Here is a 143236-nt window from a genome sequence, read left to right as displayed (position 1 = left end):
AACAAAACAATAATTCACTAAATTTTCTTTTGAAAATCAACAATCATTACTTAAAATATAAATCAATTTATCACCAACCATCAACATATAAGAACTTGAGTTACTATTAATGGAGTTTAACTAATTTTACACCAATCTTAAATCCCAATATCCAACTTATATCCTATCCAAATAATATCAACTAATCAAATACCCAATTGATACTTATATTCCCAAATTTAATACTTGTACCAACACCCATAATAATCAATTAAGGACCATAACTCAACAATACCAATCAATAAAGAAAGAATAATAACCGTAAATTGATCCCAATTTGAACAATTAATCTCATGATTGGTTATTCGCGATTTTTATGACAGTCTGTTAGTATTTTAGTCATAACTCTCTCATACAAACTCATTTTGACACGATTCAAGTGCCCATGCGACCGTATTTTAGAGCTCTACAAATCATGTGAAGATACCAAAATCTAAAAACGATCATAAAAATAAAATTGCAAAACAGTAGGAACCTTTTCTGATCTGAAATTTCAGAATCCATATTACATAATTTGATACTAGAAAATTAAACCTAAATAACCATTACTAATCAACGTTAAACAAGAACCTAAAACTTGATAAGAAAATCAATTTGATACTAGAGAAATAATTTGATATCATAATTATATCACCCAATTAGAAACAAAATTGATTAGGAAATCCCCAAATTATTTTAAAAAGAAAACCTAGCTTTGATGCTAATAGAAATTACTTTAAAACATTCAATTTATGCTTAAATATATTAGTTTGTGAATTACCTTGATGAGCAATTTCTTCAATCAAAATTCAAAATCCAACTTCAAACACCAAAAGAAGATTTACCAAAAAGTCTTTACCACAAAAGGGATGGAAGATGGTGATGACTACTTGGATACCTCAACAATAACTTGAGGCAGAATAAGAAATGAAGAAGGCTGAGTTGGGCTTAGGAACTAAGGAAGAATTAAGGAAGAGATGATGAAGGCACCGTGGATGTCAGAAGAAATAGGAAACAAAGTAGGTTTTGCAACTTAGGTTTTTACTTGGGTGAGTCATAAGGTGCGGGTGGCAAAGTAAGAGTAATATGGCTTCCTACACATATTCATCAAATATGAGGTGGTTAATATTCTTGTATTTTTCGTCATATAATTTATTTTGTCCCCAAAAATAATAAATTTGATATCTAAAAATCGTAGTAAAATTTTACTTTTAAAATGACAATTTCATTTTACTTATTAAAATAGTAATTTTTAATAAAGACGTTTTTATAACTGTTTCAGTAGGCATCCTTGACGTATGTAAGAAGATTTCTAATGGACAAATCTAGCCCTCTACTCTTACCCATGTGACAATGCCTATCCCAAACTGTCATCTCCTGGTGACAAGTGGAAGAACTAACAGCAGAACTAAGCAGTGTAACACCCTGAAAGACATACAGGGACTTCACCTTGATACTCCTGGGTATCAAATTTGAACCCTGAAAGACACGATCACTTCCCTATTGCTAAACTCACCCTTGAGCCCCAAATCACCCTTGAGACCCAAATCATCTAAGATCAAGCAATATCAAGTTCTTCTCCAATGGAGGAACATGCCTCACCTTAGTCAAAGTAACCTTTCTCCCGTCACTAGTCCAAAGTCTCATGGAACCAATACAAACTACTTCACATGGAGTACCTTTAGCAACTATAACTGAAGCCCCAAAACAAGACTCATAAGTATCAAACCAATCCTGACGAGGACTCATATGGAACGAACTTCCAGAATCAAGAATCCAACTATCAATCAAATCACCAGACTCAACACAACTAATCAATGCTAAATCTTCCTTTGAATCATAGCTCTTGTTCTGTTTACTTTCGACTATTGTGGTCTGAGATTTATTCTTTAATTCTAGACATTTAGAACTAAAATATCTTAATTCCTGACAGTGATAACATATTATGGTCCTAGTGTTACTAGACCCATTTGTACTATTACTAGTATCCGACTTAGCACCGTTGCTATTTTTAGACCCTTTTTTCTTTCTTGAATATCTACCCGACCTAACAACTAACCCACTGCCATAATTCTCCTTATCACCTATCACCTTTTGACGCAACTACCTAGTATAAAGTGCTGCCTTCACTTCCTCTAAGGTCAACGAGTCTTTGCTAACCACAAAAGACTCCACAAAGTTCTTATAACTATTCGATAGAGAAACAAGCAATATCAACGTTGCATCCTCATCATCTATCTTAACATCTAAATTATGCAAATCTAGTAAAATAGAATTAAGATTTTCTAGATGATTCCTTAATGGAGTACCTGACTGCATCCTGAGGCTAAACAACCGTTGTTTCAGTAGCAATTTGTTAGTTAAAGATTTCGTCATGTACAATGACTCCAATTTTAACCATAATTCTGTGGACGTCTTCTGATCAGCAACCTCCGTGATGATATGATCATCAAGACTTAGCAAGATGGTAGAATGAGCCTTCTCTTCCATTACTACTAACTGTTCATCAGTCCATCCATCTCTAGATCTCGACGTAGATGTTGCAAATAAAAAGGCACAAACTGTAACACCCTGATATTTTTTTCCGATATTTCAAATGATTTGCTAGTAATATTATTATTATTATTATTATTATTATTATTATTATTATTATTATTATTCTTTTTAGAAAAATATATTTCTTTTTATTATTTATTTTGTTAGTAGGTTAAATCATGAGACTTCAACTTTTAAGGCAATTAAAACCATTTTGAGTCTAAAGCTTTTTCCTAATCTATCTTTAATTTCAAAAAAAAAAAATAAAAGTGGGAATGTGAATGGGTGTTGGCTGGCCATAGGAAGATTTTGGGGGAAGATTATAACTTCCATTTTGGTAATTGAATGGTTAAGGAAATTATCACAATTAAATCCTATAATTCCTTAATTAATTCCTTACCTTACATCCTTCATTTCAAAACCATTTGCAAGTAAGAAAACACTCCCAAAAACTCTCTAATCCTCACGCCTAAATCACCTTTGGTTCATCAATTTTGGTGTTTTGTTCTTGAGCAATTGTGAGTAATTCTTAATCTAGTTTTTATTTTTTAAATTTTAATTTAAATTTCTATGATTTTTATGTGTGTTATTTTATAGTTTATGATTTGTTCATGATTTAAAAATTCATGTGTGAAAGTATGATGTATTTTCTATCTAAATTGATGTATATGTTTACATATGTGTGAAGAAATTGTTTGATGGATGATTGAAAATATATATATAAAAAAAAAATGGATGTTCATAGAAAAAAAAATGTATGTGGTGTTAGGAATTTATTTATTCTTATTGATTAGTAGAAGGAATTTATAATGTTGGTAAAAAAAATATATACATGTATATATGTGATGTGTATGTGTGAAAACATTTGTGTAAAAAGAATTATATTGAAAAAAAATATATATAATAATAATTCATTAAAATTTATTTTTATGTAAATTTTGTTGTTTAGATTTAATAGGACATAAAGCATTGATATTTATATTTTTGTGATAAAAAAAATGATAGAATGACAAAATCCCGTAGGTTTTCAAAATGGTGAAAAAAATGTGTTTTTGGAACATTTTTGGCTTTGAAATTGAGTTAAAAATACTTATACTATGTTATAAATTATGAAAATTGGTACCCGGGGGTTTTGACGCCTTCTGGACGCAACGGTGAAGTCGGATTTTCAATTTGACAGTTTTAAGTTGAGTTTCTGGACAGATTGTATAGGCTGTCCTGTTTTGTGTATTTATCATGTTATAGTATGTGATAGATGTTCATGATTGTGTGTAGTATTCTAGGTATGGATGTGATTGAATATGTGTATGTTGGGTGATTTGAGGAAAATGTGTATGTGTGCTTATTTCCCGAATACGATTGAACCTTGTAGGAAGTCGATTCGTGACCGGGAATTGATTAAGACGCTTGTGAGTTGGTTATCTTGCTTAAGGTATGTACACGCAGCGTGGTTCGCATTAGTCCGATGTATCATATATTAATGGTATACAAAAGTAAAGCATGGATATATAGTACGGATAATGTTATCTTTCGAATCAATAATTTTTTATACATTGTTTTGATAAGCAGAGGTAGTATGACCTCACTAACTTTAAAGTGGACGTAGTATGACGTCAATTGGTGGAAATGAATTACTCGCGGTATATGAGGGCATTATGAGCCACCGCGGGGGTATGCATACTTAACCATAGGCACCGAAGTAAGGCGAGTGTCTATGGTAGAGACTTGCTTAGGGGTTAGCTCCCCCTAATGTATTGTCTCACTTATGGAGTTTGGAGTGTACCGGCAGTATGGCTGGATAGTACAGCAGTATGGCTGACTAACTTTTACATGAAAATAATTATTATTAATAAGCATGATCGAAGCATAAGGTTATGTGAATTGTCAGCTAATAAATTAAAACTTTCTCTTACATTATTATTTATTTGGTATGCGATGTTTGCTGACGTGTACTTTTGGTCTTAACGACCCTGCGATGATATTGTTACCTATCTGGGCGATGACTAGCAGTAAGTTAAGTTGCAGGTCTGGGGAGTGAGGATTGTCCCTTGAAGAAATAAATTATTAGGATAGAGAAGTCTTAATAAGAACTTCAAAATTTAGTTTAAGAACATTTGGTTTTTATGAGGCGATTTTCGTTCTCAAGTTGTAATAAGTAGATTTAACTTTTCGTTCTTATCCGCTGCTAAGAATTTCTTATTATCTAGTAGTTCATAATAACGCTAATAGAACTCGATCCGCACGTTTTCCTTAATTTCAAACCCGTTTAAAACTGTTTTCTAACATCCCGGTTTGACTCGGATTATAGTTGTCTCGTTTTTAAAAGGTCATCTTCTCTTTTCGTACGACCCGAGTTATTCTGAGATGTTACACAAACAAATCCCGACAAAGATAACTAGGACAAAAATTCAACATCTACAACTACTTTTAACCCTAGTCAAGACCTTAGAGAGGCGCAATTCACTCATATCCTTCCTAATTGTCTCTTTCCGTATATTTTATGCCTACAATGATTTCTTTTTCTATCAACTATGATGTTTTTTTTTACCCTATTCACATGTGCGTCAATAGTATTCCTTACACATGCCCAAACTAACTCAATTTACTTTCACGCATTTTTGCAAAAATAAGTACAACCCCTAACCTCTTTTCAAAATCTAGTTCCTAATGTAATCAATGAACTAAACCAAATGTGCAAATAATATGATGAATAACAATAACCAAGCATAAACAACAATAACACCAAGATTTTTAGGTGGTTCACCAAATTTAGGCTACATCCACCATCCTAGCTAGAGTTGTATTTAAATATGTATTTAAAGGACTAAACTTTAGTCTTGAGGAAATTGATTTGGAAAAAGGGTCAAACTTTAAGAAAAATAAAGCAAGAGAGGTAGCTAATAAATTAGACTACGGGCTTATTAAGGACCTAAGAGTAAGTGGGTATATCTGCCATACGATAGGGCAAATATGACATGCCAACACAAAGCAACAATAGGAGAAGATCGATGCTGGCTTGCTTATTCAAGCTAGCTAGCTACTCATTTGAGTGGGTGCAGGCTAGCCTATATAAGGGTCTTTTCTTGGCTGTCCAACGTGGCATGTGGTCTCCAATTGCATTTATAATTCCTACACTTGTCCTTGTATGATTGTAGTCTTGCTCCTCAATCCTCAAGCATACATCCCATAATCATTGCAAAATAGAGAGCATTATAGTTACAGCCCGTCTCCTGAGTGACCGTCTCTCTGAGAGACGTCTCTCAGACGCTCACTTAGACCTAGTCCATTAAAGCCTAATGCCAACTTACATCCTTAACGCCTACGTACATCATCATTAATGCCTACTTATCGTATCCTTAATGTCTACTTAAAATATCCTTATGCCTATTTACAATATCCTTAAATGCTTACTTACAATGTATGTAAGCTTACGGCCCTACTTACATCATACTTAATGCCTACTTACATCATCCTTAATGTTTACTTACAGTATATTTAATGCCTATTTACAATATCCTTAAATGCCTACTTATAATATCTTTAATGTCTACTTACATCATCCTTAAATGCATACAGATTGTATCCTTAATGTCTATATCTTAAATGACTACTTATTGCCCACCAAGTAATTTACACTACACTTTCCTATATGGGCCGACCTAATGGTCTCTTAAAGAAACCATCTCTCATAAGAATTTGTGTTATAATTATGCTCCCACAACCAATCCCAAGTCCTTCTCATTCTACTACTAAAACATTATTAATTTGCTAATTAACTAAGTCATTGATGACTTTAAGTCACCCAATTATCCTTAGTAGTTTTTGTTGGGATTTAGTGTTATTAACTTTTGACATGCTAAAAAAGCTAAAACTTTTTCAAGACTTGACATAAAATAAACAAGTAAATATTAGGACTAGATTTTATACCTTTATAACATGGATATCCTAGCTAAAATATATATATAATCAAGAGACAGGAACCAAAAATAAAGTTTCTTCAATGTAGTGTACTAAAAATGTCTTATAAGACCACTTACACTAGTAAATCATTCATGAACCTTTATCAAACTGATTTTATGTATATACAACTCTTATATATTGAACTCAATTTTACTTTAGAAGTTTACTTGTCTTTACCCAAAAATCATTACTTAATTTATTCAAGCTGATATTGTAACACCCTCAGAATAGGTCGGACTTTTGAAAACACCTTTAATGAAAAAACATGAGCCAAAACCTACTCATGGGAGTGTTACCGCCACATCTATTTCTAATAAAATAAATGTAAGGCTTAACGACTAAGAAATAACTTAATAACTTTAAATCCAACAAAGGGTCTTACAATATAAGATAAGACTAAAACGTAATCTGTATCCATATAAAATTTAAACCACTTAAGGTAATATTTAAACTGAAATACGACTCTAATAAAAGCTATATTTCTAAGTGATCCTCACTCTACGATTCCCACGCCATCAATAACCTGCAACATAAAAATGCAAGAAAGACAAGGGAAAAACTCCCAAAATCAGGAAATCGAGTAATTCCAACTCCATCCCGTAAAACGATTAAGTTTGAAAATGATTTAAGAAAAAAAAATATAATCAAATGGAGAATAATTTTAGAAAATAATATATAGCTGAGTTTAAAGGAAAAACAATTTGAGAAAACAATATATATAATATCACATAAACCAATTTATTAATTTGATACTTAATAATGATAAACACATAGTTAATTTTTAATTTGAGGGAACGAGAACGTCAGTAGGCCGAGGCTTTACCCCTATACCTACTTCATCAAGAGGTTGTCATCCCAAATAATTCAAGGCCAGCAGAGTAGTCTCAGGGAACCCTAGTGTGCACACCCCTTCTACTTGGATCACAACAGTCAACAAATAGAAGGAAGACCAAACATCGTATCAAGTATCAGAAATAATAATACCTGTCGGCAGCTATACTAACCAAACAGGGCAACCTGTTCATCATTCTTATACTTGGATCACAACAAATATAAGAGCTTTATTTCCCTCGTGTTACACTTTACGTGATTTAATATATTTTAATAATTAGTCGCGAGCACACAGACATATAATCAAACATACAATATACATTTTATTTTATGATCATAGGTTTTCCCAAGAAAAATATATCCCAAGAAAAATATATCTCAAGAATATTCAATTACAATATTAATATCATAATATTTTTCTCCCAAATTCAATCGCATTTAAAATCATTATTAAAATAATAATATAACTTTCATCAAAATAATAATATTATAAGTATTTCTCTATCAAATTAAACCGTATCTAATTTCGTTATCAAAATAATAATATAAATTTTATCAAAATAGTAATTATAAATTCAAGTTTGACAAAAATAATAGTAAATTTAATTTGAGAATATATAAATATAATATCATACAAAATAATGTCATATCAAATCATGCACCCATTTAAACACATCACTTAGCACATAATACTAACGGGATAGTCCTAATTAGATGGACATTGAGAATTACCTTGTCACGCGATCCTAGACAACATACGCTCCTAAAAATCTCTGTCTACGAATCCACTGTCTTTAATATCGAAATCTTGCGTTTTCTTAACTGAATTTTAAGCAATTGGAAGATGGAGGAAGTACTTTGTAGGAGAAAAAAGGAAATGTGAGCAATAATGTGAATGAATTAAGGATAATTGGTTTAATTTATAATAAATAAGTGAGGTTAGTTATAAAATTTAGAGGGAGAAGTGGGAAGTTATTTGTTAATGGAGAGTTTTTTTTTTATTATTATTTTTAAAATTTCTGAAATTTATTTATTTATTTATTATTATTATTATTATTATTATTATTATTTAAAAAAAAAACGGATGTTACAGATATTGTCAGTGATCACAAAGATGTGTAATAACCATTATAATGTACTATTTGTTGGTTTTCTTGAAGAAAGAAAAAAACATCATAAAATTTAAACCTTTTCATATACTCCTTCGGTAACTATGTTCAAGATTGGTAATTAGTCATTATTTTTCTTTTAATTCCTATATATTAAGAGATAGAATAAAGAAGGCAAAAAAACTTACTTCATCAAAGGAAAAATTTATGAGGATCAATATCCACATCAAATTCGCATTAAATTGTCAACATGAATGTGATGGATTCGAGGTCACAATATGTAACTGGGTGTATTGAGTAGTCTTAATGTAGCACTTTAAATGAACTTAGGTAGTGTTTCAAATAGATAATTTAAATTTGATATAGAATTAAAAATGCATATATATATATATATATATATATATATATGTATATATATATATATATATGTATATATATATATATATATGTATATATATATATATATATGTATATATATATATATATATGTATATATATATATATATATGTATATATATATATATATATGTATATATATATATATATATGTATATATATATATATATATATATATATATAAAATTTTGATATTTGATCCATTTTAAATGGTTATTGGAATTCTATGGAATTGGCCTAATTGTATATTTTCAAATTTAAAATCAACTACTCTTGTGAGAGACCTAAAAGATGATTAAAAACAAGAAGCTCACATGCTTATTTTCACTTTAATTTGTATTAATTAGGCTATTTAGCTCATATATTTAATGCGTCTCTCGGAGAGATCTTCTTTCACAACAATTTGTGAATTTAGATTTGTCAAACATAATATTTGCGCCAATTCAGCACTTGAAAATGAATTACAAGTTGTCAAACACGCCATTAGAATAAACTATAACTCGAAACACATAAAATAGTCTCATACATTGATACATTGTGATAGGTTTAGAGGCATGAAAATCGAACTATTATCAAAAAATAATCTATTGAAATTCATCAATTTCTTTTAGAACATAAATATTACTCAAGTCCATTGAATGTTTTTAGTAAAAAAAAAAAAGTAGTCGAAATAAACTAAATTAATGACTCATTCTATATTCACTTGATAAAAAACACTTAAAAAGGACAATGTAAAAAATAATTAAACAATGATTGAGGAGGTTAATAAAATTATCGCACCTTTTAATGTGCTAAATGTTGATTCAATGCTAAATGTAGTGTATAGTAAAAACAAATCCAAATGATATTTAAATTTTATAATAATAGAAAAAAGAAGCTAATAGGATCCCTTTATACATACACATTCGAATTCAGTAAAACATTCCTTATTAACACAACCCAAGAAAGCAAGATTTGTAAGAAAAGTGAGAAAAAGCAAACAAAACAACGAGTGAATCTGTTATTGAGAGAGTGTCACAACTCACTAAGTCCCAAACATAAAAAATAAAAGTTATTGTCGTGAGAGACCGTATCTTAGTGAGATAATTTTTACAAAGAAATTTAAATACTAAATATTTATATTATTGAGTTATTTAATCCATTATAAGACATATCTTACGGTGTGACAGTCTGACTTTCTCATACAATAATTTGTGAAAAATAAAGATATTGTAACTGGTCTGGTCTCACCAAATTTACCCGATAGATATTGGATAAAAAAATTAAAAAAGCGAGATAAAAATAAATATTGCAGGGCAGTGAGAGAAATATATGAATGAAATAAAAAATATGCTAAATACGTTTGTGGTAATTAATGAAAGAATTTGAGTCATAACCATAAATAAAAATAGAAATAAGGCATTTGTTAGGAAGACTAAAAACAAAGAGGAATATATTTGGTGTGACATAAAAAATTTTTACTGTTTAGACACAATTTATTGATTTTTTGTCTGTTTTGTATTTCTAATTCATAAGGTAAACATATTTTTTTAAAGAATAAGATAAACATGCAAAAGTGAGCTTTTAACTGTCTCAATGTAAATTTTTTACATATTAATTTTTTATAATTATGAATTATACATAATTAGAAATTTTTAAAATTAAACATACATAGAATACAGTTAAAAAAATAAATAAGACGACTAAGTGGATACGAAAGAATATAAATGCAAAAAAATTATATAAAATAAAAATAAAAAAGTAAAATAAAATAAAAGAATAAAAGAAAGAGAAAACAAAAAGGGGACAATTCTTACTTGATGAGAAGTGGGGTTTAGCTTTGATATGCTTTAAAGAGGACCTCACAGACCACAGTCACAGGCCACAAATTCACTTTAAACTTTGCCGGGTAGACCTGACTATTTGTCATTCAACAATAAACAGGAATGCTACTATCTACTATTTACCAACTTACCCCTCCTTTTACTATACGCTCACCGATTAGGTTTTATTAACTAATTTGACTAATTGATTTTGAACATATTGGTGGATTAATTGTTCTAATGAGATGATTTACTATAATACAATTAATTTACTAAATACTAATATTTAAATAGTTTGATTATCTAGCCATTGAATCTAAGTATGTCTAAATAAGTTAAAATTATCTAATAAATAATTTCTCCAAACACCCAATAGTCATATTTGAAAGAGACAAAATTATAAGTCGTTTTGTGTTTAAGATAAAAATTTTAAAAATTATTTTATAGAAGTACTACTTATCTTAAAGAAGAAAAATATTTTAAAACATGATATTGTATAATAAAAATTATTTTGTACTTCATATATATTAGGATATTTAAAATGATTCTTACCTTTGAATGATTCAAACTAATAAAAATTAATAAGTATCTTACTTTTATATGCTATAATATTTTGATTTTTCATTATTATTATTGTTACTTAATATTAGCAATACCATAGTTACATCTACGACATATTTTATTATTAGTATTAAATGATGGTAAATAGAATTAATTTTAGAACTAAATAGTTTAATTTTCCTTGTAAATGTACATAATATCGTTAATTCTACTACCACAACAATTCATTTCTCATAATAAATTAAATTGAGTTTATTAGTTACATCATCATATATAGTGTATCCCGCTCATAGGGACTATAGGGTTTGGGGAAGGGAAGAAGACGACAATCCTGCATACCCATAAAGGGATGCAGTCAAAAAGTCTCCCGGTTCAAGATAGATCTTTCAAAAAGGTTCTTCCAGCAGCTACTCACAAGCTTGCAACTTACACCATAAGTTTGACCTATAACAGTAATTAACAAATAAATATAAATAAAAAATACTAAGCGTATAAATAAAAGAAAATTAAAACTAAGTAAAAATGAGTCAAAGAGCAATATATAAAAAGCGAGGAATAATAACAAGTAAGGGGAAAGTATCAGTAATCTAAGATATGAATAAGGCGCTTCTAACTAATCCTATTCCTAGTCAGGACCTCAGAGAGGTGTAACTTATGTAAATCCTTTTTATTTGTTCCTCTCATGTTCTCCTAGATCTTTATCGACTTCTCTTATCTTTTACTATGATGCTTTCAATCCTTTTAATGGGGACATTATAATTATTAGTATAATGTACAAATATATCATAATTATAAATTTTTTAAATAAATAAATTTTCCATCTAAAATACATTATATTTTTATTATCACTTGAATCATTTAATACCAATAACGAAACTGTTCTATACATAAAAACCTTATTGATTAAAGCAATACTACACCCCATTTCTTTATCATGTTTGGTCCTACAACTACTCAATCTATTCATAAAGTATTCATTTTAAGTTTTCAACAAATAAAAAACCCAAGAAAAGCAAGAAAATGCAAAATCTCCCCTTCCTCCACAACACTTTATTATGTTCAAAATGCTTAGTTTGATGTTACCAATAACAAGGCTTTTCTTTGCTTTGTCCCTCTCTTTCCACTTCTCTCTCTAGATTCATTCTTTCTCTCTCTATAAACTTCTTCCACTACTTGTACTTCTACTAATCTTCCATCTTACTATTATTGCGGCATTGTCTCTTTGTTTTAGCCATCAGCTCAAGGTCACACTCATCACTCATTACACATTTACACTCCTCTTCTTAGAGTTAGTCTTAGTAATTCTTGGTCTTTGTCCTCTAAATTTTCTTGGGTCCATACTATTTTCTCTTCTTTTTGTCTACAATTAATCTAAAATTAAAACCCATATAAAAAATTCAATCTTTTTGCTACTTGAAGAAATTGTTAATGGGTTGTTTAAATTTATGAACATAATATAAAGATACAATCTTTTTGTAAGGAGTGAGCAAGAGTGTGGAGTGGTGGGGGTGTTGAATAACATATTATTGTATGAAGATTTGGTGAAACAATGAGAGATGGAAAACCAAAGAAAAGCAAGGTTCTATTTTTTTTTTCCTATTTATATTTCAATTTTTTTCTTCTTGTATTGCATTTTTTGAGATTATTGTGATGGAATTTGATTGAATTTTTCTTATGGGGATGAAGCTTTCATGGTCCAAGTCTTTGATAAGGAAATGGTTCAATATCAAAAGTAAATGTGATGATTATCCTATTCATGATCTTGCTTATGGAGGTAAGTAGGTTTTCTTTATGTTAATTTCTTCCTTTAGTTTTCCCATTTTGCAAATTTTCAATTTCAATTTTTTGTTAGTTCTGTTAGAATATATTACATATCGTGAACTCAATTATTAGCTTAAGTTTTCCTTGACATGATCCTCTTAGTAGTTGAGGGCTCCAGAATATCTTATATACTCTAATAGATTCGTGTAGAGAAATTAGTTCTCTTTATAGGCGGTGAGAATCGAAACTCTGACATGAGCGAGAGGGAAAGCCCTAAACACCATGATTCTTGAATTTTAGGCTTTATTTTACGTATTTGTATGGTTTCCATAATAATAAGGGTAAAGTAGAAGCAAAATTATGACTTTTTATGGTGTATTAGTCACGCTAATTATACTTTTCCTTTTTCTTTTTTTTTTTTTTTCGTATTTGTTTGTTTGTTTCATCTTGAGGGTTAGTATCTTTATCCAATGATTTTGCTACATTTTTTTCTAATTGCTTTCACTTTAGATTATGTATAATAAGTTAATGATTGGCATTAATTTTATTTATTTATTGTTTTGTATGCTTATGTTTTTTGATTTGATGGTAAATAGTGTTGAATATACTGTTATATATGCTCAAAATTTAAGCTATATAATGTCAAAAACTGAATTATGGGTAATTAAATTTAGGAGGTGAAGTTGAATGGAGAACTAGCTTCTCAGAAAGAGAACCAAGTAATATCAAGAAAAGTAAAACAGGTATAATCAAATCATATGGTTGATTCATTCCCCATTAAGTAGTGGTAAATTTGGTGCATATTTTCAAGTGACAAATTGTAACATCCTTGTTTCCCATTATTGATGGTGTAGAGAAATTCAACATCAATTCTGATCGAATACGACGTGGAAGGGAATATCTTGAACATCCAAGGATTATAGATGTTCAAAATCATAGGTAGTTTATTCTATGTTCATAATTTAGTGTCACGTGTTTCGCTAATTTTCTCGTGAATGCAAATCGAAATGACGAATTACGGTTGATTTTGGGTCATTTTGAGGACTTTTTAAGCAAATCTCTGATTCAAAAAGTGAATTTGCTGACGAATCATGTTACATTGATATATGATTCATTTTCTTTTACCCTATGTTAATCGGACTCGGTATTGATGTCGGATACTGGTACGTGTCCAAGTGTTAGATACGTCTAGATATTCAATTTTATGCCTAAATGATGTGTCTAAGTGCCATACTAATGACCGAGCATCAAGGATCGGACACGAGTAGGTAAAGCAAAATGAAGAGTCCGAGCAACATAGCTTTTACCCCTATCCTGTCATATTGTCATGATTCATGTATCTCTAATGTGTATTGTTTGTTTGATAAATTGGGTTTCAGTGTATTTGTAGCAACATGGAATGTGGGTGGGAGATCTCCACCAAGTAATATGAATTTAGATGATTGGCTTCATGCTTCTCCTGCTGCTGATATATATGTTCTTGGGTATGTTTTTGTATTTTGTTACATTTTCTAAGTTGATTGTTGAAGTAACTTCACATATGAGGAAGATCCCACATCGTTAAAATATTGGTTATGGACTTGCATATAATACTTGGTGAGTAATCCTCCTATCATATGGTTTTCAGAAAGAGTAAAACTCATCATGTGTTGTATGCAAGTCAACACTCATTACTCGTGAATTTGTGAGCCTGCCCACAGGTGCCCCATGGTGTGTCCACACAAGTGGGCCCATGGGGTTCATGTGACGAAATCTTACGGCCTAACACTGATCGATAATTTTTGTCTTGTTGATGCTTAGTTGGTATTCGAGGAGTAAGGTCTTGTGTTTTTCTTGTTATATTTTTTCAGATTTCAGGAAATTGTACCTTTGAATCCAAGCAATATATTAGGAGCTGAAGATAATGGTCCCGCTAAGAAATGGGTTTCCATAATAAGGAAGACATTAAATAACCGTCCTGGAATGTGTGGAAGCAGTGTTAACCATACACCCTCCCCTGTTCCTAATCCAATTGTAGAAATAAATGCAGATTTTGAAGGGTCCAGCAGGCAGAGAGCTGCATCATTCCTTCCTCGCCGATCATTTCAAGCCACAGGAAGTTGGAAGACCGACAACGACCCCTCCACTTCACAGCCTCGACTTGAGCGACGTTACAGTGTATGTGACCGTGTCATATTTGGTCATAGGCCTAGCAACTACAGACCGAGTGATTATAGGGCGAGCGATTATAGGGCAAGTGATTATAGGGCGAGCGATTATAGGGCAAGTGATTATAGGGCGAGCGATTATAGGGCGAGTGATTACCGACCTAGTGATTACCGACCAAGTGACTATAGACCAAGTGACTTCAGGCCGAGTGACTTCTCTCGATGGGGTTCATCCGATGATGATTATGGCCCGGGTGATTCGCCAAGCACAGTACTCTTCTCGCCTATGTCTTGTGGTGGATCCGCTCATAGTGACATTTGCTACAGACAGCCTAAGCAATCGAGATACTGCTTGGTTGTAAGCAAGCAAATGGTGGGGATATTTCTCACTGTATGGGTCAGGAAAGATTTGAGAGAGCATGTACGGAATGTGAAAGTCTCGTGCGTTGGTAGAGGCTTAATGGGTTACCTCGGAAATAAGGTGCTTACTCTTGTTTCATCCTGATTGATGATTGTATACTTGTGAAAGGAGAGTATGGAGAAGTAATATCTTGATCATAATTAGCAGGGTTCGATTTCAGTCAGCATGTTATTGCACGAGACCAGCTTCTGCTTTGTCTGCAGCCATTTAACCTCGGGACAGAAAGAAGGAGATGAGCTGCGCAGAAATGCCGATGTCATGGAGATTCTCAAAAAGACTAGGTTCCCACGTGTCAGTAGCATCGTCGATGAGAAATCTCCTGAAACGATTGTCGACCATGAGTAAGATCCTTCCAAACAACATCATTTTTTCTTTTTGATGTGTTTATGTTCATCCGTTAACATGTATTCCTCAACTTTCGATGGTATATATTTAATTTCAGTCGAGTTATCTGGCTTGGAGATCTGAATTACCGGTTAACTCTTCCTTATCGGTCGGTTAGAGCACTTGTTGAGATGCAAAATTGGAGGGCTTTGTTGGAGAAGGACCAGGTTTGCTACTTTCCTGATTATATTCGGTTCTGAAATTGTTTCGTTATTGTACATATGAAGATTGAAACTTTATTTTGTTTTCAGCTTCGCACTGAACAAAGAAGAGGCCGTGTGCTTACCGGTTGGAAGGAAGGAAGTATATATTTTCCACCCACTTACAAATATTCTCACAACTCAGATAGATATGCTGGGGATGATCAGCATTCAAAGGAGAAAAGACGAACACCCGCTTGGTAAGATCAATTGTAACAATTAACAAGGTTTTGGAATACCTTATCTGAGTAAACTAATCAAGATAGAAACAATAATTTTAGCAAAACACACAAAAAAATGAATACTTGATCATTAAGCTAGCGCACTGTTTGAGTATATAATATATTCTGGGGCCTCAACCATCAGCTTATGCTTTTGATTGAGTTGGTTTCTTGACATGGTATCAGAAGTCAGCGTGATAAGAGGTCACCGGTTTAAATCTCAACCACCCCTTATTTAAAGTGGAATATTTAGCGTCAGGTATGAAGAAGGTCTGTGTTGCATCTACACTTCTAGGCCAAAGGTCTCTCGTGTGAGGGGCGTGTTGAAGTATATAACATATCCCGAGGCCTCAACCATCAGCTTAGGCGTTTGGTTGAGTTGATTCTTTAACATGCACGTGGTGATTTGACATTCATTTGTAGCTTATTTGCACGAATCATACGAGGCAACAAGCTAATTTATGGTTTTGTTACATCTATGAAGGTGTGACCGAATTCTATGGTACGGAAGTGGGCTCCACCAGTTATCTTATGTCCGAGCTGAATCAAGGTTTTCGGATCATAGGCCAGTCTATAGCATATTTTGGGCCGAGGTGGAATCTATCCCGGCCAGATTGAGGCGAACGATGAGCTGCTCTAGTTCAAGGATCGAAGTTGCCGATCTCTTGCCTTATTCACATGGTTACACTGAGCTTTGCTTTTTCTAAGGAGTGGGGTTAGAGAACTACATCATCAATCAAGTACTTTTATTCTCTTTCTTTCCACTTCTGCTGTTTTGCATTCACTTTTCTGCTGAGACAAGAGATGCTTGTTGCTTGTTTTATTATCTTTATCTGTGTTTTCCCCACTGACACAGAATGATCAAGCTCAGAGCCTACTCCATTATTGCCATTCAAACCATTTTGCTGGTAAGATTCCTTATATTTGGGATGCTTTTTCTCCTTTTTTGTGTTTTAATATCTGAATCTGGAACTTGAGGAACTCCTAATAACTTCCCTAATTCAAATGTTTTGGATTAGTTATCATATAAATGACTTCTATGTGGGGGATTAGATGTGTTCATTTAGGTTTTCGGGGCGATTTCTGGTCGAGGGTTTTGGATCGATTCAAAATCGAGTATCGTGTCTACATTGATTTTTATAATATTTTAAATTCATTTTAAAGTCGGGTCAAGTCGGGTTCAGTTACAAGGTCGGTAAAATATCGGATTGTCGGGTCTATTTTGAATACTTCAATGCGGGATATAACGGGTCTGATACATGATGATGATCATAAAAATGACTGAAATATAAAATTTGTCTTCAAAATACACAAACACCAGGGGGAATCTAGGCTCAGGCGTGTCTAGGCCATGACTCATGACTCGAAACATTTGATTAAAATCCCTTATTACTAGTGAATAATGTAATATATAACACAGAAGAATACACATGTAGTGATGAATGTTTGACCTATTCTATATTATATCCCGGGTTCACCCTAACTCCAGAAACACCACCTTGCCTAGTTAATGTCCGAAAATATCAGATGTACACAACCTTACTCTCATAATAACAAAGACAGTAATTCGATAGCGTCATAGTCTAAGCATGAGTGATAGTAAAGTATTGAAGAACATGTTCTTTCCTCTTAGAGAGACATACTACAGAAGTTGTTGCACGTTTCCATTAACATCTTTAAGATGGGTCCCCATTTGCAGGCGGGAATAACTTTGAACAAACTCAATTCCTTGACATGATGCAGACATTTCCTTGCTCAATCTTCGAAAAAGGTACATCTTGTGTTTCTCTTTTTGGCTTATCTACTTACTACTTACTACTTACTTACCAATTACCATCAATATTCCATTCTATCTTTTGACGTGTTCAAAACAAACCTGACGAATCGATATTTACCCGATCTTATAACCGAATCTTATCTAACCCAATTTACAAATAGATTTCAATGTGTACACAAGATCCGATTTTAAACCTATCTGAAATCGACCCAATGACCTGAATGAACACATCTATTCACGTAAGTTAACCCTTTTCTAATCTTGTTTCTTGGTGATCTTAACAGGTGTAAATTTTGCAATTTTGATGCCATATATCATATATCATTCCTAACACGACGAACTCGACTCCTCAACTGTATATAAGCATGGGATTAATATTCATCTGCAATGCATAATGCTAACTACAACTACAATTCAAGATCGACGAGTTTTGCTAACTTGCTTAATCACTTAGGGGTATTTCTTTTGTTATTTTTTTTTTTTTTACATTTTTTGGGTGAAAATTTTAATTTTTTGCTGATAATCATTTTGGGAAATTCCCTTTTTTAGAGATTTGATTAGGCATTAGTTATGAAAGTGATGAAAGTGCAATGGAGTATATAAAAACTTCATTAGCAAGTAGTACAAGTTAATCATAGCGAGATTTCATGCTTTGTTTGAAAAATATTATACAAATGGTGTCTTATAAGCTATTCTTTATCTTCTATTTTATTCTTCCTATTTATTTATTTATTTTTTTTTAGATTTCAATGCAAATTTAGCTCAAATAAATTTAATTTTGTATGCCCTCCGTTTTATGAAATTTGTCCCATTAAATATGCCTTGTTTACAATGAATTTAATTTTTTATTTTATCCATAAAATATCAGTAGTAACAATTAATATTTGAAAAATATACTTTTTCTGTTTCATATTACTTGCACCAAACTAACTGTTGCACTTTTCATCATTTAATGGTAATTTACATATTTCGACTATTATACGAGAAAAAAACATTGTTTTATTTGTCTCATCGCATATTTTAATAATATTAAATTTTTATAATTTTTAGTTATGTATAACTCTAAATATAAATGATTCGACAAATGCATTAAATTGCACAAAAACATATTTGATGCAAAAATATTTCAAAATGAAAGAAGTATATTAAGCTATCAATATTTCATTTGAAAATGATATTTCATTAAATTGAGGAAAATTTATAGCCAAAGTCTAGAGACCAAAATAATGATTACCTGAAAAAGTAGGGGTTTCTCTTGATTATATCCCAAAGTCCACTGCTTGTGTGTTTGGTTTGCCTTTAACTTTTGCCGCGAGGTGTCCCCAACAGCCTTTAAAAGCACTAGACAACGTTACAGGTTTTGGCACCAAATTCTGGATAATTGATTATTTAATATTTCTATAATAATTCTTTTTATTTTATTCATGATATCCTTCTCTTTTTTCACAATTACGTTATAATAAATTCATTAATGCTTAGTATTATTATTAATATCAGTATTATTTTATGTTTCCTTGTAATGATCAAGAACTAATTATACAATGTACATGTATTGTTCAGTTAAGAATAAAATTATACTCCATATTTAGGCCAATCTGGCATAATTATGACAGATACAGCCGTAAGGCCACTTATTGTATGTCCCTCTTAAGTGATCAACTAATTATGTTCGGGAGTATCTCTTTATAAAAGCAAATATTTTTAGGAGTATATACAATTCAATCGAATATACACCCATCACCTAAAAAGTTGTTTTGTTGGGTCATACTTTGTTTAGATTTAATGCCATAGAAAAGGTAGAAATTTTGAAGTAAATATATCGAATTATATTAATATTGTGAGATTTGAATTAATTTTTATGTTTTTTGTTATTTGGTAGGTTGAGAGAAAGAGAGAATTAGGTCAGAATTAAATTTTGTAATTTTTTATCTAAAAAGTAATATTTATTCACTAATTAAGATAAAAGAGATTTTTTAAATCTAAAAACTAAAATTAGTGTAGCATAATCACACTACTACTAACTACTATACAAAATAGATCACTAACTCCTAAACAAAGTAATCAACTTAACTTTGAAACAACTCTCTCCAATATAGAATTATTCCCTTGCTTCAAAGTTTCTTCTTAGTATTTAAGGGCTTTTTCATCTATTACACTTTCGTTACATATTACTTGCTACGTTACAAGATAATGTACTATTTATTTATCATTTTTAATTTATGGCTAGTTTTAAATTATTAGTTAAAACATAATAAAATGAGATTTTATTTGATTCGTCTCAATGCAAAAATTATTTAATATCAAATTTTTATAATTAGAGAAATTAAAATTCAATTAGTGCATTAGACTGCGTAAAAAGTCAAATAGTGCAAGTATTTTAGAACGGAAAAAGTACTTCTCGACACCGAATTTTGTGTCTTCAGCCATCACTTGTTGATGCACTATACTCTGTTATGAATGAAATTGCTATATTTTTTTATGTGAAAGTTGACAAATTGCATGTAAATAAGTAAAATTAGAAATAAAAAAAAATTCTTGGAGTATGAATATGAAACAGTGCTTATGAGTGCTGGTTGTATACAGAGCTTGATTTTGATTCCATTCAATCTCATAAGTCAACACAAACTAACACAAAACGCTATGTTTACAGATTACAACATATGCATGCATCAGTCGCTTTACACTTCGACTCTTTTACCATTTTCACTACTATTAATTTTCCTTTTTACATTTTATCTCCTAAATTAAATCCCCATTATATGAAATAGAAATTGAATAGTGATTTCAAATTGGTTAAACCTCCATCTCTTTTGAAAATGCATAATATTTGACTCAAAAAGTTTTTGGGGCTGTTTGGCAAATTTTCTTATGGAGCAATTTTAGCTTATTTGATATAAATAGAGGGTTGAGTAATCAAACCAGCTAATGCTAGTGTTTGGTGAATTAGTTGATTGAAACGGCTTATTGATACAAATAAGCTTTTTTTTAACAAGCTGCTTATATCAGCAGGTTCAAAATCAGTTGATCACATCAGCTACTATAATCAGCTATCAGTCATTTGTCAAACACCTTCCTTATATATTGATAAAAGACAAAATGGGTTGTTATTTTTGACTTATATGGTAAGATGAGGGAAGGGAAAAGCTAGTTAAAATTTTATCTTAGGACTTTGTCTAGAAAAAAGCATATTTTAACTAAGATCAAAATCAATTCTTTTTACCAATTATGATTATTTACATCAAATTAATAAGTTAATAATCTAAATACTCTCTTCATTTCTTTTTAAATATCTCATTTACTTTTGGATTACTATTAATCAATCGCTTTTAATTTGTACTTTATTTTTATTTATGTATTAAAATATAGTCAAATGATATCTTGTTTGATTCGTTTCAACATAAAATTTATTAATATTTAGTTTTTATCATTTTTAATTATACAAAATTAGTAATATTAAATATTAAATTAGTGCATTAATAAGCCTAAAAAAAAATAAAATATTTGAAATGAAACAATTTTATAGGCACTATCCTCTAGAATGCGACTGTAAGAGGGAGGGTGATAAATCTAGGACAACATAACCAACTTTATGAGGATGTGATTGTGGTCTTTCATTACTTTAATTTGCCTTTGGATGTCATGGAATGGTTTGTTAACTGTTCCCAATCCTACCCACGCCAAAGCCTGATATCTAGTATTGCTAGCCTTGCCTTACGGACTAAATTAGCTGCGGTCCCACAATTTGTATTTAGCCTTTTGAGATATTTACGGTCTGTTTAGTATGTGGTAATAAATAGTGGTAATGGGAATGAAAAACAGTGTAATTTTGGTTGAAAAATCTCTTGACCACCTTGATGGTCATGCTTGTTCAACTTCAATCATCTCATTTTCTTTATAAAATTCATTCCAATGCATAACCGTTGCGCGAAGTGGTATTAGGTAGTAATGAAAATTTGTAAATAAAAAAACTTTTTTGTGATCAAGGTTTCATTACCATAGGAATTGCATAAAATTTTTGATGAAATTTTACACTATAAATTATTCCTATTATTATTATTTAGTACCACTAATCAAACGGACCGTTAAAGTAAATGACAAGCTGAGATATACTTATTAATGATGATTAGTATATACAAAATAATGAAGTACATTTTTCGTCTCGGTAATGTTAGTGCAATTTTATTACACTATTACGTGACATTTACTAGTAAACATGTAAAGAGAGTTGAATAATGAAGTACAAATAAGATATTTTTGATTGATTATTGTTGGTATTTGGTGATTGAATAAGAGTCGGGATACGAAATAAGATGAACAATGGTGGCCAAAGGAAGAAGACGACTCGTCGGCAAGCGTTGAATGGAGGACTTTTCTAGAGAGGAACGCCGACTTGGCGGCACGAGGCTGGTTTGACTCAGCCGAGTCGGCTGTGGGTATTGGAAATCTGCGTGTTTTGGTCAGTGGCATACCCCGACCCGGCGGCTGGACTCCATCTGTGGAAGCCGAGTCGGCTGTGGGTATGGAAAAAGCGGGAGTTAGTTTTTCACGTATTCTTGAGCGGTTACTTCCTTATTTTGGGCCGGTTATCTTTGTAATTTTTAGCCTAATTTCTTATACTCCCTTCTATTTACCTTAGGAGTCCCATTTGACTTTTCACGGATTTTAAGGAGAGTCAAAAGTGGGACCCTAAGGGTAGAAAAGAGAGTGGTATTATGGATTTTTTAATGTAAGGAAGGAAAATTAGTATGGATAATGAAAGGTATAATTGAAAATAGGATAAAGTTACTAAGGGCATAAAAGTCAAAAACCCATACCAAAAATAAAAATGAAACAATTAAGGTGACTTGACCGTAAAAGGAAATGGGACACATAAGCTGAATAGGAGGGAGTACTATATAAAGCTCCCATGTAACTAGAATTAGATTAATGTGATTGAAAAAACACAAAGTGAGAAACTAAGAGAGAAAAGTTTGGAAAGTCATTGTTGTGGTGTATCGTGTTCATCTTGTAATCTTCCAGTTTATAGTGAAAGTTTATTTTCGATGTCGGTGGATGTAGCTATCACATTGATAGTGAACCACGTTAAATTTCTCGGTGTGATTTTCTTTATTGTTTGTTTGAATCTTTATTGTTTTCGTTATTATTTTTTGATCTTTACTTTCACTGTCGCACAACAATTATTGATAACAAATATTATCTGTAACTTATTAACATATAAAAAATATAAATAATTTAATAAAAATTATAATATATTCATTCATATTCAAATCAAACAACTATTAAAAGAATATGGATAATATAATTAACAGTTGACTCAATTTCTTATCTTATGGAAAAGAGTTAAGAGGAAAGTAGTAAAAATTATGTATGCTTCTCATTCAAGTAATACAAAATTAAAAAATAAAAATAACATCAAATTCACCATAATAGAAACAAGAGTTAAGCTTAATTAATGCTCTCCAACAAAAATTAATCATTAAAACTTACTTTTTTATTCCTCTTATTTACCAATATTTCGAATTTCAAAGTTTAAATTTCAAATTAATATCCTCTAAATAAAGACTTTATGTATTACTTTCTGTTTTATAATATTTTTTCATATTTAAAATTACACAAAACTTTAAATACATACACATTTTTTTATATTTTTTATAAAATTTTAAAATTACTTTAAAAACTATATATATAAATAAGCGATATGAAAAAATAAAAAGCAGCATAAAGAAAGAGTTGTACATGCCTACTACATACTTTTGATTGTTACTAATATGATCTCTAAATTATAACACATTAGTCATAGCTAGCAATTAGCAACCTACCTTGACCGTACCCATGACAAAAAAAGTATTTTAGTTAAAAAATAAAATTGACTAATAACAAAGCATCTTCAGTAAATTATTTCTAAAATAAGCTATCAATCAAGGTGAAATTCAACATTATTTTTTTTTAATTGGATAAAGCTGAAAAATCCCTACGGATAAAAAGGAAATAAAAAATTAATCCTTTACAAATAATTTACATAACTTTTACTTTACTTTTATCACATTTTTTTTTAAAACCAACCTTTAAAGTAATACTATATTTTTGCTCCATAAACAAAAATGTAAGACTCACTTGTCCACAAAATTTGACGACAAATATAAAACTTATGTCGTCAAGTTTGGCGATAAAATTCTTTGTCGTCATTTGCTTTATATTTTATGTAGTTATTGCCTTGCGAGCTATGAGTACTGACTGATAAAAACAAGCAACAAAAAACTGATTACTTAAACGTGAAAATATGATGATCATAATTCAAGTTATTCTGACAATCAAAACACGAGCTCAAAAATCCTTTTTTCTGATTTCTTTGGTGACTTGTCCTTGTCCGACGAGGACGAGGACAAGTCTTGTATGAAAAATAAGGAGTCAGTCATTGCGTAAATTAATATTGGTGCCTAAGGATTGAACAATGGAGTATTAGCTTGGTTTAGAGAAATAATAACCAATTTACGCAATGACTTGGAAAATAAGCTGTGGATTATTGTATTAATGACAGCCTGTATTAATCAATCATTTACTTGATAAGTAATCTCCCGTTCCATTTAATATCTTATATTTTCCTTTTACAGAAACCCAAAAGTATTGTATCTTATATTAATACAATAATATAAAAATATTTAATATGATAATAAACTTGAACATGTGACAAAAAAAAAAAATTGGTTGATTCGGCTAGTTAACTATCAACTACTAATACACAAAATAAAATATATTTAAAACTAGTATAGTGCAATTTAATACTAATATCACATATATTTAAATATTGACATGTACAAAAAAAATATTATCTTTAGTTTTTTATTTAAAGTTCTACAATAAAAATTTAAGAGTAATTCATCACCGATTAACCTGTAATTAATTTTAAAAAATATACCTAAAATAATAGACAAATATAATGTTGTAACTATACCATTTTCAAAACCTTTACTAAAACAACTTGTTATAGGGATTTAATTATCATAAATGATCTTTAACACATTAATAATTATTTTGTTTTATTTGTGTAGATTTTAAATTCTAGTTGTAATGTTAATGCCACATAAGCACAACACGTATAATATTTTGCATTTGACAAGAGTGCTATAAACATGACATTTGCATTTATTGGTAAACTGAATCTCACTACTTGATTTTGATATCTATTAGTGGTGGATGGATTAAAGAGTGAATCGATATAGGCATATAGCTATGTTCAGCAAGAAACATTAAATAAATAATATTCTCTTAATTTTTATCATTTTAAAATCCTACTTAATAAGAAATTAAATAGAAGGAGTAATTAATAATCAATTTTTTATAATAAGATTATTAATTTTATAGAAACTGGAGTATATTTTGGAAAATTGGAAAACCCTTTGATTGTTTTATTCATGAATCAAAACGATGTATATGTATACATAGGGATGGTCATGGGGCGGGTCTGGCCAGACCCGGACCCGGACCCATTTATTTTTTATGGATCCAGACCCAGATCCGGACCCTAAGGATTCAATATTTTCAGACCCAGACCCAGACTCTACGGATCTGACGGGTCTAGGGTCCTTAATGGGTCTTATACAAAGCTTCTTTGATTTGTCAAAATTGAACCTTTTGCGAGTCTTTTTGTATTTTTGTAAGCAATTTATTATCGTATTACAAACACTTGTTCGAGTCTATAAAATTCAAATACAAAATAATTACTAAAACGTAAAAACACTTGTCTAAATACATAATTAAAAATCAAATATAAAAGACTAAATGAGATACATAGTTTATATTCCATAACATTACAAAATAATTACTGGAGTGAGATTAATGAGAAAAGCAAATTAGGCAATCAATATTCAAGGCATTATATATTAATAATAAAAAATTAATATTAGAATTTAGAAATCAGAAATTCATAATATAAAATTTAAAAGTTTAGGGTTCGGGTCCAGGTCCGGGTCTTCACCTTAGGACCCGGACCCGTCAAATATTTTTTGGATCCAGATCCGACCCGGATCTGATGGGTCTCAAAAATTAAGACCAAGACCCTTAAAAAAGGGTCGGATTCGGAGCGGGTCCAACAAGGTCTTGGACCCATGACCATCCCTATTCAGTATACATATACATATACAAATTGCATTGGTGTGAAATGGCTAGAAATATTAATTAGAATAATTGAGACTAGTAAACATAATCTGTACGAAATATTATATCAACAAATGTCTTAACAACTTTTCTTTAAATTTGCATAAATTCTTAGTTGAGACGGTCTTTACAAAAGACCTCTCTAATATAGGTTGATCCATATTTCAAATTTTAAAAAATAATAAAAAAAAAAAAGAAACTGTCTTACACTCTCATATAACTTTTCAACTTTCATTTAAATTTTTTTGCCTGACAAAACCAATGAACTTTCCCAAAGCACTGAACTTCCATTTCAACTTCCCTCTGAAATTCACTTGCTTCAATTTCTTTTTCTCAACTTCTCCATTTTCGATCTTAAGATTTTTCATTGTCGTGTTTCAGTTCTCTTTCTCATCTTCACTATTTGCGGTTTTCATCAAAGGTATGTATTAGGAGTTTTATCCTTTCCATTTGCAAGTATCAAGTTTTTATGTTTTATTTTAATAACTTCACCATTTTCGTATTTTGGTGTTAAATTTGGTTCTTCATCTTCACCATTTATTTTCATTTTTTTGGGGTTAATTATGTTATATATTAGTTGGAATTATAATCTGTGATTTTTTTTATTTAAGCTTCATCAATAGTGGAAAACAATGATGTTGAAGAAGACAACAAAATTGAGACTAAAGAAGGAATGTAAGTTGGTGTTTTAACCTAATTAAAGTTTGTGGTTTAATATTTTAATATTTTAAATTTGTTTGTTTTTCGATTTTACTTATTCTTGATTTTAGGGTTTAAAAAATGGAAAAGATAAGTGATGATACTGTCTTGGCTTCTGTATTCGCAAAGAATATCAAAAAGGTTCCTTCTGAGGATCAAAATGACAACTCTCAACAGTCAAAGGTGGCTGATTAAGTACTCAAACAAAGGGCTTATAGTAGTTGAAATTATAATATTGCGTATTTGGATTTATAATAGTGGTATCTATTGTATTATTATGTATTCATATTTGAGATTATGTTGGAATTATAATAGCGCGTATTTGAATTTATATTATTGTGTATTTGGATTTATAATATTGTATATATGGGTTTATAATAGTATGTATCTGTGTTTATAATTGCGTGTAGTTTATAATATTTGAATTTATAAAGTAATGTTATAATCCCAACTAAATAATGTTATACCCCCAACTAAACAATGTTATAATCACAATTAAACTATGTTATAACTTATAATAAACTATGTTATAACCCCAATTAAACTATGTTATAACCCAACTAAACAATGTTATACTCCCACTACATTAAGTTATAAAACCAACTAAAAATGATATAACCCACACTACACAATGTTATACTCTCATCTACATTAACCTATGTTAAATGTTCACAGTTATAATACCAATTATATTATGGTATATCTACAAATATATGTTCTTATAATACAAAATATATTATGTTATAACCTCAAATATATATTGTTATAACCCCAAAATATAGTACTCCCTCCTATTCATAGAGAATGGGACATTTTCTTATTGGGCCAATTCACTGAAAACGTCTCATTTCTATTTTTATCATTCTTTTTTACCCTTTTACCCTTACTACAACAACACAATAACACATGAATATCAATACTCTTTATGGAAAAAGAGAGTTTTCCACCCACTTTTAAGTGATCCCCCACCCCTCCTTGGTTTTGGTGCAAAACCCAAATGTCTCATTCTCTATGAATAGGAGGAAATATGTTATAACCCCAAATATATGTTATTTTAAATCCAAATATATTATGTTATAACCCTAAATATATATTGTTATAACACTAGATATATTATGTTATACTTCCAAATATATTATGTTATAACCATAAATATATGTTGTTATAACACTAAATATATCATGTTATACTTCCAAATATATTATGTTATAAACCCAAATATATTATGTTACTACACAATGCTATTGAAACAACCCGACTTACCATTGACTGAGTAAATAGGGTCATCACGGGGTTTACTTCCCAAGAAACTCGAATCTCAATACCAAAACTTGTGCAAGTGAGTCTTTAGTTCTAAAACATAGCTAAATCAGTTATTCCCAATCCAAAAATCTATCTAAATCATAAAGTAATCATAAAAGTCTCTATAAAGATACAGTCTAGACTAATATACAATTACCAAGGCTTAATACAAAACTACAAAATTATTCTAACGTGCAGAGCTCATTATAACATCCTTGGAAACTCTAATCACCTTCGCTAGTCCATCATTCCCGACTAGTTTCAATCTGTAAACAAACTAAAAGTTGGAAATAATAGAGGGTCAAATTAACCTAAATGAGAAGTAACAATCCAAAATAACAAAACACAGTAATTTCCAGACAAAGGTTTAAAAGCAACATCAGTTTCCAAGATCTATGTGCGCACGAGGAGTCTAGTTTGAGAGGTGCCCTATAGCTCTAAGACTCTGTCGCTCTCGGGTGAAGCTAGTCAATATCTGAATGGCAACTCGCCTCAAAAATAGGGAGTAGGGAACAATGTTCCTCAACTACGTCAATGACCAGCTCGCAAGCCCGATCCATTGACCATATCATAATATCAACATAAACAATTAACAACAACATTTGTCTCAATCATTTTCAATGTCAAAAGAGTTTTAGTAAAAAGGTTTATTTTTAAAGAATGTAGTCTGGTCAGAACCTTTAAGGGACTGCTACTACTCACCAAGAACGCTTCAAGAAGCTAAGTCTGGTTCTCCGCGATCACTAGAAGGGTTCCTCGATGATGTCGCCTCTTAAAGCATAACAAATATGACATCACAACAAAGCATACGATACTACAAAATAGGTTCATATAACTCATTGCATCTCCTCCTATAACAACATCCTAGTTCGAGCTTCTAATTCTAATATTTCTAATCTCAAAGATCATTTGTCTTCACAATTTCCTTTAGACTAGCTTATATTCTGGTAAAGATCATTTGTCTTCACAATTTCCTTTGTATTTCTAATTCAAACACTTCTATGTTCATTTAAACTCAAAACCAAGAAACCAAACAAGATTAACAACCTATCCAGATAGAACATAGCTAATTTCTCTATTCAGTTAATGATTTCCACACGAACTCTAGATTCTTTCAAGAACATCCAATCATTTCACATTTATCCATTACCATAATTTTCTAAAACGATACCATAGTTTCCAACAATATATTCCAAAGTCTACATTTTCACTATTCTAATTTCTACTACAAGATCCTTATCTTCCAATTAAACAATATATCCAAGAACACTGACTAATCAAAACCAAGTCGTTAAAGTGATCTCCTACTAGAATTATAATCCACACTAAAATTCTCATCATCACATAACTTACTAGTAACACATTTCCCATAAGTTTTCCAATTAAGAACTCATCTAATTAACTCATATACATTCCAAGATTCAACAACATTTAGGGAACAAAAGATTATACAAGTGGATATATGCCAATGGAAGTAATCTTATATGAACAAGAGCATAAACAATAAGAAGAAGCGATAAAAAATCAAGAAAGCTACCTTCTGTTTGACGGCAGAACTGATGTGGAACAAAAAATCAGATTCTGAAATAAATTTCCGGCTTGGACCTCGATGCTTAATCAAACAGAATCAAATCTCATTTGTTTTTCCCCATTCGGCATAATTTCGAAGGACTTGGAAGGGAAATCGATCGCTGCTTTATGAATTCTCCTTCAATTGAGGAAAATAACCACAAAAATGTTGATGTTACTTAAAAATCCAATCAAAGATGGGCTAAGGTTCGATTCTTGGGAGGAAAATCAAAAGAATGAGAGAAGAGTGGAGTAAAATAACTATTAGGGTGATACATAGTTGTTGCCACCTCACCTCTGCTTAAACAAACTTTCTGATGTTTCTTCTATTTTATTTTTTGTATAGCTTGTATATATACACACTTGTTTTAGTCTTTAGTGAGATATATTCTTTACATACTTAATCAATAAAATTCTTCCCCTTAATTTTCTTTGAGAATCATCTAGTACAATCAAGATTATCTTGATTCTTTTACTGCAATTCTTGCAGTTTCTCATGGTATCAGAGCAAGTCTTGCTCTTACTGCTTCCGTTTTAATCTCTTTCTTCATTCTTTGATTTCTTCTTCATCTTTTTAATGGCTGCTTCAGAAACGCCATTTTCAAAACATGCAGAAACACCTATAACAATCAATGATGAAATTCCGATAACAAATAATGCTGAAATTCCAGTTCAAAGCAATGTGAATTTCAATTTTGATGATCTTTATTTTCTTTCTTCTTCTGATATTTCACAACATTCAATTGTTGCTCTTGTTTTCTCGGGTTCTAACTATGTAAACTGGAGTAGATCTGTGAAAATGGCTTTATATGCAAGAAACAAGAAGAGTTTTATGGATGGAACTCTTCTCAAGCCATCTGTATCTTCCACTGATTTCAAGAAGAAGAATATCAAACCTTAATTTTGTTTACACCAACACACGACAAGGAGAAGAAGAATATCAATGGCTGGTGTGCCTTCTCGAAATCCCTGAGATTTCCGATCGTAGGGAAGATTGCTCAAAACATCAGAGGTAGGAGATGAAATTCATCAAGTGGAGGAAGAAGATTAATCAATTGTAGCAAATTCCAAGCAAGAAATCAGCCATTTCAGAGAAATTGGCGAGAAGGAAGAAGATGCACTTGGTTCTTGGGTTTTGATGTGTTCAAATGAAGGAGTATTTTGCTGATTTCTGGTTCATACGATTGGAAGGGAGGAGATGGGTTTTAAGTATTTATTTTTTTTGTTTATGTTTTTTTCAAATTAAAAAAAAAGGAAAGAAGAGAAATTAACTTGAGAATATTTTATATCATGTGTATTTAAGGTTATTCTCGTACAAATAACCATTAAATTCACTCGTCTTAAATTATTAATTTCTCAAATATTACAGTTATACTCCCAACTATATCAACCTATGTCAAATGTTCACAGTTATAATACCAATTATATTTTGGTTATATCTCCAATATATGAATTTATAACCACAAATTTTTTTATTACAATTCTCCGAAAATCAGCCTTAATTGTCTTCTTCAACATCACTGTTTTCCACCATTGATGAACCTTAAGTTTTAATAAAAAATCAGAAGAAACCACAATGGCTTTTATTACTTTCTCCAAATAGTAGACATTGTTGTGTTCTCCAACATTAGTGTTTTCCACCATTAATAAAGCTTAATTTTAAAAAAAAAACACAATCAGATTCAAGCATCAAAAGGAGGATACAATTGAAGGTTGTAAAAGGGAGAAAAAAAAACTGATATATCCATAATTCAGGTTGTATATTGATTTGGAAGAGGTAGTTAATAATTAGACGTTTTCAATTCCCAAACACAATACACGCGCTTTATTTTTCTGAAGTAGCAGTTTTTTTTTTCTAAAATGAATTATCAAATGTGGGTTGGGTTCCTTGAGAGGCGTCTTTATAAAAGACGGTCTCTCAAGAGAGGACCTGCTAAATTTAAAGATTACAAATATCCAACTTACAACAAAAAAGAAATTGGATTTATTTCAAAACATTGCTGAAAATATCTCCAAGGTGTAAAGAGTTTGAAATATGTGAAGGACTAATAATACTCTTTTGAATAACATCATATAAGAATCACACCATTTATTAAAAGTTGGATCATAATTAGATACATACAAAGGCAGATCCAAAAAAAACAAGTAATCTCAATAACTTATATAAAAAAATTAAAGTTAAAAAAGCTACTAATTAAATATCAAGTCTTCTAAAGTTTCCATAATTAAAGATGCTACTAATTAAAAGAATGAACATCTAAAGTTAAACCAAACATCATATTCTCAGTTAAGTAATTCAACATTTTTTAGCATATAATAATTTGCAAGAAATTAGTACAATTTACAATCCCAAGCTCCTTAATAGGTCTTCATTGCATGGAAAGTTTATACTAGGGATGACCAATTAAGAGTTCGGGTCGAGTTTGGACCGGACTCTACCTTATCCGAACCCTAAAATTTCACATTCTCGTTACAAATGAAGTTTGCACAAAGAATATTCATGGTAATATAGAATGTTCTAGACATGAATTTATTATTTTATTGAATAATAAATTTGATGGAGGAAAAATGATAACCATGAAAATTAAAAAAATATTAAAAGCCAGTTAGTGGAAAAAATATGAGGAACACAATTAATAAAAATTTATTTTATAAAGTTAGGGAAAAACATGTGAGAACATAAGAAATATAAAAATATAAAAATAAAGTTAGTGGAAAATATGTGGAGATCATATATATTTTAAAATATTAAAATGAGATGAACAAGGTTATTTTTATATAAAATTTCTAATATAAATAGATAGATTCTTTATGTGAACAACAAACAAAACATCCTAAAATAACAAACGGATCGGAAATATCTATAAGGAACTGAGGGAGTATTTTCTTAAGTAAAATTTCTGTGTAAAATTTGATAATTAGGACCCTTAGAACACTTAAATTTTCAACATCAAATTCTAAAATAATCTATAGAATCGAGCCCAAATCTTTAAAAATTCAAAAATTAGACCCTTACCCAATTACCCTTAAAATAGGATACACAAATTCTTAAATGAAATGGTTTCACAATATTTTATTTATTCTATTTGTAAGTTGCAAGTTTCTCTCTCTTTGAAAACCTTTCTCGAATCGAGGGATTCTTTGACCGCACTCTCCTCTATGGTTTGAGCTGTCGTCGTTCTTCTCTTCCCAGACCCTGAGCGTAGTTTTCTATGAGTGAGATGCACTGGGTATGATGATGATGATAATGTTACAGTAAGACTATTTTTATTAGGCTGACCAATATGTACTTTATATTTTAAAATGATCACTTTTTATAGTTTTAGAGTGCTTATAACCTTAAAATGATCACTTATGTCCTTAAATTAATAAATTAAAGAAAAAAAAAATTACTTAAAATAATTCAACTTTTATTGATTTTCCTACAATAATCCCAACTTTTGATTAACTATGAATAATCGTAATTTTGGGGTCATTACCTAAGAACATTGTTGTCCAAATGGTGACGGATTTTGTAGGTTAATAACTATAAAAAAAAAGAAAATCAAAAATTAAAACTATTATAAATTAAAAAATAAACTTATTTGATTTTTTTTTAATTTTTAAATTTTTTCAATTTTTTATAATTTAATTTTTTATTTATGTTTTTACTTTTTTATACAAAATAAATTATTGTATAATTAAGTTACCTTCTGAAAAAGTACCCCTTATAGTTAAGATTATTCATGGTCAATTAAAAATAAAAATTACTAAAAAAATTAATAAAAGATTAAGTAATTTTGAGTAATTTTTCCTTTAAAGAAATAAACCAACCTTTGAGCTATGGCTATGCATCCATAGTCCGTGAGGTGTAAAATTTGGTATGAGAAAGAGCATGTTAAGAACGTGGCATAAACACTAGGATTCCAACATACAGCCGTCATGCATGCATGCATGCATTTGAAACAAATATATATACCAGCTGCATGCATTCCTCATTTTTTATTTATTTTAAATACTAAACTTATCTCTTCCTTTCTTTTCATATATAGAAGTATATATATTTCTTCACTCAAAATCAAAACCAAAATAAAATAATACAATGAAGCTTAAAACAAAGCATCTTATAATATTTATAGTAATCTTAGTAGGTTGTTGTTTAACATCAGTCTCTTGGGCAAAAGAGAGGGAGTGGGACCTACATCCGAAAAAAGACATAGAGCGACTGTGTGAGAAGGAATGTGAAAGACAACAACCGTATTTCGAAGAGCATCTGTGCAGGCGAAAATGCGAGGAAAGGGAGAAGAGTGATCATCATGATCACATAAATGTTAGAGATGATGATCATGATTATGCAAAGGAAGAGTATGACCGATGTCAGCAAAGGTGTCCCGGCACGGGTAAACAACAATGGGAGTGTCAACAGATGTGTAAGGATGAATACGAGTCGGCTTCCCGTACCGAACCCGAACACGAACATCAACATCCACATGGTCGAGATAAACGGTATATACTTTTATATTCTTAATTTATCCTACTTTTTAATATGACATATTTTAAAACTTCACCTATCTAACTAAAATTTTTGGTTGAGATGATTCCTTAAAATGGTATGATCAGAAGTCAACGTGACAGAAGTTAGGAATCTCAATCACTCTTCAATTAAAGTGAAATATTTAGCACCTATATGTATTTACACCTTTAGCCCAATGAGCTTGTGGGTGAGGGGACGTATTAGACTATATAACATATTTTAGGGCCTCAAAGTGGAATATTCAGCTAGCAGAATGAACTTTTGTGTGAGGGGGCGTGTTAGAGTATATACATATCCTGGGGCCTCAACCATCAGCTTAACACTATTTACTATTATTATTTAATTTGATTTTTATACTATTCATCGATTACTATTAAATCGTATTTTATTCTTTATAACTAAATTAAAATATAATATTCCCTTCGTTTTTTATCTTCCAATTTGGATTTTTCACACATATTAAGGAAGATAGAATCTTTGGGTTGTAGTGAGTATTATTTTAATTAAATAGTAGTATGAAGTAATGATTGTATTGAAAGTATGAGGTTCTAGTGGGTATTATTTTAATTAAATAGTAGTGTGAAAGTAATGATTGTATTGAAAGTATGAGATAAAAAATAATTATAAATAAAAGAAAATGGGTACATTAAAAGAAAATGGGGGGTTTTAAGTGGATAAAAATTTTTAAAAAATAGAAAGTATTCTAAAGTGGAAGAACTTTTGAAACTACCCGTTATAATAATGTGGAAGATCAAAAAAGAATGAAGGGAGTTAAGTAAAATCTTGTTAGTTTCGTCTCGATTTAAATTTTATTAAAACAATATTCAATAATTTTCTATTTAAATATAATAGCTTAACACTATTTACTATTATTATTTAATTTAATTTTTATACTATTCATACTATTAAATCGTATTTTATTCTTAATTTAGTAAAGTAAAATCTTGTTAGTTTCGTCTCGATTTAAATTTTATTAAAACAATATTCTATAATTTTCTATTTAAATATAATTTGAAATATTTAAGATTGAATATATGCATTTGTAATGTCTAAAAAATTAAATGGAATAATAATAGTATAAATACTAGATAATCTCCGTGCTATACACGTTTTTTTTTCATTTTGATATAAAAGCAAATAAATTAAATAGATCTGGCATAAAATTACATTAATTATAATTATTTCTTAATACACAATTTATTATATCCATGAAAATTGGAATTCAAACTTTTTTATAGTTATCACTATTTATTGAACCATGTATCTATAATATAATTAGAATTTTAGTGAATCTTTTTTGAAAGTATATTTAAAATAATATGTTTAATTTGTAAATGGATGAATGTTTTTTTAAATAAATATAGATTAATAGTGCTTTGTAAATTAAAAATTAAATATAATAATTTGTGCATTTTTATTACATATTACTATTTATTACGTTGTTTTTCAAATTTTTATAGTCTACGTTATAGTTTTAATTAAAGTTTCTAATGATGGTCAAATTAATTCCCTTATAATCATCCTTAACATTTAAGATTTATATAGTCATCCTTATTCAATTACATGATCTTCCCTTAAATAAGGAAAACAATCTCAAGAAGATAGACAATTCATCAATTTTTTTTGAGTTGCATATATATATATATATATATATATATATATATATATATATATATATATATATATATATATATATATATATATATATATATGGGTTTAATTATTAAAAGGGATAGTGAGAGGAGAGCTAATTTCTAAAATGTACTTCTATTAGACATTAGACATTCCTCAAATTTAAAACCCATTTAAAAATATTGACCTCTTTATTGTATTTTTTTTTTTATGAAATTACAAAAATACCTTTAATTTATTTTTAATTATAAAATAATAATATTATTATTAAATTAAAATTACTAACAATAATTGAATTATAAAAAATATTAATAAAATTTTTTTAAAAAAATCATTAGTCACACGTTTTATATGACTCGACCTAGTCAAGTCGCACGTTTTGTGCGATCAGGTCCGATTTACTTTAATTAAAATTAAAATTTTTAATTTTAAAAGATTTTTTAAAAAGGAGCAGAAGAGAAGAAAACTTTTATAATACAAAAGTTTTGTGCTCAAATTTGATATAGTTCACTCTTAAAGTTATAATCTTTGATAGAAAAATCACATTAATGCAAAATTTGCGCCACTAGAAACTAGATTTCAAGAGCGTCGTAACGATATATGATACGCCCAATTCTGCCGAACGAGTGAGAAATATGCCAAATTTCGACAATCGAGCGAGAAATGACGACCGTTTAAAGTTTTGTGCGACTCTACCGTGGTCCAGTCGCGCATTCTGTGCGACTCTGCCACGCGCTCCATTTACCTTGTACTAAAAATCAAAGCAAACATTAGACGGTCATCATAATTCTCTTTTGGTTGTCAAAATTGGGCACATAATATATCGTTGGAAAGATCTTGAAGTTTAGTTTCTAATGCCGCAAATCTCGAGTTAAGATTTTTCTATCAAACATTATGATAAAAAAAGTGAGATTTTTCTATCAAATATTATGATAAAAAAAGTGAGCATGTATCAAATTTCAATTTTTTAGATAAATGGTCATTTCTTGCTTGATTGTTAGAATTGGGAATATAATATATCGTTGGAAAGATATTAAAATCTAGTTTCTAATACTACAAAACTCTTTTTAATTTTTGTATTAAAAGTTATGGCCAAAAGATTAATATTTATCAAACATAATCTTTTTGACTCATTTTTTTAATTTTGTCGAACTTTTTAGTTCCACTTCATCACTTTTAGATGAGATCTATTACATTTTTATTCAATTTTTAGATGAGATCTATTACATTTTTATTCAATTTTTTAATTTTGAGTCAACAATTTTTTTGGCCCTAACATTGATATATCATTTTTTTTTACCTACAAAAATTTTCTATAAAAACAAAATAGTATTATGTATATTTTTTTTGAAAAAATTCATTGATAAGAAAGAGTAACAATTTGGGTTGATGTTATAAAATTTACTCCCTTTTTAGTTCTTAGTACATTTTATCTTTTTAATATTAAAAATTAAAAATTAAAAATTGAGTTATACCACTCGAAATTAGCCCATGCATATAAGACATATATAGAGGTGAGTATTTGATTCATGATAATAGCAATTGAGTTCTAAGACACATGTAGAGGTGTGACCCTATAAAAGTATTGTGGATTCACCGCTTATTGTAATATTAAAAAAAATTAAATTGCTCATCAAGCTCTTGTTTGGAGAACATATATCAAGAACTCAAATCTTAATTAAGTTCTCAAATCCAGTTAAGACAAGGAATTAGTATATACAACATGACAATAACTACAACATGATAATTTTGCTCTTGTTCATGGCTAGCTAGGTACCCACAACGACACGACTATACCCATTGTCTGCGCGAGTGTGAAGATAGGGAGGAGGGTTTCCCTAGACAAAGGCAATGCAAGTTGCGATGTGAAGAAGAATTTGGTGAACGTCGAGAGAGGCACGATCATCAACATCGGGATGACAAACGAGGCCATAGAAAAGGTTTAAGTAACATTAACAAGAGCAAAGACAAGAAGAAGCATAACCCTTACTACTTTGACTCCGAGAGTTTCGAATCGATTTATTCAACTCAAGAAGGAAAAATGAGTGTACTCCAAAGGTTCTCGGAGAAGTCGAAACTCCTCCTTGGCATTGACCAATTCAGGATTGGCCACTATGAGGCAAATCCTAAAACATTCATACTTCCTCATCATGTTGATGCTGACTCAATTATCTACATCAGGAAAGGTAATACAATAGAGCTACTCTTGTGAGAACTCGTTTCTTTGTGAGACGACCTTGAAACAAGAAATCTATATGCTAATAATTGTATTAGTTGGGTTATTTAGTCATATATGGAGAGCATCTCACGGTGAAATCGTCTCACACAAGAATTCATGAATATAATAACATGATCAATCTATCATTTATAGAGAAATGTCTTTCGGTAAGACGACCTCAAAACTAGTAGTCTATATGTTAATAATTGTATTAGTTGGACTATTCAACCATGTATGGAGAGCGTCTCACACAAGAATTTGTGAATATAATAACATGATCAATCTATCATTGTGAATTTGTGACTTATTTGAAAAGAGCATAATTTCTGCATAAAATTATCATTCAATTACAGGAAATGCTGTTATTACTCTCTTAATGCAAGAAAATCGGAAGACCTTTAATTTAGAGCGCGGTGATGTACTGATGATTCCGGCTGGCACAACAGCCTACTTGATTAATAGTCATGACGATGAGAAACTGGAGATAGCGGAGCTATTGCGCCCTGTAAATAACCTTGGTCATTTAGAGGTATATGTTTTGTAATATAACCTCCCTAGACCTTGATCATCAGCTCATAGTTTCTGTAAGCGATTGAGCGGGATATATGGTATGATGTGTTAAAGTACTATCAGCTTAGGCTTTTGGTTGAGTTTGTTGCTTAACATGGTAACAGAAGTCAGCGTGCCAAGAGGTAACAGATTCAAATATTTATCACCTTTAAAAAAGTTGAATATTTAGCGCCAGATATGAGGAGAGCTTGTGTTCCATAAATTCTAGCCCAAATCACTCTTGGGGTGTGTTAAAGTATATAACAAATTATGGGGCTTTAATTGGTTGAGTTGGTTTCTTAGCATGATGATTACGATTATAAGAAATACATTATGTTGTTTGAGTAATCACAGATTATTTCTATGCAGGAATTTTTCGGTATAGGTGGCGCAGGGCCAAAATCAATCTTCAATAGCTTTAGTCCAGAACTCCTCCAAGCTGCACTTAATGTGTGTTCTTTACCTATATTTTTGTCATTTTTTTAAAACTGCAATGAAAATCTAAACTAATGTTTTAACTTATTTGGTTAGATACCAAAGGAGCAGTTAAAGAAGATGTTAAGCCAACAGAGAGAAGGAGCTATCATCAGAGCTAGTCAGGAGCAAGTGAGATCCTTGGCTTTGTCCGGAAGACAATTCGGAGAATCAAGAGATGGTCCATTCAAATTATTATACGAGCCACAATATTTGAATGAACACGGTGACTTCTATGAAGTTACCCCAAACGATTATCAACCGCTCCAAGATCTCGATGTCTCAGTTGGTTACTGTAACATCAAACAGGTAGTCGAAACTGCGATTCGCAAATTTATGAGGTGTTGATCGCAGGGCCGACCCTATGAGGGGCAAGAGGGGCCTGTGGCCTGCTCCCCGGGACTATCCCAAAAACTCAGAAAAAGTCTAACCCAAATTTATATTTATCTAATCTTGATACTCCTACTCTTAACTTCTATATGATAATTAGGGGCCCAGTTATCTTGCACTGGGCCTCTCAAAACTCAGGGTCGGCCCTAATCAATCGTTATATTGATGTTGAAGAAAATATTGAACTGATCGTACGTATATGTTTATACTAGGGATCAATGATGGCGCCACACTATAATTCTCGAACAACCTATGTTGTGTGGGTGGAGGGAGGAAGTGGGTACATTGAAATGATAACTCCACAACTAGAAAGCGAAAGCAACAAGAAACACTCAACGAGCAGCAAGAAATACGAGAAAGTCAGGTCTAGCTTGTCGAAGGGCGATGTCTTTGTTATTCCTGCCGGATATCCCATCATTTTGGTTGCTTCAGAGGATGAGTTTAGAACCATTGGATTTGGTATTAATGCTCAAAACAACCAAAGAAACTTCCTCGCAGGTAACTTATTTCGAACTTAACTTGATTGTTTACCGTTTAGTTTGTGTTTACTATTGGCATGGGCGAAGGCGGATCCAATATAGAGCACCCGATAGCACATAGTATCATCTATCATAGTTCACATCGAGTGATAATTTTGTCTTGCTATATGGTTAACGAGAGTTAGGAGTGACCCATCAAGTATATATGATCGTCAATTTTAAGTAATGAATAGCGTCCCATACACAATATTTGTAAGCTTTATGTTCTCAGATCCTGAATCTGTTGGCTCTGACTGTTGGATATATTCAAACAGGTCAAGAAAACATAATAAATCAACTAGACGAAGAGGCGATGGAGCTGTCGTTTAATATGCCGGCGAGAGAGGTAGAGCAGATGTTTCAGCAACAAGGGCAATCCTATTTCATGGCTGCGCCTCAAGAATCGGAAAAGGAAGACTTGGTTTCGATTTTGGATTTCGCTGGCTTTTAAGTACAAGTATTATCAAGTATATTAGTACAAGAGTTGTGGAACTGTAGAATAAGTGTGTAAGGCTACAACTTTCTCTTTAAATGTTGTAAAGTAGATCTGAATAATACTGTGTCACAGGCTTGTTTCTTGCATCTCATTTGTTTACTGAGATTGTTGTGTGGTCGCACGTAAAAATAACGTTTTTGTTTCGGGTTAGGATAACTTCTTACAGTTAATTGGCGTGAATTGATCTTACTATACGTGGTAAAAATTTAACCTTTATTATCACGAAGAAAAAAGGGTAAGAACTAAAAACTAGGGAAAACGTAAATGTATATCAGTAGACTTGAAAAATTGAACCATTTGACGAACAAAAGATTTTAAACTACATTAGGAAAGGGATTCCTATTTATATTTGAAAATTGGGTTTTGTTTTGGTTGAATAAATTTTTTTTTTCATTTATTTTTTTTCTCTCCGCGTAAAAAATAAAATCTTTATAAGAGGTAAAATACTTTTTTTGTTTTCTTGAAATAGTACTCACTTTCATGATTGAAGAATAAGATAAAATATAAGTGAATTAAGAGAAATATAAGTTACAAGATGAGGGGAAAGAATTGTACGAATGATGAGGTTAAATTATTTTTAAAAAAATGCTAAGTAAATAAAACAAAATAAATAAAAAATGGCTTACTTTCATAGAGACAATAAAACAAAAATAAAAAATGGCATACTTTCATAGAGACAAAGGAAGTATTTAGCAAGAAACTTTTGATATTATTGGATGAGTTTTATAAATCCATAATAAATTTATGAATTAAAGGAAACTTGCATATAAGGTTTTGATGAAAGGTCAAATAACAAGTATTCTTAGAATTTTAGCATACTATAGTCCTACTTTAAGTTGTGTATTTTAGTGTCAATGTATAATACTACTAGTAAAAATCAAGGATATCCCAATAGTTATGAACTATTTTGCAAATGTAAGTTATTAATTGGCTATTAGAGTTTTTAATTAGCTTATTTGGCTAACTGAAAAGGTTGTTATTTTTGTTATCTTTTAAGCTAGATGTATAAACTAACTCATAGAACTAATTATTGACTAAAGTTGCTTATATTAGAGAAAAAGTAAAAAGTCATAAGCCAAGGAACAATAAAAAGCAAACCATACCAACTTTTATTTCGACCTAAAATGTCTGCATTTCAGGTAGCTAAAAAATCATTTATCAGACTTTTTTTTGTTTTATGACCAAACAACAAGACAAATGACCGCTTTCCTCTAGTTCTCCCAGTGAAGGAAGTACAGATATGAATTATCTGTCACTTTTCCTCACCTAAACCCTGGTTTCGGAAGAAATATTAAGTATGATAATGATGATGAACTACACAAATGACAAAAGCTAACTACCAAACACCCCTAAATTTAAAACTTCACTATTCTATAATATCATATCATACATTTTAAAATTTGATAATATTTGTGGGTCCACTTCTAGCTAATTCAATCGGCCATTAACTTCCAAGTTCTTAGAAAGTTGCTTAATGAGATCAACTATTCAAATAACCTTTTCTGCCTAATTAATTTTTCCCAACGTAATGTAAACCAGACCAGGCGTGACCCGACCCCCTGACACTTCTGACTCGTGAGTGTTTGTTTTTAGTGTGCCAATCTTCTACGTTACCCGCAGGATGGTAGTACAGCACAAATCCGGCATTTGGGACTATATGCTTTGGAGGTAGAAGATGGGTACACTAAGATCCAAATCATTTAAACGAAGTTCCAGTGTATGGTGGCACGGAATTTGGAAAGTAACACCCGCCAGCGTCCAGCCCACAGGCTATCAGACGGTGTGTAATCAAATCACTCCTTTGTTCATTTATCAGACAAGTCAATCTCGTCACCATGGTCCATGTTACAAAATATATGAGCTTTACCATTAAGTTAAGTGTAAACAGACAGACTCAAGGCGATAGCTCCAAAAGAACAAGGGCATAGGGGCATACGAGGCATACGGTTTCAGACAAAGCAGCAATCTCCTGTTACATCAATGCTACTAGCTTCAGAAAGAGTATTAAAGGGCCTATTCAAATTGAAACCCCTTAGGCAGAAGCAGCAATAGCATCTGCAGATTCAGTGGGTTTATTTTTGATGGATTCCCGCCATGCATATTCCCGTGCTCCATCTTTATCAACAATCTTGATCACAAAATTTGGTGGAGCTACAACCAGCCTGGATCTAATTTCTGCTATGCAGTCATCAACCAATTTGATAGCTTCATCAAGGGACATGTTGCTGTGGTAATGCCGATCCATCATGGCAAGAGAGAAATAAGAACCATACCCAAATGCAGCCTTATCAACCTTGTGGAGTGTTGCAATGTAATCAATGAAGTACAACGATGGTCCAGTCTCGGCATCGTAGCCAGCTAAAAGTACATTCACAAAATATGGATTCTGAAAAAAAAAAAAAAACCAATTATAGAAGAGATTTTATCAGCATGCCAAACAAGATTTGATTTTAAAAAGGGAGATAAGTATTATGGAGACGAATCCAGAAAAATTTAATGCTTGCACCTTTTGACTTTTCACGCAGTCCAATGCGACAATTCAATCCTTAATATCTTTAATTATATATAATTAAAATTATAAAAAATTGATATTAATAATCTTTACATTGAGACGAATAAAACAAGATCCAACTTCATTATGTTTTAACTTATAGATTAAAAACTAAACACAAATTAAGGGTAATGAATGAATAGTGCAATATCTTATAATGTACCAAATAATAAGGAACGGAAGAAGTACAAGGTTTGGAAGCCATATAAAAATCTCAAGTGCAGCAAAAGATGAAGTTGGATGGAATTGTATAGCATCTAGAGAGTTGAATTGATGGAGAATCAAAGGCATAACTAAGTAAACTAACAGTGCACTCTTGCTGAAAAGTAATTAGTTGTTGGAAAGTATGCAACTAGACATAATTAAGCACATGGTCAGAAATGGACCATGGTTTGCCATGACCAAAACTTTTGAAAATGTAACACAAGAGCAAACACAGTCAGAACATATAGATTAGAGACATAATTCAGAAGCAGAATTTCCATTTCATGCTCATGTATACCCCATCAGAAACTCTTGTATACTATTTCTTGGAATTCCATACAGCCCGCATACAGGTATTCCGAACACAGCGCAAAACCTGGCTACGGATGTGATCGTAATAAGGATTGCAGAACTAGTTTCATGGTCAAAATAGGTGGTTTTGTGACTGTCGCGGGCATATGCAGCAACAGTCCTCAAAACCTTTGCAATACAGTAATAGCGGTCCTTAACGAGTACTGACCTCACAATAACAGTTGTGAGAAACAAGACACAATGATTTATCCATAGATTTCTCAAAATTTCTTTGCAGGTTCCCAATCAATCAAATCTTGAGTTTCACTTGCATTAAAGGAAAATTTTTATATAAAAGTCAACTATATCTACAATGCATGAAAATATAAACTTTATAGATAAGTAGAATATTTGTAAGTGATGTAGCCATGAAGGCATATTTTTGAGTAATACAAAATTTCTAGCATGGTTCTAACTTTAGTTGAAAGATCCATGTTATGAGTGAATTTAAATAAAATGGAAATGAGTATCCCACATCATCAAAAAAAATTAAAGAATCTTATTCCCACACTATCCGTTCAAACAAAAAAACTTACAAATCACCTTGAGAAAACTCCTCAAGCAGACTTAATATATGACCGAATTAGAGATCAGAACAGCCTACATAAAAGGAGAAAACACCTACTAACTATTTTAAAGCAAGAATTAAGATCACCTTTGATCCTTACGCAATAACAATGACAGTGCTTAGGCTTCGAACAAACGACGCAGAATAGAGCTCAATGTTTAATGCAGTATCATTAGGCCATTTGTTATAACCTAAAAAGTATTATTTTGACGAACACAAATTCTTGTGAGAGACCATCTCGTCTCTAATTGCACCAGCCCATTATATATTTTTAAAATATTATAAGTAGGCATAAAGAATGATGTAAGAAGACATTTAAGATATTGAAAGTAGGCATTAAGTATACGGTAAGTAAGCATTAAGGATAGTGTAAGTAGGCATTAAGAATACGGTAAGTAGGCATTAAACTTTAATGGGATGGGCTTGAGATACGTCTCTCAAAGAGACAGTTTCTCAAGTGATTAGCTGTTTGAAGAATTCAGAAGCCAACAATCAAATAGAATGACTTCACATGAGCAGTAAATAAACTTTTGGGAAGTGTAAACTTGCAACTTGAAAATTGAAATGCTTCTTTGATGGTTCCTATTTTAAAGACAACTAGGTGTTAAATAATAGTGTCCAGAAAACTACTTCCTCCGTTTTTAACACTTGCACACTTCTCAAAGAGACAGTCTCTCAAGAGATTAGCTGTTTGAAGAATTCAGAAGCCAACAATCAAATAGAATGACTTCACATGAGCAGTAAATAAACTTTTGGTAAGTGTAAACTTGCAACTTGAAAATTGAAATGCTTCTTTGATGGTTCCTATTTTAAAGACAACTAGGTGTTAAATAATAGTGTCCAGAAAACTACTTCCTCCGTTTTTAACACTTGCACACTTATGGACTTACCCATTTTAGTAAAAACAAAATTCACTGGAACTTATTTGTGGGTCTCAACATTTATCTCTAAACGCCTAAAATAGGGTAAGATGACCATGGATAAAACTAGTTGGAGAGGCCGAATACATGTCCTAGACCATCGATAGTCTTGCTTTTTGTCTTGTCTTGCTTTTCGTCTTCATTTGCAAGTTTTCTCGAGCCAAGAATCTCATTGGCCGCAACCTCCTTCGAGGGTATGGTTCACCGCCTTTCTTCCCTTCCAAACCACAATCATAGTTTCTACGGGCAATATACACTGGATATGATGATGATGATTCCTAAAAAAAGGTACGAATGTTCCTTTACTATCAAACAAAATTAATGATGTTTTTCACTACTTGTTTATAATTTATCTCTAATAATAGCCCACAATTTACTCGTAATGTCACTATAAGCAAGGGCATTGTATTAAGGATAGGGATATAATATTCTACGAGTAATCAAGGATTAATGGAAGGAATACTTTGATGAATTATTTGATGGAAAACACGAAAATGTTGCAAGAGATACTGAATGAGATGCTAGAAAATACAAATGAATGAAGAAGGGAAATTCATGTGTACGACAATTAGAACTAATCTTTTGGTGTAACTCAACCAAATCTTTTGTGATTAAGGCTTTGAAATTATTGTTGTGTTAGGATTGATCCATGCAATGGGAAACAAAAGACAAAAAATTGCAAATGACAATGTAACACATATCACTGTGACAACACATGGATCTAAAGGTTTATCTTGTGTGGGAACATAATTTGGAAGGTTGCTTTAGATATAACTATAAGAACTCGTAGCAAGGATGAAACTTTCTCATCATAACAACACATGTTTCAAAAGGGAAGAGAACAAATGCAAGCCTGAGAATAAGCGAAAAAAATAGTCTTGGACAAAATTAAAGAAGTTAATGCATAGAAGATTTTTTCCATCAAATTATCAATAGCAATTATACATTTGGTGGAGTTATCTATGTCAAGAAAAGAGGAGTATTGTTGAAATTTTATTGAAAGATTTTGCTGCTCGGCATTTCTTGTCGAATTGTCACGTGGGAACAACTTGAGATGGGGCGTTTAATCAGTGGACTTGACTTACATTTACGCGAGAAGTTTGAGACTCATAAGAATCTAATCTTTGATGATGCTTGTATATTGGCAACCACTTACAAAAAGCAAAGGCCAAAGAATTCTTTTTCTAACCAATTTGGTGTGAGTACTAGTTCAAGCTATGATGCGTCGAATTCAAAGAAGGATAATGTAAGTGCAAGGGTCTATTGAAACAAAGCAACAAAACATGAAACTTCTCAAGGATATAAAGTGATTTTGATCTGAATAATCAATATTGTATTTTTGCACTATGGGATGCATAGGATGAGAGTATTCAAGAGTTTGATGAGCTAAAAGAAAATTCAATGTGATTTTGATGAACAAGGCTCAAAATCAATATGCTACTAATAAGAAAGTAACTTTTTTTTTGAAAGGGCTAGTAAGAATGTAACTTAATTATTATTAAATAAATTACAAAGACACAAAAATTTTCTTTCAAAATAATCTCTATAAAAAACATGAAGTTAAAAAGGTGAAATACAAGTAAATAATTTTGTGCACAATAATATACTTCATGTTAAGTTGAAAAGTCATATAAGAAAAAGTATTCTTAGGAACAAAGAAGAAAATGTATGGTGAAAAAGTAAAATAAGAGTAATATTGTCATTTTGATTTGGAGTTAGGTTAATTACTCCCTTCGTCCCTAATAAATTGCAACAATAAAATTTTGCATAAAGATTAAAAAATGATGGAACCTTTTAAATTGTGTAGATGATATTAAAGGAAAGTTGAAATGTGTGAATGAAAATAAAAAAATTGGTAGGAACTTTCCATAAAAGGAATTGTAGCAAAGTAAAAGAGACAAACTAAAAAGAAAAGTGTGGCAATTTTTATGGACAGAAAGGGGCGCTTTCGTTTCATCTTCTACAATCTATTCCTTTCTTTAATAAAGTTAGCAAGTCTTCAACGGTGAAATTCTTGTTACAAGTCTTCTTCAATGGTACTTTCTTCAACCTTTTAGATTTTTATATCCATGTAAGTTTAGTCCTTTTTCTTCCACCTTCAATCTATTTTTATCTTAGGCGAACATCAACGCCGACCGAAACGCCATTGTTGGTGTCCCATACCGGTTTGGTACGAATGGTTCATAATGAAAATCGGTGGGTGTTTTGCGTTTTGCGCTTCAATGCTTATGACAACGTATCTAGGGAGGAAGTACTATGGGTTGATTAATAACTAATTCCCCTCAATCATTTACATTCCTCACCTAGTGCTAACGCTTATGTTACCTTCCTTTGTAAAATTCGAGCTTATTGCTTGTCTACCTTGTAAACATCTCCTTGGTCCCACTCAGATTTCAATTTACTTTTCATCTAGTACTCACTCAATCCTTTCTCCCCGACTTTCTCTCTTTGTTCCCTTTCAATCATTACTACTCAATATTATTTTATAGTTGAAATTTCTTAACTACAATTTCAACGAGACCAACGATTTTGATTCTTTGGTTCTAAATTATAATAGACTATAGTAAAATTACTCATGAAATTATGTATTTTTTTATTAGATGCTTGATAAACAAAATACACTGGGTATGATGATGATAATGTTTGCTACTAAGGTTGATCAAAAACAATTTTTTATTATCACTATTCACTAACAATAGTAAGATATCATCCAAATCCCTCCAAGTAGAAGCTACTTAATAAGGTAATGAAATATCATTATTATAAGTAGTAATTTCTTAAGTATTAACAAATATATTGGCAAAATGATTTATTTCCTCACTAAAGAAACCATAATCAAATTGTTATCCAAAAAAATATTTCTTTTTTCAAACAAATTTAATGACAGTAAGTTCTTCATAAGGTGATTAACTTCCACTAACTTATTTTCTCTTTAAATTTCGTTATTGAAGGTTTAAAATTCCAAAATTTAAGAAATTTTTTTTTCTTATGAATGATTTAACTTCCAGTCTCTTTCCTCTCTCACTTTTCTATTGAATGATTGTCAAATAAGTCATATAAAAATCTTTGTTTATCGTGAGATCGAGAATTGGTTCTTTGGCAGTATTGCAATTGAATTATATACTTTAATCAATTTTATCATAGTTTATAGTTTGATGAGAAAAAAATGCTCACAACATTAAGTAAATTCCAATCATATAACAAACATGTGTTAACATTAATAATTGGCATTTTTACTTTCTTAATCATTACGAGTATATTCCATTCCACTTTCTATACTATCATCCATAAACAGAAATTAATAATGCCCAAGAACTTGTGTGGTTTATGACTAAAGAAAAAACACACTTAAACAACTCATACTCTTAGGTAAGAGGTTCAATCAAGCATCAAATTATTTAATATGGCATCAAATTATCAAATTACAAAATAATAAAACTCTGTTTTCACTAGAAGGAAAAAAGTGCACAGTGTTTCACTACAAATTGTTGGCTTTTTAGTTGAATATTGTAGTGTTAGGAATCTCCATTGGGGAAAAAAATAAGTTCAAACACACCAAGATCCTACAACTCCTTTAATAAAAAAGTGGCAATCTGACATAGCCAGAGTGGGTGTTTACTTGGGATATATTGATCCATGTTTTATCCCTCCCTAAGATATGGATGGTTAGACTTTATCTCTCAATTTTTCAAATCTCACATCCATGTCCACATTCAAAAAAGGAATTTTCCATGTTTAAATCTAAAGCAAAAATACACAATAACTCTTACGCCATGTTTTTAATATTTTTCATAATTTCAGGGCCCTTAATTTGGGGATGTATGCTATCGGGCACCTAAAAACTGTTAATAAGCTAATAAGAGGTAATGTAACCTAACAAAAACTAAATTTAAAGCCCTTAATTTGGAGATGTATGCTATCGGGCACCTTGCATATGCTCGGAGCATATTTGACTCTCATCTATGTATCACCAAACTTTGAATTTATGTAAACCCAGATGAATAAAAGAATCCCAGTAAATCCCAATTAATTCAATCACCTAAACAATTCAACCATCGCAATACTCGTAAAAAAATCCCAATTAATCATCAAAGTTCATACAACAACTCAAAAACCTCGAAATTATACAACCCAGATAAATAAACAAACAAGTACATAAAACCCTAAAGAGAGGAGAGAAATTAAGATAGACACCTTTCGCAAGGCAGTAGCAAGCTCACCGCGAGTAAAATTAGCAGCAGCAGAAGTAGTCAAAGGTATACCATTCCTAAACTGATACAAAGCAACATTCTTCTGAATATACTCCGTAAATTGAACTCTGTACATAAATCAATGAACCAAAAATACCTAAATTTTAAGTTTAATTATTAAAATCAAAGTATAAATGGAAAAGAGATTGGAAGGAAAACCTGTCGCCAGCCTCGCCACTAGCACCCATAAGCTTGTGAGAATCAAGGATCATGATCTTGTCTTCATTGTTTTTGTGTACCAAAATACTGTTAACAGCTGATGTATCAGCAGCAATCACCGCAAACCCATTACCGACTAGTCCAAATACACACTCCATTTCTGAATCTTGTTTGCTTTGATTTGGAGGAAAGCAGTGGTTCAGACGTTTAACCTTAAAATACGTGTGTTTTGGCCGAGAAGAATGGTAGAGTTAAACTGACACTTGCTTTTCCTTTTTTCTTTTGGGTCGGGGGGGGGGGGGGGGGGGGGCGGGGCGGGGGTGGGTTTGATAAAAAAATATATTGCTTGTTTTCAATATTCATTTTGGAAAAATAACCTAAATAATCTAATCTTTTCATTTTCAATTTTCCTACAATCATTTCACCTATTGATTAATCATGAATAACGTATTTTCGTAGAATAAGTCTGATAACCTGATAACATGTTGTAGGAAGTTTTATTTTTTTTAAAAAAAAAATAAATTAAAATAAAATGTCGAAAAAAATATTAAAAAATATTTAAAAAGAATTATGATCTTTTTATTATTCAAAATTTTTTATGAAAATTTTCAAAATATTTCTCTATTTTTACATTAATTTTCAGTTTACCTTTTTGGTGAATTACCTACTATAGCAAGTCATCAAATTACCCAAATTTACATTAAGCAAGTACTCCCTAAAGTTAGGAAAATTTTTCCTTTCATTTTCAATGTGTACCATCTTTTTTTATAAAACTTTCTATTTTGCCCTCCCTTCTTTAAACATCTTCGAGCTCTTTTTTCTCTCCAAAAATCATTATATTAACGCTCAAAGAAGATTGTTAGAATCAAGATCCTACCTAGGATCAGTAAGGGGTAAGATAGAAATTGGTAAAATTAAATTGCATCCTACAAATATGTTTTGATTTACTATAGAATAATTGATTTTCACTAATAGTTTATTTTAGTTCATCTTTAAAGCTTTGAGCTATAAATAAAAATTTATTTGACTTTATCCTTTAACTGATCAAAAAATATATAGTTAATAATTATTTATGAAATATGAATCGGTGATGAGGAATAAAGCCTCCACTTCCTAAGATCAAAGATATAAGTATTCAATAATTGGGTTGAACAATTACACCCAAAAACAAAACCAGTGAAGCAACTATCAAGAACAATAAAACAAAAGCAATAAAGAAGCAAACAAACACAACATAACAATGTACGTGGTTCACTTATAACTAGGGGTGTTCATCGGTTCAAATTCGGATCGGACCGGTTGGAACCCGTTGCACCAGAAGACCGGAATTTTGAATATTCTAAGACTGGAGACCGGATCGGTTCCATCCGGTCCAGTCCCAGTCTAACCCGGTTTCCTCCCGGTCCGATCCATTCTGGGTTTAGACCGGTTAGATCGGAAGTAATTTTTGATACCAAAAATAAATTAAAAAATGGAAGATTTTAAAATAATTTAGCAAATTAATTATTATAAAATTAAAATATTTGAGTTAAAAAATTATTTTGTGTTAGAAATAAAAAATTTAAAGCCCTTTAAATAAGTATATACATAAAAATCGTAAATATTATTTCTCTTTAACATTACTTTTATATATCCGGTCTAACTCGGATTTTTCCGGGTTTAGACCGGACCGGACCAGAAACCCGGAATGAAGAATAATTAAGACCCGGTGCCCGGACCTGTTGCATCCGATCCGGTCCGATTTCAACCGGTTCCGTTCCGGTCTCATTTTGCACACCCCTACTTATAACTGGCTACATCCACGGTCTAGCCTAGATGTCTTTATTACCTTCAAAACACTCCAATGGAGATACAATGGATGTATGATCACAATTGAGAAAGAGAATTTAAGAGAGCGGGAGAAAATCTATGTAATCTATAAAGAGAAAGAGGGTTAGAAACTAAGACTTCATAAATTATATGTTTAGTCCAATTTAAAACACATAAGGACTAAACACTTACAATTAAAGGCCTAGGAACAGAAAAGTCAAGTCAAAGTCAGATTTCAAACCAATTTGAAGTCATATTATAAAATTAGTTATGAGTAAAAATAATTCCTCAAATTCAAATTAAATTTTTTTCCTCGGGTCGAGTTTGATATAGGGATGAATTTTGATGTAATTGCCTATCGTAATCACTTACACGAGTTTTGACTTACTCAATCCTACTAGTTGAAGCATCAGAACCACCAAAGTACAATTAATACATTGATAACAAGATAATTTATCAATCATATCTTGTTTGATTACAACCCTTAAAGTAAAGTTTTGATTCTAAAAGATTTTATAACAAGTCATCAATCACTTTTTTGTCTTTTTTTTGCTACATGTTTTCCATGAACACCTTTCTTAGGTGTAATCTTACTATTTTCCGTCTCAATCTTATTTTGATGATTAACAAAATTAGACAGGGAATGTTTCATCATTCATTCATTCAATGTGTGTAGCTTGAACCCCAAGCATTACATATATATAGTGAGGTAGCACACACCCCTTGACACAAGGTTCCTTACATTCATTTATGTACATGACACAGCAAGGACACATAAAAGGAATATTCCTAGGACAGATGTAGTAAGAGAATATCAAAACAAGTACAACAGAAAAAAAAACAATGAGCATGGCATTGTACACCCAGGTGCACATACACACAGCAGCATACTGTTAATACCCCCCCCCCCCCCCCCCCCCCCCCCCCCCCTTAAGTTGGGAGTTGAGGTGAAGCATGAGCTCCCAACTTGAGCAGTAGATGTTGATGCTATGACACAAGAAGAGATTTGGTGAAGATGTCAGCCAATTGTTCTTTATGGGAGACATATTGAGGGTTAATGATGCTTGAATTCTGCTTCTCACGAATGAAATGGCAATCCACTTCTATATGTTTGGTCCTCTCATGTTGAACTGGGTTGGAAATAATGGATAGTGCAGTTTTGTTGTCACACAGTATAGGAGTGAAATCGGTATGAGGGAGACCAAGGTCCCTGAGAAGTTGAATGAGCCACAGAACTTCACAAGTTGTAAGGGCCATTGCATGATATTCTGCTTCAGCTTAACTTCTTGCCACAACCACTTGCTTCTTAAACTTCCATGAGATAGGAGAGTCTCCAGGAGAATGCAGAACCCTGTGGTGGACTTCCTAGACATGGGATAGCCTGCCCAATCGCTGTCACAATAGGCAAGCTGAGCTTGAGAGGATGATGCTAGAAGAATCCCTTGAGAGGGATTGTTGTTTAAGTACCTCAAGACCCTTTTTGCAGCCTGCATGTGTACAGTTGTGGGTTGATGCATGAACTGGCTAAAAGTGTGGACAAAAAAGGCAATATCAGGATGAGTTAGGGTCAAGTATATAAGTTTGTCTATGAGCTGTTGGTAGGCTGGGATATAGGGAAGAGGGTCACCAGTTTTGAGAATAAGTTTGGTGTGTGGATCAAGAGGAAGTTTCAGAGGTTTAGAATAAAGTAGTTTGTATTCTTTTGAGAAGATAAGTGTGTATTTGGATTGGGAGAGACAAATGCCTTTGGGAGATCTTTCAACTTCAATTCCTAAGAAGTACCTTAAGGGACCAAGGTCTTTTATGGGAAATTGAGTGGAAAGGAAAACTCTTGTATTAGCAATAGTACAGGGATCACTGCCAGCTATGAGCAAATCATTATGAAAGTTAATAGGAGGTTGAATACTCTCTAGAGGGGGGGTGAATAGAGAGTTTTGGGCTATTTAAAATTTTGTCTGGAAGCTTGTCTCAAGAGTTTGAGGAGTCTGTCAAAAATGTTTTCTGGAACAGTTTTGAGTCAATTCGTAAACAATAACGTATGTGCGGAAAATAAACTTTAAAGTATAACACACGATATGTTAACGAGGTTCAGTTCTAACCAACCTACTCCCCGCCTATGGGTTCTCTATCAACCCGTAGGATTTCAACGCCTTTTATTAATCCGACTTTAATACAAACAAGAAGATCTCACTATCTCCTTACACCACGTTCTTCCCCTTGAAGAACCGTATTACAAGTCCCTTTAATAAAAGCAAATCCCAAATCTCACAATAGAGATTCACAAGTTGAACACTTTGATAAGTATTCTTGGTTAGGCGTATTAAACTTAATCTAACTCTTTTAAACTCTTAAGCCTATTACAAATGTAAGAGTTAGATGAACTAAGAATTACAACTCTTAAAACACTTAGAGAATTTCTAAATCTTAAGTCAAGAGAGAAAGAGGTGCATAGAGATGTATCCTTAATTCTGAAATGAAGCCTTGTATTTATAGTGTTACGCCTCAACACATCATGGAAAACAATAAGGCTCCTTTCCGTTATTTTCTGTTGACCTGGTCATTCAGCGCCTGTCCTCAAGATCTTGAGCTTAACTTCAAACTGACGTGTACTGACAGCTAAAATAATTTCGTCATTGTGTGCTGTAATTTGTCTTTAATATCCAATGCTATGCTGCCACGTTAGTACTTATACAAGATATTGAAAACTAAACACAAACCAGATTTATCAACATTTAAATAATCATTCAAATTAATTCCTATTTTTAGTATTAATTCAAATAGTCATTTTCTATTTTTAGTGTTAATTCAAATATCATCTTATTAATAGAAAATTCTATAATTTGTATAACAACTGATTTAACATCAAATATAGCCGTGTACTATAATTAGCAAAACAAGTGTACCTTGTACTATATTTAATCAACAAATTAATTTAAGCACATATTTAAATTCAAATTTAAATATAAAACATTTGAACGTTTAATAACAAAACGTGTAATAAAATACTCAAACTTAATTTCAAATAATATCAAAGTTAATTTTAATGAACCTTGACCTATTAAAATATTTCAAATATAATTTCAAGGAACATTGACCTATTAAAATATTTCAAATATAATTACGAAACAAACCTGATTGTAAACGTAATTATCTTCAAGACTTTGAAACGTATTTCAAGACTTATAAAATCAACTTTAAGATAAACTTAAGTTCTTTAAGCATATTCCATTATCTTCGAACTTTAATATATATATTACTTATCAAATGTATATCAAATATGATTTTAGACTTACGTAAACAACTAAATGTAATTACCAAATTTATTTGTTTAATCAATATGTGTTTTGAATTATCATCACTTAAGAGAGTTGAGTCTTCACATTAACATACACTAAGATGGTTGTGTGATGTTAATCTTGATGTTTGGTGAATAAGGAATAGTCACCCTTGGATTGGTTGAAACCATATGTGTGCAAGGCAGTAGAAAGCTTGTAAAACCATTGCCTAGGGGCTTGCCTAAGGCCATATAGAGACTTCTGAAGCTTGCAGACTTTTGAGTGAAGGATTGTCAATAGGGTGAACAGAAATAGGATTGTCATATACACATGCTCATCCAGGTCTCCATGAAGGAATGTATTTTTCACATCTAGTTGAAACACCTCCCAATCAATAATGGATGCAACTGCAAGCAGTGCTCTCACTATAGTTAGCTTGGCTACAAGAGCAAAAGTCTCCACATAATCAATGCCATATTTCTGCTTGTTGCCCAGAATAACTAAGCGTGCTTTGTATCTTTCTATGCTCCCATTAGGAAGATACTTAGTTTTAAACAGCTACTTACTGCCAATTGCCTTTTTGCCAGGGGGAGGTCAGTTACAACCCAAGTATTATTTTGTTTTGATGTAGAGAGTTCCTCATTCATGGCTATTACCCAATGTGGGTGTTTGCTGGCTTCAAAGAAGGTCAAAGGGTCAGGGGCTTGGTGAATATGGACCATGAAACACTGAAATTCAGGGTGCTCACAGTTGGTAGTTGAATTGGCCAACGAAGAGACGTAGTCTGCCAACCAACTAGGTTGAGTTTTTGTTCTCTTAGAACGTCTTAGAGGAGGATTGAGTGGGGGTTTAGTATTTGAAGTGGACATATCAAGACAAGGTGAAGATTAGTGTGAGGAAGTAGAAGGAGTAGGAGTTATAGGAGGCTAGGATGATTGTTTTCTTCATCAGATAAGTCTTCCTACAAGGGTGGTTGATGGATAGAGTGATTTGAAGAAGAGGGTATTAAATGTTGTAGTTGGTTAGAGTTGAGGGTGTAGGGAAAAACATGTTCAAACCATTTGATGTCCCTGGAAACAAAGACTTGTTTTGTGAGAAGATTGAGGAGTTTATAGCATTTTTGTGATGCTGGATAACCAATGAAGACACAAGGTACACCCCTTTGGTTTATTTTATCATTGTTGTGAGTGGGGTTGTAAGCAAGAGTTAGACAACCAAATGCTTTTAGATGGGTTTAGATAGGTTGTTTATGGTGAAGAATTTCATATGGAATTTTGTGGTGAAGGATAGCTGTTGGCAGTCTGTTGATTATGTATGCACTTGTGAGAACACAATCACCCCAATAAGTCTTAGGTAATCTTGCTTGTATTCTCAAACACAAACACCTGGCCATTTCTAGAACATTTATGTGTTTCCTTTCACACCTCCCATTTTGTTGTGCTCTATCAACACATTTAGTTTGGTGTATGATCCCATAAGAGTCATAATGGGATTTGCACTGAGAATCCTCAAACTCCAAGGCATTGTCAAATCTCACTTGTAATACCCCAGATTTAGCTTGAAAAAGGATTGATAGACTACTCATATCAACAAGGTGCATCTTCTTTTCAAGGAGCCCATTTGCTAAGAACTCCACAGTTAAGCGTGCTTGGTGGGGAGCAATCTTAGGATGGGTGACCTCCTGGGAAGTTTTCCCGGGTGCGCACGAGTGAGGCCAAAGTGCGCTGGAAAGACTTGTGTTGACTTGTGGGGCTAGTTTACAGTCTCCAAGATAGTCATCAGCGGTCCGAGGGGCCGGGGTGTTACATCACTATTTTTACCTTTTTGGCAAACTTTTTGTGTTAGCCAAAGTAACAAATTTCTGTAAGGCAGCAAATGAGTCACATTTTTGTTTTGAGTAAGGTTACCCAAGTTGTTCTGGAGTGGTCATCAGTGACAGTGACGAATAATTTAAATCCTTCCTTAGTGTGTTCCCTGTATGGCCCCTAAACATTTATGTGGAGAAGTTCAAAAGGTTCATTGGTATAACTAAGGTTGAAAGGTTGTTTGGTGAGTTTTCCCATGGGGTATGTTACACAGAAGTTTTCTGAGGTTTTGCATGGTTTATCAATTACCCCCACGTGTTGAAGTTTCTGTAAGGGGGCATGCCCTAACTTTAGATGCCACAGGAATGAGTCAATCAATTTTTCAGTCTCAATGCATCCATGACTTACTTTTACAGAAGCATTTACAACATGTTGCATATTTTCAATCACAGAGTGTATGTTTTGATTGACAAGATAATACAACCCTTCTTTTGATTTTCCTAACCCTTTAACTTTTTGTGTTTCATTATGAAAAATGATGCACCACCCAGCATAGAAATTAACCTTGCAATTTTCAGAATCAATGAGCTTCTTAACAGAAAACAAGCTATGTTTAAAGTCAAACACTACAAGAACATCTTTGAGTGTTAGGCCATTTTCAAGTATTACAAACCCACAATGTGTGATTCTAGATGATTCACCATTAGGCAAGTTTATCTTATCCTAAGCTTTCATTAGCCTAGGATTAGTTACATATGCAACATTTTCAATCATGTGATCACATACCCCTGAGTCTATTATCCACTCAGTGACCTTTGTATTTGCACAAAAACATGAAACCATACCTGCAAATCCGGCAAAGGCATAGTCATTCTCTTCTTCTGTCTAAACATGATTGACAAAGATCTTGTGCCCTCCTGGGATATTTTTCAAAAGTTGCTCCAGCTGCTTAACAGTGATTTCACTTCCTTCTTCTAAGATGCCACTTTCTTGAGCATGTGCAGCTATTTTAACATTTCTGTTTCTCCCTTAATTCTGAGTTGGGCTATTCATTCTTGAGTTGGCTTCTTTCCCTCTATATGGAGGTTTATATTTAGAGTGCCACTTAGGATATCCCAAAACAGTCCAGCATTTCTCCTTGGTGTGCCCTTTAACACCATATGCACTGCACACCACACTCTCTGTGTTCCCTCTACTACACATTACTAAAGATTCCATGGGAGCCTTCATGGGGTTTAAAATATTTTTCTTTGGGATTCTTCTTGCTAAAGGGAACAACAAGCAAAATCAACAGTGGGTAAAGGAGTTATCATGAGGATTTGACTTCTCAAGGTCCATAGGCCTCATCCAAGCCATTCAAGAATTGAAAAAGCCTATTTTCTTCTTTTTGTTTCTCCAAAGCTTCTAGGAACTTTGTCACATCTTCACTGGTTGTAGTCATAGATGGGAGTTGATCTAAGGATTCCAGTTCTTCCCACACACTCTTCAACATAGTGTAATATTCATTGATTGATAATGACCCTTGTTTTGTTTCATACAACTCTTTGTTGAGTTTGTATTTGAGTGAGCCATTAGAGATGGAAAACCTCCTTTCAAGGTACAACCATATTTTTGTTGCAAACATCATATACATGATGGTTTGTTTAATTGGTTCAGACACTGAGCCCATAATCCAACCTATTACTGTGTCATTGCAAGTATCCCAAAGATCACCTTTGACTCTATCTTCTTTATCCCTAGTCACTGTTCCATTAGTGAAGCCAAGCTTCCTTTTGGATGACAATGTTATTTCTATGGATCTCTTCCATCTTTTGTAGTTGCTTACGTCTATGAGTTTGTCTACACTTACTTTGATTGGCCCATCTAAGCCATGTAGGTAAAGGGGAATTTGTGGATTCATTTTTTCCATGAGCTAGAAAAGAATAGAAAAGGAGAGAACAAACAGAAGGGAATTATTAGAATAGAGAGAAAGAAAAGATGAATCAGAATAGGGAATTAGAGGTTATCAGAGTATCAACTCTGATACCATGATGATTAACAAAATTAGTTAGAGAATGTTTCATCATTCATTCATTCAATGTGTGTTGCTTGAACCCCAAGCATTACATATATATAGTGAGGTAGAGGTAGCACACAACCCTTGACACAAGTTTCCCTATATTCATTTATGTACATGACACAGCAAGGACACATAAAAGGAATATTCCTAGGACAGATGTAGCAGGAGAATATCAGAACAAGTACAGCAGGAAAAAACGATGAGCATGGCATTGTACACCCAGGTGCACATACACACAACAACATAATGTTAATATTATTTTGATTCCGCTTTGCAGTTGTCAATTGCCTTTGACCATGTATACTTAAATTCTTCTTTTCTTTCTTTGTTCTATAATATTATTGCAATTGATTGATTATTAGATTCATGAGTGACTTTGAAAATGAAAAAAAATTCATAATTCAATACAATAGATACAAGAAATTCAAAAAAAGTAATACTCTACATTATAATGAAAAACTTAAATCTACAACATATAATCAACAAAAACACAAAAAATAACACATTATCTGATGAATTGTTGTTACAAATTGTTAATTATATCACATTATCTTTGTAAGAAGGCACCAGAAATAAATAAGAAGATTGGATAAGATCAAGACAAAATAATAGAGAAGATGAACAATAATAATGGCGCTAGTGGAATAAGAGACTCAAAGAGAGTGAAAATAATAATTGAATATGAGATGCAAAAATTTCTACAGTGAATGTGAGAAATTATTTGCCCAACTAATTGAAAATAAAAATATTTTCCACTCTAGTGTTACGTAAAACATATTTCCCACATTGATGTTCATATAGATTAGGAAGTTAATTGAACCTATCATTTGAGTGGTTCATAAACAATGAAAAATTAAAACCAAAAAGGTTCTTCTAAGTTTCAACTATAGACTCTTTTTTAAGAAAAATAAAACAAAAAATATTAAAATTTAACTCAAATTAATTAAAGTGACCTTAACGACTCACCCATTGACAACTGAAACATTGGAAATTATTTTAAACCCAAATTTTTTCTTTTAAAAATGGAAGAAGTCGCAATTTGATTGTAACAATTGATTAGTTGTCATTCTCTAACTGAGAGTTCTTTTATTTGCAATGAAGTACTCCTATATTTTTATTCTCTTAGTTTTCTTTATCTTAACGTGGGGACGATAAAAACCGTGAATTATCAATTAACAATTGATCTGAATTCTTAATTCGCTAATAAGTCCTTTGTATAAGAAAAATCAATTACAATTATGATGATAAACATTTGGTGACAATGGTTCAAAGTAAGTTTTAATGAAGATGGTTTTAGATTCACTAACATAACAAAAATATATGCAACTGCAAATACACTGATATTTACAAATCTAGCCAAATACGAAAGTTGCTCACTCATAAAAACTTACTCACTATATTAGAGTTGCAAGAGAGAAAAAATTTAGGCTAATAATGAATTTAAATTTTAAATCGAAAACGGATTCAATATTTTTAATTAATTATTTTTTCCATTAATAAAACCGTTTTAAAAATATTTTTTCGGTAATAACTAATAAGATGACATAAGAAGAGGTCTCGTCAGAATTTGTATTCTCCATCAGTTGTACACTTCTACTCTTTCTCATTAACCCTAAAAATCTACTTTCTACATTAGTTTTTCATGCCTTCATCTCATTAATCTTTCATCAATCCACTTTTTCGTCCGTATTAATCAAAACACTCGTTTGTCTTTATCAAGGTCTTCGATTAGCGGGAAAATTTTTGATATTTTGTTTGTTAAATTAGCAATTTGTTCACAGTTTCTCGTTGAATTTCTCAAAGTAGTATCTTTTATTTGTGTCAAACACAATTCGGTTTGTTCGGAAATTCAGTGTAGCCTGTTTGATTTTGGTTCAATTAGGTTTGATTTTGGCAAAAATTGGTTTGGATTGGACTTAGAGATTTGAAAATCGAATTTATTTTGGTTTGATTTAGTTTTGTGTTGACACAGAACCGAAAATCAAACTTACACCTTAGCAATGAGTGTCTGTGGTGAGAAATCGGACGATGAGTATTCCGTCATTGGTGACAAAGGGGAGGTTGGTTTTATTGACTTTGACGATGACAGCTCCGTTTGTAGCTATGATCCTAATGAAGAGGGTTCTATTTTTGTTTCTGTGCCTTTCCCGTTTGTTGGACAAAAACCTCGTTCAGTTCTTGTTGATGCGATTGCGTCTGATGCCATTACCATTAAAAACAGAACGAGAGATTCTATTGAGATTTGGGGGATCCAGATATATGCTTCAAACCCTGAAGATACATTTGAGCTGTCGTTAATGGAACCTTCGAAATCAGGGTTTGTAGGGTCCTATAGTTTGGAAGATCGAGTTCTGCCGCCACATAAAACAATGACTGTTTGGCTATCTTGCAAGCCAAAAACCATTGGGATGCAAACTTGTATTGTCCATTTGGATATTGAAGGGGATAAGATTGAACGTGTGGTGTTTCTCCTGGCAGAAGATAGTGTCTCCAAAGCTTTAGCTTCAAATAAACCTTATTTTGCAAGGGGCAGAAAAAAGACACAGTTTGTTGTAGATTCATATGTTCAAGGTGTACGTCCTGCTGCTCCTGCGAATAGATTTCGCCCATTCCACTGTAAGCTTCTTGATTATTTGATACCAAAAGATATAAGAGAAGTTATCGAGTCGAAGCAGATTCCAGATGCTATCATTGAAGGCCTATCTAGGAGGAACTATGTACCTTATTTCAAAACACTTGTGATTATGGAAGAACTGCGTTTGGAGGTAATTATGAGTCTATCTCTTTTTCTTTCTAGCTGAATTTCCATTGTTCTTACATGGATTCAATTGTGCTACCATTCGTATCAGTGTAACATATTTCTTTAACTAATTAGCTTTTTAAATTCGCAATTCGCTCAGAATAACCCAAAGGCAAAAACCGACCATAATTCACCTTTTTGATTTGCGATTCGCAAAGATTTTAACCTGCTGAAAAAATATGTTATTCTTCTGTAGGAAGATATGAAGGCATTTGACATGGAGAATGCTACTATGAGGAGCAAGGGTCGTCTGTTTTTAGTACTGGAGGTCGTAGGCTTGGCTGAAAGAAGACCTTCACTTGTTCATGGAGATGCTGTATTTGCGAAATTTGCTTCCGAAGATACTGATAACATCCCGGCTTATGAGGTAAATGCATATGCAAGAAACTATTCCAATCTGCAAATAAAATATTGACTGTTTTGATCATGCTCAAGATTAAAAGAAATGTTTTGATATGTTATTGTTGTCTTGTGTTTTGCATTTAGAGCATAATGTGTTAATGTTTGAAATATCGACTGTATGGTTATTGGTTAGTAAGTGTAAACATGTATAGATGATTTGCAAAGTTAGGCGAAATGGGGTTTCTAAAACTGTTAAGCTCCATCAGGTGGGTTTCCATGATAACTCCATTTGTTTCAATTGTTTTCTTGGGTGCACACCCACACAGGCAGTCAGGCATCTTTGCCTGTATGATTAAGGTGGACTTTTGTAATTTCAGTTTTTTCATCTAATTGTGCTGTTTTCCTTTAGCAGTATGAAGGATAGGAAAACGACGTAATTGAGGAATTGCTGCAATTGATTAAAGTGAGTTAGAATGAGTCACCTGGTTAGTCTATCCTAGACACGAGGACTAACTAATGAGTGAGGTGTTCTTTATGAGTAGGACATGTCTTGGGATCAAAGACTTCTTTTATGTTATTGCTTTTTATAAAGTGAGGATACATGCAATAAGTGATGTAGGATGAAAGATGGTGAAATTCTATTTCACCTTCCTCGTATGAGAGTATCTGCTGTATTGTATCATGGTGATTGGTGACTATTTCATTGCATTCCTGACTGCTTGTGTTTTGAGTTAGATACGGTTTTATGTGTTTATCAACTCAAACTAAGCTTGCATTTTAGAATGAGGATTGGCTTTCAAAGATGCATTTCGTTAGTATTATGCTAGAAGATCGGTTATTTAAATTATGAATTCCGAATGTAATTGGTTTTGAAAACTCTGACTCTCTTTATATGCCTTTGTAGCTTGTGTAATACTAGTCACAACTGTCAGAATGTTTACCTCATTTTTTAAGTTATTATTACTAATTGAAGTCTTCTGCTTGTTAGGGTTTTATACACCGTGTAGAGGCTGATCAAGTATATTTGAAATTTGCTGATAAATTCCACCAGCAACACAAAGATCATTATTCTTATAATATCCGATTCATGTACAACCGTGTGAACATGAGAAGATTGTATCAAGCGATTGAAGCTGCCGACAAAATTCATAAAGCCTTCCTCTTTCCTTCCGAGTCTTTGATGAAGAGGCAGATTAAACCAAACTTTACGGTGCCGATATCTCTTAAACTCAACGAGGAGCAGATGAATGCTGTTGAAATGATTCTGGGATGTAAAGGTGGAGTACCATATATGATTAATGGCCCCCCAGGTACTGGTAAAACAATGACACTAGTAGAAGCAATCCTCCAAATTTATAGAGCCCGTAAAGGTTCTCGGATCCTAATCTGTGCAGCTTCAAATTGCGCGGCTGACCATATACTGGAGAAAATCCTAAAAGAGGACGTCAAAATTCAGGAAAATGAAATTTTAAGGCTTAATGCAAGTAGTCGTCCGATTGAAGATATGAAACCTGAGTATATGCAATATTGTTTTTTTGAGAATTCTGTTTTTCGATGTCTTCCTCGAGAAGCACTGCGGTATTATAGAATCATTATAACTACATACATGAGTTCTGCCCTTCTTCATACGGAAGGTATTCAGCAGGGACATTTCTCTCACATAATTCTGGATGAGGCAGGGCAAGCCTCAGAACCAGAAACCATGGTTCCTATAGCTAACTTCTGTCGAAAGGATACTGTGGTTGTTCTCGCTGGAGATCCGATGCAACTAGGCCCTGTTGTTTTCTCGCACGATGCAAAGAAACATGGATTAGGAAAATCATATTTGGAAAGGCTTTTTGAATGCGAGCTTTATAGTGAAGGGGATGAAGGTTACGTGACAACACTTCGGCGGAACTACCGTTCCCACCCTGAAATCCTGAAGCTTCCATCAGAATTATTTTACCGTGGCGAATTAATTTCATGTCAGGAACCCATGGAATCCCCTCTTTGGCAGGATCTCCTTCCTAACAAGGAGTTCCCCATGTTTTTTACTGGCATCCAAGCATATGATGAGAGGGAAGGAGATAATCCATCATGGTTTAATCGTACTGAGGCTAGCATGGTTGTTAAGCTCATCAAGAAGCTCATATTGAATAATGTCACTGAAGAGAGCATCGGAGTGATCACACCTTACCGGCAGCAAGTTGCCAAAATAAAAATGGCTCTTGAGAATGATGACATTCAGGAGGTCAAAATCGGCAGTGTTGAGCAGTTTCAAGGACAAGAGAGGGACGTCATTATTATATCTACTGTTCGATCAACTGTTAAGCATGATGAATTCGACAGAGTCCATTATTTGGGATTTTTGAGCAATCCGAAAAGGTTTAATGTTGCCATCACTAGGGCCAGATCTCTGCTTGTTATTATCGGGAACCCACATATTATCTCTAAGGTATAATCCAAACTGTTTTTCACATGTTTATATTATAGTGAACTTTCCATTACATATGACCATAAACTTGTTTGTATATATTCCTTGGATCATGTTCTCTTCCCATCACTCGTTAGTCGTGAACCAAACTATCTTATTCTTCAACCTTGAACACATTGTTAGCAGTAATTGACTCTACCCTCGTTAGTACTAGTAGTTACTTTCATGGCAGTCTGCCATTGTAGCTAGAAAATGAGTTGTTTTTTCGGGATGGATGAATATGTTGCTGTTTGTTGTGGAATATTATTGTTATTAAACTCTGTTGATTTTGTGTGTGATAGGATCGTTTCTGGGCGAAACTTCTTTGGCGCTGTGTCGACAACAATTCCTATGAGGGCTGCTCTCTTCCAGAAAGAGAGGAGTGGGACGACGATGACAATCCCATGCTCGAGTATGGATGCTCCAATACTGCCGAGACAGATCAATTCAAAAACGGCTCTTATAACTATTGTCAAGGACAGGACGACAACGACAGCTTTCCAGAAGAGAATGGATGGTCAGTTAATGCTCCTCCCGAACAGAATTTCGAGGATGGATGGTCGCTTGATGCTCCTGTGGCGCAACAGAGTGTTGATGATGGGTGGTCTCTTGATGCTCCCGTGATGCAACAGAATTTCGAGAATGGATGTTCTCTTGATGCTCCTGTGCTGGACGAGAATTCCAGCGTTACTGATCCTGTTGCGGAGGACGGTCAAGAGCCACCCTGGGAAGATGATTTTCCCAAACCCCTCAAGGATGAAGATGAGTGGTCTGATGGCTGGAAGTAAATTTCTTGTATTCACTAATGTTATTAAACATTGATGAAATTATTTGGTTAAATATTATAAAAGAATAATTAGGGTAGATAACTAAATTGCTTGTGGTATTACTTTAAACTGTAAAGCAAACACTGCTTTACTAAAATTAGTTTTACGGATATTTCATGATATACCACTGAGTTTCTTCAAAATTCACCATATACCACACGAAATTTTCTAATTCACCATATACCATTGAGTTTACGTCCGTTAGCACAGGATACCATTAATGACAACTGCCGTCAGTGTGCCGTTTGTGGTAAATTACCAGTATGCCCTTACGCATTCACCTGGTGCCATTGTTAGGCTTGACTTCCCCAAACACAGCGTATTTGTTCAAAAAACTGATCCTCCATCTTTCTTCTTCTCCATTCAAGAAACTTTGTATTCGTCTACATTGATCTAAAACCCTTAAAGTCCATCAAAAATCCTTAAATTCCTTAAAATCGATTTGTGTAAAGTGAATTGCAAGTTTGTGAAGTGATTTAGAACCCAAACACAGGTGGTCGTGACTGAATTTCGCACAAAGTTCGCTAATTCGGTGGATTAAGCATACGCAAGGTACCTATCCTTATCCATTTGCATTTCGAGTTCTGATTTTGTATTTTTTTTTGCAAAATTGAGTTAGGGTTAGGGTTAAGTGTGATAAGTTGCATGCGAATTTGAATTATGCTAAAGTGATGTGTTTTTGTTTTTGTGCAATTTATAATTTGAATTGTGATGTAATGTTTTGTTGGTAAATGTTGTTGTTAGGATGAGTTCATTGTGGTTGTTAGTTCGTGCTCCAGGGGGTACTTTTGATGTGAGGGTGGATGACACTGATAAGACCAATTTGATGGAGTTAATTGAGTATATGTTTGAGGATTCAGTGAAACAGAATGTATATCTCCCTAAATACTTCACCCTGTTTGTCACTAAACCTAGAACAAATCGTAAGTTAGAGTTAGTTGATGATGGGGCAATGTTAAAAATGTGGGAGTGGAATGAAGGGAATAGTGAAATTGAAGTGTTTATAGAAGAGACAGAAACACCATCCCTTGTGTTTCAGTCTGCAGAAGCTAGTTGGGCAAAAACTTTGAAGAACAGGGCTGAAAATATTATGCTAATGGAGGAAGAGAACAGAAGGATGGCAGAGGAAGCAGAAGCTGAGGAGCAACTTTTGACCCAGCAGGCATACTGTGGCTGTAAAGGTCCCTGTTCTGAATGTTGATGATGATGGGATTGAATATGTAAGAGTGTTTGCTACCCCAGCAGCAGATGAGGTTTTTCCAGGAGATTCACAACCTCAATCCTCACAACCTCAACCCTCACAACCTCAATCCCCACAGCCTCAACCCTCACAACCTCAACCCTCACAACCTCAATCCCCACAACCTCAACCCTCACAACCTCAACCCTCACAACCTCAATCCTCACAACGTCAACCATCTCAACCAAGTAACCCTCCAAGAAGGAAAAAGCTTACTCCAAAGAAGAAGAAAATACCCCCTGCACAGTTAACCCAACAACAGCCTAGCCAAGCAACCCAACCCAAAGAACAAACCAGGCTTAAACCCAAAGAGAGGAGGGTGCCTAGAAGCACTGCTGTTAAGTTTGGCCTTGATGTTGGCAAGAAAACTGCAGCAGGGAGACATATCAACACTAGGGGAAAGAAAACCCAAAGAGAGGTTGAAGAAATTGATGTTGAGTCTGATGCCTGACCTTCTGATGATAGTGAAGATGGTGATTATGAAGCTTCTGATGTTGAGGCTGATTCTGATATGGAGTTGGACAGTGAAGATGAGTACATTGTGAGAGAAGAAGATGATCGTGATAATATACATGAGAAGACCTTTGAGGATTACTTAGATGGGTCTCATGTGTTAGACAAAATGAACAAAAATGGTAAAATCTGGTCTCCATTACCATTTGGATCCATTGTGCTTGAGGAGTGGTTGATATTTGAAACCAAAACCCAGTTTCTAGATGTATTCAGAGATTACTGCATACAAGAGGGCTTCTCTGTTTCAGTTGACCATGTTGACAGTAAGAGGTACATAGCAAGGTGTTTGATGAGGGATTGCACTTGGAGGATTCATGCTTCAGTTTTAAGGGACAAAGTCAATTGGGCCATAAAGAAGCTAGATGGAGAGCACGCAACTTGTGGGAGGCTGGAAGAGAATCCTATGGTCTCTTCAGCATGGCTTTGCAGACATTTGATACAAGACTTAGAGGCAAACCTAGATGTCCCAGTTGATTCATTGCAGAGGCTGTGCATGGAAAGGTACAAGATCCATGTGAAGTTGAGATTGTTATACAAAGTGAAGAGTTTAGCGAGGGAGCAATTACATGGTGGGTTTGCTGAGTCCTATCTAGCTCTTCCAAAGTATGCTGAAATGATAAAGTCCACAAATCCTGGGTCTTATGCTCTGGTTACATGGACTGACAGTTTGCAATTTAAGGCATGTTTCATATCTTTGCAGCTCAAGTGAAAGGATTCTTAGGTGGTTGTAGACCTATCATAGGAATAAATGGTGCACATTTAAGTGGGTATTACAAAGGGGTTATGCTCACTGCAGTTGCAATAGATGAGAATAATGAGATCTTTGTGTTACCCTATGGGATTGTTGACACAGAGAGCATAGATTCATGGACTTATTTTTTCAGAAACTTGAGGTGCTTGTTTGCTCAGTATGAATCTCAGAAGGATGACTGGACTTTTATCAGTGACAGGATGAGGGTAAGTTTCTTATTTGTCTTTCATTTGAGATTATGTTGCTGTTTATTAACTTAGTCTTGTTTTTTAGGGGGTTGAATCAGCATTGTTTGAGGTGTTCCCAAGAGCTACAAGGAGAATATGCTGCCAGCATTTGTACTCAAATTGCAAGGCTGCAGGATGGAGTGGGGCAGCATTTCATAAGATGTTTTGGATTGCGGCAAATGCCTACAATGAGTACGTTTTTGAAAAAACTATGTCCAAGATAAAAGATTTTGATGCAGCAGCATATGACTATCTCAAAAATGTAGAAGAGCAGTGGAGTGTGCACATGTTTAACAGGACAGTTTGTTGTGATCATAACACAACAAACTTCGTGGAGTCATTCAATGCAATAACAAAGGCCAACAGGGATATGCCTGTGTTGACATTGCTGGAAGGTAAATTTGTGTCCCTGTTTTGCTTATTTAAATGCAAAAAAATTGTTATTGCTTACTGTTTTTTGAATAATTAAGATGTCAGGAATTGGTGCATGAAAAGGATGGGTTCCAGGTTCGATAAAGCAGTAAGCATGGAACCTAATGATCTAACAGAGCATGCAAAGGGGGTGCTGGCGACTAGGACTGATGATTCTAGGTTCTGCCATGTCACTGCAGCTGGTGATGGAGAGTTTGAGGTGAGGGATGACCATGTCAAGTTCCCTGTCACCCTTGGAAATATGACTTGTGGGTGTGGGAAATGGCAAGGATCAGGGATCCCTTGCAAGCATGGGCTAAGGGTCATTTACAACCAGAGACTTGATCCTAGGGACTTTGTATCACCTTTCTACAAGGGGCCTGCTTACAAACTCACTTATGGAGACCACATCCACCCCATGGCTGATCCAACTCACTGGCCTTCACTAGATGTGCCAGAAATTGCACCACCCCAAGGGAAAAGAAATGCTGGCAGACCACCTAAGCAAAGGAGAAGAGCTGCTCATGAGGCAAAAAAAGGAAAGAGGCATAAGAATAACAAATGCAGCCTATGCAAAGAACTAGGCCACAATGCAGTGACATGCAAGGCAAAAAAGGCATCATCAAAGAAGACAACACATGCAGCTTCCTCTTCACAGCAAGGCAACACTAGGGGGAAGAGAAAGGCTGCTACTTAGCATTGTTTAGTGTCATTTTTTTGGTGAACATTGTTTATTGTCAAGTTGTATTTGAACATGTTAACTACTTGGTTTGTATGACACTTCTTTTGTTTATCATAATTCCAATGGGTATATTTTAAAAAAATATGGTATTTGATGAAAATAAAAAAAGTAAATGGTATATGGTGAATTATTAATTTACCACAAACGGCACACTAACGGCAGTTGTCATTAATGGTATTCTGTGCTAACGGACGTAAACTCAATGGTATATGATGAATTAGAAAATTTCGTGTGGTATATGGTGAATTTCGAAGAAACTCAGTGGTATATCATGAAATATCCGTTAGTTTTATGATGTCAATAGAGTAGCCTTTGCACAAATTTGGAATTTAGAAATGTATCAATTTGTGCACTTACAATATCTAACATCAGTAACAAGTTAATCTTGAAATAAAGTTTTTTCTCTTATCTGCTAATCAAAGAATCATGATATGCTTCATAATACTAAATATTCACAGGGGTGTAGATCATAATACCAAGTATTAGACCAAATTTAGACTCAAATTCAAAACTGATATTAAGTGGTTCAACAAGCCAATATTTCTAACTGGTCAAACAAGCCAACAACGAATTGCTTAACACCCCTAAAACTAAATTACGATTATTATTTCTTAATCTGAATTTTGAATTACATTTTTTATTTGTTTTGAATTTTATTAGGGTTTTTATGTAGAGTAACTTTCCCCTTTTGTGCTATCATTGTCATATTTGCAACCATGCATTCGACACATTATCATCGTGCGCATATATAGTAAACGTAGATTAGTACTCTACTTTCTTCTCAAACTTTGAAAAGAATGATTATAATCACTATAGTACTCTTATTAGATTGACCACTTTATTTCTTCACATAATTATTTTCTTTAAAAATCAATAAAGTCAATATCAAACGGAACAACAATTTAAAAACAAGAAAACATAAAAATTCAGTTAGAGCAGTTGAAGGCTTTTCATTGTCTTTTATGATAGAGCTTTGATTCTCTTCACCTATAGAAAAAAATTAATTCTTATTCTCCTCTTTTTTACTCTAGCCTACCTTTAATTTATAAAAATATTGATAAATTTAACACAAATTTTTTATTTATTTGATCGGACTATAAAGGAAAATATAAAATGTGAGTATGCATTAAATTTTAATGGGTTGGGCGTGAGAGACCGTCTCTTAAAGAAACAAGCTCTCGAAATAAAAGATCATCTCTCAGGAGACCAATTGTAAATTTAAAGAGGGGCAAATTAACAAGGACAGACTCTGACCATATCCGGAGAAGCAACATATTTACTTGGCACAGTTAAGCACAGAAAGGCCATATAGTAAATCTTATATTAAATGGGATCAAAAAGTCAAAATCAAAGTCAATCTTAAAGTCAATGTATCATAAATTAAAATCTATAATTTTGGAATTTAGTTCATTCAAAATTTTATTAAAAATCTAACAGTTCAATTAAATGATTTAATTAAAAAATCTAGCAAAAGTTTATGAATTAATTGTCTTTTTTTCAATAATAGCTCTTGATGAATTTTTTCTTGAATTAGAATATTTTAAGCTATTTCCGTTTAACATTAATTTTTTTGACTGCAATTTTAAAAAATATTTTCAAAATATATTGAAAATTTTGAATATATTACAAAATTTTGATGTTTATAAACCTCCAGCCGCCCCCGATTACATGAAGGTCATCAGAAAAGCTGGCCACATATAACACGATGACTTATGGTTAGAGAACCTAAGATGGCATTTAGAGTCGTTTTCAAACCTGTTTTCATACATTTACAACCCGTTTAGTTAATGGTACAAATTAGTAGTAATGGAAATAGTTTGTAATGTAAATTTTTATGATATATATAACACGTATTTCCATTGTAATGAAAGTTTTTGATTATTAAAAAGTTTTTTTCATAATTGTCCATTATTATCTATTATCACATGTTCAAATGGTAATACATTAGAATGAATTTTGTGAAGAAAATGAGATTGTAATCATAACCATATAATTTATCAAGAGATATTTCTACCAAAATTACACTAACTACTATTACTATTCCCACCATTTAATATCGATTACCAAACATGCCATTAAAAGACTAAAAGCGAGCCAACTTTACCAATTTTCAGAGTATAAGGAACACAATAATAAAATATTATTTCACGAAAACATGTATGCATAAATAGGTTTCTAACATCTATTCCTTATAAACAAACAATCATCCTTACAATACCAAGCACATCCTTACAATATCAAGACTCTCAAAGAATAATAATCTCAGCCATATATATTACATAACAATAAGTGAAATCAATCTAGAAGCACTTAATTATCATAACAGCAACTGAAAAAAGCAGGGCAGCAGGGGAAATGCTCAGGGATGGCGTTGCAGCAGAAGGACTGATAGAACCACTTCCTGGAGTTGTAGATGTTGATGTTGGTGGCAAGGATCCCACTGTTGTAGATGGTGGACTCAGAGTTGTGTCTGAGTCAGGAGATAAGGCTGGTGCTTCTGTTGTAGGGATAGTACCTTCATCATCAAAAGTAGAATAAGTTAATACCTGTTAAGAAACCAACTCAACTAAAAACTTAAGCTGATGGTTGAAGCCCTGTAATATGCTATGTAATCTAAAAATGCCATAGTCTACAAGTTTTCAACACGTATTGGACGGTTCAGTTGGCTTGTGTGGCGAGCTGGTAGCATTGACGGCATTTTGTAGATAGTTTAGTTCTTTGTAAAAGCAAATCGTTAATGGAGATCTTTAGCGAATTTAGTTATTGATTGTTATAAATTAATAAATCAGCTAAAAGTTAATGAATAAAGTGTCCAAAAGCAGTTTCTTTTGCTTAACGCTATGTTTGGATAAGGTTTTAGGAGGGAAAGGAAAGAAAGGGTGATAAGGAGGGAATTGAAAGGAAATATTAGGATAATAGAGTTCAAAATAAATTAAATAGTATCAATAATAATACACATACTATAGCTTAATATTAATGTATTCACAAAAAAGTTTGAATATGAACTAACTCAACAGGCTATTTTCCTTCTGAAAGATTTGGTTATAAACAAAATAGGGACATTGGTCCATCCATTTCCTTTCCTTCTAAATCCCTCTTTTCCTGAAATTATTATCCAAATAAAGAAAATTATTTCCTTTCAAATCCCTCCCTTTTCTTTCCCTTCAAATTCCTCCGTCCAAACATAGTGTAAAAGTCAATTTTTTCTTTAAATTATGCAAATCTTTTAGTTGTTCAATCAACAAACAATCAAATGTCAAAGTCAAAAATCAACCAATAATTTTACGGAAAATTTAATTACCAAACAAAGTGTTTATATTTTCTTAAGAATATAATGTGTTGAATGTTTTATTTATTTTTCAGAAAATGAATTTTCAAAAAAAGGTGATTACCAAAGGGACTAGGAGCGATGGAAGATGCAGGGGAGGCAGCTGGACCGAAGGCAACAGGACCTGGAATCAGTATCAAAACATGAGCATAATTATTAGACGTCAAGAATGAAAATTATAGCCGTTGAGTGTACATTTTAAGTCTCACATCAGACAATAAGAAAGTATTCACAAGTAAATAAGTGATCTAACTTTACGTGTCCACAATAAAATTCATACAGGCTCAATTTAAAGTAGACGATATTTTACAAAATGTGGATCATTCACGACTGGTGGGGCCAACAACAACAAATATGTACAAATTCATTTTATTTAATACTTAAGGCTAATCATGCATAGAGAAATAAATTCATGTTGTCTAGGTCCAAAGCGGATAATATTATACTAATATGAATCAAGCGGATAATATTATACTAATATGAATCAAGCTGATAATATTATACTAATATGGATCATTTATGGCCGGTGGGTCCAACAGTATCAAATATGTAAAAGTTCATTATATTTGATATTCAAGTTTGATCATTCAGAGAAAAACAAGGAAATAAAATCAAACAAGTACCTGGAGCTGGAACCGGAGCACCAGGCGCAGCTGCATTTAGAGGAAAATATCATTTTATATTAAGCACAATCTACAAGGTAAGAAAATTAAATTACCTAATGTAATAATTTTGTGATATTTTCTTTCTAATTTTAAGTCAATTATAGTTATCTTAATTTGAGGTGTCTAATAATCTACTCCATTGGCATCAATTTAGACATGTAGGTCCCATTACCAACAAATATTGAAAAATACTTTAGTGTATTTGAGTTTGCACCATTAGACTCGTGCAAAATCAAAGAGAGAAAGAGAGTAATAATATACCCTTCTTACTTCTAAATATTAAAAATAATTATGTTCCAACATTCGACTCAAATCGTCAAAGATATAGACACATCACTAAAACATCAATTAAACATTTTAATTGTAGTATGGGTCCGTTTAATATTACTATGGTTTTTAGTTTTTTGGTTTTTTGATTTTCAAAGTCAAATGAGATTTGTGTTGTAATGAATTAAAAATTAGTCAAACTTATCAAAACATAATAATTTAGAAAACTGATAACTAAAAATTATAAACCCTTTTTTTTGGTTTCTTATTTTTGTTTTAGTTGAAGAAAACCGATCTAAAATTTAGTTCTTCATGCCATTGAGCACTAGCAATTTAATAGAAGAATAACAAAATGAGAATCATAGGTTGTCTAAAAGTTGAAAATTTTCCATTCAACTTTGTAACAAGCGTTCAATCCTCACATCGAAAGATCCTTTTATCATTTCGGTTTGTAGAGAATTGTCCTTACCCGATAATCAGAAAACAACAAATTAACTAACCTTTGCATTGAACAGGAACACCAGGTTGATTACACGCCCGAGGAAGCGAGATAGCCAAAGTCCGGTTAATAGGAATGCGGAAAGGAACACCACCAGTTATAATTTGGCAAAGACAGTTAGTCCCATTAGTCATAAGAGACCTTAATGAGTTGCAACAATCCGATGTAGGTGATGTTCCACTACCACTACTATTAGTTAGGTAGTTTATACATGGTGTAAATGTGGTGATCATTGAGGTTGTGCAAGGTGAAGTAGGAACTTGTGCATTAGCTCCTAAAACTAGCAACATCAAACAAGCTAATAATGCTACAAAACCACTTAATTGGAATGCTTTCTTCATTTTGATTTTCGATTTTCAATTTTGGATGAAGAAAATTGGTGGGTGTTTGGTTGTTTAAGTAAGGGAACTAAGAAGATTAATGGGTTTAGTGATTTGAGGAGGATTAGTGTACAGGAATTTATAGAGTGTTTAGTTGTATTAGGAAATGAAATAGAGAATATTTGGTAGGTTTTTAAGTGGGTTAGAAGCTCAACTACTTTTAACTAATTTCTAATTACTAAAGGAGATTAAGGTTAGGTGGATTTAGCCTGTTTTTGGATGTTTTTTCTTTGTGATTTGAAAAATTACTTGAATCCATTTATGTGGTTGGTTATTTAAGCAATTTAAAGTTGTTATCATAATTCAAAAGTATCCTTAACAATTGAATTAGTAACAAATTAACAGATCTTGAAGAAATGGTCCTTGGACAACTTTACATTAGTAACTCAGAGCCATCCCTATCCTCATCCTGATAACGTATTTTAGTTTGATTGATAGTCAACCATATCTACCAAGCTTGTGTCAATGGGTTTTTCATACCAATCACCAATTACATAGATTCCCAATAGGATGCTTTGCAATTAGTTGTTGGTTGAATCATCTGACTTATTTAATCAACTAGTAGCATTGATATTGATTATTTGTTATCGTGAAGTTGTTTGATAAAATTAGGTATTGATTGATTGTTGTTTGTTGGAGTTGAATATTTTTCGACTGATCTAAGTTAAAAGTAAAAAATCAATCTATAAACAAAAAATCAAAAATCAACCAATAGGCTAAACAAAAAGCGATTTACCAAACAAGATCATTGACTCATAACACAAGCTTATAGTATAGCAGTACTGTCTCTCTTCATTATGAGACAATAGATAAATCAGAAAATTTGCAGTAAATAAGCATTTTGTGCCACAAAAAAATTTTCATAAATAAGCTACGTCAAAATTTATATTTCAAAATGAGCGTTTTCAACTCAATGCTGAGGTTTGGTGTTTGTTCGTTGTTACTAACAAGAGGCTATTACTTAAGCTGAGTCGACAAAATTCAACTAAATAATAGCCCGACAGGGGGCGATTAGGTCGACTTTTGTTGACTTTTTGACTGTCGTTGACTTTGAAAGTAAATGGCCCGTTTTTAATAACAATGGGAGATAACTTAACTGAGTCAAAGAAAGCCAAAGAAAGTTAGTAATAACGGGTGATTTCTGACTGACTTTCTTTGACTAAGTTAAGTGATTGCCCGCTGTTAATAACAGCGAACAACTTCTAACCCTTAATATTAGGCTGGAAGCGCTTATTTTGGGATATAAGTCTTAATAAAGTTCATGTATATTCTTTTTGCAAAAAATACTTATTTACTTTAAAATTTCGATGACTCACGGGATCCCAGCGCTCCATTACACCACAAAAAATGTTTGTACTACCAACACACAAAACAAATCTTTACTAACATAGTGTGCACTACACGAGCCAAACAGTAGTTGATAGTCTAAATTATAGGGGTTGACTCAAATCATACATAGAATATGATTTTACAATCTTGTGACAAGGAAACAAATAAATTTATATGTTCAATTTTATTCATATAGCCTACTGAGTCTCCTTCGATAATGATACTATAATAGGAATAAACACTCTAATCTGTCTCATTAGGATTAAATCACAAAGAAAGATGGTAATTTAAAAGTATGTGAAATTAAGAATGTGATATAAAATAAATAGTGTAAATTATGTGGATGATATTAAAAAGAATTTAATATGTGTGGTTGTAATTATAAAAAGGTGGTGGGGTTCATTTCCAAATAAAACAATGATGCAAAATGAATGAGATAACTCAAATTGAAAATTAATACAAATTGAGTGGAATACATTGAGTTTAAAATAAAGAATAGTTTGAGTTTATTATATTCTATTTACATCCATTTAATTCAATGTACCAAACGTAAAATTGGCAAAATTCTTCTATAATAAGGTTGTGTTTAAGAACAAATAATTTATTTCAAATTGTAGATTTCAATTATGATATCATAAATGAAGTTTAAGAATGTAAAATTAGGAAATTCATTCTCAAATTCTCAACTTTACTACTTTTAAAACAATGATAGAATTAAAAATTGTGCTAAAAATAAACTAAAATATATTTAAAAACTCTAAATATATATATTATTTATATCACGCACCTAATACAGCATAACATTTAAAATAAAAATCAAAAATCACGACATTAAAATATATTATATTATATTTATCTTTTATAATTTAATCTTTCAAATATACAAGAAATATTATTCAACACCTCGTGATGTCCATTAGCTTTTGCCTATTAATAATTGTAATATAACAATGTCAACAATATCCTATCATTCCAATAAAAAATAATAAAAAATGATAAATCTCCATCTAAATGAAATTTATATTGGTTAATTATATGCAACTCAACTTTTTTTTTTAAATGATATGCAGCTCAACCTTGTAATTATAGTAATTAAACAAAATAAAGGCGATGCCTGTACAAAAAATTATGAAATCTGGGTAGACAAGTGTCCCATATCCGCAGTCAACCATACCAAAATCAAATTATATGGTATATTAGTTTAGGGTTAGGTAACCTGATTCTCATTATTAAACCGCTATACCATGTGTGTATAACGACCACCGTTGTCCAATTTCAATCCTATACTCTATTGATTCATACTCCACCTTTTCATACATGATATTACAACCCCAACAATTGATATAAATATTTGAAAATTATAAATGTTTATATTTCGATGTGGTCAAAGATTTTTCATTATTTGATTTTGAATTATAATAAACTAAAATAAAATATTTCAGTAAATTATGTGCATTCCTTTTTTATGTGAAGTTAAACACGATATTTTCTACAAGGGTCAATAGAAAACAAACTCTTAATTAATTTAATCATTTATAAGAGTAATAATTGGATACATTTGACCTTTCCAAACCTGACCCTAGGTAGAAACAATTTAATGACATCAGAATAATAAAATATTGTTGATTAAGAAGGATAAATCTAAAAGTGAGAAAATGAAAGAAGACGTGTTGATAAGAATTAAATGAAATGATAGAAGCACTATCTAAAATAAAAATATAACAAAGTTAAAAAGACAAACTAAAACTAAATGCGTGGCAAATCTCTTATGAATGGAAGGAGTACATGGAAAATTAAAGGTTGAAGTTATAACCTCTAAAATAAGTCATTGCTTTAAGTACGTAAACTTTTTCAAGCCACAAGTGCTAACACCTGAAATGACATATACTCTTTTTTCTGTTAAGTAGTTTACTGCTATCTTTTGGTCAATAAAAACCTTGCTTAGTTCACCTAGTACATGCACAAACCAAACATAACACTACTTTAAAAACATTCCATAAGGAAATATGCACAAGCCACAAACTTAAGAAAAGAATAGACCACATTCTTATCCATTTTGTTTGGAAGATGAGAATCACTTACGTTATAATGATGATACCTGTATTTTGGGCACTTGTTCTGGCTCAGCCAAGCTGCCCTGGGGCATTAACATCTTTGACTCCTTGCTTGAGCTTTGGTGTCGGAAATTCGTCCACCCCTACTTCATCTTGCTGCTCGGAGCTTGCTAATATGCTTCAAACAGTGCCTACATGTATTTGCGACGTGCTTAATGGTAGTGGTGCACAAGCACTCGGTGTTCTACTTAATCAGACTCTGGCTCGTGCTCTTCCTAGTGCGTGCGATATAAAAACTTCAGCCCTTCCCCAATGTGATGGTAACCACCCTTTTTTTATCACTACTCATTAATCATTATATTATTGATGGAAATTTGGATATGAACGACTTTTGTGGTTTTGGGTAGAGCTGATATTAATTTCGTGATCAATGATCAAGTAACCCACATTTAGATTCCATCTTGATCAGGGCGAGGGCTAAGGGAGCCAGTCCAAACACGCGCCCTTTTGTTTTATGCAAGCTATTAATTTTATGCAAGTTATTCCCTCTATTTCTTTTCAAATGTCTCATTTGATTTGAGCATGTTTCTTAATATCTCTAATTGTGCATAATTAAAAATTATACTAAATTATAAAAACCAATGTCGCGATCACCTTTATAGAGCATATTTTTTGAAATCTATTCGAAATAAGTATTTAATTTAACAAAAAAACATAACCTTTTATCAACCACTTGAAAAAGTTAAAAGCTTGGAGTCACCATGTACATTAAAAGAATGTTTGACTACCACATAAAAATATTGAAAACTCAATGTTACCACATAGAATTTCCCAACTATTTATACCATCCATATAATTCAAAATTTTGTTTTATGATCACAATTCACAAGAAACAAACTACATATTAAATTTGTGTGTTGTGTCTATAAATGTAGCAATAGCAATAGGACAGACAACTAAGAAACAATTGATGATATGTGGGCATATAGGGCGGAAGCTGAAAGTGTATAATAAGTAAAAATATTGCATTTATGTAAAAATTAAAATCTTGTTTTTTTAATTGTTTGCAGGACTAGTACCTGAAACAACAGGAAATGGTGCATATTCTCAAGGATCCGTAATAAAGATACCATTACTGCTAGTGCTTGCTATTTCATTCACATTACTCGCTACATTCTTTCAATTTTAAGGCAATGTAATTTCCTTCTATTATATTGACATTCTTTCCATATAAATCCATAGCAATATTGTACACTTTGTCACATTCTTATATGGAATTTTCTTATAAGACATTCTTTCAATTGGCATATGAAACGAGGGATGTGCAATTGAACAAGCCCTCCCATTTCTTTTCTCTAAAATAGGATTACAACTAGTAAGATGCATTGTAAGACTGCTTACTTTTTTTATCATCAAATGTAAGCTACAAAAGCTAACTCGACCTGCCTAAATCTAACTCGAAATAAGTAGGTTTGAGTTGGGTTTTTTAACCCATTTACGTAAATGTATCTTCCCAACCTAAACAATTTATTACATGGGTTAAAGTCATAATGTTAACCTTACAAAAACTAGTATAGCTCATCTAATTACATGAGTTAATTTAGAGTCACGTCAATCAGTATAACCTAAACTTATCAATTAATATTTTTCCTATTTTTTTTAGTTAATACAAAATAAACGACTTATAGAAGAGTTAAATAATGAGGCCTAAAATATAACACATAATCAATGTTAAAAATCCTAACATGGAAACCAAACACTCTTAACGTTAAGTGGGTTAAAATAAAGTTGACTTGATCTGTAAAAATTGTATCTCAACTTAATTAATTGAAGTAGGTTTGAACTAAGACATTCTTATTTATTTATATATAACCCGAACACAAATTCAACCTAATCTTACATGTTTTAAGGTTAATATTAATTCCTGAATCCCAACAAAATGGGGTCGACTATTTGACCCTTCAATCAAATACAACCAAAAACAATTCTTAAAGAAAAGGAAACTACTCGGTTCGTTCTTTTGAATTTGCTTTTAAATGTGAAAATGACATGTGGTGAGAAAAAATGTTACTTTCAGAGCTAAAGTTGGTAATTTGTAACGGCTAGTCACTTTCCTCAAAAGGTTGCCAATCAGATTTCCATTGCCCATGCGAAGGCAGTTTTAGTGGGTAATCTATAAGTACATATGCAAGTGTCTAAGAGGTCAAAGGTCGCGGAGACATGCCCAAGCCCTGGCGATTTTAGGCGACTGGAGTCGAACCTACTTAAAATATTGTATGGAATAAAAATAGAACAAATTAAGATTTCTAGTTCTTAGGGTGTTTGGCAGATGGGATTTCTAAGAGGGAATGGGACTTTAGCAAAAAATATTTTAGAGGACAGGTAGTGTTTGAGTTGAGACTTTAATTTTTATATTTTTCATCCAAGTCTCTAACTTAACAGATAAAGAATAAGACATTTTGATCTTAAAAATCTATCTTAAAAAGCTCATATTAAAGTCTCGTAAATCACATTCTCTTATGCCAAAACATGTAAAATTTCCAATCTCTGCAAAATTCAGAAAGCAAGCTTGGTACGCCGCCAATGCCTGCGTTTCGCATTGTACCTAACCAAATTTTAGAGGAACAAAAATGCCACATGAATTTCCACTAAAATCAACGAATTCAAAATAATCGACAAGAAAATGAAAAAACCTAATTATATTGTCAGTGTGCATGCAAATTCAGTAAGGAATGGGGCGATTCAGCCGCATCTTCTTCGTCAATGTCTTCTAAATCTTAAAGGTCTTGTACAAAGGCTCAACCGCTCAAGGCTGCCATTAAAGGAAGATCAAGAGAGAAATTTTAGATGATCAACTTACACTATAATTCAACAAGAAAAAAGAGAGATGAGCCATTAAATTACCATGATTTAAATTTGAAAGGCTTGCTGAAGTCGATTGGAATGAGGAGATAGCAGAAAAAACCCTAGAAACATCTACGAATCCGATTATGATTTATGCGAACTTTATAGGTTTTGTTCCATCTATAGTTAATGCACGATGTGTCCTTTCCCTGCATGCTTAAGGTACCATACAACACTGTTCACCGCATAATTTGATACGTATGACTTTACGACTTACGAGGCACAATAGGCGTGTATGAGCAATTTAAAATGACATGATTTTTATGGTTAGATTTTATTTTTTCGTAGTTAAGTCTGACACAAAATATATCATGGCAGTGTCGTAGCTAGATATGATTTAATATAATATGATTAGCTTTATATACGACAGATATGCCACTTAGACAAGCTAACACAACATGATTTGGAGCTTGACTCTAAAGTTGATGATCTGTACTTAGAGATGACATGTTACGATTTATGGGTTTCTTATAGCGTTTGTTGCAATTAAATATGGCCGTGATAACTCGTCACATTATTATCCCATGGCCCACAAACCACGGATAATGAACGTTGACTCATCACATGATTATCCCATGGCCCACAAACTACGGATAATGAACGTTGACTTGCATATAGATATAACACATGATGACTTTCACTCTTTCCCAAACCCATATGGGTTTAGGAGATTCACCCCTTTATACAAGTCTACAACTCACTTCTATCAATGTAAAATCTTCCTCACATGTAAAATGTTTCTAACATATACCTCATTGAACTTCGTACTAACATTGTCCATTTATGAAATAAAATAATGTTCAAATTGAGAGGCTGGTGCCATATAGGCCTTTGAATCTGTTGTGGTTGTTTGTCTGGCCTGTTTGATCTGTACTTTTTTACATAGTTTAATATGGTTCTGGTATATACAATACAAAGGATGACTAATTATGTCCATTGCAGAACTATACCAGGTGCACACAATTCTTCTTTCTGTCCATTAATGTAGTTTGAACCTAAGCACAGCTTCTATGTTGCAATGCTGTTAATCGAGAAACAATAACTCGCTTTAAGTCGAACAACTACTTCGCTGATGTTGGAAATGCAATGGATTAATGAAGTGGTTATCGATGAGTTCGTTTCAATGAGATGGTTATGGACGCGTGCACATTTCTGATTCGTGAACTTCGGCTGTTGATTTAATTGTCTCCTCTGGTACAACAGCTGATTCAGATCGTGCCACAGTACCACCACGGATGGAGCCAGAACCAGAATATTTCATTGCCTCCTTGTGGTAAGAGCTACCCATCTTCATTCAATCGAAAAACAAATTAATTGAAATGCATAGATGTTCAAAGACAGATGAAATGTGGGGATGGCAGTTAGTAAGAGAGTGTGCGTGGGTTTCCAAAAATAGAAATGTAGCAAACTTAATGGGATAGACAAACGACAACATAAACAGTTTTAGTCAATGTGATGGCTATACCTGAGTTACAATTGCATAAAGCGGTAGGGTGCTGTAACTGCTAAGAATCTGCACAAACACACTGCAGAAAAAGAAAATTCTCAGATGAAAGGATGTTAGGTGCCTGACCGTCTAGGGCACCATGAAACCAGGAAATCATATGTTAATAAAATTTTTATAGTTCATCAGAAAAGTGTAGCTCAATCGGTAATGTGCCTTCTATTGATATTGTTGGTTAGGGATTCAAAACCTACTAATATTGAATTTTTTGCGAAAATTTTAAGTAAACAGGGTTCCTTTATTCACGGCCGTCGATTAGCATGTGCAAAGCGGTTTACACCATATATGTATACTATTTTATACTTATTTGATTTATTGTTTTGAATATATGTATACTATACACACGAGACTAATCAAGTAATAAAGAGTCAAATATTAAATATTTTAATAACTAGAGGAATTTTATCATATACTAGTATTTTATTTTTTCTTTTCTTAAATTCTAACGGATTTTAAGATAAAATTGGCATAGAAGCCAATATTCACTTGACAGCCCTGCCTATATTATTTGCTCTGCCTCTTGAAGGAAAGAAGGGAGTTTTACTGATGTTCTTACACTATAATGAGCCTTGGGATAGTGAAGACAACTCTGTCCATGCTGCATGTTTGGAAGCCATACCGAGACTGCAAGGTAACAATTAAGAAGATAGTTGATCAACTAATTGAGGTGAATGGATTGGATGGAAATCCTTAAATGCATTTTCCTTACATGAATCCAGAAGAATAGTGCTATGGCAAAAGAGTTGCAGGAGATAATGATATGGATCAATAAGTGAACAATCCTTGGTCTGTTAAACCAAAAGTAGTGATCCGAGGGCTGAATTTTCGAGTCGTCTGAACCATCAGACTGCCTTCGGACAACTTCAGTAGCCAACAAGGTAATTACTTGCTCCAACTTTGTACCCACAATGAGTAAAAGCTGCAGTAAGAAGCATTCATATTCTCTTATGTATGCATATTTTCATATACTAACTAGAAGGGTAAGGGGAAATGACTAAAATAGTATTGCAAAAGGGTTAATCCCAGCATATGGAGTTGGCTGTATGAACCTGTTATGAATGGTAGTATACTAATGTGATTATAAATGATAGTATACTAATGTGTGACTTGAGTGCACATTAAAGGGTTGAATTCATGTGTGTGACTCTTGAGTTGTGGAATCCAAAAGGGTGTAATAAGGTGAAGAGTATTCATGGGAATTATTGGTGTTAATGAAGATTAAGGTGAAGAGTCTCATGTGTGTGACTCTTGAGATAATGCCTTTTCAAGTTCTTAGAGTTATTTCATAGTATTCATTACCCTAAATTAACTATGTATTTATGTGAGCCATTCATCTTCAAGTACCTAGCACTATAAATAGGGCTCTCATACCCACACTTCAAGTATGCAAAACACATCAAACACAACCCTTAAGCCAAACACATAGCCTATTGTTGTTATCTCTATCTCAATTGTAATTCTTCATATTGAAGTGTTGTTTGTATTCATTTGATATAATATAAACATAAACTACACACCACGGAGGACGTAGCCATCATTGGGTGAACCTCCTTAAATCTTTGTGTCCTTGTTTGTTACTTTGTCAAACTTAATTTTGCTCATTGTTGTTTGTTCTTAACATCGTAAGTATTTGGCGATCGTTTTCAATTGGTATCAGAGCCAAGGTTATTTTGCGGTGTTTTAAGAAATTATTACTTGAAAATCATGACTACAATGAAGCTCGATATTGAGAAGTTTGATAGGAATGTAAACTTTGGCTTATGGCAAGTCAAAATGAGAGCCATTTTGATTCAAAATGGTGTGCACAAGGCGATTGATGGTGTAGAGAAGATGCCGGAAGGAATGTCCGCATCGAGATGGGAAGAGATAGACACAAAGGCGTTATCGGCAATCCAATTATGCTTATCCAATGAAGTTCTAAGAGAGGTTGTTAAAGAAACAACAACCAAGAGTATATGGGAGAAATTGGAATCACTCTACATGGCCAAGAGTGTTACCAATAGGCTACTTTTGAAGAGTAGACTCTACGACTTACGCTTGGAGGAAGGTAAACTTTTAAAACCTCACTTGGATGAGTTTTGTTCCATTGTTATGGATTTACAAAACATTGATGTTAAGCTTGATGATGAAGACTTGGCAATTTATCTTTTATGTTCTTTACCCCCTTCTTATAAAAATTTTAGAGAAACTCTACTTTATGGTAGAGATAATTTGAGTAGTGATGATGTGAAGAATGCCTTGACTCAAAGGGATCTCATTGATACACAATTGTCACAAAAGTCACCAAGCAATGCTAGTGACGGTTTGTTTGTAAGAGGGAGGTCACAAGAGAAAGGTTCCACTAGTGGGAGTGGAAACAAGGGTAAAGAAAGGTCCAAGTCCGTAAGGCCAAACAAAAATAAGACTTGTAACTATTGCAAGCTTAAGGGCCACATCAAGAAGGATTGTTGGAAGCTTAAGAGAAAGCTAGAAGAAGAGGCAAGGGAAGGAACTAGCAATGCCAATGCTAGTTATGTGAATGATAGTGATGATGGCGATGTTCTTGTTGCCACTCATGAGTACAAAGGTAATAATGAATGGATTCTTGATTCGGGGTGCACATTCCACATGACTCCCAACAAAACTTTCTTCCATACATTTGAAAGTGTTGATGGGGGAAATGTTACCATGGGAAACAACACCACATGTAAGGTTGTTGGGATTGGGAGCATTAAAATTAAAATGTTTGATGGGATTGTGAGGACCTTAACCGATGTAAGGTATGTCCCGGGCTTGAAAAAGAATCTTTTATCTTTGGGTACTCTTGATAAGATCGGGTGTAGAATCACTTGTGAAGGTGGAGTTATAAAGGTAGCCAAGGGTTCACTAGTGGTGATGAAGGGGAGGTTGAATGGGAGTTTGTATGCTCTTCAAGGTTCAACCATTCTTGACTCGGCGAATGTATCCACAAGCACAATGTCCGATCGTGACACCAAACTTTGGCACTTGAGGCTTGGTCACATGAGCGAAAGAGGTATGTTTGAACTCTCTAAACAAGGTTTATTTGATGGAAAAAATTTTGGGAACCTTGGTTTTTGTGAACATTGTGTTTATGGGAAACACAAGAGAGTTAGTTTTAAACCCGCCATCCACAACACTAAGGGGATATTAGATTATGTCCATTCCGACTTGTGGGGGCCTTCACGAACGCCCTCCCTTAGTGGTTGTAGCTACATGTTGACCTTTATTGATGATTACTCTAGAAAAGTTTGGTGTTACTTTATAAAACATAAATATGAAGTTTTTGATGTCTTCTTGGAATGGAAGAAGATGATTGAAAAGAAAGCCGGTAGAAGCATCAAGACCTTGAGAACCGACAATGGTCTTGAATTTGTTGATAGCAAGTTTCTCAATTATTGTTCTAATGAAGGTATTGTTAGACATAGAACTTGTGCAGGTCGTCCTCAACAAAATGGTGTTGCGGAGAGGATGAATAAAACGTTATTGGAAAGGGCAAGATGCATGCTAAATCAAGCAAATTTGGGGAAACAATTTTGGGCCGAAGCGGTGGCTACGGCATGTTATTTGATCAACCGTTCACCTCATACCGCCTTGAAGTTCAAGTCGCCACAAGAGGTATGGTACAACACTCCGGTAAACTATTCTAGTCTTAGAATCTTTGGTTGTCTAGCTTATATTCATGTAAATGATGGTAAGTTAGAACCTAGGGCTAGAAAAGGTATCTTTGTAGGGTATGGAGTGGGTGTAAAGGGGTATAGGGTATGGTGTAATGATTCAAAGAAAATTATTGTTTCTAGAGATGTTGTTTTTGATGAAGATAGCATGCTTATATCTAATGTTGAAAAACCTTTTAATAATGATGATAATGAAGCACAAGTAGAGGTTGAATCCTCCAATATTGATAATGAGAAAAATGATGATGTTCAACAAAGGTCTCCTCCTTTGTCCACAACTAGGCAAAGAAGGAAGATCGTGGCTCCAAGGAGGTACATTGAAGAGTGTGATTATGTTGTTTATGCTCTCAACATTGCTAGCGAAGTTGAAGGGTTAAATGAACCAAGTACGTACAAGGAGGCTATGGCCTCAAATGACTCAAGCAAGTGGTTGATTGCTATGAAACAAGAGATGGAATCTCTTGCGAAGAATGGAACTTGGGATATCGTTGTTGCACCAAAGAAAAAGAAGATTGTGGGGTGCAAGTGGATATTCAAGAGGAAGGAGGGTCCTTCTAGTGATATTCCTCCCATCTACAAAGCAAGGGTTGTTGCAAAGGTATACTCTCAAATTGAGGGTATTGATTTTCACGAAGTTTTCTCTCCGGTCGTGAAACACTCTTCTATTAGGGCATTGCTTGCTTTGGTGGCGATGGAGGATTTGGAGTTACATCAATTGGATGTAAAGACGGCTTTTCTTCACGGTGAGCTTGAAGAAGAAATCTTTATGAAGCAACCGGAAGGTTTTGAGGTAGCCGGTAAGGAGAATCATGTGTGTAGATTGAAGAGGTCATTGTATGGGTTGAAGCAATCTCCAAGGCAATGGTACAAAAGGTTTGATTCCTTTATGATTTCACATGATTTTGTTAGAAGTTCTTATGATAGCTGTGTTTATCTTAAGAAATTTGAAGATGGTTCTTTACTATATTTGCTCTTATATGTTGATGATATGCTAGTAGCATGTAGCTCTTTGCTTAAGGTGGAGGACTTGAAAGTGTTGCTTTCAAGTGAATTTGATATGAAAGATCTTGGTGAAGCCAAGAAGATTCTTGGGATGGAGATTTTGAGAGATCGGGCTAAGGGTGTCTTATACCTTAGTCAAAGGAAGTACATTGAGAAAGTTGTTCAACGTTTCTCCATGGATGATGCTAAAGGTGTGTCTACTCCTCTTGCTTCTCATTTCAAATTGTCCAAGAATTTGTGTCCACAAACAAAAGAGGAAGAAGAGCAAATGGTAAGAATTCCATACACTAGTGCCGTTGGTAGCGTTATGTATGCTATGGTATGCTCTAGGCCCGACATTGCTCATGCGGTGAGTTTGGTGAGTAGATATATGTCTAATCCGGGTAAGGGACATTGGGAGGCACTAAAATGGCTATTGAGGTATTTGAAAGATACTTCAAATGTTTGTCTCATGTATGGGAAAAATTCAAGTGAGCTAACCGGGTTTTGTGACTCGGATTATGGTGGTGATCTAGATAATAGAAAGACCACAAGTGGGTTTGTGTTTACTTTGGGTGGTTCGGCGATTAGTTGGCAATCATCTTTGCAAGATGTGGTTGCTCTTTCTACAACCGAAGCGGAGTACATAGCCGTGGCCGAGTCATTCAAGGAAGCAATATGGCTTAAAGGTCTTGTTGGTGAAATGTGCAACAAAGTGTGTGAGGTAAGTGTGCATTTGTGATAGTCAAAGTGCAATTCATTTGGCTAGGAATCAAAACACATTTCGTAGAAGGTCCAAGCACATTGATATTAAGTATAACTTTATCCGGGATGAAGTTGAGCACAAAAGGGTGTTATTGAAGAAAATTGACACTACGGAAAATCCGGCCGACATGATGACAAAGTCATTACCTACTACCAAGTTTGAGTTATGTGTTGACTTGGTAGGTTTAGCTCCTTGCTTGAGATAATGCCCTCTTGGGCATTTTGAGGTGTGTATGTTTTTTGAATATGAAGTGGATTGATGAATGTTGTGACTTGGGTGAACTCAAGTCAAGGTGGAGATTGTTATGAATGGTAGTATACTAATGTGATTATAAATGATAGTATACTAATGTGTGACTTGAGTGCACATTAAAGGGTTGAATTCATGTGTGTGACTCTTGAGTTGTGGAATCCAAAAGGGTGTAATAAGGTGAAGAGTATTCATGGGAATTATTGGTGTTAATGAAGATTAAGGTGAAGAGTCTCATGTGTGTGACTCTTGAGATAATGCCTTTTCAAGTTCTTAGAGTTATTTCATAGTATTCATTACCCTAAATTAACTATGTATTTATGTGAGCCATTCATCTTCAAGTACCTAGCACTATAAATAGGGCTCTCATACCCACACTTCAAGTATGCAAAACACATCAAACACAACCCTTAAGCCAAACACATAGCCTATTGTTGTTATCTCTATCTCAATTGTAATTCTTCATATTGAAGTGTTGTTTGTATTCATTTGATATAATATAAACATAAACTACACACCACGGAGGACGTAGCCATCATTGGGTGAACCTCCTTAAATCTTTGTGTCCTTGTTTGTTACTTTGTCAAACTTAATTTTGCTCATTGTTGTTTGTTCTTAACATCGTAAGTATTTGGCGATCGTTTTCAGAACCAAAATATATCAATATGAGATATTATTACTTTGTTCGGCCCCATCAATATTAATCTATAAATATGAAAACAATGTCATTGATCAACTAAATCTTCTCCATTCATTCTGAGCTATTATCATATGATTTTGTAAAATTCATTCATGTCATACTAGAACCAGTTTAAATTTTTGTTGCACTTACTATAAACGGAAGGAAAGCAATCCAAAAGTATATATGCCAACCTGCCAAAAATATATATGTTAAGCCATCTGAAACTAACTTCTTCGAATAAACTATTTCCATTACAAAGGAGACATATATCATCAAGTTAGGTCCCTGACAATGAGTCTGTTGGAAATACTTCACATGTGAGTAGGGATGGCAATGGGTCGGAATCGGCTCGGATTATACATACTCCGACTTTGCTCTGGATTTTAGTCGAACTTTTTTTTTCAGTCCACCTCCACTCGGAGTCGGATTATATATACTCCAAGTTTGCCCCGACTCGGACTCTCGGACCTCCAACAGAGTCGGATTATTATCAAACTTTATCGTTGTGATATTGTACTAATGATTTAAAGCATACGAAGTTAACAAAATATATTTTTCAAATACAATTTAACAAAAAAATATATACTTTGAATTCAAGTTTAACATGAGAAATATTCCTAATACTACAATTTAACAAAATTTTCTCGCATTTTGATTTAGCGTATTTTATTTCTCTTGATCTGATTTGTCGTATTTTGATTGATTGATCTAAATAAAAATACCAAGTAGTTTTTCAAAATCGAAAATTACAATTAGTATGAGAGAGAGATTGAATTAGTCACGTCTAGAGTTTTAAAGGAAACAAAACATTGGTTTAAAAGTCAAATTCAAAGTCGGATTTCCTTCAGGGTCGGAATCGGGTCGGAGTGTCGGATTTTTAATAAGGTCCAACTCCGGTCCGTCTCTAACTCGGATTCGGATCGTGAAGTCGGAGTTGGAGTCGGATAACCTTTTCCTCAGACTCGAATCGGATTATTTTCCTCGGATCGAGTCGGACTAAGGTCGGATTCGGATTGAATTGTCATCCCTACATGTGAGGAAGCTCACATCACTGAAATAGTAGGTTGTGAACTTGCATATAATGCTTGGTGGGTAATCCTTCTAATTCAATATGATTTTAGGAAAGAGTAAACCTCATCAAGTGTGTATGCAAGTCAAACGCTTATTACCCGTAGGTGTGTGGCCTAAGCCCACAGGTGCCTCGTGAGTGTGTTCACATAAGTGGGCCCACGGGGTGATTATGTGACGAATCTTCACGGCCTAACAGTCTCATGGACAAAACGAGGAGGCATAATGCAAATCTCGTATGAGTCACATAACCACGGTCAATGCAGATGGTTTTGCGGTAATTTGGAGGAGGAAAGCAAAGGAAGAGAGGAAAATAGGGAAAGGATTAGAGTGTACTTGAATGGTGTATATTATATAATCAATCTTACCTGCTATGTTGAGCAGCATAGAAATGATTACTATCACCCAAGCATACCCACTGCAATCACAAATGAAAGTGAAACATGTTTAAGACAGCAAACAAATGTTTTAGTGTCTTGTGTCACTCAATGAATAATTTCCTTGTATATACCTAATTGAAACTACTTTAGCAAAATCAGCTTCAAAAGCATGCATCATGTACTCATAAAAGTTGAAGGTCGGATTGTCCCTGCAATGGACCTGGGAGTCAGGAGAAAGAATTATCATTCAGAAAGATATGCTAATTTTAATGTTAAATGTTGTTAAAGGAAGTAGAATCCTAAAGCCATATGTGCAGGGCCGGCCAGGAGCTTGTGCGACCGGGCCCACACACTTAAATATTTAATAGTTAGGAGCCTATAATAGTATATTCAGTGATTAGGAACCGCCTATGATTAATGTTTTTTCCTTGAGCCTTTTAAATCTCTGGGTGGGCTCTGGTGATATGTGAAGTTTAAGATTTTTTTCGAGAATCAACTTACCTGAACAAAACCCATTCGCATTGCAGCATAATCTGATTCCGACACTGAGCTGTAGAGATGCTTGGCGAATGAATGCTAAAATATGAAATCAAAGCACAATTTAGAAAAGCATACTCGATTAGAATATGCAACGCAAGCTACTCTTGTAGGAATATGAGTGACTTATGTTCGCCAAGTATTTAGGACTTGATTTAGTAAATTAATTATTGTTAGTATGGTAAGAGAAGGACCACGTGTTGATTAGGCATTGGATGGAAGGGAATAATCATGGTACAAATGATATCTCTTGATGTTATCATTGATGGATTCCTTTTAGGGAGTGTAATATATCATGATTCATGACTTACCAACCAAATCCTCTTATTAGCATGAATTCCCATAAACCTATTCTTGATAAAATCATCATTTTTGACATTGATAATGTTGCCTTCTGCAGATTCATGTAAAAGCAACTTAGTGCCCCAGAAATCATGTAAAAGAGGAGTTAGCTGTTAAATTAGGCCGAATTTATAGTGAATGCCAGAATATATACGGGGAAATAAAAGGTGTACACGCTTTATAAGTCAAGAGATATCATCTCAAATCCATATGGTTATGGAAGAAAGGGTTTTAATGACTTATAAAATGTACACACCATCTTTTATTTATCGATGTGGCTTAAATGATAAATCGAGTCAAAAAAGGTATGTACCTTGATCAACATTAGAGATTTTCTTTAAAATGGAGTTTTCCCATTGTCTCCATTGACTAATCTATAGCAAGATAATGAGTTAATTTCAGAAAAAAAGCATTGAAAAACACAACTACATTTATGAGTATGTGTGTACCTTTGCTGCTCCAAAAAGGACTGTCAAAGCACATACCACTACATGTACCACTGCTAATACAAAAATCAGTATATGTAGATCATGAAGTGCATGATATGATATGAGTGGCACCTTCCCCTGCAAATCGATTTAGCTAAACAAATTACAATATGTCCATCCTCAATCATGATCAAAGACATCTTAGATTTTAATAATAAATAAATTTGTCATGAGAGTTGACTGCACACAATACTGATAAGATTCCATCCTAAAACCAACTAATAATAATAGCAGTAATCTATCAATTTTATATATTTGTCAACTTCTCTTAAATTTTTTGATGTTGAATCACATGTGGGTTATTTTTTTCAACCTTCCCCTCACACGTAAACCTAAGATGTATACCTCGATTTCAACGATATACCTCAATTTTATATATTTGTCAACTTCTCTTAAATTGTGTTTGATCTGAAGCAAAATTTATTTTGGAATATGGATCGCAACAACATTTTATTATCCCAATTTCATTTAGGGGCTTTTCACCTATGGTGGGGTTTGGGAGGGTTGGATATACATAATCTTACCTTTGTTAATGATAAACCTAAGAAAGAGCGAGGTTGTTTTCGATTCACTTATAGTAGCAAACGTCATGCTCAACTTCACATAATTAAGAAGTACAAATAATTTAGGTTGTGTGTTGGGCACGGCCGGCTCAATCACATGAGCAGCATGAGCGATGGCTCAGGATTATTTTGAGGGTCTAAATTTTTAAATGTAATTAAGGGAAAAGTGTTAAGAAGTACTTAATAAAAAAAATTTCATAAAATACCTAATAAAAAAGTTTTGTCAAAAAATACCTAACAAAATTTTTTCTTTTTCAAAGAGTATCAATTAACGTTTTCATTCAGTTGACCGTCAAATATAATGGTTGACTGGTCAAAATCGAAAATTCTTCTTCCTCATCTTCAATTTCTTTTTCAATTTCCTCATTGTCTTCTTCCTCTACTTTTTACTCAAAATCGAAGTTAAATTGGAAAAGAAATTGAAGATGAGAAAGAAGAATTTTCGATTTTGACCAGCCAACCGTCATATTTAACGGTCAACTGAAGGAAAACGTTACTTGGTACTCTTTGGAAAAGAAAAAATTTTGTTAGGTATTTTTTGGCAAAACTTTATTTATTCGGAACTTTTTGGAAAAAAAAATTTTATTAGGTACTTTTTCACACTTTTCCATATAATCAATTTTTTTAATTAAAAATTTTAAAAATATATTAGTTCCTAGAAAAGCAACACGTGCAAACCTATGTCAACTTTTTCCCCTAAAATATGATGATTTATTACCTTAATAATGAGTACTTATTTTTTAATTATTGATTTTTGGTTATTTGTTATCGAGTATTATTAATACTTTTTTTAACTTTTTCATTTGATATTAATTGAATATAGGTAACTAAGTAGCGTTATTCTTAATTTATTATTTTTTGTTCGTTAATTAGATTAGTTGAGCAAATCAATACTTAGTTTAATTGAAACAAATCTATAGTTTATCATTGTCACTTTAAAAATAGACATGCACATTTATACTTAAAAAAATTCATATTATAACTCCTAAGGCCCTAAAAAGTTCATAGAGGGCTCCGGTGTTGGGTTGGCCTCGTCAGGGTCCCCGCTGCAGGCTGTTGTGTTGTGGCCTGAGTTAGGCCTTCTTGGTCCTTTTTGTTGTTTGTTTGGTCTGTGTTTGTTTTTGGCCTTTGTTGTTATTTTCGAGGATTTTTGTGCTTGTTTCCTTTTAAGGTTCTCTTGTACCCTTTTTCTTTGGATTATATACAAATAAATAACTTGGCTGCCAAAAAAAATAACAGCTCTAAGCTCTAATGATGGGATCATTTGTAATGTTTTGGAGGATAAAAGTGGTAGATATAGTATGGGTACCCATAAGCCATAAGGAAATGTTCCAACTAAAGGTCAACATGTCAATTTTAGTGCTCGAATGGAATTCGAAGAATCAACCCGGCCCTCAGCCCCCGCCCCCCCTACCCAAGGGAACACGAAGACAATCCTAGCATCACTCAAGTCAATTCGATCCTTTAACTTACCAAATATGATCATCAGTCGACATTCAAGAAACTAAAATACAAAAATCATCCTTCATATTTGTATTTTTATCCAATTCTGTATAACATTCAAAATCTAACATTTTATAACCAAACATAATCAAATGTGAGGGGATGAAAGTGCGAAATTCACATCGAACATAATAAATAAGTCAGGAAAGTTTGTGTAGTACCTTCTGGCAATGAGATTCATGGGTCGTCTCAGCCAAAAGATGGTGTCTCGTACTTATACCGAAGTGTGCAATAGTAGTGATTGTATCTGAATCCGCACTGTTCTTGACCTTACAGGGAAGACCTGTAACAGCCCATTTAATAGGTATGCAAATGTTCACTATTTCATCTTGCAGTCTAGCCAGCACTAGAGAGATGAATCCCAACAGCAATAGCTCTGCACAACTTATAATAATTATTTGTTGTGAATTATGTTACTCGAACTCGTTCATTTACCTCAAATGCCCCTATCGTATTCTTGACCTTCGAAGTTTGACACTTGGATTTGGATATAAACCCGCGTCCAATGTTACTTGGACTCGGGTAATGATGTTGAATACTGGTACGTGTCCAAGTGTTGGATACGTCTAAATATTCAATTTTACACCTAAAATGAAGTATCTAAATATCATACCAAGTCCGAGTATCAAGGATCGAGCACGGATATTTGAAGCAAAATGAAAAATCCGAATTACATAATCCGTGTCAAATATGAGTTTCCACGTCCAACATAGGTAACATAGGCTAATTTTAGTTTCTTTGCTCACCTTCCTTCACTTTTTTTAAGGCCTTATACAGAAACCTCTTATTCTTCTTCTTTAACCTCTACACAAAGAAAAAAAAGCTTACAACAAAGAAACAAGAGCTACTCTTGTGAGAGACAGTTTTTCGGTGAGATGACTTCAAAACAAATAGCTCATATGCTAATAATTGTATTAGTTGGCTAATCAGCCTATGTATGAAGAGCGTCTCACACTAAGATCATCACACACAAAATTTATGAAATTCATATGCTAATAATTATATTAGTTGTGCTATTCAGCCACTACAAGAAAAATCGTCTTTAGCAACAAAAAAAGTCGTTGCTAAAAACCACATTTTCGTTGCTAAGCATCTATTTTAGAAACCTCAAAGTCGTTGCTAAAAAGCGTTTTGGGCTAGCCCATATATAAAGAGCGTCTCATAAGGAAACCATCTCACACGAAAATTTGTGAAGAAAGAAAAGGACTCACTTTACTATGGACATGAATAATCCTTTGAACAACCAAAGAAAGCAAGACGATAACAGTACAAACTAGGGCAGCCACCCATGTAGGTGTAAACTCTACACTCGGCCCGCCCCGGCCTCCACCTTCCCCAGCTGCCATTTCGGCTGAGGCTCCTGTTTTAGTTTATTTCTGTTCTCTGATATCCACCCCATGATTTTCTGCTCTCAGTAATGTCATACGTGCAGACCATCAATGAAAATAGACGTGGTTGATTAGTATAACATAGACATGTTCTGCCTGTATTGCTGATACTTCAACTTGGCTAGACTTGGTCTTGTAATATAAGACTACTTTGTAAATTGGAGAGCTGAGAATCTCGTATGCATTTCTCTATTTAGTTTTTTTTGGGTAGTTTTTGGCTTGTTGACCAATTATTTCTCTAATAAACAGCCAACAGTTAATACTTAAATTTACTAAACATCTCTACAAACAAATGGCTTTTTCAGCTAGCTTAAAGGCCAACAAAAACAAACAACATTTTTAGCTAGTCAAATAGGCTAACTAAAAAGCCAACAACCAACAGCCAACAATTAATTGCAAAACACCCCATAGAAGATTTTATTTTTGTCTTTTTTAGAATTTTAAGAACCAAAAATGTAGATTGTAAAATTAATTTGTAGTTGGAGATGAGACAAAATGCAAATAGACCGTAATAAGTTTGTAAATTAGGTTAAAAAAAAAGGACTTAGACTATTGCCAAGAAAAAAAATTGCAAATTGAATGAGACTGTTGCCAAGAAAAAAAGTGGGGCATTTTCAGGGGATACAAAGAGTATTTTAAATTCATATCGAAGAAAGAAGTATTTATGATTCATAAATATTTACATTTCAAACAATCTTTTAGTATCATTATTATTAATTATCCGGACTTTGTCAAAAAATTTACCATTAGGTGACTAAAGTAAATTCTAAAATATATGGATTGATTCATACACCTTTCATATTTTGTCCATATAGTTAAAATGCTATCACGTCCAAAATGCAGTAAAATGAGTGAGACCGAATATTTTAAAAGTCTAAAATTTTAAATGTAGGTTAGGCCGACAAGTTAAGGCCAATGGGCGGCTACCATGGATTTCCAATGAACTTAGTCAAATATTAAATGGTATTATTTAGGCGTGGTTTTCAGCAATTTTTTTTAAGAGATTTGTTTGTAATTTTTTTTTTATATTTGTAGTAATTTTAGAATATAATGTTATAATATATTTTATTTTGAATTATTTTTATTAAAGTGAAAAAAAATTATCTTTTAATATAATAAATAACTATATTTTAAAAAATAACACAAAAATAAATAAGATTTTCAAAATCTTTGCTCCGCTCATGCTTGGCCCATCCAGTAGCTTGGGGATTCAGGTAAGCAAAGAAAAAAAATCTTTTGTCTGTCTATGTCTATGGAGACAGGAAATGCTTCAATTTGGTTTTATAAATACGGTGCACAAAATGTTAATTCTAAAGTTGCTGATGTTTCAATTAATTGTCTCACTTTCTCTTTTGGAATCAAAAACAACAACATTTTATTATTTAGTGTTATTGAGTGGTTCTCATCAGACGTGTTTAATGGTATAAGGCGGGTCAAAATTTAAATGGGTCGGATTGGGTGGGTCATTTTAAATGTTAAACGAGTCGGGATGGGTTAAGCCCGTTTAAATACGACTTACTTTTACCCATTTTTTAAAAGTTTATAAAATAGTTTTTTTTATTATACTTTATGGCTCGTTAGGTCAATTCAACTATGAATATAACAATATCATATAAAAATATTTAAAAAAAGTGGTAAAATATTTTTTACAACCAATTCCTATAATTATCTGGCTCGGTCCTTTACACAAAGGTCCATTAATGACCCGTTAAAATGCAATTCGACCCTTGACCCGTTGGGTCGACCCGCCCCGTTGAACAACTCTACTTCTCATTTAGAGTTGAATCTAAACTTCAGATATACAATATTACCTTAGTTAATGATAATACTAACAAAAAAATTATTTTCAATTGACTTTGATAACAACTATTACATGCAACTTTACATAAATAAAAAAGGCAAATAATTTAGTGAGTCATTTTATTATACTTCATTCTAATGTGAAACTATAGAACTAATATTTAATGTGCAACTTCCTTTGTTTGAATATTCATATAACGTGTCATTTCCTCATGTAGGTGACCTTTCATTCCAAGTAATTCACCTTAAAAAACTTTTATTGAGGGGGGGAGCAAATATTGTGAAAGCCCCGTATAATTTTAAAAGTTTTGATATTTTTTTAAATTTTTTATCTTTTAACACTTACCATACATATTATGTAATTTAATATTAAAATCTCTAATTTTTCAAATTTCTATGCGGATAAACATATTAAATATGTTCAGAATCCTAAAATCTAATAGAAATTGAGTTTTATCCTCAAATTCTTAATGATATGAAGCATAATTATTTAAGTATAATTTTGTTGGCTTTCTAATCAGCATAACGAAAAAGAAGAACCATCATAGTCCAAAATCTTAACATAAATTTGCTATTATAAGTGACAATTCATTCTGCCATTGACATGAAAAATTCAAATAACAAAATGTTGCCAATCAAACGGATAATCTTATTTAAAGACTAGTCTAGTAGATCAGAGCGTACATTTAAATCCAAAAAATGGACATAAAACCTCATACTGAATACTTTATTTTTGTGCACAATATATTACTATAAATTAAAAGAATTAAAAAAATAAAATTCAAAAGAAGAATAATTAAGAGTAGAAGTGCAGCCCCAAAAAAGGGCAGTGGGTTGAAATAAATACTGTAGCAGCTGTACTAAGAGTACTCTACTGTATAACAAACAAACCAAAGAGAAAGAGAAAATATATAACATTAATTGCACTCCTGATTTTGTTTCATCATCAAATTTTGAGTACACAATACTAATTTATTTCTCTTCTACAAACTAGCTAGTTACATAATTATAATTATAATTAATATAATTATAATAACAATAACACTTCTAATAATAATAATAATAATAATAATAATATTAATTAATTAACAATAAGATCAATATGATTGATTAATCTCCTTGCAAATTAAATAAAAAAGCGAATTATGTTACATCGATAAAAACTACTAAATTCCTAGCAAAAAAAAAAAAAAAAAAAAAGAAATGGTTTAGAATTAATTAATAAGCTAAGGCATGTACAAGTGATTCCCACACTTACAACGCCAAGCTTCAGGATAATACTCTAATGGCACGCTTACACCAGGTTGAATCGGCACGTGTACTGCTTTACACGGTGTGCAACTCCCACACTTGGATCTACATGAAGGTGGCCATGATCCTGGCCCGATTAGCTTCCTCCGTTTAAAAACTTGACCTGAATTGAGTGTTTCCGGATCCTTGTGTATTGTGTAAATGGATAGTATAATCAGAATAAGAAGAGTAAGTGTAAGTGGGAACGGGCATGGGTGCCGCCCCATAATTGAGAAGAGAATTATAAGGGTGAGAGGAGAAGCTATGTGATGTAGTGGGATTTGGGAATGAATGAAAAAAAGTAAAAGAAGTAAAGGGGAAATGATAGTTATTGAGAAAAGTATACCCTTTTGTCCCTATGAACTACAATTCTACTCTTAGTTACACTTCTCCTTATACATGCTCCACTGTACAATTAGCAAAAGCAAAGTGGTTTTAGGGTTTAAAAAATTATTTTTATGTGTACGTTTGATGTTAATTTGAATTATATTTTGATATAATTTAGATATAATTTATCTTCCAATCTGAAATACTTGTTACGCGACTATTTTTAGTATTATTTGTTATTCAAGCTTATTTACACATTAAGATTAATGTATAAGAAAAAATATAGTCAACTGAGATCTTGTTTGTATCGTCTAATTGCGTATTCTCATACTATCAATTTTTTAGAAGTATAATTTTTTTTTATGCATAACTCAAAATATAAATGACCAAAAAGCACATTGTATTGTGTAATAACGTGAAATATAACAAGTATGAGATAACAGATAAAGTATGAGATATTAGTGTTTTTTTATATAGAGTAGTTATAATATCAATAATAAAAAAACAAATAAGGTATTATAACATTCGTTACGCTTACAATTTAATGATTTTTTAATCTTTTGTTCTAGAGCATAAAAATAAACGAAATGACTTTGTCCTTATAATATATTACTATTAATAGCAATTTCAAAATGAGATAAAAAAAATTAAAAAAAAAAAGGTATATTGGGGAGTCCAAGTCAAAGACTAAGACAGAAGCTTTATGAGAGAGATAAAGAAAAATGAGGACCCTCAGCTCCTGGTGTCTGAATACGTTCTGGCTCACACACTCGGTTTCCTGCTTTTTTATTTTGTTGTTGTCTTCAATTAGAATTTTATTTCATTAATTTGGGAATTTGAAATTACTGTTCATTATCAATTGCGAATCTATGATTCTTCCTTTTTTTTGCCAATGTCCCCTTGTGCATCAACAGTTTTACTTTACTCTTAAATGATTTTTTTTTTTTTAAATATTCTCCTTCTCTACCTGAGAAAACACATAAAATTTAGAGCATAAAAAATTTATTTATAATAAGAGATTTAATAAATAAAACTAAATAATAAAAATGAGTAGTTCAAATGGAAAAAGATAAGTTTTTGAATTGAGTTTAAAAGAAAGGAAATGCAATCATTGCCGTAAGACATGGTGTAAACGCAGTAAGATGATCTTGTTTAATTTATCCTAAAGTAAATTTTACTAATATCAATATTTAATAATTTTTAATTAATATTTTATAATTTGAAAATTAAGGACTAAATTACTACATCGACAAGTAAGAGCAAAATTAAATGGGACATTTGATTCAAACAGGAGCGATTAATTTCTAAAACGATTTGTTCTAACTTATGCATCTAGTACGAAGATGTGTTTTAAAGTAGATTAATGTAATAATATTTTAAAAAATATTCTAAAATAGTTAGTTTACACCTATACACCAGGTGTATGGATTAGAAAAACTGTTTATAACATTAAAAAAATTTAAATTTTAGGCAAAATACTAAAATTAATTATTACCTATGACTCACCTTTCCAAAGTCTACCTTAAAAGAAAAAAACTAGTAAAAACACGAAACATAGAAGTTATGATAGATAATGTTAATGATAAAACTCCAAAAGACATAATGAAAGCATTATCAGTTTGTGCACATTCAAATGTTTATTTAATAGTAGTAGTTGTAGGAAGTATGAACATGCATATGTTAATGCCAACAAAATGAGTGTTTGGGGAAGAGTTACAAATGACTTGGGACTCATCGTGTCTCCATCACCTAATTAGTTCTTTACTATCCATCACTTTATTTTATTTTTATATAATAACGAATTAATTAAAAAATAAAAATTTTATTTAAAGGTATTTAACTGAGTTGTATTTACCATTTTGTAAACATATTGATTCATGTATATTATTATACTTGGGGGCGAAACCATAATTTAGATGAGAAGGGTCTAAAAATTTTTATTCAACATCATAAAAGAAAATTCAGATGAAGGAGGAGAAAAAATACCGGAATTTTAGGGTATTTGATTAATTTTATTGGTTGACAAGCAATCTGTATCTAAACATAGAGTTAATATTACAATAATAATAATGAAATATAAATTACAATTCTAATGAATTTATATTTTCCCTTTGTAGATGACTAAATAGAAATTAACTACAAAATGACACTAATGAAAAACCTTTGAAGAGACTTTGTAACGATGACCGTCACCCGAAAACTCGATATTGTTGTAAGCGTGCAATTACTTATTCCTTTTGTAATATTTTCCCTACAAAGGTACTTGGATTTGAGCTTGAAAATTCACAACGAGATATAAGCAACACAATATACCCTTAGTAATACTTAGGTATACCACTTAACAACAGAGTGTATGAATGAATTATAAAACTTGGAAGATTGACAAAAAGTTTATAACTCATTTTAAAAATCATAAGTAAGAGAGAAAGTGAGGACACAAAAAAAATTCAGAAAATGGTGTGTACATCCTTTACCCAAGACCCTCTATTTATACTAGTTATAATATACCCAAGAGTCAAGGGACACTAATAACCACTGATGATCAAGCTTAATGATCATACATCAACACCATGTTAGCTGTGGCATTCATGAGCACTATTTCAAGCGCATTAACACTCTTGTAACTTCAGAATAAAAGTTAAATAAGAAAGGAATACAATGCTCATTGTTCAAAAAAGAGGAAAACGCAAAATAGGGCTTGACAGAACCAAAAGTCGACTCAGTTGTGCCCCTGTCCCACATAAAAGCCATGTCGGCTTTTGCTGCTGATTCAATTTCTTTTTGCCTTTTTGTCTTTCCTTTTAAATCCATTTAGACCTTGTATTTTAATACAACTTGTCTCACTACTATTTATACTTACATATAAATTACACTATCAGTAATTTTTTGGAAGGGGGGTCGTGCTCGTGGTTGTCCTTCATCTTGAAGCACCAAACTTGTAGACAAAGTTTTGTCCAAATTAGAGAAACCCAAGATTTCAAATGGTAACCTTGTAAATGATGTATTTTTGTCATAATATATGCGTTCCATATATGTGTCAATACAAAAATATCAAATATATAATATTCACTTTTAATTGTTTTCATATATGAAAAATTGTATGAAAATATTTATTGAAATATTAATTCTAGGAAAATCTTTCAATAAGTTATGATTGAATAGTATATGGACTAAAATACATTGAATTTAATGTGCTTATTGTTATAGTAGTATAAGAAAATATCTTGATTGTATTTGGAATAGTTTTGATTACTCTATCATAACATACTATCATAACATATCACATGATATCAAGTCATTAGTCATATATATATTTTTATGTTCCCTTACTACTGAAAATAACATATTATGAATGAACATATTATTTTTAATAGTAAATTTAAAAGGACAAAGATAAAATTTATTTAATTTTTTTACAAAGTATAAATCCTCAGGGATATTCACTTGGTTTTGGAAAATGTCAAATATATTCATTTAGTTTTTCTATTTACGAAAATAATTTAGATTAATCACTTGCAATATAATTCATCTTTTTGAACACTAACATTGTTATCTTTCTTTGATATTAGGTATGTTACCTACTTAAAGTGATAAAGTAGTATGTCTTGAAGTACAACGTTAATTTAACACACTTCTCTAAATTCTTTTATTTGGCTAAAATCATTAATAATCAATGTAGTTACTTTACGATTTTGTTCCTTTAAATTTACTATTTAAGAATTTGTACAAAAACCAAATAAAAGAAATAAAGTGGATATTTTTGAGTATCAGTGCAAAATCATGTCTTTTAGTGGAGTAATTATATGTTTAAAAATAAGGGAGATAAATAAATTGTACTCTCTTGATTACTCTCATTTTAAACAAGTTGCAGAATGTGTGAAACTTAGTTGAAAAGAAAATTTGGTTGGAGAATGAAACAAAAATAAATAAATGATAAAAATGCATGGTTAAGATTGAGAGAGAATACATATTTGTAGATAGGCATGGGCACGGGGCGGGTTACCCGGAACCGAACCGGTCCCGAACCGCTTGGAACCGGATCCGGAACCGGAACCGTTTGCGACAGGTTCCGAACCGCGGAACCGTGAAACCGCCGAAAAAAAAATTGCCGGAACCGGGACCGGTCTGGTTGAACCGGTCCAACGGTTCCATGGAACCGGAACCGGGACCGGTCCGGGTGAACCGGCTCAACGGTTCCATGGAACCGGAACCGCAAAAACTAGCCGTTATAGAGCCGTTATGTAGCCGTTGCATTTTCCCCTATAAATACTCATCACTTTCAATCATTTTCATTCACAACTCATCTCTTCTCCTACTCTCTCTACTTAATTCTTTAATTATGCAATTATTCTCTTAATTACATAATTAGTCTTTTAATTATTTCTTAATTTAGTTAATTACATAATTAGTCTATTAATTATTTATTTATTTCTTAATTCTATTATCATTTCAATATTATCAATCATGTCTTCATTTTTTAAAAAAGCCTCAAAAAAAGTTACTAAAGTGGCAAAATCATTGGGAGGTTCCAGCTCCTCTAAAAGAAAGGTCACTTCTACTCCGTCGGTATCAACAACACCTTCCATTAGTAACTATAATTATGAACCAAATTATCCAGAAGGGTGCGACCCAGAATTACAAAATTATGCAGAAGAAGTGGAAAGAGAAATACAAGAAGAAGAACAAGAAGAGGAACCAACGACCCCTATTGGGATACATATATCTCGACAGTCATCAACAAGATCACATGAAGAACAAGGAGAACAACAACAACAAAGACAAGCTCGTGGTAAACGAGTCAATTTTCAAACTATCGGTTAGTTTTATAATTTTATTCTTCAAATTAATTAAATTTTAAATTATTTATTTATTTAATTATAGTTTTATAATTTTAAATTATTTATTTAGATGAAGATGAACCAGTAAGACAACCTTTTCCGGCAATGCCACCTCCTAGTGGTAGAGCTGTTTCACATGTGTGGTCGTATTTCACAAAAGAACCAACCGAGAATCCAGATATTTTCTTATGCACTTGTCAAATTTGTGAAAGTCAAGGAGTAAAGCCCTTAGTTTCATACAGTTTCGCCAGAGGTAAATACTTTTTAAGTTTTTTATACATACATTATATATTCATATTTTATAAAAATTTATTTATTGTGTTTTGTGAATCGTGTTAGGTGGTGGTACGGGATCTTTTAACAAACATTTGGCAAAGAAGCATGGAATCACAAAAGAAACTCATGCAGCAAGCGGCAGCGGGACCACAAGTGGAAGCCGACAGACACAGTGGGACATTCCCAGCACAGGTATGCCTTTTAGATATAATCGTAATGATATGATTGATGAATTTTCTAGGTATGTAATTTGTGATGAATTGCCTTTTAACCACGGTGAAAGTAGGGCACACGAGCGTTACGCTAGAAAAACTTTGCAACCACAATATACAGCAATCCCTAGGAGCATTCTTAAAAGACGCACAATTAAATTATATGAGTCAATGCGCTATGAATTAGTTGAAATGTTTAAATCTTTTAATGGTAGGGTTAGCATAACAACTGACATTTGGTCTGCTCCCCCACATTTAGAATCTTATATGTGTGTAACAGCACATTGGATAGATCAAAATTGGATTATTCAAAAAAGAATAATTGCTTTTGAGACAATGCCAGAAAGACATACCGGTGAAAACATAAAATATAGATTAGTAGAGATATGTAGAGAATGGAACTTATTAGATAAGATATTTTGTTGTTCAACTGATAATGCAACCGCGAATATTAAATATATAGAACTTTTGTATAACGAACCTGCTTTTAGTTTTATCCTTAGGGGTAGCTTATTACACATACGTTGTGGTGCGCATATAGTTAACTTATCCTGCCAAGCAGGTATAAAACAATTAAGCGATTTATTAGAACCAATTAGAGATATAGTGAAGTGGCTTAGGATTGGAAAGATAAAGAGACGATATAAACAATTATGTGACCAATATCAACTTAAAAAAGTGTATTGGTCATTAGATACTCCTACACGTTGGGGCTCAACCAACGATTTATTAAGAAAGGCGATTGCTTATCATCCAGTTATAACACAACTATATCGTGAGTGTACAGATAGTTACATAGCTGATGACACTTGGGAATTAGCTATAGGTGTACATAAAATATTAGAAGCGTATGACCACGCGACTAAGATTTTTTCATATGTTTATGAACCGAACGTTCACTTAGTAATAAGTGAGTGTATTACTATTTTTTATCATCTCCTTAAATATACGCATGATGATACTAACCCATATTTGAAGCCGATTCTTGCAGATATGATGGAAAAATGGAAGACATATTTTACCGATTTTCCTTATATTTATGGAATCGCAACCATTTTGGACCCATGTTTTAAAACTGAGGTCCTTACTAAAGTAATAGGATTTTACTACCAATCGTTAGATCGCCCGCCTACTGATGTACATAATTATGTAGGAACATGTAAAAAATATTTAGCAAAACTCTATGATTATTACGCTAGTGTGTATAACCCAAAACGCGATACGTCTAGGCGTGCTAGTGTTTCGGCACGTCCCTCTTACTATAGCTCGGTAATAGCTAATATAATGAGTCAAGATGATAGTTTTGTAAGATCATCTTCTTCCTCGACCTCATATTTAGAACTAGATAGTTATCTTAAACACCACTTTGAAATAGAGCAAGGTAGCTATAATATTTTAGAGTGGTGGAATGAAAAATCTGTAAAATTTCCCATTTTATCGAGAATTGCAAAGGATATCCTTGCAATTCCCGCGTCAACAATTGCGTCGGAGTCTGCTTTTAGTGCAGGTAGAAGAGTTTTGGACGAAAAGAGATCTCGTCTTGCTCCACATAGTATTCAAATATGTGTTTGCAAGAAAGATTGGGATCAAGCGGAGATTTGAACACAAGGACTAAGGAATGATGATGATCAAGACGACGATGATGATCCATGGATGATGATGGATACATCTGCATCATCGTCAGGAGGAAAGTCAGCGGAAGCATCTAACCAACCAGATGATGATGACGAAGATGAATAGGATCAATCCGACAACGATAAATCAACATTCAACAACTATAAACTAAAGGTATGACAAAGAACTACGTGGGCTTTGATTCCTTCGGGATACGTAGGCTTTGATTCCTTCGGGATACGTAGGCAGCTTAGTATTCCTTTGGGTACTAGGTTCAAGTCCATTTTCTCCCTCTTTTTTTATTAATCATCTTTATCGACATTATCATTGATTCGTTTCTTATTAATTTATTTTTTTTCATTCTTTTTAGTAAATATTTCAATAACGATGACAACTTGACATGCAATGAATTTCGCTAATAATCAAGTAATCATCAAAGGTACGTCCGCGATATTATAGTATTTCTTTATTATATAAATATTTAAAGAAAAAATAAAAATGGAACCGATGGTCCTACCCGCCCGTCCCGTGAGTTGGAACCGTCGGAACCGCCTCATGAACCGCCAAGGAACCGTTTGGAACCGCCCGGAACCGGAACCGTTCGCGACAGGTTCCAAATGGAACCGAAACCGGATGGAACCGGAACGGAACCGGACCAACCCGGACCGTGGCCATGGCTATTTGTAGATAAGATTAAAACAAAGATAGTGAGACGTTGTCAAAAAAAGCCAAGGAAGTAGTTTAATTGGGGCATTTTAAGTGAGATCTTGTCCAAAATAAATCATGTAACAAAAAGAAACGAATTAAGATAATATACATAGCAAAATTAGGAGAAGGAAGAAAGTATACTCCCTCCTATTCATAGATAAAGGGACATTTGGATTTTGCATCAAAACCAAAGAGAGGTGGGAGACCACTTAAAAGCGGGTGGAAAACTCTCTTTTTCCATAAAGGGCATTAATATTTCTGTGTTGTTATGTTGTTGTAGTAAGGGTAAAAGGGTAAAAAAAAACAATGACAAAAATAAAAATGGAACATAATCAGTGAATTGACCCAATAAAAAAATGTCCCCAAATTAATGAATAGGAGCGAGTATTAAACATTTCCTCATCCTCCAAATATTTGATACTTTTGACCTTAAAAGCATTGACAAAAATTTTTTAGATTTACTTCTACCGTTCTGAAATACTCGCTACATAATAAATTTTGACACTATTTATTCTTCAATTAAGAAAGATTGATAAACTACTTATATCAACAAGGTGCATTTTCTTTTCTATGGAGTTCATTTGATAAGAACTCCATACCTAAGTGTACTCGGCGGGGAGTAATCTTAGAATGAGTGAACTTTTGAGAAGTTTTTCCTGGTGCGCATAAATGAGGTCAAAGTACGCTGAAAAGACTTGTGTTGGTCTGTGGGGCCAATTAACAATCTCCATGAGTAATCACCAGGTCTGAGGAGTCGGGGAGTTACAAATGGTATCAGAGCAAACCTGTGACAGTGGCTGATCATTTGTTTAGAGCACCTAGGGGGGAAAGGTCCTGAATCTAATACTTTCATAATATTAAGTTTTATAATTTTAAAATGTGTATTGTTTAATATATAAATAATCAAAATAACGCATTAAATTGCGTAAAAAGTCAAATATAATAAGTATAGTGAAACGGAGAAGATATCAAACTTTGGGAAATGAGTGAATATCATAATGCAACTAATTGAAATGATTTAGGTAACATTGTAGCATAAGGACATTAAATTTCAAAAGTGAACTCCATAAAGACAATGAATGTTATAAAATAATGAAATTGAACTTATCTTGACAATTGTGATTTGTGAAGAAGCAAAGGTTAACCATTGACAAAGTGATTTAAACAGAATAATTGATAGAAAAGATGAAGCTGACACGATATTATGTTCTGGTATCTTGTTCCACCATACAACTATTTATTTGCTATAATCAATTTTTATCAATCGAAAATATTTTAATTTAATAATGATAATATGTGTTTGCATTATTCTTTAAAAAATTTTATATAAGTTTCCATACTTACAATTAAGGATGATAATGGGTCGGGTTTAGGTTGAGTCTAATCAGAATATTAGACCATATCCATTAATTTTTTGTGGATCCAGACCTAGACTCGAACTTTCAGGGTCTAAAACGTTTGGATTCAAATCTAAACTCATCAGATCTGATGGTTCTAGAGTCCTAAATAGGTCTTAATTTAATTATTCATTCTTAAGCATTTTTACACTTTAAAAATTTCATTAGTACTAAAATAGGTCTATAAGTTGTATATAAATTCAAATGGAGTCCAAAAAATATAAAATAAGTTTGAAAGGAATTTAAAATTGATTTTGACTTGTATAATGGGTCAATTAGAACGAATCTGGCAAGTCTAAGTCTTATATGGGTTGAGAGAGAGAAAGAGTTTATATCGGATCTAATTCTGAAGAACCTAGACAATCGGGTTTCAGTCTGAGGCGTCTAGGTCTAGTCTAGTTTTGAAGAAGCTAGACTCGAAACAGGCTTATTTATTTTTTTTTTGTATTCGGACCTTGACTAGGCTCGTTGGGTTTCAAAAAATTAGACTCGAACTCTAATTAGGGGTTGATCCAATAGGATCTTGGACCCATAACCCATCTCTATTAGCACTTTGTGCATTACAATTTACAACGGTTTTCATACTAGTTTATAACATGGATACTCGTGCAATTTACTTTTTGGTATTGAACTAATACATTAATAAACATATGAAATAAAATGTAACAACTAAGTTAAATTAGAAGGGTATAGGAATATCAATCTTTTTTAGAAAAATTATTTTTAGATGTCTTGTATCTAGATTGTCATCTTATAAAGGTCCAACATTTCACTTGTTTTCTAAAAAATTGACATTTACATCACATTTTATTTCCAAGGTCTAAATGACCCTTATAGAAGTATGTTGTATACTCCTTCCAAGTTCTACTCTTCCTACTTATTCAATTTACTTTTTTGTCACTATTTAATAATTATTTTTAATTTGTATTTTATTTTTAATCTATAAGTTAAAATATAGTCAAGTGATATCTTATTTTATTAGTTTCAATGCAAGGATTGTTAATATTAATTACTTTTTATAATTTTTAGTTATACATAATTAGAGAAATATTACATTAAAAAGTGTGAAAAAGATAAATATAACAAGTAGACTGAATAAAAAGGAGTATTTTTTAAAAAAAAAATACTTTTTACGTTCTGTTTTGTTTCTCTTTACTCCCTTCGTCCCACTCATTTTACATCAATTGTCATTTTGGTTCGTCCGACTTAATTATTTTTGCATCATTTCTATTTTTGGATAATAATCCACCACTTTTTTAATCTAATCAATATATTTTTACTCTCTTTTAATTTCACCTACACTATTCATCTTCATGCTTTATTTATTAGCAACATTTCACCTTTTATAAAAAAATTCTATTTTCTCTTTGATTCAATTTTAACCGGACAAAGAGATTATTTGCCAAAGAAAGCTTTCTCAACAATAAATCAATTCACATATGTCAGTACTTGAACACCAACTCCCATATAAAATGTTGCTAATAGTAATAATGAAGTAAATAATAGAGAATATTATTATATATCATTTTAATCTCAACATATCAATCAAAATAACTCTATTGATATGATATTATCATCGGAATATAATTTATTTTTATTATATTTTTAAATAAATATATTTATCATAACATTACATTGTATTTATACTAGAAAAGAAATATCTAACATATTACATAAAATAATATACATACTAAAATAAAGATTACATGTAACATTATTTATAAATTGTTACAAGATAAAAAATTATATTCCCATGATAATCATCATATCAATAGAGTTATCTTGATTGATATGTTGAGATTAAAATGATATGTAATTATATTCTTTATAATTCCCCCTCAAGATGAACGTCCGAAAGGAAAGTACAATCTTGAAAAATCAGCGATAATGAGCACGAATATAGTTAGAGAAGAGAGTTTGTTATGACATGTTTCATGGAAGTTGTTGTGTGATGATGGTGATATAAAAAAAAAGTTTCACAATGAGAAATGTGTTGATATCGTGTGGTTATGAAGAAAAGTCATTGGAGTGATGTATTAAAATCATTAGAATTTCCTCATCACGCAAGAAAGTAGAGAATTTTTGTTGTTTGGTGTCTTTATACTCTTTCAACTCAAGTTGAGGGTTTGAGTATAATAGAGTTTGAACCAATGAAAAAGAGAGATAAATCTGAGTTTTATGAAATAAGATTAGGTTTTAGTCTTGGTTTAGAATCATAATTTATACTAACTCCATCGAAAAGGAACATTGAATTGTTCAACAATCAATTTAGGTGACAAAAAATTATTGTATGGACACCATCATTTGTCAATGTTGACAATGATTTTGATGATCTAGTCATGGAGTTTAGCGGAAGCCAAAAAAAAAATTGATGGTTGGTTTGGAAGTGAGATTAACACTACCACCATCGATGGATTGAGATAAGGGTTTGAACAATTATTATTATTAATTTTTTTTTTTGTGTTTGGAGGGAATATGGTTAACTTGGGAGTTGGGAGTGCGAGAATAAGTACCCATCATTATGAGAAGCATGGAAAAAAATATCAAAGCTCTTGATACCATGTAGAGATTATAGAGACTAGAGAAATGTTTAAAATGATTGTTAATATTAATCATAACATTACATTATATTTATACTAGAAAAGAAATATTTAAAATATTACATAGAATAATATAAATACTAAAATAAAGATTACATGTAATATTATCTATAAATTGTTACAAGAAAAAAAAATTATATTCCCATGATAATCATCATATCAATAGAGTTATCTTGATTGATATGTTGAGATTCAAATGATCTGTAATTATATTCTCTATTAGTAAATCACTTCGGCATTGCAGGGTAGAGCTGGTTTCGGGGCAAGGGGAAGTGGTTATTATTTTTTGAAATATATTTTCAAATTATTTTATTTTAATTAAAATAAAATGTTATGAACCAATCAAAAACATAACATGTGGCAAAATTATTTTTTTTTTGAACTAATGTCTTACTTTAACGTTTAAAAATGTAAATTCTTTAAAAGAAAATCACTATAACATAATTTGTTTTTAGTGAGATATATTTAGCGATATTTGATTAAAATGTCATGATTTTAAAAATCTAATAATATGTATAGTGGATTTAGTGACATTTGTTACATCCTTTATCAACATAATAAAAAATAATCACTTATATTTTAAAATGATAAGTTTTTAAATGATAATTTATAATTTTAAAGCAATTATTTGCAATTTTAAAGTGATCAGTCAAAAAAGGAAAAATCACCTCGAATAGTACAAATTTTTGTTGATTTTCCTAAAATAATACTACCTTTTGATTAAACATGAATAATGTCAACTTAAGGGTGTGTTTTCCTAGAATAATATCAGCTTTTGATTAACCATTAATCTACCTTTGTTTTCTGTCAAATAGTCTACTATAATCAAAAGTTGTTACTCTCTTTGTTTTATTTCAAATGTTTCATTTGTTTTTTACACGTATATGTGCAATAATTCAATACTAGCGATAATTGTGTATAATTTAAAAATACAAAAACTAGATATTAATAAACCTTATGTTGAAACGAATCAAATAAGATATCATCTGACTATGTTTTAATGCACGAATTAAGAATAAATTACGAATTAAGAGTGACTAATAAATGGTAACCCAAAAGCAAATGGGATGTTTGAAAAAAAAATAGAGAGAGCATTATTCTAGACAAACATTCACTAAATTAAATTATTCAAAGTTAATCAAAAATTAGTTATTTTAAAGTAATCAGTAAAATTTATATTATTGACTATAATTTTTTCTTAAACATTTAATTAAGTATAAGGATTCGCATCATAAATTTAGACATGATTTATTCCGGGCCCGGGCGGGGAAGGCGAAAAGCAGTAAAAAAGTAGAAAGAGGCAAAGATGGAAGGGTAATAAAGGAAAAGGAGGGTGCAGTTGAAAGAGAGACAGTTCACAATAAAGGAAATGAAAATGCAGGTTGAAAATGAGAAAACAACAGTGTCAGCACCCGTGTGGTTACGTACGTGTGTTGTTTTGGGTGGAGACTCGAGACTGGAGAGATTACATGGAAACACTATCTATCCATGGAGGCCCTTTGTGCTGTCTCGTATTTCGAAATTGTAGGACCCACACTCAAACACACCTCCATTTGACATCTTACGTAATGCGTTATTATTCTTATTTTTATATTAAATTATACACATTAAAAAAATTATAAAAAGTTAATATTATATAAGTATGTGATTAGACGATCTAAACAAGACGCTACTTAACTATATTTTTTCTTACATATTAGTCGCAATATATAAAATAAGCTTTAACAATAGATATTGTCAATAGCAAAAATGTAACGAGTATTTCAGAATGGAGGAAGTATAATACACAAATACTCTTATTCAATATTAATTATCTTTCGATTTTGGTACATAAATTACAAAATTCATAATTAATAACCGTGATTTATAAATCACCATGAAAAGACAAAAAAAATAACATTAAAATAAACAAAATAAAAAAAATAAATTAAAATAACAAAATTCTCACCCTATCACATCATACAACATAAGAATAATTTAAATTAACCTCATAAATAATTATTATTTACTAAGAGTGTCCGCAACTTATTAGGACAGCCTACAAGGGGTCTAGGATAGACCAAGGTTTACTCTAGTGTCTTCGTGATTCAACATTCTCATCATACTCCTTTTGTCCTGAGAAAACATTTTTCAACATTTTTATTTTCCAATTCTTAAACTTCGCCACCCTTTTTATTTTATCGCTACATCCTCCAAATGAAATTATAAATTTACCTCTGATTTTTTAAAAATTACAATTTTGTCACTTCCTATAAATTTCTTTTTTATAATAATAATAATAATAATAATAATAATAATAATAATAATAATATTAATATCAATAACAACAATAATAATAATAATTAACTTTTTTATATTCTTCAAAAAGAATATAAATAAAATTAATAATAATAACAGTAATAATAATAATAATAACAACAATAATAAAATTAAAAATAATAATTATTATTCAAAAAGAAAAAAAAATTTGAATCGCCTAGAACGGGGCGATTGGACCCCGGTTCAATCGCCAAAAAAGTGGCGATTGAACCGGGGTCCAATCGCCCAGTTTTGGGCGATTCACTTTTTTTTATTTTTTCTTTTTGGAAAATTTATAATAATAATAATAATAATAATAATAATAATAATAATAATAATAATAACAATAATATTATTAACTTTTTTATATTCTTTTAAATAATAGTAATAATAATAATAATAATAATAATAATAATAATAATAATAATAATAATAATAATAATAATAATAATAATAATAATAATAATATAAATGAATTAATAATAATAATAATAATAATAATAATAATAATAATAATAATAATAATAACAATAACAACAACAATAATAATATTATTAACTTTTTTATATTCTTTTAAATAATAATAATAATAATAATAATAATAATAATAATAATGATTAAAAAATCCCTGTAGATTCAAATTAAGACTTTTAGTTTTCCCATATGGTGAATTGATTACAATTAATTAATTTACATTTACAATGCTTAAAAAAGCTCAATTAGTAAATTGGCTCTTGGAATTCTCCCTGAAACTCAAGCTTTCCTTATTATATATATCAACATAATCCAATCTTCAACAATCAGTGGTGAAAAATCAAAGCAAAAAGAAAAAAAAAAAGAAAAATGGAAGATAAAGAGAATGAAACGGTAATTTTAAAGCTTTTGATTGATTTTTTTTTAAATTATTATTATTATTATTATTATTATTATTATTATTATTATTATTAATGCATTTTTATTATTATTATTATTATTATTATTATTATTATTATTATTATTATAAATTTTCCAAAAAAAAAAATTAATCGCCCAGAATTAGGCGATTGGACCCCGGTTCAATCGCCACTTTTTGGCGATTGAACCGGGGTCCAATCGCCCGGTTTTGGGCGATTAATTTTTTTTTTCTTTTTGAATAATAATAATTATTTTTAATTTTATTATTGTTGTTATTATTATTATTATTATTACTTTTATTATTATAAAATTTTATTTATATTCTTTTTGAAAAATATAAAAAAGTTAATTATTATTATTATTGTTGTTATTGATATTATTATTATTATTATTATTATTATTAATAAGAAATTTGTAGGGAGTGGTAAAGTTGTAATTTTTTAATAATCATGGGCAAATACGTAATTTTATTTAAAGGGGATGACGATAAAATGAAAAGGAGTGACAAAATTTAGTAACTCTCTTTTTATTTTTATCGATGAATTTTGCGAATTATCATTTTACATTTTAAAAACTTTATAAGAAGGGGTGCTGATCTGAGTGATGAATTTATTAGTTATAAGTACTTCTATAAGTATTCCATACAAAAAAGGAAAGGTCAAAGGCACAAGTCTTAAGTCCCAAGAGCATTAAGCCATTAACAATCCGACGGTGTCGGTATGTAAGAATATTTGCTTTTTTATTTCTCTTTCATTTCCTTCTTTTATTACATTCTTTTTCACAAACTTTTTATTTATTGTTACCGTGTTTAGGGGTGTGTAAAATTAGATTGGATTGACGGTCTAGACCGAAATTGATAGAACCCGGATCAAAACCTGCCTGAACCGGAAGCATCAAGTCCGATCTCTAGTCCTTAAAAATTATGAAAGTTAGGTTTCGGTCCAATTCGGTCCATATTCTTCTCATGTTTTTTTTTTTTATTATTATTATTTTTCTTTTATCTAATTCTACTTCTTGAAAGGTATTGGAAATTGAGATTTCACATTTCTTAAAAATGTAAATATTTATAAAACTTAGGTTCAAGTACTTCTACTTATTCACAGGTGGAATTCTTGAAAACTCTCGCTTATAGTCAATAGTCCTACATCTCAATTTCAATACCAACAACAAAAATACCATGAAATTTAAATTAATAAATAAACTTTCTAAATAATGTAGGTTGGTGATTGGTAAGAGAATATTAATTCAAGATATACATTTTCATAGAATTTAATATTCTAAAAATTTGAGTTAGCCGGTCCAAACCTGGATTGGACTTGTAGTTTTCAGGGTTTGATCGGAACCGGATCGGATGTAACAGTTTCGCCCACTAGATCTCATAATTTTAAAAATTCGGTCTTTCGGTCCGGTTCGGTCCGGGTTTGGACCGGTGTTCACCCCTAGATACAAAACAAACATATTTCAAATTACATGAATCGGCAAAATTTTTAATCACGTAATATTCCAAATTACAATAAAGTTCCAAATCAAACAATTAAATACACATGATAGCTAATATATAATTTTTAAAAAAAGTTATAAATGGGTCTATGGGTCGGATCTGGGTCTGAAACGTGTGGACCCGGACCTAAACGGGGACTCTAAGGCCATGGACCCAAACCTGTAAGGCCCAAAAATAGGTGGATCTAAACCCTTAAATTAGGGTAGAGTCGGGTTTACATCCCCAGGGTCTAAGACCCATGCTCATCCCTACTCTACAATCCCTTAAGTGCACTAAGTACAAACAAGACCTACGCCGCTAAAACAAACATAAAATTCAAAAATTTTGTTGGACTCAATAAATAGATAATGATCGACTACATTCAATATTTAGAACCATATCAGTTAAATATTATATTTTTTTGTTTATTTTATTATATGATAAGCAAAGCAAAAACAAATACATATAAAAGTTAAATCTAAAATATTCTCTAAAAGATGATACTTTAAAACATGATTTATAAATATTTTTAGTTATTATAATATAATTATAATTTGTTTATTACAAATTACCCATTTGAAGTGACACCATACCTCATTTTCCAAAAGTTCTATTTTCCATCGTGGTGCTATCGCCATACCTTATTTTCCAAAGAGCCAAACTCAAACCCAAACCAAACCCTTGCTCTTTTGTTGAACCCAGATTCAATATCCCAAACCCTCAATTTTCTGCCCCCTCTTGTCTTTTCTTTCTGTTAAAAGATTCACCTATCAAAACCCGTATATCGCCATTTTTGGTTTCTCGGTTGCAAGCTTAAAAAGGGTTTAGAGCAGCGGTGTTTTTGTTGAATGTCATTATCTTGATGCTTATGATTGCGTTTTGGAACTGAATTCTTTATCACTTTCGAGAGGTATGCATCTTGAAACTCTTTGTATTGGATTGAGTTTCAAATACTTTTTATCCTTGTGTTTTTGAAATTTCTTGAATCATAGGCTTAGTAGTTAACATGAGTAATCTAAATCGCTATGATAGTTGGAATATTTTGTTTAATTAACTTGTTATGATTTATGTGACTTGAGTGCACACTTTTGGAGTGCATTCATGTATGTCCTTTGGTTTTGGAATCCAATGGGTATAATAATGTGGAAGATTAAGTTTCTACCTTAATGGTTGTAGTGTTTAGTGTGATTTGTTGTGGGAGAGTATTCATGGGATTTATTGGTGTTAATGATGATTTATAAAGAAGTGCAAAAGATAGATGGTCGATCAGAATTCTGACAGATGAAGTCTGATGGTCGCTCGACTTAGCTGCTCGACCGAGCGAGCTCTCTTGGTTGGTCGAGCGGTCAGACAGAATGTATCCAGAAGGAGTCTGTAGGTCGCTCGATCGAGCCGCTCGACCAAGCGAGCTCTTTGTTCCGGTCGAGCGGATCCTCTGATGTGCCTAAGATGCTATTTTTCGACCTTTCAAGTTCTTGGAGCTGTTTCATATCATTCATTGTTCAATATTAATCTTATATTTAGTGAGCAATTGACATTATTGTACTTAGTACTATATATAGAGCTCTCATACTCACCAAAAGACACATCAAACACAACCCCTAAGCCAAACACGTAGCCTTTTGTTTTATCTCTTACACAATTGTAATACTTCATTTGTAAGAGTATTTTATACTCCATTGATATAATATAAACAGAAACTATACACGACGGAGGACGTAGCCATCATTGGGTGAACCTCCTTAAATCTTTGTGTCTCTTTGCTTAGTTTACATTATCAAACATTGTTTATTCTTTGTTGTATGCATCGTTCATATAAGTTCTTAGCATCGTAACGATCTTGGCAAGTAATTTTCATAACTTGAATGTTTATATCTTCATTTAAGTATCGGTTTTCTTTAATCTTTCATTGGCCCCGATTTTGGTTTCTTGAGCCTTTTGGGTGGTTAATATCTTCATCTAAGTAGTGCTTAATTCGCATTTGGTTGAAAATTGTCCTTCATTCGAGCTGGCGCCATTCATGTTCTTGATTGTTTTTTCTTTGTTGATATTAAATGGTGGTGATTGGAATTAGTTTTAGTGTTAATTTCCATCATATTGAAAATTGTGGCGAAAAAATTTCTGTTTTGTATAGTGTTTTTTAATAAGTACTCCCTTCACTATATATTATACTTTCTTTGGATACATGACTACATGAGTAAACACAGACTAAAATGGAATAATCTTCAAATTGCAAAGAATTCTATGTGGAGAAGGAACCAATGATTTCGATAGTTTATCAATAATTGGAGGAAAAAACCTGCCAAGAAGCCCCTCAGATATTAATTGCAGGTATATTTATTAAATTATTTGTTTTCATGGACTAAATCTCTTATAATGGGATGTATGGTTTGATTGCCGACCTGTGAAAATAAGCTATATACCCATTTTGATGGCCGATTGACCCATAAAAAAGGAAAAGAGCTGAATAAAGATAGAGAACACACCAAGGATCCAGTATCTCTAACATCTTGAGTTTTCCCTTCAGTTCTCTTTCCATTGGTGACAAAAAGCATTTAATTTTTCTCCAAAACTGCTTTAGCTCCCCGTTATTTCCCACCACGCTTGCTTACTATTTATCCTCTTGTTGTTATATTGCCCCTGTTATTGTGTTATTATTGTACTGATATCAGCACAATGCTCTTCCACAGTTCCACTAAAATGGAAGAAATTTGATTAATTTACTGCCTCTTATCAGAAATATACTTGCCCAGTTGCCCTTTTGCTTTAACTTGAATTGTTTTCTAACTTAATCGCTATATCTAACTATGTTTGTTTGTAGATGTTCGTGTGACATTTTTTGTGGTAAGCGAAGTGTTTTTCTCGTTTTGGAAATTTCTTAGTTTTTATTTCTATTTCAGACTGTAACATTATTGCAGAGATGAGGTGGTTATTGTCAAGATGATGGTGTTTTGTGTTAATATATAATGGCCAGTAAATACCAAAGAGATGTAATTGCCAGTGTGGGTTCCAAATTTATTGAAAGAGGTGATGGTGTCCCTATTCGGGTTGCTCGTAGGGCTAAGAGGTTTGGTTGGATAAGTCGACAAAGACTTTCAATTTGGTTGTTCCTAATTGGAGCTTTATTCTTCATATGCTTCACAATTTTCAGTGTTAAGGTGCACTTTCATGGTGAGATACACAAATCTATTTTTCCTACTTTGCTTATAAAATTCAATTGTACGCTTCATCAAATAATTGTACAAAGAAGTGTGTTTTCCTGTTCTTTTGTGTAGTTAATGGAGTCAAGTTCTTTTGTTTGGATCTTTTTTTGATGTTGGGGTTGATTTATACATATCATGTGTAACTTTGTGTTCCAAGCCGAAATCAACCAGAAACCTGACCAATTTTGACCCTGCCATGACCCAACCCGACTCATTTTTGACCCTTTTTAAAATATATGGTCAATGTTGATATTCCAAGTCGTCACTTTCGTGTCAAGAACCCCTATATTTATTGTCAACTTTTTATTCTTCCTGTTTAAATTTTAATGTGTCAAAACCTTAGAAAACGTACTTATCTTTTATTATAAGAATTAATCTAATCTAATATAACAAAAATTATGTATAATTTATTAAACAACATTTCAATGATAAGAAAAAATATATGACCATTGACATTAACCCATCACATGGGAAACAACCTTGAAAAATGTTCCAAATTGAAAACAACTCGACCTTAAAATGACCTGACCGAAAACAATCCCACTCAAAAAAGTCCCAACTTTCCATTTTGATATGTCTATGACTTTATTTATATCTTAACTATATGTTACCTTGATCCAATTTCTTAGTGTCCAAGAGATGTGTTTGAGACTTGTCAATACCTGAAATTTTAGGACGCTATTTGACACATGTGCACCAAAATCGTGTTTTGAGACTCATTTTTAACTTGTCAGTATCATGTCCTTAGTTATAATTAATAATAAAAAGCACCATATGTATTTGGTACTTAAGCATACGGCACATGTAGAACTCTGTGCATTTCATAGGCAAGTGAGCAAGTCACATTTTAATTAATTTCTTTTTTAGCTTTTTTTTTATATATAAAAAATTCTGAACCTTTTTTATTATGTTTCTTATGAAAAATTGTTGTATATGGAGGAAGATTTGTGAGGCTAAGTGCAAGGTAAATAGTTAACATATGATTCATTATCTTTCAAGCAGAGGAAAAACCAAATCTACCAATAGTACATAAGAAAGCACATGAGAGTTGTAAGTCAAGTGCTACAACATGTCAAAAACTTGATCCAAACAAATACAAGAACCAAAACAAAACAATGTGTGAGATATTGCTAACAAATATATGATTTTTACTCCACCCATGCTTATGAGAACGTTGCTGGCTGGTCTAAGAGGGAAGGTTGTACGCTAGTAAACCAATTTGAAATATTGTCACACCTTATGTCATGGAAACTCATTTACATTGGGTAATTGGAAAAGTTATGTCATAAGAGTATCATTGTACTAGAATAAAACAATCAGGAGCTCGGTCAGATTTGAGAAGTGTAAATTGTTTGCCCTTGATAGAAGTTCGCATAAAAGGCTTTGTCTAGGTGGCTTTGCCCAAGAAGAGAATAACGTGATGTGTTTTGCCTAGCTGTGCCCAGTGCTGTTTAAAAAGTTATGTGTCCCAGTATATAGTCTTAACTTAATATGGAAGAAGAGTATTTTGTTATTTAGGGGGGTGGGTGGGTGGGTGGGAGATCTATAGATGAAAGAACTACAAGCAAAAAGGTTGCCCGCAAAGGCGCCAACCATCCAAATTACTGCATTTTGTCTGGTTCATCGCTCATCTTTCTTTGGAGTTTACGAAGTACTAGAAAGTATTGAAGTTTCTTGTTCTAGTTCGCCTTGTTCATGTATTCAAGAATGTTTTAAACAGTAGGTAACTATGGTTGATGAATTGTTCTAGGATAAATTTAAAGAAAGCTCCTACTTTAGATATCAATAATGAAATGCAATGAGGTTGCTATGGGAATGAACTAGCTGGGTACATTTTTATTGAATGGATTATAAAATGTCAATTTCTGTATTGTTTTTCAGATCCCAATATACCATTGTGAAGGCATAGTCCAGTTACAATGTTAAAAGTATTGAATCTTTTAATTCATCCTCTAGTGTCCTCATGATCAAATAGTGTCCGTAACTTGTTTCCCTTGAAGTTATTTTACCCAAAGGCCAAAGATATGCTTGTTTCAAACTTTGTTAAAAGATCCTTGTGCTTAGATTGTTAAGACCACAGTTGGTACTTACTGAGAATTTTGTTTGTAGTTATACATTTCTAATTCCTTGAAGCAGTATTTTTGTTTATCCTCATGATGGTTGTGCTATTGTTTGTTGATTTTAGAAGTAACTCCAAATAAATGTAAATAAATGTGTAGGTGAGAAGGAAGATGCCATGCCGTCTTTCTTCAACATGAAAAAAGGAGGCGTTGAAAGCAATGTTACCATGAAGGAAGGGAACATGTCTTATTTTTCCAAAGTGCCTAAAATAGGCCTCCGGAGCAGTCTTACCAAAAGAAAGAGGTCCCCAAAACGTAAGTGTAATATTTTGCGGGGACGGGTGTTGGATTGATTTATCTTCATGAGCTATTTATTATGAGCTCTTTTAGCTAGATTTAGTTATTTGCTTGTTTGTTCGCCATACGTATATAAAGCTGAACTGGGGGTGGGTTTTGGGGGTTAATCTATCTTAGCTAGATTTAGTTACTAGCTTGTTTGAAGGCCATAACAAGTAGGTACAACTTACATTTTTAGAAACATCGGGTACCAATTAGAATTTTTGAAAATATATGCACATTACACTTTGCTGTTCTTTTGCCTTATATTGTGTCAACAACTTTCAGATTATCCATGTGATGTTGCATTTGCGAAGTCTGTTGAGTATATTTTGGAGCCGAAAGATTATTTAAACTTCACAGATTTTACTCTGGACTATGTTCATAAAGAGGATAAATCTTTTATAACAAGCCCATACAGTCTCAGATTTGCTGGTCATCAGACTCTTGAAGAACGGGAAGACTCTTTTTATGCGAGAAATCAAACACTGCATTGCGGATTTGTAAAAGGATCTAATGGGATGGAAAGTACCGGATTTGATTTGGAGGAGAAGGACCAGATGTATATGAATACATGTACAGTTGTTGTGTCGTCTTGCATCTTTGGGAGTTCTGATTTTTTAAGGCGACCCACAAGTAAATTGGTGAGTGATTATGGTTACTCGTTTAGATTGTGTATTTTGTTCTCAATATTTTTTATTCATGTCCTGTTAAGCTGTTTCATGTTCTCTCCCAAAATTTATGTACAAAGTGATTGTATTCCAACCTTTTTTTTGCAAGTTTATTTTCACTTTATCATGTTATATGCTCCCAAAAGTCATGCTGCTTAGTGATTGTATTCTACCTTTTCTCTGCAAGTTTACTTTCATTTTCTTGTGCCTCCTCTCTGACGAACATCTAGGTGACATGTTTCAATGTAGCTTGGAAAAGAAGGCAAAAATTGAATGTCCAAAAGCAATGGAAAAGAAGTAATTGAAACCATTTGATTCCCGAGTCCCGACTGTTTCTGTTTGCAAAGAGAAAAGGCTTTCATTTTTTTATTCTGTTGTTTGGTTGACTTGATTGAAGAACCTTTTTTCCTACCGTAACCCTCAACCTCCAACTCACAACACATAAATTATCGTGTTCTCTATTGCCCCTGCCACAACTCATGTTGCAATGACAGCCACCATTGCCACTCAGTTCATTTTTTATCATTGCCATTATTGGTAATCATCAGTCTGAAGTAGTCCATTTGATCGATTTTGTTCGCATATGCATTAATTTTTATCCTTGGAATCGTAGAACAACTTGTAAAAAAAATTAGAGATCCAAGACCTGACGAGTCTCTGGAATAAATTCCATATTCCCTTGCACATGTTGAGGAAAACATGAGGGCCTTCTAAAACTACTTATTTGGGGGCAGCAGTGGTATTAGGATGGCCTTGTAAAAGGTGAAAGGTCAGAGAGAAAGAACGGTAGATACAATGGTTTTTAAGCATAGAAACAGTTGGAGAAGCAATTATTAGTTGGTTGATTTTTTTTTCTGGAGAGTAACATGGTTGTTTTTGTCAACATAGTTGTGTTGATGGTAGGGCTAAGGAGAGGCCGGCCTTGGAGTGGCTTCAAGGTATGGAAATAAAATTGGAGAGTGATGTTGATCATAGCTGTTGGTTGAAGTCGTTGGCTTACGGAATGGAGTTTCTGTGGTGGGTTCCGGGGAGGAATTAAAATTTTGGTTGTGGAGAAAGGAAATGAAAAAAAATTGAATGTTAAAACTTCTGCTCAAAAAGGGGAGTCATAGAATCCAATTTAACAAGGAAAGTGGAATATCCACCTGGATTCAGTATAGGTAATGTTCCTGTTTCTATACCCTGTTTGGTATGGTATTCCATTCCATCTCATGTAACATTGTTCATAAAATATTGAAAGTGAATTAAATGGAGGGGCCACTAAAATCTTTTGAAAAGAGGCAGTGATGGAGGATTTGAAGAACCGCCTAGTGTGATTAAGTGTTATACTTTAGGAAAACCAGTGGAAGAGTAGTGGACAGCATCCCGAATTCAATTTCCATATATTATTTATTGCCGTCAGATTTTTTGAACTGTCCATAGCGCTTAGTCTGCTTTTTTTTTTTTTTTTTTCCTGAAGGGAGTTTAGATGAGGCAATTAGGACACTCATATTTTAGCACAAGCATAATGATGTGTTGATCATGTTAACTTTTGTATTGCTGTATGAAAACTCAAAAGGTTATCACCTCCCTTACCCCACTCCCTCACACAATGGCAAAAGAGAATATACTGTGATTGTGTAACCAAGTTCTTTTTCAAGATACTATTTATCAAATTGTCACTACTGGGGTAACAAGCGGAAGTATGTTTGTTACAGATCAGTGAATATTCAAAGACACATGTCTGTTTTGTTATGTTCCTGGATGAGGAAACATTGTTGAAATTGTTTTCAGAAGGTAACATTCTTGATGAGAGAGGTTACATGGGTTTATGGAGAATAGTAGTTGTTAAAAATTTGCCTTATGATGACATGCGGAGAACTGGGAAGGTGCCGAAGCTTCTAGCGCATCGCTTATTCCCATCTTCTAGGTAAGTTTCCCCATATCTGTTGTGATCATAATTGGCTTACATCATTTTACTCTGATTACAATTTGTTTTTTGGCTATGCAGGTATTCTATTTGGCTTGATAGCAAGATGCGGCTTAATGCTGATCCTTTGTTAATTCTGGAGCACTTCCTTTGGCAAACAAAATCAGAGTATGCCATCTCAAAGCATTATGATCGTCAATGTGTGTGGGAGGAAGTGCTTCAAAATAAACGTCTTAACAAGTATGACCATACTGCAATTGATGAGCAGTTTAAATTTTACCAATCTGACGGGCTAACCAAGTTCAATGCATCTGATCCTCATATGCCTCTTCCCAGTTGTGAGTGCTAATGTCTTAATTTCGGTATCCCTCATTCCCTCAATCCTTCAATATTTTTCACTATTTTGGCAAATCCCAAAAAGAAACTCTCTTTATAAACAAATGTTTCCTTTTCCCTTTATTCAATCTCAATGGTTAGCTTAGATCTCCATTATAGCTCTTCTTACATTTTTATCTCTCCATATGCTTTTCCAATGTTTATATTCTCTCTGAGTTTCATTTTATATTCTTAGTCTGTGCCGAACTTAGATATGAAAAATAGTAGAGGATGAAGGGAGTATTTGAAGTTCTATTTTGAGTTGTTGCTTAGATGCATTACTTGGTGTACAGATGTGCCTGAAGGTTCCTTTATAATCAGGGCCCATACACCTATGTCAAATCTCTTTTCATGCCTCTGGTTTAATGAAGTTGATCGTTTTACTTCTCGTGATCAACTGAGTTTTGCGTATACTTATCTGAAATTGAAGCGAACAAATCCTGTTAGACCATTTTTTCTTCATATGTTCCAGGTAAGTAGTTTGTTATTTGATTGGATTGCATTCAATCATTATGCATTGCTCGTGATCTATGTTGTCTTTATACTGACTGAATAGAATAAATTATAAAAAAGGTTAAAATACATTTTATGATGCTAGTTCCACCTATTCCTCTGTTCCATCAGATTCTGCTAAGCTTTGATATGCTGCTGCTATAGCTGGTTACATAGTATTTCCCTCTGTTATGCTGTGAATTTGCGACATAAAAGCCAAATTTAGACCCCTATTTTTTACTACAAATGCTCAATGATCTCCTTTTTGTGATCTTCTATCGTGAAAGGAACCTATGATTTATTTATTTATATTGGGCATAGGCCAAATAAAACAGAAAACCTACAGATAAAATAAAAACTAGTGACCCTTTCTGGTTTTGATTGCTAGCTTGTGGCTCTTCTGTCAATGTTTCTACGGAATTTGGTGATACAAAGAAAAGAAAAGAAAAAAGAGATTAATGTCATCAACTATATGGAAATTATCTGCTTGTGCATTAAAAGTTTGGTGAGGTTTCCTTGACATTCGGTTATATGCCCTGCATTAGTCGATCTTCAGACCCCAGTTTTGAACTCCCTTCTCTCTTCCCCTTTTCACCACCCCCTTATTTGGTTAATCCATTGAATGAACTCATGGCCAATGAGACAGTTCTCGACCATCGAAGGAAGAAATGCACCCTGGAATTCGCAATAATTGGTTGCAACTGCTTGTGAAACAGAGTACAGCTTAGCAATAATTGTCTCTTGAGGCATGGGTGTATGTGGGTTAGGTAAGGTCTTGATTTGATAACTTTTAACCTGAGGTATAGAAGTCCATAGTCTCAGTTCACAACTGAAACTTGACATTCAGCTTGAACTTGCTTTTATCACTTCTAGTAATCTTTATATCACACCCCTACAAAAGTAAATCTCAGACCTTTGGAACGGATTTTCATACATTTAAATAAATAAATAATAATTGATATAATACGAACAAGGTCACATGATTCGCTAATCGCCTCAGAAATCACGAATTGAAAAATGTGAATTATGGTAACTAGCGAATTATGTATCACTGAGTAAGTGAATATGTTTATATCACACCCCTACAAATCACGATTCGCTAAACTGATCTCGAGTATGAACCCTAGAAACTCAAAGCATATGAATGCTTAGAAGTTGTTTTGACGGAAGTGAATAATGTTATTGTGTTATACAAAGCTGGATGGGACTTTTCATCATCATCATCATCATCGTACTCAATATCCCACAGAAAGGCAGGGTCTGGATGGGACTTTTGGGGGGAATAAATGTGAAGTGTTTTTTCTAAAATAACAGTGCTATGTGCTGTCGATATAAGCTAATATGCTATTTTGTTTTCGAAGGATTGTGAGCGCAGAGCATTGGTAAAGTTATTTCGGCATAGGGATGCAATGTCTCCTCCAACTTCGCCTTAATAAAAACAATGTTATTTTAACTTTTGTCGCGGTAAGTCTCATCCTCTCTTTTGGTTTCTCTATTTGTAGGGAAAAATAAGGGGGTGTGCTTTGTCTTCCATGAATGACAGTTGTACATCAAGGTCTTGAACTTAGAATACAAAATGTACATCTTAGTTCACTTAAATTAAAGTGCTTATTTGTTGCAGGCTTCGACAATGATCCTGAGTGGAAGGATCTTTGTCGAGAACTGCAAAAAAAAGTGCCTTGTTGATGCTGGCTAATGGAACTGAACTTTTAATTTTAGCTACTCGAATTTCGGTTTTCTGTTCATGCAGATGAATTATAACACTTCCTCCTCTTTTGCTCTCTGCAGCAGTTGTTCATTGCTCGATGTACCGCCATATTCTCAGGTAGACAGATATATCTTGTCTGCTTCATTATTTTGATGTTGTCCTGGTTTCGGCATATTCAGCAATTCCTAGACGAAACAGATTGGTGCCTCTTGTGGAGATTTATTATGCACAGGTTCATCCTCTGAGGTGAGTTATCCTTGCTCTTCTAATCATGCATTTTTTTTGTATCATGAGAAGATTAAAATCAAATTCAATATCATTTATCCAATGTAATTTTATCTTGGAAATATGTTTTCTTTCAGATGCAATTGCACCAGTTGAATGGGTCTGCTCAAGAAACCTCCTATAGCATTGGACATTATTCAGGTTTAAACCAACATTTGTAGTTTTCGTTAATAAGTTGTTTTTTCGGCAATCTAGGAGAGTATTTTTTTTTTGAAAAGTTATTTAAATTTCTGTGTATGTACAAGAAATGAATAAGTTTATCACAAATTCTTGTGAGAGACGGTCTCTTCGAGAGACAATCTTCAATTGGGCCGGTTCATTATATATTTTTTAAAATATTGTAAGTAGACATTTAAGATATTAAAAGTAGGTATTAAGAATATGGTAAGTAAGCATTAAGAATAATGTAAGTATGCATTAAGAATATGGTACGTAGACATTAATTTTTAATGGGTTGGGTTTGAGATACGTCTCTCAAAGAGACGGTCTCTCAAGAGACTAGCTGTAAGTTTATAATAACTGCTAAAGCAGGAATGTTATGATGGTAAAAACTTAAGATTTGCTGTCCATATTTAGTAGTAGGAGCTACTGGACTTTAAAGCGAATGACCTATAGTGCAAATATATATATATATATAAAATTGCGAATGATGTTCACTATTAAAGGTTGATCATTTATCATTCTGTTTTCTACAAGTGTAAAGCTGTGTTATCTAGTCCTCTCAAGCCCTTTTAGGTGTGAGTTTATGTGAAGATGGTCATTAAAGGACAATAGCATAAATTAGTAATTGATTTTAATTTGACCTGATTTTAAAAATGAATTTACAATTATGTAAAAAATTAATATGAACACAAGATTCGATTTTGAAAGCTATACGAAATAAATAACTTGAAATCAATCTGATCACTTAAATGAATACCTCTATGTATAAGTCACGGAGTTAGTGTGTTTGCTATATTAAAAATATTAATCATTATGACCAGTTTATTATAGTTAGCATGTTATCATCGGGTCCAACAATTTAGGGTATAAGCATAAATTTAGGAGAAGCCATTAATTAGAAGAGGGCAACGTGTAATAAAGCCCTTTCTCATGTGTTGGGCAATGGGCATCTAGTTAGCTTTATTAAAACAAGGTTCTCATTCGCTCGGTAGTCCCCATCATAGGACCGAGTATTAAAATTAATATTTATATGATAAAAAAATTGTATATTTAAGGTCTAAGCTTGTGTAGTTAGAAACGAGTTGCTTTTCGTTGCAGGATTTCCTTTTTCTGAGAATTTTTTTGTAGATTTTTTTCGAGCCAAGACTCTTTAAACTCATATATTCTCTTTTATAGGTATGGGTTGTCGCCTTCTTTTCTTCGTTAGACCCTGATCATAATTTTCTATGAATGAGATACACTGAGTATGAGGATGATGATTAAAAAAAAAAAAAAAAGCTAAACAAGTGGGACGGAGATTTGAAATTATCAAACAGTAATGTTATTGCATTAGCTAGGTCGTTGTTTACTTGAATTTTTCTAATTTTTTTCATAGTTTACATCATATTGAACTTATCTCCTTGCATCTATAATTTAATTGTGTTTCCGTGAAGGTTTCCTCTAAACCAATTTAAAAAGCCTCATTGTTGAAGTCTATCATATACGAATACTTTAAATTTATCGGTAATAAATAATAGAGACAGGTGATAGAAATTTATATAATTTTGGTACGAACAACGATATGCTCATTAATTATCTCATCTTCTTCATAAAATTCATTATAATTTATTATCATTTGAAAATGTGGTAGTTGGTGAAAACGGATATTTGCGAACAATTTTTTGTGGAACAAAGTTTTATCCTATGAGAATGATATAATATATTTCTTGAAAATTTATACTATAAATCATTTGCATTAATACCATTTAATACTGACAACTAAATAGGTCGTTAGAATTATTTAATTACAAACAGTTGTTTGTACAAAGCAAATAAAAGTACTCCTATATATTTAAGAACGGGAGAATAACTTGGTTCTGAGCAGGAGGAGCTCCTAATACATGATCGCAAGCCTGCGCAAAATTTTATCTAACATGTATGTTTCTGTCTTTTATCCTTTATTTTGCGAAAATATTTACATTTTTTTTATTGGTGTATATAATATTTATCAACTTAAATTAATTTAGTTTCTCGATAGTATGATCAAATATAATAGTATATATAATTTGTTATAAAAATGATCAAAATTTTGTAAGCTTTTAATAGAAATGATATAAGATTTACTTGTGAGTTTATGAATTATATAAATAGGTAATTTATGTAATATGGTTGGTTGACTAAAATTACAAATTATGTCTGATTCGTATTATGTAAGTTTGTGTAAAAAATTTTCATATTATAAGCAAAATTAATGAACCTATCAATCATTCTTTCGAAAAAAAGAAAAAACCTATTTAACATGTTTATTATTCAGGTTTTGGCTTATTGTAGTAAATGTGTTGAGAATACTCAAAATTAGGCTTTTCATTTTTGTATGCTGCGTAATTCAAAGAAATACATAATTTTAAATTTGGTGTTTAATCCACTACACACTAATCTTTACCCTTTCTTTGAAAAGGTACGAGTATAGTGTATCCACTATTATTCTTCGACCTTGACTTTATGCGAAAATACTAGATTGATGATTTTATAAATTTTTTTAAAATTGATTAAGAGTCTATTAAGAAAGTCAACAACTAATGTTATGTACCCTTAACTAGGAGTGCCGCCGCTTAAGGCCCATCATCCTATAAACATTTTATAGGAGAAGTCTAATTCGTCTTTATTATTTTTTTCAAATACTTTTAAAGACAATAATCCATCTTCTATAAGGAGGATCAACATCTATTATATTGCCTAGAGTCCACATCTTCTATAACGAGCACTTACCTTACTCAAGCGAGCATTGTGCTCTGACACTGTTTGTTTGCTGCTTCTTCATTGCCTTATTCAAGCAACTTGTCATGCATTGTCTCGTTCAAGGCATGGTCCAACACTCTTAGTGAAGTCTCATATGCACACCGATCACCTCATGTAGCCACCTAAATCTCAATGTACCACAATTCGACACATAATCATTTTCTTTTTCCAATGTACAACATAAAGCATCTTTTATCGTTAGAAGTTTTGGTACTTGTTTCAACAGTTGAGTTGAACAGTTGAGTTGATTGTGTTAGATTTATTGCATAATGTTATAAGTTTACATGTAATCGCCTTTCTGAAGACTAGTCAGGTGAAATTGCAACAAAAATACTCAAAACAAATAAAAAAATGGGAGGTTATCAAAGAGAAGAAGAGATCAACAGCATGGTTCTAGAATCTGTTACAATTCCTTCCCTTCCAAGCCCTCCTCCTTGCAGCACAAGCTTCTCAACTGTAAACACCGATCCTCATCGGCGCTTTCAAAGGAGTTGTTCAAGTATTGATCATTATAATGTCTTGAAGAACTTTACTCAAATTGTTGGTAAATCTGTCTCATTTTCCAGTTCTTCCTTTGATTACTCAAATCAGAGGCTTGAAAGAAGCCGTTCAAGTGTAATTGATTATGAAGATGCTGAACAGAACTGTCAAACTCGTGAATCTGTCTCACTCTCCACATCTTGTCAACATATTGATCAATTTAGGGATACTTCTCATTCGCGCCTGCGACCACGTATTCCAGCTCATGGCCGGAGTAATAATCGGTGTCTAATTCATTCTGTTCGAAGTGTTCCAAGAATAATTGATCCAGAATTGAGGATTGAAATTGTTCGAACGCGTGAGAATGAAGATTTGGGGGAAAATGCTCAAACTCGTGAATCGTGTTAAGTGCAAGTTTGGCTAAAGAAAATAAGATGTATAGTTAATTTTCAGTCATTTTATTTTAATCGTAAGGTTTTTAGTTTACGTCAGATTTTATAAACAAAGTGTGGCAATTTAAAAATAATCAAGGAAGACCGTGAATAACAAATGTGTAGTATGTAAGTTATGTGTGAGCATAATAAGCTAATTTTGTATCTATCAAGTTTGTCTCTTAAAATTTGTTATATTTAAATAAAAAATCTTTAAAAAACAGAAATAATTTTACTATGCGTGTTAGTTATTTAATGGGTTTAACTAAACTCATATAAAACCCAAAAAATAAAACAGTGTAGAAAACAATAGTTATAAATATCTCTCAATTTCTTGCATATGGAAAGCAATAGCCTATTTTAAGGATTTTACTCTTTAGGGGATCAAAGTCTTACATAATTTTTTTTGTTATTTTATTAAGTTTCTTTTTCTAATCTTAATTATAAAATAACAAATTCTAAATGAGAAGGTGTCATGGTAACATTATATGTATTAAGTTGAGACATGTATATTTAGTGTATTAAAGTGATTACCTATAATTTTAAAATAATTATAGACTAATTATATGAACCTGTCTCATCATAAACAAGTAGCCCAATTAATACTTTAAAAAAACTATTTAAGTAAGTTAAAAATAGTTTCACTAATTATTAAATGAGACGGTCTCACCGTGAGACCATCTCTATCGGATTGGCTCAATATATACTCTTTTTGTCTTAAAATGATCACTTATAAAGCTAAAATGATCATTTATAACCTTAAAACGATTATTTATGATCTTAAAGTAATCAATTGAAGAAATGAGCTATTTTATGGATCCGTCTCATGGTAATACGGTCTCATACAAGACGAGCTGGAACAATTTTTTTTTTGTAGTTTTTCTAAAGTTAATATTGAGCCAGCACATATTAAACCGTCTCATAATGAGACGGTCTTAATAAAGAATTTGTAATGGGAAAATTGAAATAAATGGGCTTTACAACATTTCATGAAATAAGTGGGCTTTTCCAAACAAATCTCGAGCCTATAGTTACTTCATCCAGGAATTGTAAAGCCCACAAGATTTCCTCTTATTCCTGGAAGGGTTTAGTTCTACAGTTTTACTCGCCCAGTTTCAAGTTTCTCTCATCTGTCTTCGCTCTACAATGGAGGCCGTTGTTGACAGTCCTGGTGGTTTGCAAACTGATGTCAAGCTTTTTGGTAGATGGAGCTTCGATGATGTCTCGGTTCGCAATCCTTTTCTTCTTCCCAAATTTATTGACAGTTTCATTTGTCAAATTAAGTTTTCATTTTTTGGATCGTCCTATATGTTAATTGCAACTAGTATCCTAATTCTTATTTGAAAATATTATATTTTTATTTTTAGTAATGATTTTGACGAGATCGGGAATCCGGATTAGTATGAAAAATTGGTACGGGGTTCATTTTAGTTAGGAAAGATTGATTATTGGTTTTACTGGAAGTCGAGAAATTAATTATGTTTTGATTGAGTAATTGGATAATGACATAATGTATGTGATTTGATATCCAGTTTAAGTCTGTTGTGGTGATATTAGGTGGGTTTGAGCTTTTGATTGAATTGTTTTAGTGACATGCTATAGAATGTGATTGAACGTAGCAGCTCCAAATCACACGCTTCACTCATTTCAAGTGAAATCTTCACTGCTGGTTATGAGGAAGGTTGTTAAATTATGTCTCTCCTCTCATCTTATCAAACAAAGGTTTATATTAATTTACTATGTATTTCAAACTAATACTAGAATTATTATGCTAGATCCAAAATAGGAGGTTGATAGAAAATTTTTCCTTACCTTAGTTTTTCATTTGTTGTAGTTATATACTCCTATATAAGCATGTAACATTAGCATTTAAAAAGACTGTTTCGGCGATGAAACGAGGAAGTGGGATACACTTGAAATACCTGGAGATAAGTAGAAGTGTGATCAAGAGAAGCGACTTATGAGAGGAAGCGACCTGAATTCCTGCAACACAACACGTTAGCCTTGTCCGGGGGGTGATCTCCCGGAAAACCCCTCCGACGCTCAAGTTAGAACGTAGATCGGAAATTAATGAACGACAGATTGTAGAATGAATGCAAGAAGAGTGTGATTGAGATTGCTAAGGTTTATGCTAGGGCTCGGGAAGGCTAAGGAAATAATGTAATCGAGAATACTTAGAAAGCTATTTCCGATGATGCCATCCTGTTTAGTAGCTATCCCTATTTATAATGGTCAGGAAGGGAAGTTGTATCTCAGAGGGAATAAACTATCATGGGAGTAGTGGGAGAGATGGGCAGTTATCAAGCCTGAAACAAGGAGAGCCAAGCATGATTGAAGAGTGGAAGGTGGTGGGCAGTTATTCTCCTTAAAAGGAGGATGGCCAAAGAAGATAGATGACAGGGAAGTTAAGTATTCTGAAGGTAAAAAGCCCATGGGCCCTCCAAGGAAGACGGGAAGTCCAGCAGAAAGCCCATTGACCAAAAGTCAAAGTCAATCCGGAAAGGTCAAAGGGTATTTTAGTAACATGATGCTAATTAATAAATAAATAAAATAATTGAGTAAACAATACCATGACAAAGACATAACAAGAATATATTATATATGATATTATGTATAATATATTCTTGTTATGTCTTTTTAAATGCTAATGTTACATCCTTATATATATAACTACAACAATTGAAAAACTAAAGTAAGGAGAGATTTTCTATCAATCTCCTATTTTGGATGTAACATTGATTCTAATATTAGTTTGAAATACATAGTAAACTAAAATGAACCTTTGTTTTAATAAGATGAGAGGAGAAGTCATAATTTAACACTCCTCCTGGAATTCTTATCTCTCATCCCAAGCATATCTCTCATGATTTCGAATCTACCTTTTGGAAGGGCTTTAGTAAAATTATCTACTAATTGTTCTTCTTCTTTAATTTTGACTAATTCGACTTCTCTTTCATCTTGCGCTTCTCTAATAAAATGATACTTGACTTTAATGTGTTTAGTCATACGGTGGAAAACGGGATTCTTCGATATCGCAATTGCCGATTCACTATCGCAATGTATGGTAGTAGCTCCTCCTTGAGGCTCACGAGTATCTTTCATAATTTTCTCCTTAGCCAAATTGCTTGATTTACAGCTACACAAGCTGCTATATATTCTGCTATTGATTGAGCAATTGTGTCATGTTTTTGTGATAATAAGGAAAATACACCATTTCCTAGTGTAAATGTATAGGACGGGGTACTTTTCATATTATCTTGTGAACCTGCCCAACGCTGTCTGTATAACCAACTACTTTTGGATTAGTAGATATCTTGAAATGATTCCAAAACCTATAGTTCCTTTCACATATCTTAAGAGCCTTTTGGTAGCTCCTAGTGTAGCTGACTAGGATTCTGCATGAATCTTGAAAGATAACTTGCTGCAAACATAATATCAGGTCTAGTTGCAGTAAGATAGAGTAAACTTCCAATCATGCTTCTATAATTTTTTTCATCAGCTTTATTATGTCCATCCTTGCAGAACTTCTCATAAACTTGGAGTGGAGTTGCCACAAGATTGCAATTCTCAAACATGTATTTTTTTAATAAATCTTCAGCGTATGTTTTCTGACAAATAAAGATTCCCTCCAGCTTTGATCAACTTTTATACCGAAGAAATAATTCAGAATTCCGAGATTGGTCATTTCAAACTCTTGCATCATTTTCTTCTTGAAATCTAATACTAATTCTTGATTATTTCTAGTGATGATCAAATCATCTACATATAATGAAAGGATTAAAATATCTTTGTTTTATATTTCTTCACATAAAGAGTATGCTCGTTGAGACTTTTCTCAAACCCTTCACGTTTGAAATATTCATCGATTCTTCTGTACCAGGCTCTTGGAGCCTGCTACCGACCATACAAGGCCTTTTTGAGTTTTAGGACTTTTCCTTCTTGCCATGTTACTTCAAAACCTAGTGGTTGTTGAACATATATTTCTTCATTTAAATACCCATTAAGAAAGGCTGATCTAACATCCATTTGATGTACTCTCCATCCTTTCGAGGCATCTAAAGCTAAAATAGCTCGAATTGTGTCATGTCTAGAAACAGGTGCAAATGTCTCATTGTAATCAAACTGTAGAGAATAACCCTTGACAACAAGTCTTGCTTTATAATTCAAAATACTACCATCTGGGTTGAATTTGATCTTATAACTCCACTTGACTCCAATGGTTTTTTTTATGAGAAGGTTTCTCAAGAAGTGCTTCAATACAAATTTCTTTTCAATCATTCAAATTTCTTCTTCCATGACAACCCTTCATTTTGTGGATTGAAGTGCTTCAATACAACTAGTGGATTCAACAATTGCCACACGACAAGATTGTGAGTCTTCAGTTTCATCAATCTCTGGGAATCTTGCATATAACTTTGTGATTAACTTCTTTTCTCTGGGACCTGTGCTATTTGGAGTGTCTGAGGAATTCTTGATAGTTGATGGTGTTCGTGGTGAATTTAATGGTGTATGAGGTGAATGAATTTCTGTTTCAATTTCAATATAATTGGTTCTTATTATTGGAATATTTATTTGTTTTTTTTCTTCTCTCTTTGTTTACCAATTCCACGATGCATTTTCGTCAAAAGTAACATCTCGACTTATGACAATTTTCTCATCCTCAAGGTTGAGCATTCTATAACCTCTTGATTGAGAACTGTAGCCTATAAATATTCCTTTCTTAGCTTTAGTATCCAGCTTACCGCGTTTTTGTTCTTGAATGTGAAAGTAGTAAATACTACCAAACACACGAAAATGTTTTATTGACGACTTATATCCTGACCAAGCTTCAAGTGGTGTCATGTCTTTGATAGCCTTGGTCATTCCTTGATTTTGAATATAAACTACAGTGTATACGGCTTTTGCCCATAACTTCTTTGGAAGTCCTTTCTCTTCGAGCAAATATCTAGTCATTTCCATTACTATCCTGTTTTTTCTTTCGGAAACACCATTTTGTTGCGGTGTATATGTAACTGTGAGTTGATGTTCCTTTATTCTATCCTCCGTTGTTGCTATATTTTTCTCTATCTTTTGAAGAAGAATATTTATAATTGTTTTCGGTTTCACATTTTTTAAGCGTACCTTTTTGGCTTGTATGAAATGCTTATTCCGATGAACTCTGATACGTTCTATTTTTATCTCTTTGTTCTTGTGCTTTAAATAAACCTATCATTTCCAATGCGCTCAATGATAAATCTTTCGTACTTTAAATGACACTGACAGGAGTATCATACTTCTTTGTCTTAGTCCTGAGCATTTTGGAAACAATTCTTTCCTCCTTAATATCTTCTCCATATATTCTCATTTGATTATAATGCCTGTTACTCTTAAGAAATATTGATTAATATTCTCATCATTAGACATTGTTAAATTTTCAAATCAGCTCTCAAGGTCTGAAGTTTAATGCCTTTAACTTAGGCACTTTCTTGAAATTTGGTGTTTAATTTATCCCAAGCATCTTTTGCTATTTTAGCGGTGACTATTCGCGGAACTATTTCATCTGTTATTGCATTTTGCAAAATTTGCAATGCATTTTGTTCCTTGATGATATTCTCCTTAGATGGTTCTGGTTTAGAGGCCTCTGATGTAGTGGCAATACTTTGTGCAATGCCATTTTCTACAACATCCCAAGGATCTCTTGACTTTAGAATTGTTCTCATTTAACCACCCAAAAGTCATAATTATCATTCTTTTCTCCTATTCTTCATATTTATTTTATATCATATAGTCACAAAGGCTATTATAAAGCGAACAAAGGTTCATCCAAAATTCTAGCTTAAAAGTATAGAAATAACATATTCTAGGATACAACTATCTACTTAAAGCTCTTTGTTCAGATGGTTCAATGTACTTATTTTCAATTTGTGTCTTCTCATCTAGTGTAATTGTGCCGAGCCCGATCTTTTTTGATTAAGGCCCTGACATTTGTTGTCGTTGTGGTGTAGTTGCCATGGGATATTGAGATTGAAATCTTTTGGTAGATTTTTTGTATGAGATCTTTGTAGTATTGACTACAATTGTGATGTTTTTTTGTTGTCAAAATTTTACTCTCTGATATGCCATAGCCTGTCATCAGTCATGTGATGAAGTGTTAAAATACTTGGACGTTTGTGAAAAATTCTAGTCTGTTACGAAAATATACTTGTCTTTTTTAAGTATGTTTTTCATGACGAGTGAATTCATGCACTTGCATATGGTGGTGTTTAGGATTTCAGTTTAAGGTATTACGTTTCATCTGTTTTTGACATTGTCCTTGGTTACATGTAGGTCCATGATATTGCTTTGGCTGATTACATTGGAGTAACTTCTGTTAAGCATGCTACATTTGTGCCTCACACTGCTGGAAGATATCAAAAGAAACGTTTCAGGAAAGCTCAGTGTCCTATTGTTGAAAGACTGACCAATTCGTTGATGATGCACGGTCGCAATAATGGGAAAAAGTTGATGGCTGTTCGCATTGTGAAACATGCCATGGAAATTATCCATCTCTTGACTGATTTAAATCCTATCCAAGTTGTTGTTGATGCCATTATCAACAGGTGAAAATCTTTAATATTTAAAGTTCTTTGAGGTATCATGTTTGGTATGCTTGTATAATGTTAATCGTTCTAATGCAATGTAATTAAGCAAAAGTTTGGTAGTGCCTTCTCAGTTTCAAATACTATTGTGCAAGTTGCCGCTTTGTTACAAGAATTCGATTTGATTCAATGATTTATTATCTCCTTGTTTCCATAATCGATATTGTGGTATGCAGTGGACCAAGAGAAGATGCTACCAGAATTGGTTCTGCTGGTGTGGTGAGGCGTCAGGCTGTCGATATCTCTCCACTAAGACGTGTTAATCAGGCAATCTACCTTCTCACGACAGGAGCTCGTGAGAGTGCTTTTAGGAACATTAAGACGATTGCTGAATGCCTTGCCGATGAGCTTATCAATGCTGCCAAGGGTTCATCCAACAGGTAACTGTGGTGTCCTTTATTTTGATATTTGGTTCATTGCAACTGTGAATGTAAAAGTTTGTTAATATTGCTGCAATTGAACTTTATTATGGTTTATGATGTGTGATGAACTGATCAACCTGATGAATCTAATAGAGATTCGTTGTAATTATCTGTTTATTTGATGCTCAATAATCTAAAATTTATTATTGTCTATTGTTTTGCAGTTACTCTATCAAGAAGAAAGATGAGATTGAAAGAGTTGCCAAGGCCAACCGTTAAGTAATGGATCATGTCGAGGTTACTGTGTTTTTGTTGCTTCTCTCTGCGCTTTTAGATTATATAATGTACAATCAGAATGCTATTCTTTTCTTTGAGATTATTTTGTAGAATTGAAATTATGAACATTTAAGTCAGTTTTAAGTAGATATGCTCTGCTTCACTTGATTCATTTCCATTGTGGTTCATACTTCATTGAAACTAGGTGCTTTCGAGTTGCAACAGACCATTTGATTTTCGAATACCTTCAATTATCCTGGGTGCGCAGATTTGTGCTTGTGCAGCTGTGCGATTTATGCTTGTGCGGCTGTGCGAGTTGCAAAAAAAATTATCATTTTTGTTACACATGGAATAAAAGCACTCTATTTACAATCAATATATAGATGCAAAAATTGATCACATAAATTCTTACATTACACTTGACCTATCTCGCTTTCTACCTCTCAATTCATGCCGAAGGGAGCACAAACATAGCCACCACAGAGATTAGGTCCACTGTTGTATGGAAACAATACAATAGGTCGATTTGGTGGCAATTCGGGTAAGATGCAATCTGTGGTCAAGAAGTTTACTATTTCCTCCATTTTAGGCCTTCCATTGTTCTCAGGCAAGGTGCAAAGCAATGCAATGTCCACAACTCGAACGGCTTGATCGCCATCCACTCCTGAGCCCATTCGCCGATCAACCATCTTAATTTTTTCACTTTTCTCATGCATTATCCACGCATAATCAACCAAGTCCATTACGTCCATGGTTTGCTCACTCTCACTAGAATTTGAACCTCTAGAATCCGTCTCAGCTACCCATCTCTTCCTTCCGGCCACAACTTCTAGTACGAAGATTCCAAAGTTGAATACATCAACACTTCGGCTAGATGTCGGGTCAATACCAAATGGATCACTCAGTCCAAAATCGCCAAGCGAGGCCTTAAAGCTTACATCAAGAAAAACGCTGCTTACTTGCACATTGTTATGTGCAAGCTGACGCGAATGAAGATAACATAACCCATTAGCAACATTTTTCACCACCTTAAAACGCCTACTCCAAGGTAACACCCCTACGCCAAACAACCACTTATCAACACAACCATTAAACATATACTCATAAACCACCATATACTCCCGAGTATCATAACACCAACCGCGAATCGGCACCAAGCTAGGGTGCCTAACCCGACTCAAAGACCCGACTCGCTTCAAAAACTTCCTTCTATCCATGCTTAAAGATCCCAACAACTGAATCGAAAATCGCTTGACTGCCACTTGACATCCATTAGGCAAGGTTCCCCTATACAAAACTCCACTTAAATCACTAACCAAGATCTCCCCATCACTGAACCCCCTGGTGGCTAAAGACAACTCGGCCCCTGTAAACCTCCGAGGCTTATTTGGTGGCGTTGGCCGGTGCTTCTTTTCTTGTAAGACCAAAAATGCCGACTCCCCATATGATTTCGGTCTCTTCCCATTGCAGTAAAGGTTGACGAACATCACAAAACAGAGTATTACAACACAAACGAAAATCAAAAATGTGGTAGATGGCCTTTCTTCTCTGATGGGCACTCCATTATTCTCAGCCAGATCTTTACCTACTAAAATCTTACTCTCACATGTTTTGCTTGTCGGGTAACGAAGAGATGCAGGAGTTTTGAAGGTCATGTTCCAGGACAAAATATTGTGTATTTGTGTTCTGTTTCCAGTTGAAGCCGAGAATCCCACGAACATATACTCGTTCAGAAACGGTATAAGATCAATTTCATCTGAAAAAACTGATCTTAAAGGACTTTTTGAGTTTTTCCCAACCCATATTTCCATCCTTTTGGTTGACCCATCATAGGTAATCTTAGCCAGATGGGTCGACCCATCATCGAAGGATAGGCCATAATCTGATGCATTAATAGTGGATTTTGAAACAATGCTACCTAAATTGATGCCGATGTGGTTGTCATTTGGGTCACCAAATTCTGGGTTTTGGCGAGTGTCAAACTCAACAGCGATGAACTTGTAGTCGTCGTTACAGGCATCGTTTATCATTCCAAGCCACGGACCAGGTCTGCCTACTGTGAACTCGTCAGGGGCTAGTAGGAAGGTCAGTCCACTGCCTGAGTATAATATTTAGGAGTGAAATTAGGAACTTAATCAATCAATAATCATGCAACATAACGTTGATTGTTTTACAAGAGATGACAGGCGAATTAAATTATATAGGTTTTGCACCGCGTTCACCCCAATTAGAGCGGGTATGGGTATGGATTTGATGGGTAGTGGGTGGGTATGGCCGTATAGGTATGAAAATTGAAAAGTCCTACCGCTATGGGTAGTGGGTAGGTGGTAGGTATGAGGTCTTACCCGCTCTATATCCACCCACCCAGCCCCACACCCAACCACCCCGCCACATAGCAGCCCGTCTTGTATCTTCAATGTACTAATTTATATCAATTTCATATTATTTATTGAAACTATTAACAAAATATTGAATATTACTTTTATTTACGTTGTATGGTTTAACAAAATTAGATGTACAATTAAATTTATAAAGATTTATAGAATATATAACAAGAACTTGGAGTGAATGTGAAACGAATTAAAGGTTGGGGTATACCCATTATGGGTTTACCCAATAGGCCATAGTGGGTGGAAATGGGGTTTGAATGCTTATCCAGGTGGGCCGGTGTGGGTATGAAAATTTTACCTTGCTATATGTGGTGGGTAGATGATGGACCGGTGGATATAAAAATTTTAAGTGGGTATGCCCGTATGGATAAGGATAGGACATACCTCATCCACCCACCCATTTGTTCATCCTACCTACAAGCCTTTATGTGCTTCTAAATCTTTAATCAAAAGTACATGTACTATATCTATGCAATTAACTGTGAACCAAGGAGACAATAGTTCTTACCTCCATGAGCATCCTCCGAAATATCATCGTACGATGATGTAGTATGATTATTGAGTTGGAAGGTGAATGTAGTCTCAAAAGAACCGGGCCTTTGGCTAGTAGGATCAAACACCCGAATCGGAGAGGAGTAGATTGCACGGCCTGCTTGATGCCTAAGATCATCAGTTTCCGACACATCAGGTATTTGTATGCTTCGTTTATCACTCGAGAACTTGGCATTTCCTAGAAGCTTAACATCATGCTCAATCCTCAGGTTAATCGATGTACTAAACTCAGGAAACGACAGCGATTTCATCACCATAATTGTATGACTCTTAACCTCATTTTCGGCATTAGAAACCACGCTTTGAACCAACATAAGAGTTAACCAACCGAGAAGTATTCTCGAGGTGGTGGTGGCACAACCCATGGAGGAGGATAGGAATGTATTTGGGAGGATTAAGGGTAGTGGGAAGAGTATGTTGATATATGGGTTGTAAGAGTCTGATCTTGATAGAATACGGCAGCGAACGTGGAGCAATAAGGAGCAATGGTGCGATAGAGACATATTATGTAGGGCTAAAATTTGTCAATATGTATGTAGAAATGACAAACAAAAGGGTAAATTAAAGGAGGAAGATGATAATAGTTCCTTCGTTCTGAAATAATCGCATCTGATTGTAACATATTATATGAAAATATGTGACAATCAGTCAGTGATGGATCCAGAACATAAAATCATGGGTAGCACCAAATTGTTAAAGTAAATTAATAAAAAAATTCGGCAGAATCTTATTTATAAAATGAACAATCCAAAAATTTTTCATTACTCAAAATTGACCTGTAAGTAAAATATCGTAAATAATTTTATATCACTGCCAAAAAGGGCATATATGTCATCCACATCGCATTGTACAAAGCTATAAGTTACAAGTTACAACGAAATAGAAGATTGACTTGGTGAAATACTTCTTTCATTTTGAAATACTCGTTGCATTACGGTTATTGACACTATTCATCATTCAAGATTATTTTATATATTACAACTTGTATGTAAGAAAAAATATATGCAAGCAGGTTCTTGTTTGAATCGTCTAATCGCATACTGTCATAAATTAACTTTTTATTGTTTTTAGATGTGCATATTTTAATATATAAATGAATAAAATAATATATTAAATTGCGTAAAAGTCAAATGTAGCCAATATAGTAAAACGGAGGAAGTACAAGGTAACAAAAAAAGGAAAATTATTTTAAAAAAACATGGGTAGTCTTTGCTACCTATTTTATAATTTGCCAATACAATCAGTTACAAGTATAATAAAACGGAGGAAGCAAGTAATAAGAAAACTAAAGCTATATAGCATTTGATGAAAATGGATGGTGCATCAACTGGCGAAAAAGTTTCTTGGATATGTGATTTGTTTTGGTCGTTTTCTAAGGACCCTCTTTTTTAATGGTATATAATACTCATAATATAATAATTGCGTGCAATCAGTAATATCAATAATGGAATTATGAGTGGATTTGTGTTAAGTTAGAAAAATATCACAAATTTTTAGTGCCTACTAAAGTTAGGTCTAATGTGGTTTGCTCTAAGTAGAATTATTGTTAAATTATGGAAAGAAAGAAAAAGATGTAAAAATATATATTTATGAAATTGTAGAAAAGATGTATAGATAAAATGAAAAGTTAAAATCTACAAATATGAATTACAAAACATGACTCGTGATCAAAAATATAAACAAAGTTAGATAGATGAGTGTGGCAAAAAAATAGTGTAATTTCCGAAAATTTTTAAAAAAAAAAACTTAATATAAAAATTTTCAAAATAAATTTCGGGAAATTCTAACTTCTAAAATAAGCGTCTTCATGTCAAAGCTGAGGTCAAGTATTTGTTCGTTGTTACTAACAGCGAACAAAGAAACTAAGCAGAAAAAGTCAAAATTTTTTGTTCGTGTTATTAACAGCGAACAGAAAGAAAAGAATGTTATAACGTTTGAAAAGACAAAAAAATAAATAAATGCTTGTTTGTTGTTATCAACAAACAGTCAAACAAACATGTAATTTTTTGTCTCTTTAAACGTTATGATATTATCTTCTTTTTGTTCGCTTGCTATTAGTAACAGCAAATAAAGTTGTGCTAAATTTTTTTTCTCTTGTTTGCTGTTAATTACAGTGAACAAAGCTTGATTTTAGGTTCAGATACAGAAACGCTTATTTGAGAATTTTTTTTTAAAAAAAAAGTTTATTCTATTCGAAATTCCGCAATTCCTTGTTTTTGCCTTGTGTAAGCGGATACTACTCATTTAAGAAAAAGATTTTGGCTTGAATTTAAACTGGAGCTTGGACTTGGAAAAATTGAACAAAATAAATTTTAAAAAAAAATTCACAAATTAATCTTTGAAAAATTTTAATTTCTAAAATAAGCGTCTTGGTGTCTGAGCTTAAGATCGAAGTTTGTTCACTTTTACTAGCAACGAAAAAGACATTTTTACTTTGTTCGCTATTACTAACAGTGAACAAAAGTGAGACCATGTCACAGCGTTTGAAAAGTAAAAAAAAATTATGTTGTTTGCCGTTGATAACAACAAACTAATATTTGTTGGTTTTTTATATTCCTTCAAACATTATGAAATTGCACCTTGATTTTGAAATTAAAATTTCCCAAAGCTTATTTCGAGAATTTTTTTTTAAAAAAATTAAATTATTCAAAATTTCCTTGGCCTTGGAGTTAACAAAAATTTAGAGACTAAAATTGCATATTTTACCTAGTAAGAACTAGGAAGATAATGACATTAAAGATGAATAATGAAAACAATTTTTTTTATACAAATTCTCAAAATGAGGCGGTATCACATTAAGACACTTCGTGTTTATTCGCATTGAGGTTCGTGTTGTCACACTTTATTATGTATATAAAATCAAAGCGTTTACATTGAAACTTCTGTCTGTTGGGAATATGCAAGATTTAATTGTGTTTACATTGCGAATGGTTGCCTTTGTTATGAATAATTGTGATACCTGGTTGTTTAAGCGACCGTCTTTTTGAGAGATGTCTATTAGATCAAACCAATTAAATTTTAATGTTTACTTACTATATCCTTAATGCCTATTTACATTATCCTTTATACCTACTTACAATATACTTAATGCCCACCAAAAAAGTACAAAATACTTACTTACAATATTCTTAATGTCCACCAAGAAACTTAGCCTACTAGCCTACTTATTATATCTTTAATATCTACTTACAATATCTTTAATGTCTACTTACAATATACTTAATATCCACCGAATACGTACTTAAGTACTGTAAAATTTACTTTTAATTTTCTTTTTGGGCAAGTCCAATTAGAAATGATCTCGCAAATTCTTGATTCTTGGCATCATTTTTTCTTTACTATAAATGGCATATTCTACATTTGCTTAAGATATGAACTAAATAAAGTAATTCAACCCATCTTGTATGAGACTGTCTCATCGTGAAATGAATCCATATAAAAGATTCATTATGTTTAAAGTTTCTATTATTAGGCTATTTAACCCAAATATAGACACGTCTCACAGTGAAAAACTATCTCATAAAAAATTTTTTGATTTAGTTGTTGTAGCCCAACCTTATACAAGTGCAACCTAGGACTATGCACAAGGCCCCACCCAAAAATTATAGAACAATAAAAAAAAAAATAAAAAAAAACCTACTAAACCCATATACTATCAAATACTAATTCAATTTAGTTGTCTCATATGGTACAAAATATTAAGAAAAATAAGAAGACCACCTAAAATACTAGACTCATGTGTAATATTGACTATTTTTATTAAGAATTAAAGTGGGCCACCTAAAATAATAGACTCATGTGCAATATTAAATGTTTTTAATGGTGTTAAAATAAAAGGGGACTCTGGGGTAAATCGACCAAATAAGAAAATGGTAAGTATCAATCTTCTCTTCTACGCATAACTGGATTTTGAGAAACCGCTCGGCACTCTGCAGATCAGTTGTTCCTCACCGGCAAACAACCACCGCCGA

General features: G+C 32.6%; 14 protein-coding genes and 1 pseudogene across 23 annotated transcripts; 8 read left to right on the top strand and 7 right to left on the bottom strand.

Annotated features, from left to right (window-relative positions):
- Positions 1–12207: 12207 nt before the first annotated feature.
- Positions 12208–18842, top strand: LOC130803855 (type IV inositol polyphosphate 5-phosphatase 7-like). Its single transcript, XM_057668066.1, has 13 exons — positions 12208–12791; positions 12899–12986; positions 13648–13716; positions 13828–13912; positions 14353–14457; positions 14824–15601; positions 15689–15882; positions 15984–16092; positions 16177–16325; positions 16831–17086; positions 17203–17254; positions 18046–18117; positions 18408–18842. The coding sequence occupies exons 1-10, from the start codon at positions 12762–12764 to the stop codon at positions 17051–17053; spliced, it is 1830 nt and encodes a 609-aa protein (XP_057524049.1). The 5' UTR covers positions 12208–12761; the 3' UTR covers positions 17054–17086; positions 17203–17254; positions 18046–18117; positions 18408–18842.
- Positions 18843–33830: 14988 nt separating this feature from the next.
- Positions 33831–40766, top strand: LOC130803848 (vicilin Cor a 11.0101-like). The gene is made up of 7 exons (XM_057668053.1): positions 33831–34332; positions 37766–38178; positions 38564–38739; positions 39129–39209; positions 39291–39542; positions 39836–40121; positions 40417–40766. Exons 1-7 carry the CDS (start codon positions 33929–33931, stop codon positions 40590–40592), a joined length of 1788 nt encoding a protein of 595 aa, XP_057524036.1. The 5' UTR covers positions 33831–33928; the 3' UTR covers positions 40593–40766.
- Positions 40767–42422: 1656 nt separating this feature from the next.
- LOC130803841 (proteasome subunit beta type-2-A-like) lies at positions 42423–49931 on the bottom strand. Its single transcript, XM_057668041.1, has 3 exons — positions 49641–49931; positions 49426–49549; positions 42423–43023 (listed from the first exon to the last, which is right to left on the bottom strand). Exons 1-3 carry the CDS (start codon positions 49796–49798, stop codon positions 42670–42672), a joined length of 636 nt encoding a protein of 211 aa, XP_057524024.1. The 5' UTR covers positions 49799–49931; the 3' UTR covers positions 42423–42669.
- Positions 49932–57856: 7925 nt separating this feature from the next.
- On the bottom strand, positions 57857–58429 carry LOC130805466 (uncharacterized). The gene has a single exon (XM_057670241.1). It carries the CDS (start codon positions 58427–58429, stop codon positions 57857–57859), a length of 573 nt encoding a protein of 190 aa, XP_057526224.1.
- Positions 58430–60131: 1702 nt separating this feature from the next.
- On the top strand, positions 60132–65889 carry LOC130803825 (probable RNA helicase SDE3). Its single transcript, XM_057668028.1, has 5 exons — positions 60132–61353; positions 61585–61755; positions 62719–64164; positions 64485–65561; positions 65754–65889. Exons 1-4 carry the CDS (start codon positions 60589–60591, stop codon positions 64968–64970), a joined length of 2868 nt encoding a protein of 955 aa, XP_057524011.1. The 5' UTR covers positions 60132–60588; the 3' UTR covers positions 64971–65561; positions 65754–65889.
- Positions 65755–66700, top strand: LOC130805465 (uncharacterized). The gene is made up of 2 exons (XM_057670239.1): positions 65755–66184; positions 66237–66700. The coding sequence occupies exons 1-2, from the start codon at positions 65755–65757 to the stop codon at positions 66698–66700; spliced, it is 894 nt and encodes a 297-aa protein (XP_057526222.1).
- A 743-nt stretch (positions 66701–67443) lies between these two features.
- On the top strand, positions 67444–69258 carry LOC130803832 (uncharacterized). Its single transcript, XM_057668033.1, has 3 exons — positions 67444–67719; positions 67787–68135; positions 68211–69258. The coding sequence occupies exons 1-3, from the start codon at positions 67444–67446 to the stop codon at positions 68846–68848; spliced, it is 1263 nt and encodes a 420-aa protein (XP_057524016.1). The 3' UTR covers positions 68849–69258.
- A 1751-nt stretch (positions 69259–71009) lies between these two features.
- LOC130803817 (non-specific lipid transfer protein GPI-anchored 20-like) lies at positions 71010–74312 on the bottom strand. The gene is made up of 4 exons (XM_057668020.1): positions 73654–74312; positions 72845–72874; positions 72286–72345; positions 71010–71408 (listed from the first exon to the last, which is right to left on the bottom strand). The coding sequence occupies exons 1-4, from the start codon at positions 73991–73993 to the stop codon at positions 71194–71196; spliced, it is 645 nt and encodes a 214-aa protein (XP_057524003.1). The 5' UTR covers positions 73994–74312; the 3' UTR covers positions 71010–71193.
- A 2937-nt stretch (positions 74313–77249) lies between these two features.
- LOC130805464 (non-specific lipid transfer protein GPI-anchored 5-like) lies at positions 77250–78604 on the top strand. Its single transcript, XM_057670238.1, has 2 exons — positions 77250–77735; positions 78486–78604. The coding sequence occupies exons 1-2, from the start codon at positions 77429–77431 to the stop codon at positions 78602–78604; spliced, it is 426 nt and encodes a 141-aa protein (XP_057526221.1). The 5' UTR covers positions 77250–77428.
- A 1367-nt stretch (positions 78605–79971) lies between these two features.
- On the bottom strand, positions 79972–81100 carry LOC130805463 (60S ribosomal protein L39-like; annotated as a pseudogene).
- An 8071-nt stretch (positions 81101–89171) lies between these two features.
- LOC130805462 (MLO-like protein 15) lies at positions 89172–94402 on the bottom strand. The gene is made up of 11 exons (XM_057670237.1): positions 94268–94402; positions 93803–93860; positions 93218–93402; positions 92968–93057; positions 90952–91068; positions 90816–90876; positions 90472–90554; positions 90125–90199; positions 89755–89843; positions 89580–89661; positions 89172–89276 (listed from the first exon to the last, which is right to left on the bottom strand). The coding sequence occupies exons 1-11, from the start codon at positions 94400–94402 to the stop codon at positions 89172–89174; spliced, it is 1080 nt and encodes a 359-aa protein (XP_057526220.1).
- Positions 94403–97081: 2679 nt separating this feature from the next.
- On the bottom strand, positions 97082–97887 carry LOC130803801 (EPIDERMAL PATTERNING FACTOR-like protein 5). Its single transcript, XM_057668007.1, has one exon. The coding sequence runs from the start codon at positions 97759–97761 to the stop codon at positions 97471–97473; it is 291 nt and encodes a 96-aa protein (XP_057523990.1). The 5' UTR covers positions 97762–97887; the 3' UTR covers positions 97082–97470.
- A 16893-nt stretch (positions 97888–114780) lies between these two features.
- LOC130803756 (probable hexosyltransferase MUCI70) lies at positions 114781–129411 on the top strand. Of its 9 annotated transcripts, none has more exons than XM_057667995.1 (12): positions 114781–115088; positions 116386–116509; positions 117079–117349; positions 119601–119756; positions 120066–120421; positions 122146–122357; positions 122439–122695; positions 123026–123204; positions 123871–123991; positions 124586–124688; positions 125013–125178; positions 125295–129411. In XM_057667995.1, exons 3-9 carry the CDS (start codon positions 117145–117147, stop codon positions 123913–123915), a joined length of 1410 nt encoding a protein of 469 aa, XP_057523978.1. In that variant the 5' UTR covers positions 114781–115088; positions 116386–116509; positions 117079–117144; the 3' UTR covers positions 123916–123991; positions 124586–124688; positions 125013–125178; positions 125295–129411. The 9 variants fall into 9 exon arrangements, with proteins under 9 accessions (XP_057523978.1, XP_057523963.1, XP_057523957.1 ...); XM_057667980.1 differs by lacking the exon at positions 123871–123991 and adding an exon at positions 117000–117022 and having other exon boundaries at positions 114782–115088; positions 117097–117349; positions 125295–129401; XM_057667974.1 differs by lacking the exon at positions 123871–123991 and having other exon boundaries at positions 114782–115088; positions 125295–127294; positions 128467–129325.
- Positions 129412–130119: 708 nt separating this feature from the next.
- LOC130805361 (40S ribosomal protein S5-like) lies at positions 130120–136491 on the top strand. The gene is made up of 4 exons (XM_057670130.1): positions 130120–130295; positions 135375–135646; positions 135862–136065; positions 136272–136491. The coding sequence occupies exons 1-4, from the start codon at positions 130215–130217 to the stop codon at positions 136324–136326; spliced, it is 612 nt and encodes a 203-aa protein (XP_057526113.1). The 5' UTR covers positions 130120–130214; the 3' UTR covers positions 136327–136491.
- A 4-nt stretch (positions 136492–136495) lies between these two features.
- Positions 136496–139783, bottom strand: LOC130805360 (probable L-type lectin-domain containing receptor kinase S.7). 2 transcript variants are annotated; one of them, XM_057670129.1, is made up of 3 exons: positions 139222–139783; positions 136736–138421; positions 136496–136630 (listed from the first exon to the last, which is right to left on the bottom strand). In XM_057670129.1, the coding sequence occupies exons 1-2, from the start codon at positions 139766–139768 to the stop codon at positions 136767–136769; spliced, it is 2202 nt and encodes a 733-aa protein (XP_057526112.1). In that variant the 5' UTR covers positions 139769–139783; the 3' UTR covers positions 136496–136630; positions 136736–136766. The 2 variants fall into 2 exon arrangements, with proteins under 2 accessions (XP_057526112.1, XP_057526111.1); XM_057670128.1 differs by lacking the exon at positions 136496–136630 and having other exon boundaries at positions 136640–138421.
- Positions 139784–143236: the final 3453 nt, after the last annotated feature.

This window comes from Amaranthus tricolor, chromosome 2 (genome assembly GCF_026212465.1).
Source record: "Amaranthus tricolor cultivar Red isolate AtriRed21 chromosome 2, ASM2621246v1, whole genome shotgun sequence".
Classification (NCBI taxonomy): Eukaryota; Viridiplantae; Streptophyta; class Magnoliopsida; order Caryophyllales; family Amaranthaceae; genus Amaranthus; species Amaranthus tricolor.
The sequence above is the reverse complement of the archived record's forward strand: the minus strand, read 5'-3'. Positions and strand labels throughout refer to the sequence as shown.

What these genes read in the sequence shown, in the direction of transcription:
- LOC130803855 (XM_057668066.1), top strand. Translation starts at nt 12,762, where the DNA reads ATGAGAGATGGAAAACCAAAGAAAAGCAAG. An exon ending in ATAGATGTTCAAAATCATAG is followed by an intron (nt 13,913 to 14,352) that starts GTAGTTTATTCT and finishes ATTGGGTTTCAG; the next exon opens with TGTATTTGTAGCAACATGGA. An exon ending in TGGGTTACCTCGGAAATAAG is followed by an intron (nt 15,602 to 15,688) that starts GTGCTTACTCTT and finishes CATAATTAGCAG; the next exon opens with GGTTCGATTTCAGTCAGCAT.
- LOC130803848 (XM_057668053.1), top strand. Translation starts at nt 33,929, where the DNA reads ATGAAGCTTAAAACAAAGCATCTTATAATATTTATAGTAATCTTAGTA. An exon ending in AATTATCTACATCAGGAAAG is followed by an intron (nt 38,179 to 38,563) that starts GTAATACAATAG and finishes ATTCAATTACAG; the next exon opens with GAAATGCTGTTATTACTCTC. An exon ending in TCCTCCAAGCTGCACTTAAT is followed by an intron (nt 39,210 to 39,290) that starts GTGTGTTCTTTA and finishes TTATTTGGTTAG; the next exon opens with ATACCAAAGGAGCAGTTAAA.
- LOC130803841 (XM_057668041.1), bottom strand. Translation starts at nt 49,798, where the DNA reads ATGGAGTGTGTATTTGGACTAGTCGGTAATGGGTTTGCGGTGATTGCT. An exon ending in AGTGGCGAGGCTGGCGACAG is followed by an intron (nt 49,550 to 49,640) that starts GTTTTCCTTCCA and finishes ATTTATGTACAG; the next exon opens with AGTTCAATTTACGGAGTATA. An exon ending in TTGCTACTGCCTTGCGAAAG is followed by an intron (nt 43,024 to 49,425) that starts GTGTCTATCTTA and finishes TTTTTTTTTCAG; the next exon opens with AATCCATATTTTGTGAATGT.
- LOC130805466 (XM_057670241.1), bottom strand. Translation starts at nt 58,429, where the DNA reads ATGAATCCACAAATTCCCCTTTACCTACATGGCTTAGATGGGCCAATC.
- LOC130803825 (XM_057668028.1), top strand. Translation starts at nt 60,589, where the DNA reads ATGAGTGTCTGTGGTGAGAAATCGGACGATGAGTATTCCGTCATTGGT. An exon ending in ATAACATCCCGGCTTATGAG is followed by an intron (nt 61,756 to 62,718) that starts GTAAATGCATAT and finishes TCTGCTTGTTAG; the next exon opens with GGTTTTATACACCGTGTAGA. An exon ending in ACCCACATATTATCTCTAAG is followed by an intron (nt 64,165 to 64,484) that starts GTATAATCCAAA and finishes TGTGTGTGATAG; the next exon opens with GATCGTTTCTGGGCGAAACT.
- LOC130805465 (XM_057670239.1), top strand. Translation starts at nt 65,755, where the DNA reads ATGAGTTCATTGTGGTTGTTAGTTCGTGCTCCAGGGGGTACTTTTGAT. An exon ending in CCAGCAGGCATACTGTGGCT is followed by an intron (nt 66,185 to 66,236) that starts GTAAAGGTCCCT and finishes AATATGTAAGAG; the next exon opens with TGTTTGCTACCCCAGCAGCA.
- LOC130803832 (XM_057668033.1), top strand. Translation starts at nt 67,444, where the DNA reads ATGTTTCATATCTTTGCAGCTCAAGTGAAAGGATTCTTAGGTGGTTGT. An exon ending in TTATCAGTGACAGGATGAGG is followed by an intron (nt 67,720 to 67,786) that starts GTAAGTTTCTTA and finishes CTTGTTTTTTAG; the next exon opens with GGGGTTGAATCAGCATTGTT. An exon ending in TGTGTTGACATTGCTGGAAG is followed by an intron (nt 68,136 to 68,210) that starts GTAAATTTGTGT and finishes TGAATAATTAAG; the next exon opens with ATGTCAGGAATTGGTGCATG.
- LOC130803817 (XM_057668020.1), bottom strand. Translation starts at nt 73,993, where the DNA reads ATGAAGAAAGCATTCCAATTAAGTGGTTTTGTAGCATTATTAGCTTGT. An exon ending in TGTTCCTGTTCAATGCAAAG is followed by an intron (nt 72,875 to 73,653) that starts GTTAGTTAATTT and finishes CTCTAAATGCAG; the next exon opens with CTGCGCCTGGTGCTCCGGTT. An exon ending in TGCTCCGGTTCCAGCTCCAG is followed by an intron (nt 72,346 to 72,844) that starts GTACTTGTTTGA and finishes TACTGATTCCAG; the next exon opens with GTCCTGTTGCCTTCGGTCCA.
- LOC130805464 (XM_057670238.1), top strand. Translation starts at nt 77,429, where the DNA reads ATGAGAATCACTTACGTTATAATGATGATACCTGTATTTTGGGCACTT. An exon ending in AGCCCTTCCCCAATGTGATG is followed by an intron (nt 77,736 to 78,485) that starts GTAACCACCCTT and finishes AATTGTTTGCAG; the next exon opens with GACTAGTACCTGAAACAACA.
- LOC130805462 (XM_057670237.1), bottom strand. Translation starts at nt 94,402, where the DNA reads ATGGCAGCTGGGGAAGGTGGAGGCCGGGGCGGGCCGAGTGTAGAGTTT. An exon ending in CTTAAAAAAAGTGAAGGAAG is followed by an intron (nt 93,403 to 93,802) that starts GTGAGCAAAGAA and finishes TCATCTCTCTAG; the next exon opens with TGCTGGCTAGACTGCAAGAT. An exon ending in AATCTCTAATGTTGATCAAG is followed by an intron (nt 90,555 to 90,815) that starts GTACATACCTTT and finishes ATGAATCTGCAG; the next exon opens with AAGGCAACATTATCAATGTC.
- LOC130803801 (XM_057668007.1), bottom strand. Translation starts at nt 97,761, where the DNA reads ATGGGGCGGCACCCATGCCCGTTCCCACTTACACTTACTCTTCTTATT.
- LOC130803756 (XM_057667990.1), top strand. Translation starts at nt 117,145, where the DNA reads ATGGCCAGTAAATACCAAAGAGATGTAATTGCCAGTGTGGGTTCCAAA. An exon ending in TGTTAAGGTGCACTTTCATG is followed by an intron (nt 117,350 to 119,600) that starts GTGAGATACACA and finishes ATAAATGTGTAG; the next exon opens with GTGAGAAGGAAGATGCCATG. An exon ending in CGCTTATTCCCATCTTCTAG is followed by an intron (nt 122,358 to 122,438) that starts GTAAGTTTCCCC and finishes TTGGCTATGCAG; the next exon opens with GTATTCTATTTGGCTTGATA.
- LOC130805361 (XM_057670130.1), top strand. Translation starts at nt 130,215, where the DNA reads ATGGAGGCCGTTGTTGACAGTCCTGGTGGTTTGCAAACTGATGTCAAG. An exon ending in GTTGATGCCATTATCAACAG is followed by an intron (nt 135,647 to 135,861) that starts GTGAAAATCTTT and finishes TGTGGTATGCAG; the next exon opens with TGGACCAAGAGAAGATGCTA. An exon ending in GCCAAGGGTTCATCCAACAG is followed by an intron (nt 136,066 to 136,271) that starts GTAACTGTGGTG and finishes ATTGTTTTGCAG; the next exon opens with TTACTCTATCAAGAAGAAAG.
- LOC130805360 (XM_057670129.1), bottom strand. Translation starts at nt 139,768, where the DNA reads ATGTCTCTATCGCACCATTGCTCCTTATTGCTCCACGTTCGCTGCCGT. An exon ending in TTCGGAGGATGCTCATGGAG is followed by an intron (nt 138,422 to 139,221) that starts GTAAGAACTATT and finishes TATTATACTCAG; the next exon opens with GCAGTGGACTGACCTTCCTA.